We start from the raw sequence: 144,179 nt of genomic DNA, 5'->3' as shown, positions 1-144,179 counted from the left end.
ACCACTTTAACCATTATTTATACTGAATAATTTCACACAAATCTTCTCTTCTGGTGGTCCCTGGCACAAACTATTTTTTAGATGGCAGTCTATGGCCAAATACAGTTTGACATGAAAGGTTCGAGAGCCACTAGTGTAAGATTCCCACGATGATATGAATAGTAGTGCTGAGCAATCAGCCAAGATAAAGGTGTATTTTTGTTAAAAAAATACATATGCAGTTCATTCTATGGGATGTAGGTGGCAGCAATACACCTTGAAGTATCTAGCCTGCTGGAATGTAGAATAAGCCCAACTGCTTTGAAATCAATCAAAATTAAACCCAACTCCAAACAGTAACTGCTCAGCACTGAATCATGAATAAAGTGCATACATTAAATAATGTTTTGGTGCAGTGTTTACACTACCAGGAGACCAGCTGGAGACTGGATAGAAAACCCTCTCCATCTGTCACCAGTTATAAATAAAATTGGTCTATTGTAGAACACTGACTCAGGAGGTCGTCCAATGATCCATGGGTCGGCGGTTCGAATCCCGGCGTCTCCTGGCTGTCTACATGTTGAAGTGTCCTTGGGCAAGACACTGCACCCCACCTTGCTTCCAGTGGTTGCCACCATTGGTGTGAATGTGGAAGTGAGGACTCTGGCATTGACCTCCCAATGTATGAATGAACAGACCATTGTAAAGCACTTTGAGTAAGCACGTAGTGCATAGAAAAGCTATAAAAATGCAATCCATTATTATTCCTGTCACCAGTTAAAAAATAAAATCAATGTCTATGTAGAACACCGTTTCCCAAACAGACCAATTTTGAAGTAAAAATCTCATAATATATTGTATCAAGTTTTTAATAGTCTTTAGATCATCATAATAACAGAACAATAACATCCACGTGGGGGGGACGTCCATGTCTCCATTTCTGTCCATCTCCGGGCTATCTCCGGGCTATCTTCATTCTCCGAGTTCCGGCAAGAGCCCATGACCGTGCCTCTAAAGAAAACAAGCATATACCATCACCTTCTTAAAACAATTGTCCCAAGTCATTTTTTTAGATCTGCGATTTTTTTTTTAGGAAAGGCTTTCAGAAAAAAATAAAAACTGGTCCAAAACAGAAATATTAGTTAACATTGCTTGATGGTACGTTATCTTACCTAAATATAGTATTTTTCGCAGATCTTGATGATGTTGTTCAAAGGGGTTTGAATTGGGGGTCGCACTGCTCCAACATTATGCTGGTTCAGGACCCTCAGTGCTTTGGCCGAAGCACAAATATTGGCAAAAGTTTGTGCCGCTGTCAAAAATGGAGAGAAGTTTTGTTGAAATTATGTCCGGCAGCCACACTAATAATAAAGTGGGACAACACTAGTCTGGTTGCAACCACACTAATAACGCCCTCTCTGTCACTGACAGACATAGCATGAAAATCACTGTTAATCGAGTATCGAGTTATGTCCGGAGCTGAGTACAGTACATAAATAAGGGATAATGTATGGCTGAGTGGTCATTGTTTATAGATAAATAACCAACAGGCTGATTAACCACCGACGCGAAGCAGAGGTGGTGAATCAGGTAGTTAATCTATTTACAATTATTACTGACCTTCCGCAGAACCATTCGACTCAGTGGCCATTTGCGCCAAGCGTTGAATCATATTTGTCTTGTTGTTGTCATCCGGCAGAACGTCCACCCGATTCACCACCACAGACATAGCGGCCTTGATGGTCGCTAAGTCTTGCTGTTGTTGCATTCCTTGGGCAAGACACTGCACCCCACCTTGCTTCCAGTGGTTGCCACCATTGGTGTGAATGTGGAAGTGAGGACTCTGGCATTGACCTCCCAATGTATGAATGAACAGACCATTGTAAAGCACTTTGAGTAAGCACGTAGTGCATAGAAAAGATATAAAAATGCAATCCATTATTATTCCTGTCACCAGTTAAAAAATAAAATCAATGTCTATGTAGAACACCGTTTCCCAAACAGACCAATTTTGAAGTAAAAATCTCATAATATATTGTATCAAGTTTTTAATAGTCTTTAGATCATCATAATAACAGAACAATAACATCCACGTGGGGGGGACGTCCATGTCTCCATTTCTGTCCATCTCCGGGCTATCTCCGGGCTATCTTCATTCTCCGAGTTCCGGCAAGAGCCCATGACCGTGCCTCTAAAGAAAACAAGCATATACCATCACCTTCTTAAAACAATTGTCCCAAGTCATTTTTTTAGATCTGCGATTTTTTTTTAGGAAAGGCTTTCAGAAAAAAATAAAAACTGGTCCAAAACAGAAATATTAGTTAACATTGCTTGATGGTACGTTATCTTACCTAAATATAGTATTTTTCGCAGATCTTGATGATGTTGTTCAAAGGGGTTTGAATTGGGGGTCGCACTGCTCCAACATTATGCTGGTTCAGGACCCTCAGTGCTTTGGCCGAAGCACAAATATTGGCAAAAGTTTGTGCCGCTGTCAAAAATGGAGAGAAGTTTTGTTGAAATTATGTCCGGCAGCCACACTAATAATAAAGTGGGACAACACTAGTCTGGTTGCAACCACACTAATAACGCCCTCTCTGTCACTGACAGACATAGCATGAAAATCACTGTTAATCGAGTATCGAGTTATGTCCGGAGCTGAGTACAGTACATAAATAAGGGATAATGTATGGCTGAGTGGTCATTGTTTATAGATAAATAACCAACAGGCTGATTAACCACCGACGCGAAGCAGAGGTGGTGAATCAGGTAGTTAATCTATTTACAATTATTACTGACCTTCCGCAGAACCATTCGACTCAGTGGCCATTTGCGCCAAGCGTTGAATCATATTTGTCTTGTTGTTGTCATCCGGCAGAACGTCCACCCGATTCACCACCACAGACATAGCGGCCTTGATGGTCGCTAAATCTTGCTGTTGTTGCATTCCTTGGGCAAGACACTGCACCCCACCTTGCTTCCAGTGGTTGCCACCATTGGTGTGAATGTGGAAGTGAGGACTCTGGCATTGACCTCCCAATGTATGAATGAACAGACCATTGTAAAGCACTTTGAGTAAGCACGTAGTGCATAGAAAAGCTATAAAAATGCAATCCATTATTATTCCTGTCACCAGTTAAAAAATAAAATCAATGTCTATGTAGAACACCGTTTCCCAAACAGACCAATTTTGAAGTAAAAATCTCATAATATATTGTATCAAGTTTTTAATAGTCTTTAGATCATCATAATAACAGAACAATAACATCCACGTGGGGGGGACGTCCATGTCTCCATTTCTGTCCATCTCCGGGCTATCTCCGGGCTATCTTCATTCTCCGAGTTCCGGCAAGAGCCCATGACCGTGCCTCTAAAGAAAACAAGCATATACCATCACCTTCTTAAAACAATTGTCCCAAGTCATTTTTTTAGATCTGCGAATTTTTTTATAGGAAAGGCTTTCAGAAAAAAATAAAAACTGGTCCAAAACAGAAATATTAGTTAACATTGCTTGATGGTACGTTATCTTACCTAAATATAGTATTTTTCGCAGATCTTGATGATGTTGTTCAAAGGGGTTTGAATTGGGGGTCGCACTGCTCCAACATTATGCTGGTTCAGGACCCTCAGTGCTTTGGCCGAAGCACAAATATTGGCAAAAGTTTGTGCCGCTGTCAAAAATGGAGAGAAGTTTTGTTGAAATTATGTCCGGCAGCCACACTAATAATAAAGTGGGACAACACTAGTCTGGTTGCAACCACACTAATAACGCCCTCTCTGTCACTGACAGACATAGCATGAAAATCACTGTTAATCGAGTATCGAGTTATGTCCGGAGCTGAGTACAGTACATAAATAAGGGATAATGTATGGCTGAGTGGTCATTGTTTATAGATAAATAACCAACAGGCTGATTAACCACCGACGCGAAGCAGAGGTGGTGAATCAGGTAGTTAATCTATTTACAATTATTACTGACCTTCCGCAGAACCATTCGACTCAGTGGCCATTTGCGCCAAGCGTTGAATCATATTTGTCTTGTTGTTGTCATCCGGCAGAACGTCCACCCGATTCACCACCACAGACATAGCGGCCTTGATGGTCGCTAAGTCTTGCTGTTGTTGCATTCCTTGGGCAAGACACTGCACCCCACCTTGCTTCCAGTGGTTGCCACCATTGGTGTGAATGTGGAAGTGAGGACTCTGGCATTGACCTCCCAATGTATGAATGAACAGACCATTGTAAAGCACTTTGAGTAAGCACGTAGTGCATAGAAAAGCTATAAAAATGCAATCCATTATTATTCCTGTCACCAGTTAAAAAATAAAATCAATGTCTATGTAGAACACCGTTTCCCAAACAGACCAATTTTGAAGTAAAAATCTCATAATATATTGTATCAAGTTTTTAATAGTCTTTAGATCATCATAATAACAGAACAATAACATCCACGTGGGGGGGACGTCCATGTCTCCATTTCTGTCCATCTCCGGGCTATCTCCGGGCTATCTTCATTCTCCGAGTTCCGGCAAGAGCCCATGACCGTGCCTCTAAAGAAAACAAGCATATACCATCACCTTCTTAAAACAATTGTCCCAAGTCATTTTTTTAGATCTGCGAATTTTTCTTAGGAAAGGCTTTCAGAAAAAAATAAAAACTGGTCCAAAACAGAAATATTAGTTTACATTGCTTGATGGTACGTTATCTTACCTAAATATAGTATTTTTCGCAGATCTTGATGATGTTGTTCAAAGGGGTTTGAATTGGGGGTCGCACTGCTCCAACATTATGCTGGTTCAGGACCCTCAGTGCTTTGGCCGAAGCACAAATATTGGCAAAAGTTTGTGCCTCTGTCAAAAATGGAGAGAAGTTTTGTTGAAATTATGTCCGGCAGCCACACTAATAATAAAGTGGGACAACACTAGTCTGGTTGCAACCACACTAATAACGCCCTCTCTGTCACTGACAGACATAGCATGAAAATCACTGTTAATCGAGTATCGAGTTATGTCCGGAGCTGAGTACAGTACATAAATAAGGGATAATGTATGGCTGAGTGGTCATTGTTTATAGATAAATAACCAACAGGCTGATTAACCACCGACGCGAAGCAGAGGTGGTGAATCAGGTAGTTAATCTATTTACAATTATTACTGACCTTCCGCAGAACCATTCGACTCAGTGGCCATTTGCGCCAAGCGTTGAATCATATTTGTCTTGTTGTTGTCATCCGGCAGAACGTCCACCCGATTCACCACCACAGACATAGCGGCCTTGATGGTCGCTAAGTCTTGCTGTTGTTGCATTCCTTGGGCAAGACACTGCACCCCACCTTGCTTCCAGTGGTTGCCACCATTGGTGTGAATGTGGAAGTGAGGACTCTGGCATTGACCTCCCAATGTATGAATGAACAGACCATTGTAAAGCACTTTGAGTAAGCACGTAGTGCATAGAAAAGCTATAAAAATGCAATCCATTATTATTCCTGTCACCAGTTAAAAAATAAAATCAATGTCTATGTAGAACACCGTTTCCCAAACAGACCAATTTTGAAGTAAAAATCTCATAATATATTGTATCAAGTTTTTAATAGTCTTTAGATCATCATAATAACAGAACAATAACATCCACGTGGGGGGGACGTCCATGTCTCCATTTCTGTCCATCTCCGGGCTATCTCCGGGCTATCTTCATTCTCCGAGTTCCGGCAAGAGCCCATGACCGTGCCTCTAAAGAAAACAAGCATATACCATCACCTTCTTAAAACAATTGTCCCAAGTCATTTTTTTAGATCTGCGATTTTTTTTTTAGGAAAGGCTTTCAGAAAAAAATAAAAACTGGTCCAAAACAGAAATATTAGTTAACATTGCTTGATGGTACGTTATCTTACCTAAATATAGTATTTTTCGCAGATCTTGATGATGTTGTTCAAAGGGGTTTGAATTGGGGGTCGCACTGCTCCAACATTATGCTGGTTCAGGACCCTCAGTGCTTTGGCCGAAGCACAAATATTGGCAAAAGTTTGTGCCGCTGTCAAAAATGGAGAGAAGTTTTGTTGAAATTATGTCCGGCAGCCACACTAATAATAAAGTGGGACAACACTAGTCTGGTTGCAACCACACTAATAACGCCCTCTCTGTCACTGACAGACATAGCATGAAAATCACTGTTAATCGAGTATCGAGTTATGTCCGGAGCTGAGTACAGTACATAAATAAGGGATAATGTATGGCTGAGTGGTCATTGTTTATAGATAAATAACCAACAGGCTGATTAACCACCGACGCGAAGCAGAGGTGGTGAATCAGGTAGTTAATCTATTTACAATTATTACTGACCTTCCGCAGAACCATTCGACTCAGTGGCCATTTGCGCCAAGCGTTGAATCATATTTGTCTTGTTGTTGTCATCCGGCAGAACGTCCACCCAATTCACCACCACAGACATAGCGGCCTTGATGGTCGCTAAGTCTTGCTGTTGTTGCATTCCTTGGGCAAGACACTGCACCCCACCTTGCTTCCAGTGGTTGCCACCATTGGTGTGAATGTGGAAGTGAGGACTCTGGCATTGACCTCCCAATGTATGAATGAACAGACCATTGTAAAGCACTTTGAGTAAGCACGTAGTGCATAGAAAAGCTATAAAAATGCAATCCATTATTATTCCTGTCACCAGTTAAAAAATAAAATCAATGTCTATGTAGAACACCGTTTCCCAAACAGACCAATTTTGAAGTAAAAATCTCATAATATATTGTATCAAGTTTTTAATAGTCTTTAGATCATCATAATAACAGAACAATAACATCCACGTGGGGGGGACGTCCATGTCTCCATTTCTGTCCATCTCCGGGCTATCTCCGGGCTATCTTCATTCTCCGAGTTCCGGCAAGAGCCCATGACCGTGCCTCTAAAGAAAACAAGCATATACCATCACCTTCTTAAAACAATTGTCCCAAGTCATTTTTTTAGATCTGCGAATTTTTTTATAGGAAAGGCTTTCAGAAAAAAATAAAAACTGGTCCAAAACAGAAATATTAGTTAACATTGCTTGATGGTACGTTATCTTACCTAAATATAGTATTTTTCGCAGATCTTGATGATGTTGTTCAAAGGGGTTTGAATTGGGGGTCGCACTGCTCCAACATTATGCTGGTTCAGGACCCTCAGTGCTTTGGCCGAAGCACAAATATTGGCAAAAGTTTGTGCCGCTGTCAAAAATGGAGAGAAGTTTTGTTGAAATTATGTCCGGCAGCCACACTAATAATAAAGTGGGACAACACTAGTCTGGTTGCAACCACACTAATAACGCCCTCTCTGTCACTGACAGACATAGCATGAAAATCACTGTTAATCGAGTATCGAGTTATGTCCGGAGCTGAGTACAGTACATAAATAAGGGATAATGTATGGCTGAGTGGTCATTGTTTATAGATAAATAACCAACAGGCTGATTAACCACCGACGCGAAGCAGAGGTGGTGAATCAGGTAGTTAATCTATTTACAATTATTACTGACCTTCCGCAGAACCATTCGACTCAGTGGCCATTTGCGCCAAGCGTTGAATCATATTTGTCTTGTTGTTGTCATCCGGCAGAACGTCCACCCGATTCACCACCACAGACATAGCGGCCTTGATGGTCGCTAAGTCTTGCTGTTGTTGCATTCCTTGGGCAAGACACTGCACCCCACCTTGCTTCCAGTGGTTGCCACCATTGGTGTGAATGTGGAAGTGAGGACTCTGGCATTGACCTCCCAATGTATGAATGAACAGACCATTGTAAAGCACTTTGAGTAAGCACGTAGTGCATAGAAAAGCTATAAAAATGCAATCCATTATTATTCCTGTCACCAGTTAAAAAATAAAATCAATGTCTATGTAGAACACCGTTTCCCAAACAGACCAATTTTGAAGTAAAAATCTCATAATATATTGTATCAAGTTTTTAATAGTCTTTAGATCATCATAATAACAGAACAATAACATCCACGTGGGGGGGACGTCCATGTCTCCATTTCTGTCCATCTCCGGGCTATCTCCGGGCTATCTTCATTCTCCGAGTTCCGGCAAGAGCCCATGACCGTGCCTCTAAAGAAAACAAGCATATACCATCACCTTCTTAAAACAATTGTCCCAGGTCATTTTTTTAGATCTGCGAATTTTTTTATAGGAAAGGCTTTCAGAAAAAAATAAAAACTGGTCCAAAACAGAAATATTAGTTAACATTGCTTGATGGTACGTTATCTTACCTAAATATAGTATTTTTCGCAGATCTTGATGATGTTGTTCAAAGGGGTTTGAATTGGGGGTCGCACTGCTCCAACATTATGCTGGTTCAGGACCCTCAGTGCTTTGGCCGAAGCACAAATATTGGCAAAAGTTTGTGCCGCTGTCAAAAATGGAGAGAAGTTTTGTTGAAATTATGTCCGGCAGCCACACTAATAATAAAGTGGGACAACACTAGTCTGGTTGCAACCACACTAATAACGCCCTCTCTGTCACTGACAGACATAGCATGAAAATCACTGTTAATCGAGTATCGAGTTATGTCCGGAGCTGAGTACAGTACATAAATAAGGGATAATGTATGGCTGAGTGGTCATTGTTTATAGATAAATAACCAACAGGCTGATTAACCACCGACGCGAAGCAGAGGTGGTGAATCAGGTAGTTAATCTATTTACAATTATTACTGACCTTCCGCAGAACCATTCGACTCAGTGGCCATTTGCGCCAAGCGTTGAATCATATTTGTCTTGTTGTTGTCATCCGGCAGAACGTCCACCCGATTCACCACCACAGACATAGCGGCCTTGATGGTCGCTAAGTCTTGCTGTTGTTGCATTCCTTGGGCAAGACACTGCACCCCACCTTGCTTCCAGTGGTTGCCACCATTGGTGTGAATGTGGAAGTGAGGACTCTGGCATTGACCTCCCAATGTATGAATGAACAGACCATTGTAAAGCACTTTGAGTAAGCACGTAGTGCATAGAAAAGCTATAAAAATGCAATCCATTATTATTCCTGTCACCAGTTAAAAAATAAAATCAATGTCTATGTAGAACACCGTTTCCCAAACAGACCAATTTTGAAGTAAAAATCTCATAATATATTGTATCAAGTTTTTAATAGTCTTTAGATCATCATAATAACAGAACAATAACATCCACGTGGGGGGGACGTCCATGTCTCCATTTCTGTCCATCTCCGGGCTATCTCCGGGCTATCTTCATTCTCCGAGTTCCGGCAAGAGCCCATGACCGTGCCTCTAAAGAAAACAAGCATATACCATCACCTTCTTAAAACAATTGTCCCAAGTCATTTTTTTAGATCTGCGATTTTTTTTTTAGGAAAGGCTTTCAGAAAAAAATAAAAACTGGTCCAAAACAGAAATATTAGTTAACATTGCTTGATGGTACGTTATCTTACCTAAATATAGTATTTTTCGCAGATCTTGATGATGTTGTTCAAAGGGGTTTGAATTGGGGGTCGCACTGCTCCAACATTATGCTGGTTCAGGACCCTCAGTGCTTTGGCCGAAGCACAAATATTGGCAAAAGTTTGTGCCGCTGTCAAAAATGGAGAGAAGTTTTGTTGAAATTATGTCCGGCAGCCACACTAATAATAAAGTGGGACAACACTAGTCTGGTTGCAACCACACTAATAACGCCCTCTCTGTCACTGACAGACATAGCATGAAAATCACTGTTAATCGAGTATCGAGTTATGTCCGGAGCTGAGTACAGTACATAAATAAGGGATAATGTATGGCTGAGTGGTCATTGTTTATAGATAAATAACCAACAGGCTGATTAACCACCGACGCGAAGCAGAGGTGGTGAATCAGGTAGTTAATCTATTTACAATTATTACTGACCTTCCGCAGAACCATTCGACTCAGTGGCCATTTGCGCCAAGCGTTGAATCATATTTGTCTTGTTGTTGTCATCCGGCAGAACGTCCACCCGATTCACCACCACAGACATAGCGGCCTTGATGGTCGCTAAATCTTGCTGTTGTTGCATTCCTTGGGCAAGACACTGCACCCCACCTTGCTTCCAGTGGTTGCCACCATTGGTGTGAATGTGGAAGTGAGGACTCTGGCATTGACCTCCCAATGTATGAATGAACAGACCATTGTAAAGCACTTTGAGTAAGCACGTAGTGCATAGAAAAGCTATAAAAATGCAATCCATTATTATTCCTGTCACCAGTTAAAAAATAAAATCAATGTCTATGTAGAACACCGTTTCCCAAACAGACCAATTTTGAAGTAAAAATCTCATAATATATTGTATCAAGTTTTTAATAGTCTTTAGATCATCATAATAACAGAACAATAACATCCACGTGGGGGGGACGTCCATGTCTCCATTTCTGTCCATCTCCGGGCTATCTCCGGGCTATCTTCATTCTCCGAGTTCCGGCAAGAGCCCATGACCGTGCCTCTAAAGAAAACAAGCATATACCATCACCTTCTTAAAACAATTGTCCCAAGTCATTTTTTTAGATCTGCGAATTTTTTTATAGGAAAGGCTTTCAGAAAAAAATAAAAACTGGTCCAAAACAGAAATATTAGTTAACATTGCTTGATGGTACGTTATCTTACCTAAATATAGTATTTTTCGCAGATCTTGATGATGTTGTTCAAAGGGGTTTGAATTGGGGGTCGCACTGCTCCAACATTATGCTGGTTCAGGACCCTCAGTGCTTTGGCCGAAGCACAAATATTGGCAAAAGTTTGTGCCGCTGTCAAAAATGGAGAGAAGTTTTGTTGAAATTATGTCCGGCAGCCACACTAATAATAAAGTGGGACAACACTAGTCTGGTTGCAACCACACTAATAACGCCCTCTCTGTCACTGACAGACATAGCATGAAAATCACTGTTAATCGAGTATCGAGTTATGTCCGGAGCTGAGTACAGTACATAAATAAGGGATAATGTATGGCTGAGTGGTCATTGTTTATAGATAAATAACCAACAGGCTGATTAACCACCGACGCGAAGCAGAGGTGGTGAATCAGGTAGTTAATCTATTTACAATTATTACTGACCTTCCGCAGAACCATTCGACTCAGTGGCCATTTGCGCCAAGCGTTGAATCATATTTGTCTTGTTGTTGTCATCCGGCAGAACGTCCACCCGATTCACCACCACAGACATAGCGGCCTTGATGGTCGCTAAGTCTTGCTGTTGTTGCATTCCTTGGGCAAGACACTGCACCCCACCTTGCTTCCAGTGGTTGCCACCATTGGTGTGAATGTGGAAGTGAGGACTCTGGCATTGACCTCCCAATGTATGAATGAACAGACCATTGTAAAGCACTTTGAGTAAGCACGTAGTGCATAGAAAAGCTATAAAAATGCAATCCATTATTATTCCTGTCACCAGTTAAAAAATAAAATCAATGTCTATGTAGAACACCGTTTCCCAAACAGACCAATTTTGAAGTAAAAATCTCATAATATATTGTATCAAGTTTTTAATAGTCTTTAGATCATCATAATAACAGAACAATAACATCCACGTGGGGGGGACGTCCATGTCTCCATTTCTGTCCATCTCCGGGCTATCTCCGGGCTATCTTCATTCTCCGAGTTCCGGCAAGAGCCCATGACCGTGCCTCTAAAGAAAACAAGCATATACCATCACCTTCTTAAAACAATTGTCCCAAGTCATTTTTTTAGATCTGCGAATTTTTCTTAGGAAAGGCTTTCAGAAAAAAATAAAAACTGGTCCAAAACAGAAATATTAGTTTACATTGCTTGATGGTACGTTATCTTACCTAAATATAGTATTTTTCGCAGATCTTGATGATGTTGTTCAAAGGGGTTTGAATTGGGGGTCGCACTGCTCCAACATTATGCTGGTTCAGGACCCTCAGTGCTTTGGCCGAAGCACAAATATTGGCAAAAGTTTGTGCCTCTGTCAAAAATGGAGAGAAGTTTTGTTGAAATTATGTCCGGCAGCCACACTAATAATAAAGTGGGACAACACTAGTCTGGTTGCAACCACACTAATAACGCCCTCTCTGTCACTGACAGACATAGCATGAAAATCACTGTTAATCGAGTATCGAGTTATGTCCGGAGCTGAGTACAGTACATAAATAAGGGATAATGTATGGCTGAGTGGTCATTGTTTATAGATAAATAACCAACAGGCTGATTAACCACCGACGCGAAGCAGAGGTGGTGAATCAGGTAGTTAATCTATTTACAATTATTACTGACCTTCCGCAGAACCATTCGACTCAGTGGCCATTTGCGCCAAGCGTTGAATCATATTTGTCTTGTTGTTGTCATCCGGCAGAACGTCCACCCGATTCACCACCACAGACATAGCGGCCTTGATGGTCGCTAAGTCTTGCTGTTGTTGCATTCCTTGGGCAAGACACTGCACCCCACCTTGCTTCCAGTGGTTGCCACCATTGGTGTGAATGTGGAAGTGAGGACTCTGGCATTGACCTCCCAATGTATGAATGAACAGACCATTGTAAAGCACTTTGAGTAAGCACGTAGTGCATAGAAAAGCTATAAAAATGCAATCCATTATTATTCCTGTCACCAGTTAAAAAATAAAATCAATGTCTATGTAGAACACCGTTTCCCAAACAGACCAATTTTGAAGTAAAAATCTCATAATATATTGTATCAAGTTTTTAATAGTCTTTAGATCATCATAATAACAGAACAATAACATCCACGTGGGGGGGACGTCCATGTCTCCATTTCTGTCCATCTCCGGGCTATCTCCGGGCTATCTTCATTCTCCGAGTTCCGGCAAGAGCCCATGACCGTGCCTCTAAAGAAAACAAGCATATACCATCACCTTCTTAAAACAATTGTCCCAAGTCATTTTTTTAGATCTGCGATTTTTTTTTTAGGAAAGGCTTTCAGAAAAAAATAAAAACTGGTCCAAAACAGAAATATTAGTTAACATTGCTTGATGGTACGTTATCTTACCTAAATATAGTATTTTTCGCAGATCTTGATGATGTTGTTCAAAGGGGTTTGAATTGGGGGTCGCACTGCTCCAACATTATGCTGGTTCAGGACCCTCAGTGCTTTGGCCGAAGCACAAATATTGGCAAAAGTTTGTGCCGCTGTCAAAAATGGAGAGAAGTTTTGTTGAAATTATGTCCGGCAGCCACACTAATAATAAAGTGGGACAACACTAGTCTGGTTGCAACCACACTAATAACGCCCTCTCTGTCACTGACAGACATAGCATGAAAATCACTGTTAATCGAGTATCGAGTTATGTCCGGAGCTGAGTACAGTACATAAATAAGGGATAATGTATGGCTGAGTGGTCATTGTTTATAGATAAATAACCAACAGGCTGATTAACCACCGACGCGAAGCAGAGGTGGTGAATCAGGTAGTTAATCTATTTACAATTATTACTGACCTTCCGCAGAACCATTCGACTCAGTGGCCATTTGCGCCAAGCGTTGAATCATATTTGTCTTGTTGTTGTCATCCGGCAGAACGTCCACCCGATTCACCACCACAGACATAGCGGCCTTGATGGTCGCTAAGTCTTGCTGTTGTTGCATTCCTTGGGCAAGACACTGCACCCCACCTTGCTTCCAGTGGTTGCCACCATTGGTGTGAATGTGGAAGTGAGGACTCTGGCATTGACCTCCCAATGTATGAATGAACAGACCATTGTAAAGCACTTTGAGTAAGCACGTAGTGCATAGAAAAGCTATAAAAATGCAATCCATTATTATTCCTGTCACCAGTTAAAAAATAAAATCAATGTCTATGTAGAACACCGTTTCCCAAACAGACCAATTTTGAAGTAAAAATCTCATAATATATTGTATCAAGTTTTTAATAGTCTTTAGATCATCATAATAACAGAACAATAACATCCACGTGGGGGGGACGTCCATGTCTCCATTTCTGTCCATCTCCGGGCTATCTCCGGGCTATCTTCATTCTCCGAGTTCCGGCAAGAGCCCATGACCGTGCCTCTAAAGAAAACAAGCATATACCATCACCTTCTTAAAACAATTGTCCCAAGTCATTTTTTTAGATCTGCGAATTTTTTTATAGGAAAGGCTTTCAGAAAAAAATAAAAACTGGTCCAAAACAGAAATATTAGTTAACATTGCTTGATGGTACGTTATCTTACCTAAATATAGTATTTTTCGCAGATCTTGATGATGTTGTTCAAAGGGGTTTGAATTGGGGGTCGCACTGCTCCAACATTATGCTGGTTCAGGACCCTCAGTGCTTTGGCCGAAGCACAAATATTGGCAAAAGTTTGTGCCGCTGTCAAAAATGGAGAGAAGTTTTGTTGAAATTATGTCCGGCAGCCACACTAATAATAAAGTGGGACAACACTAGTCTGGTTGCAACCACACTAATAACGCCCTCTCTGTCACTGACAGACATAGCATGAAAATCACTGTTAATCGAGTATCGAGTTATGTCCGGAGCTGAGTACAGTACATAAATAAGGGATAATGTATGGCTGAGTGGTCATTGTTTATAGATAAATAACCAACAGGCTGATTAACCACCGACGCGAAGCAGAGGTGGTGAATCAGGTAGTTAATCTATTTACAATTATTACTGACCTTCCGCAGAACCATTCGACTCAGTGGCCATTTGCGCCAAGCGTTGAATCATATTTGTCTTGTTGTTGTCATCCGGCAGAACGTCCACCCGATTCACCACCACAGACATAGCGGCCTTGATGGTCGCTAAGTCTTGCTGTTGTTGCATTCCTTGGGCAAGACACTGCACCCCACCTTGCTTCCAGTGGTTGCCACCATTGGTGTGAATGTGGAAGTGAGGACTCTGGCATTGACCTCCCAATGTATGAATGAACAGACCATTGTAAAGCACTTTGAGTAAGCACGTAGTGCATAGAAAAGCTATAAAAATGCAATCCATTATTATTCCTGTCACCAGTTAAAAAATAAAATCAATGTCTATGTAGAACACCGTTTCCCAAACAGACCAATTTTGAAGTAAAAATCTCATAATATATTGTATCAAGTTTTTAATAGTCTTTAGATCATCATAATAACAGAACAATAACATCCACGTGGGGGGGACGTCCATGTCTCCATTTCTGTCCATCTCCGGGCTATCTCCGGGCTATCTTCATTCTCCGAGTTCCGGCAAGAGCCCATGACCGTGCCTCTAAAGAAAACAAGCATATACCATCACCTTCTTAAAACAATTGTCCCAAGTCATTTTTTTAGATCTGCGAATTTTTTTATAGGAAAGGCTTTCAGAAAAAAATAAAAACTGGTCCAAAACAGAAATATTAGTTAACATTGCTTGATGGTACGTTATCTTACCTAAATATAGTATTTTTCGCAGATCTTGATGATGTTGTTCAAAGGGGTTTGAATTGGGGGTCGCACTGCTCCAACATTATGCTGGTTCAGGACCCTCAGTGCTTTGGCCGAAGCACAAATATTGGCAAAAGTTTGTGCCGCTGTCAAAAATGGAGAGAAGTTTTGTTGAAATTATGTCCGGCAGCCACACTAATAATAAAGTGGGACAACACTAGTCTGGTTGCAACCACACTAATAACGCCCTCTCTGTCACTGACAGACATAGCATGAAAATCACTGTTAATCGAGTATCGAGTTATGTCCGGAGCTGAGTACAGTACATAAATAAGGGATAATGTATGGCTGAGTGGTCATTGTTTATAGATAAATAACCAACAGGCTGATTAACCACCGACGCGAAGCAGAGGTGGTGAATCAGGTAGTTAATCTATTTACAATTATTACTGACCTTCCGCAGAACCATTCGACTCAGTGGCCATTTGCGCCAAGCGTTGAATCATATTTGTCTTGTTGTTGTCATCCGGCAGAACGTCCACCCGATTCACCACCACAGACATAGCGGCCTTGATGGTCGCTAAGTCTTGCTGTTGTTGCATTCCTTGGGCAAGACACTGCACCCCACCTTGCTTCCAGTGGTTGCCACCATTGGTGTGAATGTGGAAGTGAGGACTCTGGCATTGACCTCCCAATGTATGAATGAACAGACCATTGTAAAGCACTTTGAGTAAGCACGTAGTGCATAGAAAAGCTATAAAAATGCAATCCATTATTATTCCTGTCACCAGTTAAAAAATAAAATCAATGTCTATGTAGAACACCGTTTCCCAAACAGACCAATTTTGAAGTAAAAATCTCATAATATATTGTATCAAGTTTTTAATAGTCTTCAGATCATCATAATAACAGAACAATAACATCCACGTGGGGGGGACGTCCATGTCTCCATTTCTGTCCATCTCCGGGCTATCTCCGGGCTATCTTCATTCTCCGAGTTCCGGCAAGAGCCCATGACCGTGCCTCTAAAGAAAACAAGCATATACCATCACCTTCTTAAAACAATTGTCCCAAGTCATTTTTTTAGATCTGCGAATTTTTCTTAGGAAAGGCTTTCAGAAAAAAATAAAAACTGGTCCAAAACAGAAATATTAGTTTACATTGCTTGATGGTACGTTATCTTACCTAAATATAGTATTTTTCGCAGATCTTGATGATGTTGTTCAAAGGGGTTTGAATTGGGGGTCGCACTGCTCCAACATTATGCTGGTTCAGGACCCTCAGTGCTTTGGCCGAAGCACAAATATTGGCAAAAGTTTGTGCCTCTGTCAAAAATGGAGAGAAGTTTTGTTGAAATTATGTCCGGCAGCCACACTAATAATAAAGTGGGACAACACTAGTCTGGTTGCAACCACACTAATAACGCCCTCTCTGTCACTGACAGACATAGCATGAAAATCACTGTTAATCGAGTATCGAGTTATGTCCGGAGCTGAGTACAGTACATAAATAAGGGATAATGTATGGCTGAGTGGTCATTGTTTATAGATAAATAACCAACAGGCTGATTAACCACCGACGCGAAGCAGAGGTGGTGAATCAGGTAGTTAATCTATTTACAATTATTACTGACCTTCCGCAGAACCATTCGACTCAGTGGCCATTTGCGCCAAGCGTTGAATCATATTTGTCTTGTTGTTGTCATCCGGCAGAACGTCCACCCGATTCACCACCACAGACATAGCGGCCTTGATGGTCGCTAAGTCTTGCTGTTGTTGCATTCCTTGGGCAAGACACTGCACCCCACCTTGCTTCCAGTGGTTGCCACCATTGGTGTGAATGTGGAAGTGAGGACTCTGGCATTGACCTCCCAATGTATGAATGAACAGACCATTGTAAAGCACTTTGAGTAAGCACGTAGTGCATAGAAAAGCTATAAAAATGCAATCCATTATTATTCCTGTCACCAGTTAAAAAATAAAATCAATGTCTATGTAGAACACCGTTTCCCAAACAGACCAATTTTGAAGTAAAAATCTCATAATATATTGTATCAAGTTTTTAATAGTCTTTAGATCATCATAATAACAGAACAATAACATCCACGTGGGGGGGACGTCCATGTCTCCATTTCTGTCCATCTCCGGGCTATCTCCGGGCTATCTTCATTCTCCGAGTTCCGGCAAGAGCCCATGACCGTGCCTCTAAAGAAAACAAGCATATACCATCACCTTCTTAAAACAATTGTCCCAAGTCATTTTTTTAGATCTGCGATTTTTTTTTTAGGAAAGGCTTTCAGAAAAAAATAAAAACTGGTCCAAAACAGAAATATTAGTTAACATTGCTTGATGGTACGTTATCTTACCTAAATATAGTATTTTTCGCAGATCTTGATGATGTTGTTCAAAGGGGTTTGAATTGGGGGTCGCACTGCTCCAACATTATGCTGGTTCAGGACCCTCAGTGCTTTGGCCGAAGCACAAATATTGGCAAAAGTTTGTGCCGCTGTCAAAAATGGAGAGAAGTTTTGTTGAAATTATGTCCGGCAGCCACACTAATAATAAAGTGGGACAACACTAGTCTGGTTGCAACCACACTAATAACGCCCTCTCTGTCACTGACAGACATAGCATGAAAATCACTGTTAATCGAGTATCGAGTTATGTCCGGAGCTGAGTACAGTACATAAATAAGGGATAATGTATGGCTGAGTGGTCATTGTTTATAGATAAATAACCAACAGGCTGATTAACCACCGACGCGAAGCAGAGGTGGTGAATCAGGTAGTTAATCTATTTACAATTATTACTGACCTTCCGCAGAACCATTCGACTCAGTGGCCATTTGCGCCAAGCGTTGAATCATATTTGTCTTGTTGTTGTCATCCGGCAGAACGTCCACCCGATTCACCACCACAGACATAGCGGCCTTGATGGTCGCTAAGTCTTGCTGTTGTTGCATTCCTTGGGCAAGACACTGCACCCCACCTTGCTTCCAGTGGTTGCCACCATTGGTGTGAATGTGGAAGTGAGGACTCTGGCATTGACCTCCCAATGTATGAATGAACAGACCATTGTAAAGCACTTTGAGTAAGCACGTAGTGCATAGAAAAGCTATAAAAATGCAATCCATTATTATTCCTGTCACCAGTTAAAAAATAAAATCAATGTCTATGTAGAACACCGTTTCCCAAACAGACCAATTTTGAAGTAAAAATCTCATAATATATTGTATCAAGTTTTTAATAGTCTTTAGATCATCATAATAACAGAACAATAACATCCACGTGGGGGGGACGTCCATGTCTCCATTTCTGTCCATCTCCGGGCTATCTCCGGGCTATCTTCATTCTCCGAGTTCCGGCAAGAGCCCATGACCGTGCCTCTAAAGAAAACAAGCATATACCATCACCTTCTTAAAACAATTGTCCCAAGTCATTTTTTTAGATCTGCGAATTTTTTTATAGGAAAGGCTTTCAGAAAAAAATAAAAACTGGTCCAAAACAGAAATATTAGTTAACATTGCTTGATGGTACGTTATCTTACCTAAATATAGTATTTTTCGCAGATCTTGATGATGTTGTTCAAAGGGGTTTGAATTGGGGGTCGCACTGCTCCAACATTATGCTGGTTCAGGACCCTCAGTGCTTTGGCCGAAGCACAAATATTGGCAAAAGTTTGTGCCGCTGTCAAAAATGGAGAAGTTTTGTTGAAATTATGTCCGGCAGCCACACTAATAATAAAGTGGGACAACACTAGTCTGGTTGCAACCACACTAATAACGCCCTCTCTGTCACTGACAGACATAGCATGAAAATCACTGTTAATCGAGTATCGAGTTATGTCCGGAGCTGAGTACAGTACATAAATAAGGGATAATGTATGGCTGAGTGGTCATTGTTTATAGATAAATAACCAACAGGCTGATTAACCACCGACGCGAAGCAGAGGTGGTGAATCAGGTAGTTAATCTATTTACAATTATTACTGACCTTCCGCAGAACCATTCGACTCAGTGGCCATTTGCGCCAAGCGTTGAATCATATTTGTCTTGTTGTTGTCATCCGGCAGAACGTCCACCCGATTCACCACCACAGACATAGCGGCCTTGATGGTCGCTAAGTCTTGCTGTTGTTGCATTCCTTGGGCAAGACACTGCACCCCACCTTGCTTCCAGTGGTTGCCACCATTGGTGTGAATGTGGAAGTGAGGACTCTGGCATTGACCTCCCAATGTATGAATGAACAGACCATTGTAAAGCACTTTGAGTAAGCACGTAGTGCATAGAAAAGCTATAAAAATGCAATCCATTATTATTCCTGTCACCAGTTAAAAAATAAAATCAATGTCTATGTAGAACACCGTTTCCCAAACAGACCAATTTTGAAGTAAAAATCTCATAATATATTGTATCAAGTTTTTAATAGTCTTTAGATCATCATAATAACAGAACAATAACATCCACGTGGGGGGGACGTCCATGTCTCCATTTCTGTCCATCTCCGGGCTATCTCCGGGCTATCTTCATTCTCCGAGTTCCGGCAAGAGCCCATGACCGTGCCTCTAAAGAAAACAAGCATATACCATCACCTTCTTAAAACAATTGTCCCAAGTCATTTTTTTAGATCTGCGAATTTTTTTTTAGGAAAGGCTTTCAGAAAAAAATAAAAACTGGTCCAAAACAGAAATATTAGTTAACATTGCTTGATGGTACGTTATCTTACCTAAATATAGTATTTTTCGCAGATCTTGATGATGTTGTTCAAAGGGGTTTGAATTGGGGGTCGCACTGCTCCAACATTATGCTGGTTCAGGACCCTCAGTGCTTTGGCCGAAGCACAAATATTGGCAAAAGTTTGTGCCTCTGTCAAAAATGGAGAGAAGTTTTGTTGAAATTATGTCCGGCAGCCACACTAATAATAAAGTGGGACAACACTAGTCTGGTTGCAACCACACTAATAACGCCCTCTCTGTCACTGACAGACATAGCATGAAAATCACTGTTAATAGAGTATCGAGTTATGTCCGGAGCTGAGTACAGTACATAAATAAGGGATAATGTATGGCTGAGTGGTCATTGTTTATAGATAAATAACCAACAGGCTGATTAACCACCGACGCGAAGCAGAGGTGGTGAATCAGGTAGTTAATCTATTTACAATTATTACTGACCTTCCGCAGAACCATTCGACTCAGTGGCCATTTGCGCCAAGCGTTGAATCATATTTGTCTTGTTGTTGTCATCCGGCAGAACGTCCACCCGATTCACCACCACAGACATAGCGGCCTTGATGGTCGCTAAGTCTTGCTGTTGTTGCATTCCTTGGGCAAGACACTGCACCCCACCTTGCTTCCAGTGGTTGCCACCATTGGTGTGAATGTGGAAGTGAGGACTCTGGCATTGACCTCCCAATGTATGAATGAACAGACCATTGTAAAGCACTTTGAGTAAGCACGTAGTGCATAGAAAAGCTATAAAAATGCAATCCATTATTATTCCTGTCACCAGTTAAAAAATAAAATCAATGTCTATGTAGAACACCGTTTCCCAAACAGACCAATTTTGAAGTAAAAATCTCATAATATATTGTATCAAGTTTTTAATAGTCTTTAGATCATCATAATAACAGAACAATAACATCCACGTGAGGGGGACGTCCATGTCTCCATTTCTGTCCATCTCCGGGCTATCTCCGGGCTATCTTCATTCTCCGAGTTCCGGCAAGAGCCCATGACCGTGCCTCTAAAGAAAACAAGCATATACCATCACCTTCTTAAAACAATTGTCCCAAGTCATTTTTTTAGATCTGCGATTTTTTTTTAGGAAAGGCTTTCAGAAAAAAATAAAAACTGGTCCAAAACAGAAATATTAGTTAACATTGCTTGATGGTACGTTATCTTACCTAAATATAGTATTTTTCGCAGATCTTGATGATGTTGTTCAAAGGGGTTTGAATTGGGGGTCGCACTGCTCCAACATTATGCTGGTTCAGGACCCTCAGTGCTTTGGCCGAAGCACAAATATTGGCAAAAGTTTGTGCCGCTGTCAAAAATGGAGAGAAGTTTTGTTGAAATTATGTCCGGCAGCCACACTAATAATAAAGTGGGACAACACTAGTCTGGTTGCAACCACACTAATAACGCCCTCTCTGTCACTGACAGACATAGCATGAAAATCACTGTTAATCGAGTATCGAGTTATGTCCGGAGCTGAGTACAGTACATAAATAAGGGATAATGTATGGCTGAGTGGTCATTGTTTATAGATAAATAACCAACAGGCTGATTAACCACCGACGCGAAGCAGAGGTGGTGAATCAGGTAGTTAATCTATTTACAATTATTACTGACCTTCCGCAGAACCATTCGACTCAGTGGCCATTTGCGCCAAGCGTTGAATCATATTTGTCTTGTTGTTGTCATCCGGCAGAACGTCCACCCGATTCACCACCACAGACATAGCGGCCTTGATGGTCGCTAAGTCTTGCTGTTGTTGCATTCCTTGGGCAAGACACTGCACCCCACCTTGCTTCCAGTGGTTGCCACCATTGGTGTGAATGTGGAAGTGAGGACTCTGGCATTGACCTCCCAATGTATGAATGAACAGACCATTGTAAAGCACTTTGAGTAAGCACGTAGTGCATAGAAAAGCTATAAAAATGCAATCCATTATTATTCCTGTCACCAGTTAAAAAATAAAATCAATGTCTATGTAGAACACCGTTTCCCAAACAGACCAATTTTGAAGTAAAAATCTCATAATATATTGTATCAAGTTTTTAATAGTCTTTAGATCATCATAATAACAGAACAATAACATCCACGTGGGGGGGACGTCCATGTCTCCATTTCTGTCCATCTCCGGGCTATCTCCGGGCTATCTTCATTCTCCGAGTTCCGGCAAGAGCCCATGACCGTGCCTCCAAAGAAAACAAGCATATACCATCACCTTCTTAAAACAATTGTCCCAAGTCATTTTTTTAGATCTGCGATTTTTTTTTAGGAAAGGCTTTCAGAAAAAAATAAAAACTGGTCCAAAACAGAAATATTAGTTAACATTGCTTGATGGTACGTTATCTTACCTAAATATAGTATTTTTCGCAGATCTTGATGATGTTGTTCAAAGGGGTTTGAATTGGGGGTCGCACTGCTCCAACATTATGCTGGTTCAGGACCCTCAGTGCTTTGGCCGAAGCACAAATATTGGCAAAAGTTTGTGCCGCTGTCAAAAATGGAGAGAAGTTTTGTTGAAATTATGTCCGGCAGCCACACTAATAATAAAGTGGGACAACACTAGTCTGGTTGCAACCACACTAATAACGCCCTCTCTGTCACTGACAGACATAGCATGAAAATCACTGTTAATAGAGTATCGAGTTATGTCCGGAGCTGAGTACAGTACATAAATAAGGGATAATGTATGGCTGAGTGGTCATTGTTTATAGATAAATAACCAACAGGCTGATTAACCACCGACGCGAAGCAGAGGTGGTGAATCAGGTAGTTAATCTATTTACAATTATTACTGACCTTCCGCAGAACCATTCGACTCAGTGGCCATTTGCGCCAAGCGTTGAATCATATTTGTCTTGTTGTTGTCATCCGGCAGAACGTCCACCCGATTCACCACCACAGACATAGCGGCCTTGATGGTCGCTAAGTCTTGCTGTTGTTGCATTCCTTGGGCAAGACACTGCACCCCACCTTGCTTCCAGTGGTTGCCACCATTGGTGTGAATGTGGAAGTGAGGACTCTGGCATTGACCTCCCAATGTATGAATGAACAGACCATTGTAAAGCACTTTGAGTAAGCACGTAGTGCATAGAAAAGCTATAAAAATGCAATCCATTATTATTCCTGTCACCAGTTAAAAAATAAAATCAATGTCTATGTAGAACACCGTTTCCCAAACAGACCAATTTTGAAGTAAAAATCTCATAATATATTGTATCAAGTTTTTAATAGTCTTTAGATCATCATAATAACAGAACAATAACATCCACGTGAGGGGGACGTCCATGTCTCCATTTCTGTCCATCTCCGGGCTATCTCCGGGCTATCTTCATTCTCCGAGTTCCGGCAAGAGCCCATGACCGTGCCTCTAAAGAAAACAAGCATATACCATCACCTTCTTAAAACAATTGTCCCAAGTCATTTTTTTAGATCTGCGATTTTTTTTTAGGAAAGGCTTTCAGAAAAAAATAAAAACTGGTCCAAAACAGAAATATTAGTTAACATTGCTTGATGGTACGTTATCTTACCTAAATATAGTATTTTTCGCAGATCTTGATGATGTTGTTCAAAGGGGTTTGAATTGGGGGTCGCACTGCTCCAACATTATGCTGGTTCAGGACCCTCAGTGCTTTGGCCGAAGCACAAATATTGGCAAAAGTTTGTGCCGCTGTCAAAAATGGAGAGAAGTTTTGTTGAAATTATGTCCGGCAGCCACACTAATAATAAAGTGGGACAACACTAGTCTGGTTGCAACCACACTAATAACGCCCTCTCTGTCACTGACAGACATAGCATGAAAATCACTGTTAATCGAGTATCGAGTTATGTCCGGAGCTGAGTACAGTACATAAATAAGGGATAATGTATGGCTGAGTGGTCATTGTTTATAGATAAATAACCAACAGGCTGATTAACCACCGACGCGAAGCAGAGGTGGTGAATCAGGTAGTTAATCTATTTACAATTATTACTGACCTTCCGCAGAACCATTCGACTCAGTGGCCATTTGCGCCAAGCGTTGAATCATATTTGTCTTGTTGTTGTCATCCGGCAGAACGTCCACCCGATTCACCACCACAGACATAGCGGCCTTGATGGTCGCTAAGTCTTGCTGTTGTTGCATTCCTTGGGCAAGACACTGCACCCCACCTTGCTTCCAGTGGTTGCCACCATTGGTGTGAATGTGGAAGTGAGGACTCTGGCATTGACCTCCCAATGTATGAATGAACAGACCATTGTAAAGCACTTTGAGTAAGCACGTAGTGCATAGAAAAGCTATAAAAATGCAATCCATTATTATTCCTGTCACCAGTTAAAAAATAAAATCAATGTCTATGTAGAACACCGTTTCCCAAACAGACCAATTTTTAAGTAAAAATCTCATAATATATTGTATCAAGTTTTTAATAGTCTTTAGATCATCATAATAACAGAACAATAACATCCACGTGGGGGGGACGTCCATGTCTCCATTTCTGTCCATCTCCGGGCTATCTCCGGGCTATCTTCATTCTCCGAGTTCCGGCAAGAGCCCATGACCGTGCCTCTAAAGAAAACAAGCATATACCATCACCTTCTTAAAACAATTGTCCCAAGTCATTTTTTTAGATCTGCAATTTTTTTTTTAGGAAAGGCTTTCAGAAAAAAATTAAAACTGGTCCAAAACAGAAATATTAGTTAACATTGCTTGATGGTACGTTATCTTACCTAAATATAGTATTTTTCGCAGATCTTGATGATGTTGTTCAAAGGGGTTTGAATTGGGGGTCGCACTGCTCCAACATTATGCTGGTTCAGGACCCTCAGTGCTTTGGCCGAAGCACAAATATTGGCAAAAGTTTGTGCCTCTGTCAAAAATGGAGAGAAGTTTTGTTGAAATTATGTCCGGCAGCCACACTAATAATAAAGTGGGACAACACTAGTCTGGTTGCAACCACACTAATAACGCCCTCTCTGTCACTGACAGACATAGCATGAAAATCACTGTTAATCGAGTATCGAGTTATGTCCGGAGCTGAGTACAGTACATAAATAAGGGATAATGTATGGCTGAGTGGTCATTGTTTATAGATAAATAACCAACAGGCTGATTAACCACCGACGCGAAGCAGAGGTGGTGAATCAGGTAGTTAATCTATTTACAATTATTACTGACCTTCCGCAGAACCATTCGACTCAGTGGCCATTTGCGCCAAGCGTTGAATCATATTTGTCTTGTTGTTGTCATCCGGCAGAACGTCCACCCGATTCACCACCACAGACATAGCGGCCTTGATGGTCGCTAAGTCTTGCTGTTGTTGCATTCTCGAATGGTGAAAATTTGTGGATTTTTTTTTTTTTAATGTACATGACTTCTTAACACCACTTTAATCATATAAGCCACTTTCAAGCCATTTTCACTCAAAATGTCTATCGGTCATCTGCAATTTACCCAATTCGGAGAAACCGATCTTTTAAACTAGCTGCTACAGACCGTTTTATTTTTGCTAATCTAATGTGCAAATTACACACACACACACACACACACACACACAAAATCTACAGAAAACACGAAAATATATCACAGATTAGGCTACTAGTTATTGACTTGCATTGTGTAATATATGTATGGTAGTCAGGAGTATACTACTAGTAAAATTATGTAATTAAATATATATAAATATAACCAATAGAATTAATGTAGCTCGAATTAATGGAAGGAGAAAAAGGTAGAGGAATGGAGTTAATCAATGTGGAATAGTTTATTGATGCTTATTTATTTAAATTGTGATAACCACTAGCTATTTTGGAGCCCTGGTGGTCTCGGACAGACAGGGAACGTAAAGATCCAAGTTATGCCGGGCAGAAGGGATCATGATAGCCCTGGTCCAGTGCTTACAGCGAGTCTCTCTCTGACGCCCTGTGGCAGTCCCTTCCGCAGCCCTCTGGTCATATTCTCACTCCCGTGCGCGGGTTTTCAAATACCAGCAAATAAACAAAACGACGTAAAAGTCTATTCTCGTAGCTGGGAAGCGTCTCAGGTCCCCAGCTTCTCTAAAATGCACTTTGTGCCATTTTAATAACGCAATGTACCCTGAATTTACCGGGCAGAGTCATTTCTTCTACTATGGCATTTCCGGGTTTTGCCTGCGCCGATCTGGTTGGATTTATTTTATTCAATGATTAAAATAGTGCATTTTAGAAAACGTCGTTTTGTTTATTTGCTGGTATTTGAAAACCCGCGCACGGGAGTGAGAATATGACCAGAGGGCTGCGGAAGGGACTGCCACAGGGCGTCAGAGAGAGACTCGCTCTACTCGCTGTAAGCACTGGACCAGGGCTAGGATCATGACTAATTCACACAGAGGAAGCTAAAAGCAAGAAGCTGCTTCTAGCTTCCATGTTATCTCTATGCATACTAGTTTTAATTTTGAAGCTTGGAATCAATAGCTTTTAGCATGCTTTTCCCCCTCAAAACGTATCTTTGACGCAGCTTCTTCTGGCTTTTAATAATAAAGTCAGCCAGCACAAGATTTAGACTCGTACGAGTCTAAATCTTGGGCTAAAAGTACGTGGAATTCCGTTTTATTATCCGCCTCCCGCCTGTGGAAGATCTGAAACATCGGTGTCTTTAATGTAATTTAATCCATTAAAACGAATATACGTTTTGCTGTTAGACAGCATCAACAGCAAACTACGATATTTGAGACCTTATCAAGGTCTAAACTTTGATAACGCTATAAGAAAGTAGCTTAGAATGAGAACGTGGCACACTTGCGGCCAGGGCGGACTCAAATGATCCGTATGGCGTCTCTAGCTAGCACCACGCGGTTTCTCCTCTCCCTCCCTCTCTCTCTCTCTCTCCCCCAGATGAACATAAACTGTGGATAGTGACTAATTGTTTGTGTGGACATGTTTACCGGTCGGGTCTTTTTTAACCAACGCACAACGACATTTAAGCGATTGAAGCGGCTTGAATCAGATATTTATCGTATCATTACCTGTCAGTGGAATGTCGTCTACGTCTATACTCCACTAACTCCAGCACGAAGAGGAAGTTCTGACTCTGAGCTAACGCTAGAGCGAGCTTCGCTACCGTCGCAGTCCCGCCCCTTTCATGACGGACGGCGTCCGCGTCCGTCATGAAAGGGGCGGAACTGTGATCAGTGTATCTCATCTGTAACCAAATGGCTGGTCAGGACTCAGTTTTTGGCGTTGGGTCCTACTACACAGGTAAATTAATAATTTGATTAACCACTAATAAAGAAACACAAATCCTCAGTGGATACTGCATAGCCTATAGATTGTTTATGTATAATTTTCCAACAATGTACTGAATCTTAATCTCTTGATTGATTGACAGGTGCTTGTCCCTGCAGCACTGCGAGCCAGCCTATCCATAGGACTTTGCATCAACTGTACAGGTCAGGTATATGAATGTAATCACCCACCTAATGTTGATTCATTGAATACTTGATTAACATTTTGCAAATAGTACAGCGATATCGTTATACATTGAAGCTTAAAAGAAAATGAACACAAAAAAGCCTGGAAGACTTGTTTCCATTGTAGTCCTATGTTTAAATTCACATTTAAACACAAAGCATGCAGGGAAAAAAAATTACATTATATAAGTGCATTTTTTGTTTAACTTTCTTGTTTACTTTAGTTGCCATTGTATCACTGGAACGATTGTTCGTTAAATCTTAATCTAAACCATTTCCATGTTGATCATTATTGTTGCTCTCTTCAGATCATGGAATTCTCCTCTGCCATCTGCCGCAAATGCGCTTTCATGATGTAGAGCGACTTGTTTCTGCATTCTCACACAACGGGAAAAAGGCTACAAGTTCTTTATTGAACAGTACCTGTTTGATTATGAAGGTAAAGTGCTTGTCTTTTCTTTTTATTATTATTTTTAGCTAAAATGTATGTATGTGTATATATATATATATATATATTGTGGCGACTGGTACACATAACCCAGGAGACAGAATTGAATGCAAAATTATAATGGTGCGATTTCTTCTGCTGGGCGTACACACCCATGCCATATCTAATTTTAAAGGGTGAGTTGTCTAGTTAAATTTAAAAAAAATAAAATGAAAAGGTTCTCACATACCACTGTAGATATTTTGCCATCTATAAATAGCATGGTCAGTCATGAACAATCTTACCAATTTTTGGATAAAATTAGACATTCTAACGCACATTTTGATATATACCATGTTTACATGGTACAGTCTTACCAGTACCTTGTCTATTCATGCATGTATGACTTGGTGCCCATGATATGTATCAAAATATAGACTTGAATGTATACTATATTATATTGGGTTCTTACCATCTACCGTTACAGAGTAAATCACAGTTGAAACTCGCTTAGTCAAACCATAAACCTCAGAATAGTGTAAAAATAGCCACTAATTATTTTTTATGACTACTAACATAATAAAAATTATAATAAATATTACAGAAAATAAATAGACCTACATACAAAACAGTTAGCCCAGTGTCCCCGGTGACGGTGTGTGTGTGTGTAGGCTAAATAAACACACACACACACACACACACACACACACACACACACACACACACACACACACACACACACACACACACACACACATACACACACAGAGGACACACTAAACTCAGAGCTACAGAACCTATAAGTAATTGTAATAATCAGGCAAATGTGACAGTAGGATATATCAAAGGGGATTCAGGAATTAGGCCTACATTTTGTTGCTGTCGGACAGAAACCTCATACAGTGTCCATATTTCAAAAGCTTTCTTTGTAAATTAATCGCCCTACTTTATCATAAGAATGTCACACAAAGTAGTGAACATAGCCGATCTGCAAGTTCACAATGCATTGCGACTCGCGATGCTAAGATGTAAGATTGTAGATCGGCTATAATTATATGTTCACAAATTAATTTTCGTTCTGATATTAAAGGTTTATAAACTGTATAGTTATTAAGTAGTCGTTGATTAAATTAACGGAATAATGACATTCCTGGAGGTGTAGGCAGAAATGCTGTTGTTTTTCCATAGATTTAAGCATCCAATGAACACTTATGTCTTACTAGATCACACTATAATGCATTATACACATGCCCTAAAATTATATTAATGTTATAATTTTAATGCATTATTTTGACTATGAGAATTACTGAATTTTGACTACTGTCCTGAAAACGTATTTTACAAATCATTCCGAGTCCGACTAGTATGTCTGAGTGCTGTACTTTAGTTATACATGCAGTGTAATGAGTTGATTATATAATGCATGCATTGTACTGTATGTTTATAATTCATTATAGACATCATGGACTTAGAGATAGAAATTGTTACCATAGGGTTAAATCAAAGTTCTGTAAAGGGCTGGGCTATTCAAGCAAAGTCAATGACAAAGTGATACACAAACGTGCATATTTTACTCATAATTCAGACAACTTTATTATTATTTTCCTGTGGGAAGCATCGTGTCATGAAAACATTCCACTACTGCCCCAGTCTTCTGTCCATAACCTGCTCCTTATATTAGGGATCACGCCGACACGGTCAGCTTGCATCAAGTGTATCAGGGGCATCGTTTGGAGTCTCAGGGGAGTGTTCATGTACATTTAACCTAACATTACATTATTTTAAGCATATTTTTCCTCAACTCTTAATTATTTCTTCCACAGATGAATCTGATCAATGCTGTGTGCATCGCAATCCATGCCCGTCCATTATCTATACATTTGACAGAGAACACGTACACGACAGACACATGTTTTCTTGTGTGCAACCATACATTCCGTAACTACTTTCAACCTGGCATCGCTATTTTGAGGCATGCCATTTATAGTCAGAACATTTTCAAAATGTTCTCTTTTCCCCTCCAAAATAGCAAAGATAGTGGAAGTACAAACCTCGCGTTGCAACGCTCTTGAGTTGTCAGCTTGTACATCCATCTTCGCTATTTTTTTAATTGTTTGAACTGTTTGACACCCCATATTTATTTATGAAATGACACTGAAGTCTATTATCGCCTGATTAATTAATCCAGGCTCCCCTCTGTTTGGTGGTTGTCCAGGCACTTTATTTTCACGGGTCGGTAGACGGCACATTTCAGAGGTTCGGTTTGAAGCCACATTTTTTCAGTGTGTTCAGTGTTTGAGTTAGTTATCCTAGGCGAGTGACAATGTTGTGAGAGGAACAATACATTACCGTAGGTTTAATTAAGACTGGTGCAAGGCCTAAATAGGTCCTCCTCTCCACAGGAAAGTCACCTAGCAGCAGATTTGAGCCACTAGAACAGATAGTGAGTGTGTGTGTGTGTGTGTGTGTATGTGTGTGTGCGCACGCGCGCGTGCACATGAGTGTACGTACGTACGTGCATGTGTGTTTGACAGAAGACTAGCCACAGCTTTAGACTCAAATCATTCCACTTGTGCCCATTAATATCTCATCTGCAGACAACATTTGAAAGCTACATAAATATACATAATCAACAAGTTACTTAGACATTCACAAATTGTACTCTGACCTCCCTGGACTATGAAATGCACACACACACACACACACACACACACACACACACACACACACACACACACACACACACACACACACACACACACACACACACACACACACACACACACACACACACACACCTCTTCCTGTTGCATGTACTGCATGTACAATTGTATCTAGCTGTTGATCCAACTCATACGTTCTGACACATCTGATGTCACCCCCTTCGGTTCACAGTAGCCACACACACACACACACACACACACACACACACACACACACACACACACACACACACACACACACACACACACACACACACACACACACACACACACACACACACACACACACACACACACACACACACACACACACACACACACACACACACACACACACACACACACATAAATGTCTTGTATGTGACGCAAGGATAACACCACAAAGTGGTTATGACAAGTGGATTACATGGGACTGTCTCTTCCAGCAGGCATCCCGGTCTGTTTTCCACTGTGCACATTGCAATACTCCATCAAAGCTACGCTTCCCAAAGCATTCACAGAATGACTACACCTACAGTGCTCTTTTTGGGGGAGAATGTACACAGCCCTCGGAATACAATAATTGAAATCACAACAGAAATAGAGGCAACAACATAGAGGCTATTCGTCCCAATGAATTCCAACCGGGAACTCTCGGAAATTTAGTTTACAAGCTATAAAACATCCTCAAGTATTGATTTAAACACAGGCCAAATCTTTCTGAATCATGCTTAAAGCAGTGTCTAGTCTACAGTGATCTATAAAATATTTACATTACAGGTCTTTTTTTTTTTTGGTCATGGACTGAAGGTAACGGCACAGAAGCATAGACACATATACAGTATATTCACCCATTTTGGATAATGCACATGAAATGTTCAGTACCACATTGTAGAAATTAAACAAACCTGTAAGTGCAAGGAAAAGCCTTGATATAAAATAAAATATCATATATTGATAACTCTGCTTAAATATCATACATACATTAAAATATTACTTTAGATCTTTCTTTTTTTTTCCTTTTTGTTTTTACATACTTATGCTGCCATATCATCTTCAGCATTGTTTCCCTCTATGTACAAAGGCAGATACAGACTTACATGGAACAATAAGTTGGTTACATATTTGGTTGGATCTCAAAAGTGAAACGGGGGGTGGGGAGAGTTTTTCCACGTCTTTCAGGGTTTTCAGGTCCAGAGCTTGTATCAGAAGTCGTTTTTTTTTAAGATTAAGAGTCTGTTCACTTCACTTTACAAATGAGTGAGTGAAAGTTTTCTGACGTAACGTAACCATACCACATTCTGAGTATGTAGAAGATCGTTAGGTCGATATTCAGCAAGATCACCTCCGGTGACATCTATAGTTTCACAGGTGACTTGACTCGTCTTCAGTTCCCAAAGGTGCCTATATTCATCTCCTCAGTCACGTAGAATCCCCTGCAAATGACAGAAACTAAAACCAACTTGGACCCCCTTTTACATTCACATCACATAACACATCATCTCCAGTGTCCATTATAAATGACGCAGCCCACATCACTGTGTTGCCGCATTCTGGCCAGGCGATGGTCCTTCTACTGGATCCAGATGGTATTGTTACGTTCCGGCCGACGGTTGTCAGTGGCCGCTCCGGTGCCAGACGTGGTGAGGCCACCGAACGTGGAGAAGAACTGCTCCATCTCCTTCTGCAGCGTCTGGTTGCGTCGCTCGGCATCGTCTTTGGCACGCTCTGCATTTCGTAGCTTGATCTCCACCATGGTGTACTTCTTCCTCTCCTGGTCGAGCTCCTCGTGGATGTTCACCATCTCTGTCTCCAGCTCCAGGTTACGCTGCTCCAGGCTGGAAAGGCAGTCAGTGGACATTTAGAAGAAGGAGTCAAGTGGAAAGGTGACAGATAGTTCATCGATCAATGTGTCTACTTTCTGTTCGACAAGCAAAAGCAAATGAGGCTCATTTTGTCCAAAATTGCTATTTCTGAAAACATTTCTGAAATTACGTGTTTGAGGGCTAGCCCCTCCTATGTCCAGCTTTGAGGGTGTGTGTAAACACAAACATTGTCTTAATACAAACATTAAATGCCATTGATAATGAATGACCAGTTTTGAGTGTTTGTGTAAACACAAACATTGTGCAAACATTGAAGACGAAGATGAGGACACAAATTCCCAAAACATCCCTCCAGTAAATGGTCCGTTAAGACCACATTCACACCTCGACAGAAGTCTTTTCACTGATTGTTTTTGTCTAGTTTTGTTTCATTTGTTGTCTTAATTGTTTGTATGATTATTTTATTTACATTCTCAGACATTCCTTTGTGCTTAAACTGAAAAAAGCAACAAAACTTTGAATCATAAAAAGAAAAGAAGTGCTTTCACTGGAATTAACCATCTCAATGTCCCTAGATCTATCTGTACGCCACAGATTATTTACCATACTGTCTATTATTAATATCACCAGCTCAGTGGCCTTGTGGTTAGAGTGTCCGCCATGAGACTGGGAGGTCAGGGTTCGATGCCTGGCCGGGTCATACCAAAGACTGTGAAAAAATGGGACCCAGTGCCTCCCTGCTTGACACTCACAAGTGTTGGATTGTGGGTGAGTCCCTGCGACATACTGTACTAGCGTCATGTCCAGGGGGTGTACTTGTACATCAAGCTGCCTCACGCTACAGAAACAGGAGATAGGCTCCTGCCCCTATGTGGCTCGGCAAGGCTTACTTACTTACTTATTATTATACCAGTGTGTTTCGGAAAGTCTTGCATTATCACATGATTTTTTCAGACTAAGTTTATAAAAGTAGCTCCTAAAGCAATTCACTTTACTTTATTAATTTTGTCCCGCACCCACCTACCCTGCACGTTTGGCTTTGTGTGCTTTGTTGTTCTATTCTATTCTTCGTATACATTTTTTACGATATTATTTTGCCTTTATTGATAGATGTGCAGTAGGTAGACAGGAAACGGGGAGAGAGATGGGGGGAAGACACACTCGTCGGGATCGGGAGTCGAACCCACGACACACTGTCATGCTGGATTCGCAGCCAAGGTGCCTGGACCGCTAAGCCGGCCCAGGCCGTTCTATTCTATACTATTCTATCCTTACCTCTTTATCCTGGCCTCGTACTCTGTCTTCTGTTTGTGCATCTCCTGTTTAAGGCTGGAGACTAAGCTGTGGAGAGCGCTGTGACCACTAGTCCCATTACTGACCGGGAAGCCATCACTGTTATCACTACTACTGGTTCCTCCACTGCTTCTCCCTCGTCCAACACCACCTCCGTCTCCACTGCCATTTCCTCCTCCTCCTCCTCCTCCTCCGGACTGACAGAGGTCACTCTCGTGGCCCGGTCCGTCCAGCTCTTCGTAGTGACTGCTGTAGAAGTCCTGCTCGGGGCAGGTGGTGGTGGAGGAGCGGCAGGACGTGGAGTTGTCCGGCAGGGAGATCTCGCAGGAGGAGGTGGACCAGGTGGCGCTGTCCACACTCTGCTTGTCCTCACAGCCGCTGTTCAGACAGTTGGCCGTCACGTGGTGGTTCTGCTGCTGGAGGTTGTGCTGGTTGAGGTGGACGTTGTCGTAGGTGGACAGGCGGTTCTGGTCCCCGTGGTGGTGGGGGCCGTCTCGCGCCTTGTTGTTGTCGCGCAGCGTCACGTAGCCGTTCGGCACCCAGAGCCCGCCGCGGCCGTTCAGAGTGCCGTGCATCACGTCCGTGCTGGAAACGCCCATGCGGACGCCGTTCCCTACCCCTCCCCCGCCGCCACCACCCCCCCCTCCAGTGGTCACCCCACCAGTTCCCATTTTCGTGCCCGAGCCTTTAAGGGTGCCGTTGCGGCGCGCCTGCAGGCTCGCCACGCCACCTCCGGGCAGAGTCTGGCTCCTCTCGTGGTTGGGGTCCGAGGAGGGGGGAGAGGAGGGGCTGAAGGAGCCATTCGTGACGATGCCACTGCCTTTACTGAAGGCGGGGTTCTTCTTCACAGTCGGAGGGGGGCTACGGGCGAGGTCGAACTGTCCCGCGAGGAGGCCGCCGCCGCCACGGGGGCTGGCGGAGCGCGGGGAGGAGCTGCTGTTGTCGCCGCCGCCGCCACCGCCGCCGCCGTGCTGCCGGTGAGGAGGGGACTCGGGCGCCTCCCAGACACACTGTCGGACTATCTGCGTGTTGTTGTTCTCGGCGTTCTGGTTTTGTCCCGCGGTGATCGTGGCGGCGGTGTCGCCGGCATGTCGCCGTGGCGACTCGACGTTGTTGTTGAGAAGCTCCTGCGCGGCGGGGCCGTTGTCCTCGTCTCTGGGGAACAGCACGTCATGGCGACCAATCAGAACGGCCATCAGCTGCTGGACCAGAACCGTACCTGTACAACACGAGCCCAACACAAACATCCGCTTACACAAAGAACTGTTCATCTGGTTCACATCTGTAGCGTTTAGAATCCAAGGGGATTTAGTTGTATTTATGGCTTTTGAGTTATTAAGTTGTTATATTTATGCAATAATGTACAACATCATCAAACATCAATAGTTTTATATTTGGTTGTATTTCAAGTTTTTTCTTATACTGTCTTATATTATGTAATGTATTTTATGTGTTTACCCCAGGAAAAGTAGCTGCTACTAAGGTAGTAGCTAATGGGGATAGAAATAAACAATAAATTAACCACTTAAGCCCTTCTATATACTTCTTTGTGTGCCAAAACAGTCAATCTACAATACATGCTCATAGTCATAACGCATGTGACACAGTGTGAGCTTACTGGCTAGTTTCTCTATTTGGAAAATGTTTATATTTCCTTGCAAAATGTTTGATGGTTTGATATAGGTATGCCACTTTGAAAGTGGTTAACCCATTTTGGGCGGGAACCCCTTTTGGTGTTTTCTTTTTTTTTTTTTTTGCTTTTTGCCTTTATTGATATAGTCATTAGTGAAGACAGACAGGAAAGTGGGAGGGAGAGAAGGGGAGTGACATGCAGCAAAGGTCGTCATGAACGGGACTCGAACACGCGACACGCTGTCAGGCTAGAGCCTATATGTGGCATGCGCCTGGACCACTTGGCCAGCGGGCACCCCCCCTTTTGGTGTTTTAACTAAGCATTATGTTATACTTTAGCTATTGAAAAATAGCAGACCTACAAGTTCATAGCGCGCCACTTGGTGGCGCGCTATGAACTTGTAGGTCTGCTATTTTTGAAAAATCATAAAAATGCGGCACAAATCTTTGAATATATATTCTTTCAGAGCGAACGTTTTTTTTTATTTCGATGTCAGGCCTAAATGGGTTAATGATAACATCATACAGTATGCCATGTCAAATATTAATCTCTATTTCACACACCAGACTACAAGGCATACATACTGACCTTCCATAATTGCTACTGGATCCTCAACCTTTGGCCTCAAGATATTTGGCCCAAATACGGTGGCCAGGTTTTGGACGCTCATTTTATTCACTCCGGAGCATGACTGGACTTCATCTAAAAATCTGTGAAACAGAAAAAGAAGATATTTAGATGCTTCGTTTTTGTAATGTTTATCCTCAAGTGGAACTTTAACGTAAACGTTATGTACCTGCAGATGTACTTCAGAAGATTGTAATTTACAGGAGGTAGACCGTCCACAAGTTGTTTCAGTTCCTTTATGCCCTGGTGAAAACAGAATGTCATTTTGATCAATTAGCATTGTGATTTACAGCTTAAAACACACATGACATCACAATTAATTCCGAATTCCTGGCTCCTCCGGGGTTAGAGTCAAACAATGTGTCCTTGAGAAAGAAAGACGGAACCTGGAACTAGTCCTGATGAACAGTTTGGAGATTCATCGTTGTTTGAATGTTTGTGAATGTAATGCACTTTGTAAAGCACTATAAAAAGGCCCCATTTACTACAGAACCAACATTTATCATAAAGTGTATTATCCCCATAAACAACTTTAATTAACAATGAATCCCTATATGATCATTTCACATTCATATCACACATGGCTGCTCCATAACCAATATGGACCTTTGGTTCAAGACAGGCTCTCATGTCTGTTGATATACTGATCAATAATCCTTGTCAAGCGCCAATTGATCATACCTCTGTAGGCGTGTTCATCTTGGACAACTGCCATATTCCTTCATAATACTAGCATCTATCTTTGCAACCTGACGGTTTTATGCAAAACATGATCCCAAAATAGGGAAAAAGTGACAAAAGAATCAAGCTTAGACACTTATTCAATCCGTATAGCTCACATGATTACTAGAAATTGATCTCATTCTGTGGCACCGTGAGGTTTTCAAACCTGTCGAGTCTGGCATTGCAGTTCATAGTGAAGCAAGAAGAAAAGTGATTTGAGTTTTGTTCGCTCCACATTCGACTCAATTCCCTCTCCGGTACAGCAGCTCTCAGAGTCCTGTGGACACACTGAGCCCCTGGAGATTTAACCCATTTACGTAGGCCTGATGTCGAAATAAAAACAAAAGTCTTCTGAAAGAATATATAATTCAAAATGTTGTGCCGCATTTTCACGATTTCTCAAAAATAGCAGACCTACAAGCTCTTAGCGCGCCACTCGGTGGCGCGCTATGAGCTTGTAGATCTGCTATTTTTCAATAGCTAAAGTATAGCATAATGCTTAGTTAAAACACCAAAAGGGGTTCCCGCCCAGAATGGGTTAAAAGGCAGGGCATCTCTGAGCTGAACTCAGCTGTCGAGGGGATATTTACAGATCCTCATGTGTGCAGCCACAGTGTTTCACCTCCATGAATCCATCATCAAGCACATGCCCATAAAAACCTTTTTACTACTGATGCCGGAATAATTCATGTAGAACTTAGTCTACAGATTCACAATGACAAGAGAAGCATTTAACACATGCTCGTATCCAGAGTGACTTACAAGGGTGAAATCTGGGTAAATGGTATGAAGCCTAGTCAACAAATGACTGATGGTAAACGGTCACATAAGTAGAGTGAAAATAATACAGTGTAGCGTCTCAACGCAACTAGGACATCAAGCACCTGTCTAAACAACATGCTTTGTAGTCCAGCAAAACAACTACAATGCATTGCAACAGTGGTTACAACAGTGGAATCTAGGCGCGCGCACGCACGCACGCACGCACGCACGCACGCACGCACGCACGCACGCACGCACGCACGCACGCACGCACGCACGCACGCACGCACGCACGCACGCACGCACGCACGCACGCACGCACGCACGCACGCACGCACGCACGCACACACACACACACACACACACACACACACACACACACACACACACACACACACACACACACACACACACACACACACACACACACACACACACACACACAGAACAGATGCCTTGACCCTATGAATAAATGAACACAGTTTCTGAGGGTAAGGTGAAAGTGAGCAGGTTTGAAGCAGAAACCTGGTCTCCTGTGAAGCATGTTTTATCGTGTGAGTCTGTGACAGAAATCCAATTACCATGCTACAAATACAGACAGGCATAACAAGGCCATTGTACTGGACAACTGGGCTCTGAGAGACCAGTTTTGGGACGTAGAAACGTAAGGGATTCTTTTCAGCATTGATATTCGTCTGTTGACATACTACAAAAGGTCCTTACAAACGGCAAGTGTTATTTTTGGGGCAAATTAAACGCCCCAAAAGTAGGCTATATTAAGTGTTGTTTGATTCATGAGTAAATCCAGACAGAATGCAAATATTACCCATCAACTATTATTACATTTGTTGATGTGAAATATTTCCTGGCGACTATTTCATATTGTTAGTAATATGATAATTTAAATTAAATTAATAATATTACATTTGTAGAATAGAATATACCTACTGTATGAACCAGATGGAGAACAATTTCAGAAAGTTAATGATCCTTAGGCGACACTTTCGTTTGTTAACACTGTAAATGAAGGTGAATTCTGCCGATAACTTGTATATGACTAGAAGCACAATGATCAATCTGGTCTATTGAATGCCTTACAGATGCATCGTCCTTGCTGAGGAGTTTGGTGCAGCTTAGGAACTCTTCATATTTGGAGAAGGGGATGACGGGCTCCGGCAGCTCTCTGAGATACAGCTTCAGTAAAGATGCTACAGTATGGACATCTGTGTTACTGAGAGAGAGAGAGAGAGAGGAGTGGATATTAGATTAAAGATGCTACAGTATGGACATCTGTGTTACTGAGAGAGAGAGAGAGAGAGAGAGAGAGAGAGGAGTGGATATTAGATTAAAGATGCTACAGTATGGACATCTGTGTTACTGAGAGAGAGAGAGAGAGAGAGAGAGAGAGAGAGGAGTGGATATTAGGATGAATGGCAGCAACACAGTATGGACATCTGTGTTACTGAGAGAGAGAGAGAGAGAGAGAGGAGTGGATATTAGGATGAATGGCAGCAACACAACATGGAGTCACTGGACACAACACGGAAGCTCAGGCAGTTTAAAACCCATTTTTTTGGTGTTTCAAACATTGTTATAATTTAGCTATTGAAAAATAGCAGATCTACAAGCTTGTAGGTCTGCTATTTTTGAAAAATCGTGAAAATGCGGCACAAATCTTTGAAATATATATTATTTTTTATTTCGACGTCAGGCCTAAATGGGTTAAAAAAAAAAGAGAGAAAATAGCCCAATGCCCAAAATGGGGACGCCAGGTTTGAAAGTGATTAAAGGGACAGAGGACGAGGCGAGCGTGAATTTAGTGCCCGTTATAAATGGCGGTGAATCCGTCCCGCTCATAAATCAGTGGGACAGGTGAGAGGTGGGATTGGTTTGGGGACATGTGGTGCAACTCATTATGGACGTGACACCTGCCGTCGTCACAGATCCTGTGATCCTGGGCTTTACTGGAAAGACCCGAGAGAATGATGCAACATGAGGCACGTCGGGACCACCCCAATACTCATTATGTTCCTAAACCTTTCCTTTTTTATTACTTTATTATTACTTTATTACTTTTTTATTAACTTTCCCCAGATGTCAGTTAAGTTACAATTTTAAGGACCTTCTTTTTTATGATCAACAACACGACCAATAACACAGCATCATCACAACCGTATCGTATGTACAGTATATATATATATATATATATATATACACTGTATATAAAATAACTTTATCCAAATGATTATTCATCTTTAAAAGATCATTTCTCCAAAGCAGCCACAATACCAAGCTGAGTGAACCATACGTACATGTGCTGGAGGCAAATCAATTTTAAGAACATTCTTAATATAAATCTGTGGAACAACAGTCAAACGAAATGTAATGCCTCAATTCCTACGATTTCAAGTGCTTGTCAGGGTGGGTGGTGGGTGGGTGGTGGTCAACTGTTCAACTATGATTACTTTTTTGGGGGGGTGGGGTTTGCTGCCTCAAACGGTTGAGAAAACCACTGAAAAACAACAAAAGAAAATGGAAATATGGAGATGCTAGGTTTCTGGCCGACAACATTGATTTATGGGTTGAGGGTGCAGGAGGCGGGGGAGGGGGGCTGGGTGGGTGGGGGGCCAGAAAGGAGGCGTAAAAGGGAGGAGGTTGGATGTGGCCGTTGGGGCTCCATCATTCATGATCCTACCTGTCACACTGACTTATGGGTGAAGGTGTGTCACGTCGCAAAACACAGCTCAGCTGTATATTAAGACAGACATCAACGCCCACTGCAAGCTACGTTAAGAGTGTACACAGAGAGGTCCTGTCAGGTCTTAAGCCTAGACAGTTTAGAGACCAAAGATTCACGGTGAGACAAAACCATTTTAGAACAATGCAGAGACAACATTGGAAGCAAGTCTGAACGATCCTGTTGCAGTGTGGACTGATGCCGGCCGATTGAGGCTCAGGAGATTGTACCATTCTGAAGATACAAAGCTTCAGAGCGTCTCACGTGATTTATCTGTTTATCTGTCGCTCTTGCCCCGTTAGGTTAGGTCCCAAATGACTTCACGACACATTTAATCTATGTAGTGTTTAGGAAAACAAGACAAAACAACATTGATATTTTATCGGGAAATAGATGTTTCACAGTTCACACACGCATTATCCTTTACATGTTTATGTTTAAACCATCTGTATTACTGGTATTTACACACACTGCAAGGCACGACCAATTTCTTCTTAGATAATAATAGACTACATGAAAACATCAATATATCAAACGTTATCAAACGTTATCATTTCTGGTGTATTCAAATTCGCCGGCAAAAAAACAGACGGTGGATTCTGTTGGTTCAACGATCTCGATCTGTGCGCCACACTCTTCCACCTCCACCTCCCCTCTCCGGTAGAACACAGCGGAGAGAACACTCACCAAATTTGGAGCGACAACCCTCTCTGCACTGTTATTGGTAGGCGAAATACAAGGTTCACTTCCACTTCTACAGTATGACACTTTTCCTGGCTTGGCTTGCTTTGTCCCCGAGGCAATGTCGAACAAGATCAGTGGAGCTCCGGAGACTCAGGGCACACTGTCGTGATCAGTGGAGCTCCGGAGACTCAGGGCACACTGTCGTGATCAGTGGAGCTCCGGAGACTCAGGGCACACTGTCGTGCATGGAGTGAATTGTTGCAGGCAGGATGAATCAGCCATCCACACAGTACTCACGATAAAAGCCTCTGTCTGGATTGCACGTTACATAAAAGAAGACTAATCGCCGGAAATAAAAGCCTGCAAATCTGGCCCAAATATTCTGCTGACGTCTGTCTCGTGCTACTGAGCCCTGTGGCACAATTAGTTTAATGCACAGTACAGACAGAAATAGATACGGTTACTGTTATGGTTACTGTTATTGTCTTCTGCTGTACTCAGCAGGATAATTGGCTTGGCCTATGTTCGAGTTTGACACACCAATTTGCATATCGTTGCTGTTGCGTAGAAACCTTGCATCTCAACCTTTTCCCCCCTAAATGAATACCCTACTTCATCATACAAGAGTGTCAAACTAAAATAGCAGATTGCAATGCATTGTGAGCTTGTAATCGGCTGTTTTTGGCTTTTATTGATACTAGTATAGAGAATGACAGGAAACCAAGAGAGAGAGACGGCTCGGGGAGTGACGCGCAGCAAGGATCGTCAATAGGATACTTGCCAAATGTGAAGAATAATGTTACAAACATGATATCTATTATAGCTACTGTAGATAAAACTTGATTGTAACAGAGGGATTTTGTATTCAGAGCCTGTATTGAATAAAAACACAGCTTTACTTTTGAAAAAAAGGAAGAAAAAAAAACATGGGAAGAAATCAAGAAATACATTCTCCCTATTTGTTCCACTGTTCAGAATAACTTCATGATTCACCAGATGGTGTCTGTAACCATGGAGATACTCCAGGTAGACTCTCCCCCCACATTGTATTCTTCGCCACGTGAACCCCAGCATCCCTATTGTGTGTGTGTGTGTGTGTGGGGGGGGGGGGTAAAAAATGCATTGTGAGCTTGTAGATCGGCTATTTTTGGTGAATATAGTTGATAGTTGAGTTTACCAAGTCGAGAGGGTTCAAGTGGTTAAATGTCATGTCCTCCTGTCCAGACACAGCGGACCAGTGCGGCGCGAATAACATATCTGAGCCCTGATAATGAACAGTATCTGTATGGAATTAGAGGCTTAACAGGTTAAAGCTGGGGGATATGGTTTGGTTTAGAGGTGGGGTTATATTACACTATGTAATGTAAACTCCTCTAGGGTCTCCTATCTTATGGGCTTCAGTACAATCAATTTTCCTTTTTTATTTTTTGCGTATTTGTCATCCACAGATATTTTCCACAAGATATGGCCTAGGATGATCGTCAACAATGATATCAATGTTGCTATGCAGCTAACCTAGAAATTGTGGCTGTGATACCTACAGTGACCTACAGTGTGATAGAAATATGTCCTCTTCTACCAGTGTAGTATTTATTATATTGTCACTGGCGAGCAGAAACCTTGTCTATCCATATTTCAACTTTTAATGTTTTTTCTTAAATCAATACCCTACATTGTCGTACAAGACTGTCACGCAAAAGTAGCTTAAACCGCCGATCTATAAGTTGACAACGCGAAGCAACGCGTTGTGACCTTGTACTTGAACATCTTCGATTTTTGCTATTTTTTACAATTACTTTGACATGTAAAAGTGAAATAATACATTTTCTGAAAAAGTCAGTTTGGATAAACTTTTTAGCCCGTGAACCAAAACAGAAATTCTCCCGGGACCCAAACTACAAATCTACAAACTCACAACGCGTTGCTTCGCGCCACCTTGTGAGCTTGCAGATTTCCGATCACCCGATCCGATCGGGACAACCCTAAAATCTAGGAAACAAAAACTAAGGGGACCCATAACCCAGTGTTTGGGAACCAGTGCTGTAGGTGTTTTCCACCCGACAGCGATGATATGGACATTGTTGTCTGACTTCCAGTATCTAGGCCTAAACGTGACAATAAATTAACAGACTGAACTAGGCCAAGCTTTCCAGTGTGTTTTCGTACCAGTCAAAGGAGGGTTTTTGTGTTTTCGTACCAGTCAAGGGAGGGTTTTTGTGTTTTCATGTCAGTCAAGGGAGGGTTTTTGTGTTTTCGTGCCAGTCAAGGGAGGGTTTTTGTGTTTTCGTGCCAGTCAAGGGAGGGTTTTTGTGTTTTCATGTCAGTCAAGGGAGGGTTTTTGTGTTTTCGTACCAGTCAAAGGAGCATTTTTGTGTTTTCGTGCCAGTGTTTTCGTACCAGTCAAAGGAGGGTTTCTCCCCGCAGTCGAAGGCGTCCTGCAGGTCTTTCACCAGGTTGGCCTGCCCCGGCAGCCTAAACAGACCCTCCTCCTGGAGCCCCCACTGGCGGATGAAGTCCACACACTGCTCTACCAGCATTGGAGCCAGCTTGTTCCCAAAGCGACGCTCATAGCGCACGGTTTCCTCCAGTTTCTGGCCAAAGATACCTGAGACACATAACACACACAAAGTTAATTCACTCATATCATCTCCAGTCTGGAGGTTATTATCTGGAGTCAGACTCCAGGTAATACCTGGTCAATTGCAATACATGTTTCCACTTTTACTCTAATACAGCGGTTCTCAAACTTTTTAATTTTTAGGACCCCATTTACTCTCAGGACATTACACCCATAAGGGTCCATTTGGTTACATTTGTACTCTCAGAATTACAGACCTGTATGGACACATTTTCTGATCAAAGCCTCAGAGCACCTGCTGCACTGCTTGATTTACTGCTGTATCCAACGTGACAGCCATGAAAAACACACATACAATGTAATTTACAGCTAAACATTGCTCTCAAAAATGTTTTTGAAAACATTTGAAGCGAGAAATAGACTATATGCAGTACCCGAAAATGGATTCTATTTTATCAACTCACTTCCTTGTTTTCTGACTGTGCTGCAGCTGGGCAGACGGCCAGTGCGACACTTTCATTACCGTAAACAAGGAAATAACAAATGTTGTTGTGTTGGGTCAATTTATTAATTTATGTATTAACATACACTCTTTAGTATCAACATCTTTTATTCACTAAAAAAGCTACTATTTTTTGTGACTGCGTCAACCAATCACAGAGGCCACATCAAGGGGAGCACAGCCCAGAACAATAATCTCTCATTTGGAAAAACACCAGGTTCAAGACCATTGAACCTCAATCCAATGTTTATCCCTAATTAATAATAATAAAAAATAAATCTGCATATTTCAAATAATTCAAAAGGCTTTAGTGTGCTTTGTGTACAGCTTTCAGTACATGAAAGGCTGGTTGGGAAATCTTTTAAAGTGATTGGCTTGATACTTAGTTGATACCAAGTTGGTCCAGGCAGAAATCTTGTATCTCCATATTTCAATCAACAATTTTATTTAAAATTGTATTTATTTTTTTGTAAATGAATGACCCTCCTTCGTCATACATGAGTAGTGAAAATAGCAGATCTACAAGCTCACAACATGTTGCAATGTGACGCGTTGTGAGCTTGCAGATTGGCTATTTTCACAGCAACTAAATGTAGGCTACAATCAGCAGGCTAGGCCAACACAGTAAAATCCTCAAGTGCTCAACTCCGGAGAGTGTACTACATGTAACCAAATGGACCCTTTAAGGGTGCATTTGGTCACATTTGTACACTCCGCAGAGTTCATGGAACGCCGGGGATTTGACTGTGAATGATTAAATCTGTAACTTCCCGCTGAGCTCCTCGTGAGTTTTGTCTGCGTCAGTCAGTCGTGGCAGAAACGGGCTAATTCCCGTCTGCAGGCCGGGCTCTCATGTGGATTTGCGGGGGTCTCAGGTGGGATGGTGTACCAGAAGGGGATTAAATCCAGCCTTCCTGACAGATTTGAAAGCACATTCTTTTCCGGACTCCAGATAAAGACAGGCTACTCACGTGCACGCACACACGTGCGCGCGTAACAGCCTCCATAGGCTGAACTGTTTGGGAAAGAAATTGCATACTTAAATAGAAAAGAAATAAAACAAGAAATGACCCAAGTCATTATATATCGGCTTGCATTCCATTCTCTTGCATATTGTACCTGGGGCTTTCTGTAGTCGCATTTGCACTGCAGTCTCTAGTCATGGTGTGATGGGGGAGAGGAGAGTGGGCTTAGTGTCCCATTGGCCGTGGGGCTAGTGTCCCATTGGCTCTGGGGCTAGTGTCCCATTGGCCGTATAGTCAAGTCAAGTCAAGTTTATTTATATAGCACATTTCATGCTTAATTAAAAATCCCACTTGTGTGAAGTGAGGGGCCCTCTTATCATCATACATCATCATACATCACATTCCGTGCTCAACCAATCAAATCATCACAAATATCATTCCGGCCAATCACAATTTGCGTCCTCACTTTTGTCTTCAATGTTTGTGTTCACACTAGGGGCTCCATCTTGCGCCACCCTTATCCCTTATCCCTATTTCCCTTATTCCCTACGTATTTGCCATTTTCTACTATTTTGATAAACATTTAAAAATAGTTCAACTAGCCGATCTACATCGAGACATTGTGAGCTTGTAGATCGGCTACTTGAACTATTTTAAAAGGTTTTTTAAAATAGTAAAAAATGGCAAAATTAGTTTAGGGATAATTAAGGGTTAAGGGGTGGCGCAAGATTTAGCCCAAACACTCAAAGCTGGACATAGCGCCCCTCAAAAAGGGGGAAATATACTGTACACAGTGGTATTTTGGTAGATACCGTACTGTATTGTGAAATGTCATTACAGTTGCGTCCCCCTTTGACTCTTGCATTTGTAGTCAACAGACAAAAAAGATTTTGAACACAATATGTTTTGTGCAAAACATACAGGTATACTCTAAGGTCCTCTTTGTTCAACACACCAAACAGACCAAGTAGTGCCACGCTCCAACAAACATCTACATTTTGATGCAGGTAGTTTATATATATAAATGATATGTATAAATTATAATCACACAGTAATGTGCTGCACTCACCCCTCTTAAAGATTACACAACTTTGAATTTTCCGGTAGAGGCGTCTATTAATAAAACTCTGATAAGACAGAATACTGGAGGCGCACATTTTGAAGTCTCTGTATTCCAACATTTTAAAATGTTTTAGTTTAAAGTTGTCTGACAGTTGTGGCATGCGTCAAAGAAACCGCAGATGCATCAGCCTAAAGGCATGTCGGATCATCTTCCGTTTCCACAAAAGGAAAAAAAAAAGCAGGGTCTTGAGGTGTTTACTTTCCTCTTGGTCCATCAAATACAACTATTTATTGGTCATGGTTTTAGGGTCTCTTCTTTTCTTCCACGGTGACTACATGTTCACAGATATATCCAAAAAGAACCCAAGGAGAACTGAACAATGAGAAAGAGACGTGTAACAAAAACCAAAAAGGTAAAAAAGAAAACAGGTCAACTCTCTAGACGTCCTAATCATGAGTCTAGGAATGTCTCCGGTCACATGTAGCATTGCATGTGTGCACTTGTGTGTGTGTGCGTGCGTGCGTGCGTGCGTGCGTGCGTGCATAAAAAGCCCATATGGTACTTGTAACCCAGTGTGAATGACCTAGTTCCATTGAGTTGTGACTTTGATATCTGATGTGAAAGTGACAGTTCTTCACCACCAGCAATTAACACAGTCCTTCAACACTCTCAAGTTCAGTCACACACACACACACACACACACCACACACACACACACACACACACACACACACACACACACACACACACACACACACACACACACACACACACACACACACACACACACACACACGCCATAATAAAAAAGACAAGACTATTTCACATCACAGCCAAAAGAATACAATTAATTATAAATGTAAATATACTGTAGGATACGCCCCTTACACAGAACTGTACATACAGCGCTGTATGAGGAGTTGCAGTGCAATCTGTCTACACGTCATTATTGCTGTCAGGCTTAACTATATATGCTATGTACCATTTTCAAGAACTAGAAAATAATGTTCATGTAAAACCTAGTATGAATATCTCCCAAAAAACAAACAAACCATTAAAGGACCACTTCACCACTTCTCAACCTACCTCCATATAATTGGTCCTCACTAATGTTCATGATAAAATGCCACCATTTTTTTCTACTCGGTCTGTGTCTCGGCTGTTCAGAAACCCGTCCACCAGTGACATCATCGATGGGGAATCCAAGCTAATAGAATCTGCAGACTTTCTCTTCCTGAGAAGTTGCAATGAGATAATGGAAGCCATCGTTCTCACGATAATACAAATTTTATATTATTATTTTAATCGCGTTTTAAAACGATGATGTCACTGGTGGGCGGGTTTCTGAACTGCCCACAGCCCTCCTATGAGACACAGAGTGAGTAGAAACAAAATGTGGTATTTTGTCATAAACATTAGTGAGGACCAATTGTATGAAGATACGTTGAAAAGTGGTGAAGTGGTCTTTTAATTAGGCTGGGGAGATGAACGACGAGCCACCACTCTATGCGCCGTCTTCCTCACTAAAGTACAATAAACATACTGTAAACATACTGTAAACATACTGTAATAAGTGATTGAGCAACTTGCCAATGAAATAAATGTTGTAATGTCGCCAAACCAAGTGAAAGTAAGTTTAGTATACGGCATCATTACTTAATTTAATGATCTATATACTGTGCCATTAATCACTAACCACTAAACCAAATATACGTCATTGACTGGGGCCCCCCAGGGGTCTATACTTGGTCCCCTCTACTTCTAATCTCTTTGCCAACATCAGCTGATCTAAAAGCTCACAGAGCTTGTAGATTTGGCTATTTTCGGTGAATGTTTGCCTATTTCGGCCAAATATTCACCTATTATGACATACCCAGAATAGGGACGCTAGGGTTAAAGTGGGATAATTAGTACACAATAACATAAAGCATAACACAAATGTTGTAGAATGCAACCATTTTGGAGGAAGAGACTTTCCCCACATTAGAGATTACCATCAGCAAGATCTCCAAGGATCCAAATGTCCAGACCACAGCTGCACATGTCTCTGGGGGCTCTTTTAGAATCTTCCCTTGTCCAAGTGTTGGTCCAAGCGGGTCAACGGCTAACTCAAAAACTATGGAGAGTATATCAGCAACCGATCATGGCAGCAAAATGACAGAGGCTTCCAGCTCTGATGCCGTTTAGCTTTTGGAGGTCTGTCGCCAACCAGGGATGGAGACACTGGAGATATAAATCTTACCTTTGGGGCTAGCCAATAGGCTCTTAGTTTGAATCTGCTGCTACTGCAGTATGTCAAAGGGAAGGGCCAGAATATGAGGCTCTCTGTGTGTGTGTGTGTGTGTGTGTGTGTGTGTGTGTGTGTGTGTGTGTGTGTGTGTGTGTGTGTGTGTGTGTGTGTGTGTGTGTGTGTGTGTGTGTGTTTGTGTGTTATGTGCTACATGGGGAGATCACCAAACCACTCCGGCATGGAGCCACATCTCTCCGGTGCTATCTTTGACAAATGACTCGTCCTTTTGAAGAGCAGTCAACTGCAATGGACATCAAGCTCCCTGCACTGCAAACAAAGAGGCCAACTCAGCGTCGTCTATTCACAGCGGCCCTGTCCTGGCTGCCCCGTCAGCTCACACAGACGGGGACATGTGCCCCGTTTCATGCACAACACATGCAGGCCAACGGACGTCAACCCACACACTGCACTGCAGTCAATAGCATGTCACGGGAGCCCGGCGACACCTACGTTAACCACAACATCATAGCCACATCATACGACATAAATCGAACCCCCGACCTCCCAGTTTCAGGGCAGACACTCTAAACCACAAGGCCACTGTCTGGTGCTAACGGTATAGTAAGTGATATTTTTTTGGTTTAAACAAAAGGTTTTTTGTTTAAAGGTTAAATCACTATATTCTAATAGCGATCGTTGCTATAGAGTGCTTGTTCCGTAACAGGGGGTTCCCTGCCTCTCCAGCTCTTTAATAATTAAACAGAAAGGTTAGGTGTAAAAATGTCAGCCAATCAGTAGAGAGTAGCTATTTATGAGCTTAATTTTTTATAGTGTTTCAGTTCCAATTTTGTCTGCTCATTTCTTTGTGTCATCACTTACAATTCCACTTGTTTAATCTGTATCTTGACTGCCTTCTCTATCCTGATTGGATTGAATTGGTATCCCAGTTTCAGTCTCAAGCTGGAGAGACATGGAGACTCCTGTTACTGAACAAACACTAACTAGCAATGAGTACTATCACAATATAGAGCTTTTTAACACTTTTAAATGTTTCTTTTTGTGGCTTTCGCCTTTATTTTTTTTATGGAGGGACAGACAGTAGGCTGACAGGAAATGGGGAGAGAGATGGGGGGGTGACAGTAGTAAAGGTAGCAGTAAAGGCCGTCGGGATCGGGAGTCGAACCCGTGCCACACTGCCAGACTGGATTACCAGCCAGCCAAGGTGCCTGGACCACTGAGCCACGGCCCAGGCCAACACTTATTTTAACCAAGGAAAATCACTTACACTACCGTTAAACCATGTAACTCTGAAAGTCCACAAAATGTAACCAAATGGACCCGACAGGGTCCACGTTTTGGGCACTCTCAAGAGTTAAAAGAACACTGAGAATTCTAAGGTGTACAGTATACTGACCTCCACCAAACGGTGCCCATATGACCCGGCGAATGGTTTTCACCCAATCCTCCATGTCATTCTGGGTGCTGGCCATGAGTAGGTAGGTCTCATGGTTGGCTGTCATTCGCTCTCTGTCGGCCCCTATTGAAACACAGAAAGATATACAGCAGTCAAATACACTGTATACTACTGTAGCATTTCAGTCTTTGTGGGGGAAAGTTGTTTGGAAAGATCAAAGAAGCGTTAGTAGAAGGGTATTATACGAATGATTCAATGAAATGGTATTGCTTAATTTAGGTGTGATATCCTCCGCTGGGTAATAAATGCTGTTATGACCAACACGCACGCACACACACACACACACACGCATGACCGCACACGCACACACACACACACACACACACACACACACACACACACACACACGTTAATGTGTTAAATGTGTTAAATTATTGTTAATGTGTTAAATTATAATATAGAAGCTGGCCAAAACTGTCTGTCTGTGTGTCTGTGTGTCTGTGTGTGTGTCACGCTGTAACACCACCCGCCCGCCACCAGAGGGCAACTGAAATTGGAACGATACAGAGGTCTCTGTGTGTGTGTGTGTGTGTGTGTGTGTGTGTGTGTGTGTGTGTGTGTGTGTGTGTGTGTGTGTGTGTGTGTGTGTGTGTCAGACTGCCACAACAGCTTCGTTCGCTTCCCACGTTTACGCGTCTTACTTGTATGTACAGAACATGTATATTGTTGTTGTTGTAATAATAGAAAACATAGAAATGGTATACCCAATGCCTGATGTGTTTATAAAATGAGCAATAAAAAGACAATGGGTGGTTGTTTTTTGTCACAATTATGCCTTACGTGGTTAATACAAAACAAGGTGACAATTCATTCTCTCAAATGATTCACCAACAAAACCGGCATCTAGTGTGGTTCAATTATTCATGTTTCTTGCTCTCCTCACTTCTGCATCCAACCCCCAGGGGTTTGGATCCATTGATTGTAGCCTAAGATGAGAAGCGCATGCTGCCCACCATGAATGTGCTGCACACTGACTGTATGTAAGGAATACAGCTCAAGATGATTACATCATTCCAGGCAAGGCCAGATCTCGGGTTCATTTTCACAGAACTAAACGACTGCTCTTGCAACATAGTATTCTCACTGAAAACAACATCTAATGGGCAAAGAAGGGGAAAAAAGTATTGTTGCAGAAGTGGGCGGACAGACAGACAGACAGACAGACAGACAGACAGACAGACAGACAGACAGACAGACAGACAGACAGACAGACAGACAGACAGACAGACAGACAGCACTGAAAACAAGGAAACGCGACCACTTGGTGTCAAACCACCGTGATGCAAACAGTAACAGCAGGTCAGAGCACAGAGTGATCCACATCTAAAAAGAATGTTCATTTACAAACAGATACAGGAACACTGGAGGATTGTACCGAGTATGCAGAGGTTGGGTGGGGTTGACAGGATCTTGAAATTTGTCCCGAATAACTTAAATTCTTTTTGTTTTTTGCATTGAATAATGGCAATGGGACATAATTACAAATACAAGTTCCGTTTGCCTTTTAGGCTTCATACTAAAATAAAAAATCAGGACAAACAACTATATTTGGATTGTAACTTCATTGACAGTATGATTGGCGTCCCTGACATTATGGACACTACAATAAACATATTACCCACATTAAAACCCCCAGGAAAGTGTTTCTTGTCTCCTAAACATAATTCAAATAAGATCTGGTTGCAAAGGGGTGAAGAAGTCCCTTTAACTTGAGTATCACCTAATTTAGTGACTGTAAAAGCAGTGATTATCAAACCTTTTCATTTCAAGGCCCCCATAATTATGAGAGTGTACAAATGGAACCAAACTGACCGCTGGGGGTCCCAGGGCCCCAATTTGAGAACCACTGCTGTAAAGGGTAGTGGCATCGCATCCATAAAGCAGCGTAACGGCCGGGCTCCACCGGGCGCGTCAGCGTCGCGTCTCCGTCACCGTCAGGGAATGTTCCCTTTTTAATCAATTAAGGGTGGCTCCACTGCCCGCGTTGACGGAGACGCGACGCGTGCATTAAAATTGAACCGGTGCGTTTTTTGACGCGACGCGACGGAGACGCAACGCGTCCGGTGGAGCCCTGGCGTTAGGTAACAAACAATGATACATTTAACAAGTACATCTGTAGTGGAGGCAGTGTTCATTTTGTTCACTAAGAGACTAAGATTTTGATATAAGTCAACTAGACTAAGGCCCAAACTGCACCAATGCAACTCCTTGAAACAAAACAGTTTTAAGGACATGTCACATACAGTAAATGCAACTCCTTGCAACAAAACAGTTTAAGGACATGTCACATAAATGCAACTCCTTGCAACCGCCATTGGGGACAAAGGTACATTGCATGCAACTACCCATGCAACTACCCATGCAACTACCCATGCAACTACCCATGCAACTACCCATGCAACTACTCGCAACCGTTTGTTTACAAGGAGTTGCATGGCGAATCATTAGTGTGGTTTTAGGCCTCAACACTGAGTGGAGGTGGTCTCCCTACTTAACGCTTCCATTTAGAAATGTAGAGTCAGTGTTCAGACAGCACCATTAGATGTAGAGTCAGTGTTCAGACAGCACCATTAATGTAGAGCCAGTGTTCAGACAGCACCATTAATGTAGAGCCAGTGTTCAGACAGCACCATTAATGTAGAGCCAGTGTTCAGACAGCACCATTAGATGTAGAGTCAGTGTTCAGACAGCACCATTAGATGTAGAGCCAGTGTTCAGACAGCACCATTAGATGTAGAGTCAGTGTTCAGACAGCACCATTAGATGTAGTCAGTGTTCAGACAGCACCATTAGATGTAGAGCCAGTGTTCAGACAGCACCATTAGATGTAGAGTCAGTGTTCAGACAGCACCATTAGATGTAGAGTCAGTGTTCAGACAGCACCATTAGATGTAGAGCCAGTGTTCAGACAGCACCATTAGATGTAGAGCCAGTGTTCAGACAGCACCATTAGATGTAGAGCCAGTGTTCAGACAGCACCATTAAATGTAGAGCCAGTGTTCAGACAGCACCATTAGCGACAGACGGGCTTGAGAGGCTATTCCATAATTCCACTAGTGGTTGACAAGTAATGCCAAAGCTCAAAGTGCAATAACTCCCCATGCCAGTGGCCAAGCAGCACTGTACAGTGAGAGAGAGAGAGAGAGAGAGAGAGAGAGAGAGAGAGAGAGAGAGAGAGAGAGAGAGAGAGAGAAAGAGAGAGAGAGAAAGAGAGAGAGAGAAAGAGAGAGAGAGAAAGAGAGAGAGAGAGAAAGAGAGAGAGAGAAAGAGAGACACAGACAGACAGACAGACAGACAGACAGACAGACAGACAGACAGACAGACAGACAGACAGACAGACAGACAGACAGACAGACAGACAGACAGTCTCTGCAACGCGACCTACTGTATGTTAAACACTTCCAATTCAGGAGATCAACAATGAGAGGTCTTCCGGTAACACCGCAGAGCACCCGGCTTTAGCACTGGGCTTAACACTGCAGGCAGCAACGTGTGTGTGTGTGTGTGTGTGTGTGTGTGTGTGTGTGTGAGAGAGAGAGGGGCAGAGAGAGATATGGAGAGAGAGAGAGAGAGAGAGAGAGAGAGAGAGAGATAGGGACAGGCAGACAGGAGGAGGGGAGACGTTTCTTTTCTGTTTAGCCGCAATTGCCGTAAATTAACTTCTCACTTTACCCATGGCAGGAGCAGACTATTTTTACGTTGATGATTTATTATGATTTACTGTGTTTTGGAAAACGCACCTTGTGAGACAGGCACTGGCTGTTTTATCACAGTTTATGGATTACCGCAATGTGCAGGCAAACTGAACCACCCAGATCACTCACGCACACACACACACACACACACACACACACACACACACACACACACACACACACACACACACACACACACACACACACACACACACACACACACACACACACTCCAAAATCCAGAGTTAAATGGACACTCAGGAGTTTTTTGGCGTGACACATTGCAGGGCGATCATGTAAACAGAGAGTGTGAGTGTAGCGCTGTACATTCCTGGCATGTCCTGTTGTCCACACATAGTTCCTGTGTACATGCTGTAGGATGTCCTGAATCACTGCGCCGGTGAAGGTTTCCTATTACTCAGCCATGAGACACTCCAGAAACAGAGATTCCCAACCTGTGGGGGGCTGGGAGGACATTGCAAGTGGGCCTCCAAATAATTGTTTAAAAAAAAAGATCCCATGTCGACGATCAATCGCAGTGTGAAAAGCCGATTTCAAGAAAAGGACTTGAGATCAGATTCTAAAAATGTCTTCTACATCCTGACAGTTTTCTGAAAAGGCTATGTTTCTATGTCAGTGGTTCTTCGATTTTTCAAAAATAGCAGACCTACAAGCTCGTAGCGCGCCACTCAGTGGCTTGTGGATCTGCTATTTTTCAATAGCTAAAGCATAACATAATGCTAACACCAAAAGGGGTTCCCGCCCAAAATGGGTTAACGATCTGATGACAAACATTGTAATATCCTCAAAGTCAATAGTCAATAGACTTGGCTGGCAAACGATTTACGTCATAAATGCTCTAGTCTAAACAAACATTGTAATATCCTCAAAGTCAATAGACTTGGCTGGCAAACGATTTACATCATATTCATAAGTGCATTAAAAATCCCACAGACTTGGCTGCCATATGAGTCATGACGTAATCTTCAAAAGCCATGCATCGGAGTGGCTAGTGCCCCTCAAAAAGGAGGGGGGCCCTGCAAATATACCCCTCTGGTCAACAAGGGTATACTTAAACAAGTACTTAAACAAGGGTTTACACGGTTTACAAGGGTACTGTAGTTAAGGTATGATAACTATAATTGTCTACAGCAGTGATGCTCAACCTTTTAAAATTCAAGGACCACCAGTTTATATGCATTAGGCCAAAGGTCTATCTCAGTGACCTACGCTGTAAAATCGTCAGTGTTTAAATTTAACTAATCAATCATTTAGCTGGGGAGCACCTGGAACCCCCTCAAGGACCCCTGGGGCTTCCTGGACCCCAGGGGACACTGTCACACTGTGAGTTACACACCGGTGAGGGTCCATTTGGTTCCCAACCTATCAATCATTTAGCTGGGGACCCCCTGGAACCCCCATAAGGACCCCTGGGGGTCCTCAGACCCCATATTGAGAACCAGTGTACTACAGCGGTGATTGAGCTATACCTTAGTTACAGAATTTGAGGCAAACGCTCACGCTGTCCGTAGTCATACAGTAGGCGCTCCAATAAATGGTATTATTTACACTGATTGTCAATAAAATATTTGATGTTATTCCTCGGTGCCGGTGTCGAGTGTTCTTCCTTCTCGAAACGGCAGTTGAGAAACTATTACACAAGCGTGCGATGAATTACACAGCATACCGCGGCTGTCACAACCAAACACAGAGCGCTTCTTCCAGCCGGTTCCTGTTGATGTTCCAGTTTGGTCCACGCTGGCTGTTGGGCAGATGGTTTATACTGCAGGGTCAGGGGTCAAACTCACTTAGCACATGGACAGCTTCCAGGATTAGACCTCAGAGTTGAGGTATACAATACAGTACAGTGACCAGGCATCCCTGTTCGTCTGGGACTGCACCAGCTTCAATACAGTACAGTGACCAGGCATCCCTGTTCGTCTGGGACTGCACCAGCTTCAAGCCGTTTACAGTACAGTGACCAGGCGTCCCTGTTCGTCTGGGACTGCACCAGCTTCAAGCAGTTTACAGTACAGTGACCAGGCATCCCTGTTCGTCTGGGACTGCACCAGCTTCAAGCAGTTTACAGTACAGTGACCAGGCATCCCTGTTCGTCTGGGACTGCACCAGCTTCAAGCAGTTTACACGCACACAGCCATTTACTGTATAATGGATGTTTATAACCTCGCCGGCGTTAAAGGAGAATTCCATACTAAAAGGCTTTCTTACCTTTCTTTGTAGTTGTTACGTCCCCACCAAAGAGGTCCAGGTGTTATTTTGTGCAAAAGCTCCTTATTGGCTATTTCCCCTACCATAAGCCCTACATGAATTGCATTGAATGGGGCTATGGGGCCTTATTTCCATCGCTCAAAATTATTATTTTTGAGTGGTGTAAACCACTCCTACAACTGGCTTTTGTGTGCATAAAAAAATGACCATGGTTGCTATGTTCAAAATAATTTCTGACGTAATTAAATCACACCCGGGTGAACTGGATGACCGTAGCAACCGTGGTCATTTTCTCTGCGCAAAAAAAGCCAGTTGTGAAATCACATCCAGGTGTGATTTCATTACGTCAGATCGGAGCTGATCAGGGTATATAATACCTTACCTTATATAATACCTCACATCGGACAAAAACTCCAGCTGAATCAACTTCATGGTCACAAATCATCACATCAGAAGACGAGTCTACCTAGCCAAAGATCTTTAACGTCAGACATTACGTCAGACCACAGCTGATCATGCTATATAAAACCTTACACCACTCAGTTCACACGGGTGTGTTTTTTTTGTATATATCCTCTCTTCATAATGTAAATAATATCCCAAAAGGCACACTTTACTACTTATTTCGATGGAAATAAGTGAATTAGCACAACACCCCATAGCCCCATTCAATTCAATGCAATTCATTGAGGGCTTATGGTAGGGGAAATAGCCAATAAGGAGTTTTTGCACAAAAAAACACCTGGACCTCTTTGGTGGGGACGACTACAAAGAAAGGTAAGAAAGGTAAGAAAGCCTTCTAGCATGGAATTCTCCTTTAAGAACCTCGTGCACAGCACCTTCAAGCACTAAGACAACGGTGAAGTTGTTCTCCTTCACCACAATTAAAATAAAGCTGATATTACACTTGTTTTCAGTACTTGCATTGCATACCATGCTGGGCAAAATCTAGGCGGCTGAGTGTCTAAACGGAAGTATTGGAATTTGGTAGAAGTACCGCCCAAGGAAATTACGTTTTACAGATCTGTTTACATTCCCCATGCATGAAAAAAAGTGTTGGTTGAAAAATACAATTTCCGGGGGAAGTACATATTGCGGAAGTCCCACCCAAATTCCCAATACACAGAAGTCCTCGTTCATCCCCTGGGTTGTGGAAGTCATTTCTCAATGGAGAATAACATTGGGTGATTTGGGTCATCTTAAAGCATTTGTGACGCAATTTGTGATTGGCCTGAATGAGATGATGATGATGTATGATGATAAGAGCGCCCCTCACTTCACACGGGTGATATTTTTTTAACCCCCAAACCGGTAACCCTAAGGGTTCCCCAATAGGCGGCCCGCGGAGCGCCCCCTTGTGGCCCCTGGAAGAATTTAAAAAAGGGAGTCCCAGATATAAATGGCATTAAATGGGGGGTCAGTAGCCTATGCATGTCAAACTGGGCATCCTTTACAAATGGGGTCTTGCCCTGAAAATGAATTTACAGGGCAAGACCTCGACCTCGTGCGTGCGGACTTGGCCCCCAGCCTGGTACCCTAGTCAAAATATGGCCCTTGAGGAAAATTAAGCTATATCTATTAAACAAAGACACCGCACGACCCTCTGAAAGAGTGGCAGTTGCAGCATCGCCAGGACACTTGTGAGATATTTCTGAAGCTTCACGTTTTTTCGTGAATCATCAAACCCGAAAGTCCATGCCCCTCCACAGTGACTTTAACTATCTCTATAACTGTGGCTGTATATAGTGTCCTGTTTCACTGGTGTCCTAGTATCAAGGACAGAGATATGGATATATATTTGTATGTTTCCTTGCTGGTGATGCCAGGAACATCAGCGTGACTCAGCGGAGGCAGGTCGTCGTTACATTCCCAGGCTGTTTGAAACGGGTTGAGTTGAATACCACGCGCAGCGCAAGACACTCACAGGCTTACAACTCCTCAAGGCTAACTGTAGAATACCAAGGGAGGGCTACGGCTGTATGTGTATGCAGTGTATACTCACATGCTTTACTTAAGTCAGTAAGTAGCAATACTGCAATGTAGATGTACTCTCTGTTACAAGTAGAAGTAACCACATTCAAAATGTACTTGAGTAAAAGTACCAAAAGTATCTGTATCAACATTTACTTAACCCATTCTGTCCGGGAACCCCTTTAGGTGTTCTAACCCTTCTGGACGGGAACCCCTCTTGGGGTTCTGTACAGTATGTACAGTATTCAGTATGTACAGTATTCAGAAAACTTAGGTCAGGATTTAGAAGGCTTTTTAGAATCGGCTTCAGTCCAAAATGGGTTAAGTACCAAAAGTAAAAGTACTCATTATTCAGAATGTCCTGTTTTATAAGTTTTCAAATGTGAAAAAATGTCAAAAGGCCTAGTAACTAAAGTAGTCAAATAATTGTAGTGGAGTAAAAGTACAATATTTGCCTGTAGTGGAGTAGAAGTAAAAGTACAGAAAATTTGACATACTCAAGGAAAGTACAAATACCTTAAAATTGTTACAGTATACTTAAGTAAATGTACTTAAGTTACTTTCCACCACGTAAGACATCCAAATAGTTGTTTGTTGATGTCTGGCAGACCTTGTCTGAAGAACAAGGACTACAGGTGTTTACAGTAAATATAACATTCAGCCCGTTGGCCCAGTGGTTTCCCATAATATCACAGCAATATTCAACTGCCTAAATTACACAGCAACAGCAACTGTGAAAACGTTGTTTAAAAGAACGAGTGGGAACGTTACTAATGTGGCAAAAAGGATACAATGCAGAATAGCAGCTATTCTTTAAAGGAACATTCAGTGATTTGGGTGATTTGGAAAACCACCCAGTCCGCCCGGTAACAAAATGTGCACATGCACACGCTCTACAGTGGGGGGAAGTGCAACAGGCCAACAGCATGTGCACCAAGGCCCGCCCCCACTCGATCATGATTGGAGGAAGGCCCCTCTCATCCTGATTGGATGAAGGCTTTGCCACCCGCCACCAAAACTGAAACTAGGGTTTTTTGACCCCAGGGGCTCACTGGGGACAGGGAGGAACTCCTTATATGGTCAGCACACTCTATAGTAGGGAGAATTATCCAGAAAAAAAGAAAAAATAAGTGATATTTGAATTAAGTCAAATCACTGAATATACCTTTAATAAGACCTTTGGTGTATTTGAACTTCCTGTTTAAATTCGTTTTCATATGGGCAAAATGCTGACCAAAATCCAGGCTGGATTCTGAGCCTATAGCCGTAGGACAAATCTCATCAGCACATGAATAGCACTTACAGAATACATTAAAAGCAACAAGCTTAGAGCCTGAACAACTCACTTTTTCATAGGAGGGATATTGCCAACAAGAAGAGGTTTTTCCTACAAAACTGCTATTCAGATGCTATGACTTTGTTTGTACCCATGTGGATTGTTTGAGGAACCTTATTTGTCACCATTGCGAACCTCAAACATTCCCAAATACCATTGCATTGTTTCCTAACCTCCCTAATCAAATAAATGTCAATCAATGGCCGAGAGTCTCGGGCTAAAAGCGCAACCTGAGCAAGGTTGGTAAACCAGTGAATGCAAACGTCCGTGTGAAAAACAAACATTTTCCTTCTGTCTCACATCTCCAGCTTTCATTTCAAGTCAAATGTGATTTACAAGGTCTGGTCCCCTGTATAGTTGACCACTTGAAGCATCACACCTGGGGGAACATTAGCCAAAAAATAGCCGATCTACACGCTCATGCAATGGGATGCGTTATGAGCTTGAAAAACCGGCTGTTTTGGTCGAAGAGATTTGGTGAAGACTGAAAAAAAAACCCATCCAATTACAGAGCCAACTTTGGTGCAATTTACTACGTCTAGAGTGCTTACTGAAGCGTCAGCTTCGAAAGACCAGAGCCAGTTCCTCCCTCTCACCTAGCCAGCCCCCGGACATCACATGCCCTCACTGCAATAGGACATTCCGTGCACGGACCGGCCTCATCAGCCATCTTCGCACCCACAAGACGACGTTAAGTCAATTGGTCATCTTCGCTTGCAAAGGACGAACATGACAGGTAATTTAATTCTCCAGTAGCAACTAGGAGTTGACAGAAGGCTCAATTTGATCAGATTCCTAACTGACCTTGGCTTGGATGAAGTGAAGATGCCTCCACATTACAAACAATATTATGTTGTGCATCACACACATCACCATCTGTTCATGTAGAGGCTGATGCTGTGTTACCATGGAAACCATCAATGCACCTTGGTGGGCACTGCCTCTTACATGAAAGCCATGCTGGCAGGAGTTTGCTGCCAGTGACTGTGGGGGTTCTCCACCACAGCATCACTGTACCTGAACAGACCAACCATGCTGCAACTCCCTCCCCTGATTTATCATCACTGTACCTGAACAGACCAACCATGCTGCAACTCCCTCCCCTGATTTATCATCACTGTACCTGAACAGACCAACCATGCTGCAACTCCCTCCCCTGATTTATCATCACTGTACCTGAACAGACCAACCATGCTGCAACTCCCTCCCCTGATTTATCATCACTGTACCTGAACAGACCAACCATGCTGCAACTCCCTCCCCTGATTTATCATTCATCACTGTACCTGAACAGACGAACCATGCTGCAACTCCCTCCCCTGATTTATCATCACTGTACCTGAACAGACCAACCATGCTGCAACTCCCTCCCCTGATTTATCATCACTGTACCTGAACAGACGAACCATGCTGCAACTCCCTCCCCTGATTTATCATCACTGTACCTGAACAGACCAACCATGCTGCAACTCCCTCCCCTGATTTATCATCACTGTACCTGAACAGACGAACCATGCTGCAACTCCCTCTCCTGATTTATCATCACTGTACCTGAACAGACCAACCATGCTGCAACTCCCTCCCCTGATTTATCATCACTGTACCTGAACAGACGAACCATGCTGCAACTCCCTCCCCTGATTTATCATCACTGTACCTGAACAGACCAACCATGCTGCAACTCCCTCCCCTGATTTATCATCACTGTACCTGAACAGACGAACCATGCTGCAACTCCCTCCCCTGATGTATCATCACTGTACCTGAACAGACGAACCATGCTGCAACTCCCTCCCCTGATTTATCATCACTGTACCTGAACAGACGAACCATGCTGCAACTCCCTCCCCTGATTTATCATCACTGTACCTGAACAGACGAACCATGCTGCAACTCCCTCCCCTGATTTATCATCACTGTACCTGAACAGACGAACCATGCTGCAACTCCCTCCCCTGATTTATCATCACTGTACCTGAACAGACGAACCATGCTGCAACTCCCTCCCCTGATTTATCATCACTGTACCTGAACAGACGAACCATGCTGCAACTCCCTCTCCTGATTTATCATCACTGTACCTGAACAGACGAACCATGCTGCAACTCCCTCCCCCGATTTATCATCACTGTACCTGAACAGACGAACCATGCTGCAACTCCCTCCCCTGATTTATCATCACTGTACCTGAACAGACCAACCATGCTGCAACTCCCTCCCCTGATTTATCATCACTGTACCTGAACAGACGAACCATGCTGCAACTCCCTCCCCTGATTTATCATCACTGTACCTGAACAGACCAACCATGCTGCAACTCCCTCCCCTGATTTATCATCACTGTACCTGAACAGACGAACCATGCTGCAACTCCCTCTCCTGATTTATCATCACTGTACCTGAACAGACGAACCATGCTGCAACTCCCTCCCCTGATTTATCATCACTGTACCTGAACAGACCAACCATGCTGCAACTCCCTCCCCTGATTTATCATCACTGTACCTGAACAGACCAACCATGCTGCAACTCCCTCCCCTCATTTATCATGCCTTGACATACAGTGATACTATTAACCCATTTAGACCTGAGTTAAAAACATTCACTTTGAAAGAATATATATTCAAAGATTTGCGCCACATTTTTACGATTTTTCAAAAATAGCAGACCTACAAGCTCGTAGCGCGCCACTCGGTGGCGCGCTATGAGCTTGTAGATCTGCTATTTTTCAATAGCTAAATTATAACATAATGTTTAAAACACCAAAAGGGGTTCTCGCCCAAAATGGGTTAAAGTCAGAGCTGAAGTTTTAGTGTCCTTGCGGAGGCATGCCAGTGTCTTACTTATGCTGAGACGAAAATTGGCAAGGAAGTTGATCAACAGGTCCTATCTATTGGCACAAACCCTTTCATTACAAAGATTGCACATCGTATTCACTCGAGACAATTTGAGTGCACACTTTACATGTAGGCGGCGGTGGCTCAGGGGTAGAGTGCCTGGATGGGAACCACAAGGTTGCCATTTCGAACCCGGGCTCCCCCAGAGTTACTGTCGAAGTGTCCTTGAGCAAGACACTGAACCCCTAATTGCTCCCGATGTGCTAGTTGGTGCCTTGCATGGTTTCCGCTGCCATCGGTGTATGAATGGGTGAATGTAATGCACAATCTATGTAAAGTGCCTTGGATAAAGGCGCTATATAAATGCACCATTTACCATTTTACCATTTACAACACTTGCGTCATACATACCACAACATCTTGAAACCACAGCAATGGTCTGGAAGTCTAGATGTGTAGTTTTGGTTACATAGTTAGTTAGTTACTTAGAAGTAAGTAAGTTAGTACTTACATAGTTAGTTAGTTGGATACATGATCATCAACATTCAGTTGATATGAGCTACAGAAAATCTGAAGCTTATTATTAAGATTACGAAGTATATGCCAATAAGTTACTCCTGAGGTTCATCTTTGTAATTAATAGTGAATTACTGTATGGTGCATGTACATTTTCTGTTGCCCTCTGTAACCCACTGTGTAGAATTTGGAGTCAGGGGACCCCCAGGGGTCCTTGAGGGGGTTCCAGGGGGTCCCCAGCCAAATAGACCCTTGCCGATATGCAACTCTAAGGGTGTACAAATAGAACCAAATGGACTCTTTGGTTCCATTGAACACTTGCAGAGTAAAATGAACACAGAAGTGTACGGTGTAGATTGGGGTCCCAGCGATAGAAATCATATCAAATGGGGGGGCACTAATGCATATCAAAGTGGTGGTTCTGTGAAGTCAAAATCAGTGTAATGAGAGGCCAGACATGGTGTCAGACTGGACTTACAGACCAAAATAGGTACGTTAGGAGACAACAAGGGCTGGCACTGTGCTGGAATTAGTCACAAACACTGGCACTCCTACAGTGTCCACTTTGATCATATTATCGTGCACAACAGAAGATCTGTTCCACAACTGTTCCACGGATTGTTGGCACTTCAGATTACTGTATACTGCAGCATACTCATTGTTCATGTAGTGTCAAGTGTCAAATGTGTCAAATTTGTTTAAATGTTTGATTTGCAAAATAATAACGCAACAACTTGTTGCTGGGAGCATGGGTTGCGTGCGTGCGTGCGTGCGTGCGTGCGTGCGTGCGTGCGTGCGTGCGTGCGTGCGTGCGTGCGTAAAAGTGAAGAAAAGAAAAAAAGCATTATGGAAAGCCAAAGCTACTGAATTATATTTACAGTATATGGCAGCTCTAAGCGGGCGGTTGTGGCAACTGCTTTGTGAAAATCTGAAACTCTCACAGACTTTGATTGTGCTTCTTAGCCAAGAATGGAGGAAACAGACGCCGCTAGAACGGAAAACACACGTTTCAGATCCTGGCTCAGCATTGTTTAGCTTTGAATGACTAAAACATATGTCATGTTTCCCCAGGTGCAGTGTGTGACTGTGTGACCGTGTGTGTGTGTGTGTGTGTGTGTGTGTGTGTGTGTGTGTGTGTGTGTGTGTGTGTGTCTCACTCTTTATGCGTGCATGCTTGAATGCATGTGTGTGTATGTGTTGTTGCCGTTGTGTGTGTGTGTGTGTGTGTGTGTGTGTGTGTCTCACTCTTTATGCGTGCATGCTTGAATGCATGTGTGTATGTGTTGTTGCCGTTGTGTGTGTGTGTGTGTGTGTGTGTGTGTGTGTGTGTGTGTGTGTGTGTGTGTGTGTGTGTGTCTGTGAGTGAATGAATGCATCACTTTATGTGTGTAACAGTGCACTCCTCTCCCCTATCCTGGCTGCAGGAGCGCTCTTGTTTGCATGCAAGCAGAGGCAAGTTGAGATTCAATATTGTGTCTAATGATAGTCTGGGAACTTCTCAGAAGCCCACGCGTCATAAATACCTCCGACAAGCGCAGGAAATCACTCTATGCATGTCGTTTACATACAGTTTATCACTTTGCAAAGCAACAAGCTTGCTGCACGGTGAGGGCACACACACACACACGCGCGCGCTCACGTGTGCAAAATGCACACAGGGTTTCAATTCTATTTCATCATCTTGAAAGAGTTTAAGTGGTTTAAAGTTTAAATACTGTAAAGATCCAGATGCTGTTGAGACTCTCGGTCCGTAATTATCATTGCACGGACCTGATCTCGTCTTGCTGCAAAAGAAACCTGTTATCCTTTAATGCTGTGTCAACTGATTGTCCAGTAACAAAAGAAACTGTGGAAGTCCAGGAAATAGGTTATAGAATGAAACCGTAGGGTATACACACAGTAAAATGGTCATTTGACTCTGTAGTATACCGAGTCATATGCCGAGCGTTAAGTTATCTCACGTGTAACTCTGGTTACAACTTGTACACACACACACACACACACACACACACTCACAGAATAGTTCATGTAAATGTTGAGCCCAGCAGGAATTCCAGCCCCAAAACAATGACAACCGTGCCATAATAATAACAAGTTACCTGAGCTTGAAGATGGTACGTCTGATAATCCATACTTTGGCAAAGGATGAACCAGCTGATGATGATGGACCACTACTTCCATGCTCCCCTCCAATCTCCTATATGGCTTGAGGAAACCCCCCTCCTTCCCTCCCTCCCCCCCAAGAAGGGTTCCTGAACGGGACTGCAGTGTCCCGGATGCGTGTGTGTTACGGTGGCCGGAGGTCGGAGCAGCAGCGTGCTGTACTGTACTGTACTGTATGTATGTAAGTGACTCTGTCTGGAGAGAGAGAGAGAGAGAAGAGGTTCTCTTCTTGGCCCCGGCTCAGGATGAGTGAGTGAGCACAGCTGACAGGGTGTGAGACGGAAAGACAAGACGGGGGAGTTGAGCATTGAAAGGGGGAGGGGGGGGGGGGGGGAGGGGAGTGGGGGGCAGTGGGTTGGGGTTGGGGTGGAGGGGACCGTGAAGTCAATGGGTCGGCCACATACACACACAGGCTAGACAGACGAAACCGCACGCACGCACGCACGCACAGCCTAACTATTTTCTAACCAAGTTTTTCTTACGAGGAGCAGGGGAATTATCCTACTGTCCATTTCTAAAATTCTAGTATACTAGTAGCATTTAGCCCTCACAAGTACACACACACCCCCACACCCCCCCACACACACACACACACACACCCCCCCCCCTACTCCTATTTCCAACTATAATGAGAAGAACAACAGGCAGATCTGTCATTGGGCTCGCCGTGACTCTGAAAGGGGCTGTGGGTTTCTTTCCCCCGACAAGCAAACATAGAATCTCCAACTCGGGTTACAGTACAGTGCTACTGTATGTTAATGTTGCTGCCATCTTTCATGGCCTACCCAGGATTCAAACTCCCGGGCCTCACCCACACTCGATACCGCCAGCATCCCTGCTCCTCTCACTCCCAAACAAAACACTATGTTAAACTACTGCACCTATACTATAGTATAAATCAGGGGTTCTCAACGTTTTTGGCCGGGGACCCCCGGAAATGCTTTGGCAATGTCTCGGGACCCCCGCCCCGCCCCCTCCCGACCCCCAATATAAATTGACTGCTACAATAACCTTAACCCATTTTGGGCGGGAACCCCTTTTGGTGTTTTAAGCATTATGTTATAATTTAGCTATTTAAAAATAGCAGATCTACAAGCTCGTAGCGCGCCACCGAGTGGCGCGCTACGAGCTTGTAGGTCTGCTATTTTTGAAAAATCGTGATTTTATTTTTATTTTTTTAATCTTTTTATTTTTATTTTTTTAAATAATTTGGGGACCCCCTAAAATAATTTGGCGACCCCCCCGAGGGGTCGCGACCCACGGGTTGAGAACCCATGGTATAAATGACATAGTATTCACCATATTCATTGTGCAGTTGTGGTTTCTTAAAGGCAGACCTATTAATATATATTGCAGATTCACCAGCGTCAGCTGCGCTGCCCCACACCAAGAAAGGCAGCAGCCATGCCCTCAAGGAGAGGGGTCTGACAGCCAGCCTCAGGAGGAGAAACACAGACAAGTCGACGTTGGCCTGACGGCGTGTCTACAACAAAATCACTACATTAATAGTTGCTTCATTAATTTACGCCTATAGGTAAAGCGTTGTTGTCAATATTGTGCACTTTCCACATGGCTATATCGAAGTTTTCTGTTTATTATGTCGATCGCATGGCGCCCCTGTCCCTTCTTCTGTTTTTCTTTCTTTTTTTTCCCATCAGAGAAAAGATGCTGTAGGCATCTGCGCTTTCCTTCATAAAAGGCACATAGAATGAGGAATATGCCCTTAATGTTCCATTTGTACACTCTCAGAGTTAATTAACTTAATGTAATCTTTAAATGTAGCCTACATTTGTTTAAATTAACTTAATTCAAACGTAAAACTTAAAATGGGTAAAATGGAACCAAATGGACCGTATCATTTGGTGCCATTTGTACACATTCTGAGATTTACAAGTAAAATTTAGCAATTTAGGCTTTTAGCAGACGCTCTTATTCAGAGCGACATACAACAAGCTTAAGAAATGGTAATCGCATTGTGGCAGTCAATTCAATTCAATTCAAAGTACCTTTATTGGCATCGTGTACATGGCCAAAGCGGCAACGTGGCAGTCACATACATAGAACCTAGCATCAGTTTAAACAATATACTATTGAAATAACACTCAGGGTTTTACTGTGCAGTCGTAGGCCACAGGCTATATGGTGGATATGTGTCTAACCTTGTCCCAGGTGTGTTTCTGAGCCTATATCTTCCCATGTATCTACACTAGGTGTCCTGTTACACTTACCTCCCACCCATAGGCTGCCTATTGGGGGGGGGGGGGTCTACCAACCATCACGGTGGTCCCTGCTCCTCAATAGATAAAGTCAGAATGGAGACACCTAAATGCAAACCTCAAATTAAGCCCCTAAAGCCATTGTCTGATAAGAGAGCATAGGCTACATAGTATGGAGGCCCTTTGGCTATCCATTACCATCTGGTGCATAATGAGCCACCAACAGCATCACAAAGGTTAGGTCAAGGAGAACCAAGACTGTCCCTCCTCTCACGCCCCCACAGGGCCATGGAAATCATGACATCAGATAAGAAGAGGAACAATGGCCAGGTCCGCCTCACATTCTTTGTCGCCGACGGGCAAACATGACACCACTCCTCCTCCTAGCTGGATATCGGTGTCCCGGAGAGCCGGAGGAGGACGTGCCACAAAATGCAAGGAATTGGAACGATTACGTGTGTGGAAGTTGCAAAACATTGACGCGAAAACTCTTTAAATCCATGTGCTAAATTGACCCACTACGACTGAGATGAGGTAAGTCTATACGGTATGACATCATCGTTCAGTCTATGTACTGTGTACAGCACAATGCATTCTGGTGTCCGGGACTTATTCGAACGAATAAAACATTACTTGAAAAAAAAACTCTTTGGGCGTTTTTGGCTGCCCTGCAGGGCTCCCATACCCCACCCTGATACCGCCATAACGCTGCTCAGTTTCCAGTTGATCGTGTGTGTGTGTGCATGGGTGAATGTAATGTATGTAAAGCGCTTTGGATAAAAGCGCCACATGAATGCACCCTTGACCATTTACCATCCCTGTTGATGTGAATGGGGCCTGTGCTCTCTGTAGCTTCCTGTAGATGGCGCATACCACATACACGCAGTTGGGCAGCCGCCCTAGTGGCCATAGTCTGGGTCGAAAATATTATATTTATGCAAATTCAACAAAATTGTATGCAAATTGAAAGGGGCAAAATTTGCCGACCCATTCGCCAGACAAATGAGCGATGTTTGTGCAGTTAGTTTTTCAGTTGGACTAACTTGTCTGATGGAAGACCCCCGCCGACCTAACTAGTCTGCCCCCCCCCCGCCGACCTAACTAGTCTGCTGGAAGACCCCCGCCGACCTAACTAGTCTGCTGGAAGACCCCCGCCGACCTAACTAGTCTGCTGGAAGACCCCCGCCGACCTAACTAGTCTGCTGGAAGACCCCCGCCGACCTAACTAGTCTGCACTCTCCAGTGCCACTGCCCGTGGTGTCAGGTAACTACATTTACTCGACTACTATACTTAAGTACAATTTTGAGGTAGAGGTATTTTATTTTACTGTATTTCCAGTATTTTTCAGTAGGCCTACCGGTACTTCTACTCTATACTCTTACTCCACTACAATTATTTGAAAACTTTAGTTATACTTACTAGTTACTTTGAAGATTTTGATTATTATTGTAATGAGCCTGTCACAGACATGCGCAAAGCAAGTTCAGTCAGGAAACTTCGTTCATTGGGCCTCAGCATCACGTTCTCATTCACATGATTCACTTCATCCAATCACACACTCATTCCATCTTCATTCCGGCTATTTAAACTGGAAGTTTGCACTGCTCATCCTGCTTGCATGCTTGCTGCTGCACACACTGATTCTGCTGCGCTGCTGTCTGCTTAAACCTTTGCTGCTCACCCTCCTCCAGCCCAGCTACCACCTGTGATTTTGGATCTGCGTGCAAACTTCCCTGGAAGTTGTCTTTATTCCGCTTCTGCCAAATTCCAGAACTTCTGTTTAGACAATCAACAGCGTACAGTAGGTCTTTCCCAGCGTGTACCTGCCTTGGTCAAATATTAGCATCGTGATGCGTTTTGAGCTTGTAGATCTGCTATTTTGAAGAAGACAAAAAAAAGAAGAAGAAGAAATATCTTGAATCATAAGCGAATCGAACACTACGGTATCTTCTGGAGGTCCCTCCCTGGCAGGCTGGCACACAATGTTTTCAGATAGGGGTCCGCGGCCAAATACAATACCATGTGGGGGTCCTTCACATGAAAAGGTTTGAGATCTACAAGTTCGCTTGTAGATCTGCTACTTTAGGTACTTTTGTTTGATGCTGTAGTATGATCAAGTAGGGCGTTCATTTACGGAAAACCACAAAATGTTTGAAAAAGAGATCTCTGACCGACAGAAGCAAAATGCCTTCTAAGCCTACTGTATCAGTTTTCTGGAAAACCTATGTTGCTACAGGAGGCTATATATATATATATATATTTAAAGGAGCATTCAGTGATTTGGGTGATTTGGAAAACCACCCAGTCCGCCCCGGTAACAAAATGTGCACATGCACGCTCTACAGTGGGGGGAAGTGCAACAGGCCAACAGCATGTGCACCAAGGCCCGCCCCCAGTCGATCATGATTGGAGGAAGGCCCCTCTCATCCTGATTGGATGAAGGCTTTGCCACCCGCCACCAAAACTGAAACTAGGGTTTTTTGACCCCAGGGGCTCACTGGGGACAGGGAGGAACTCCTTATATGGTCAACACACTCTATAGTAGGGAGGATTATCCAGAAAAAAAGAAAAAATAAGTGATATTTGAATTAAGTAAAATCACTGAATATACCTTTAACCCATTTAGGCGTCGACATTTTTAAAATGTCTTTTTAAAATGTCTTTTTTTCTGAAAAAAAAGTTTCTATATCAGTGGTTCTCAATATTTCATGTCAAGGACCCCAAAAATGATGTATGTATGTATTATGTAATGTACGTATGTAAGACTAGCAGCATGCCAAAGTTTGTGCTATTGCCATTGAGAATGCATTGGGCGTTTAAGTTAAATAACTAAATATCTTTAATTCCTTATCAACGATAGTCGGGCAAAGAGTGGAGCCCACACCTTTGGGGGCTCTGTTTGGTGTTTTCCCCTCAGTACCGTCACTCTCTAAACCAGAGAGGGATGTTTTGGCTTTTGTCACTCTGTTAGCTAGGAGACTAATCTTGATCAACTGGAAATCGCCCACTTCCCCTTCTCACACTCACTGGATTAGGGACACCTTGTACTGTGTAAAACTGGAGAAGATTAGACACTCCTTAAATGGTTCTTCCGATAAGTTTGGGAGGATATGGGGTCCATTCTTTCAATTCATTCAGATTTGAATCCGTCTCTGCTTGAGGATGTGTGAGGTCTGCTGGACTTGATTTAAAAGTAGCCTACCGGTATACTGTGATTGGATTGCTGTGATGTAATGCGGATTATGGATGTCGTGTACTTATGATTGTTTATAGGATGTTGTGTACTGTTTTGTCTGTTTTTGTCTGCCTTTTATTTTTCAACTTTTATTGATCATGTATTTAAGGTTTGTTTGTCTTGTTTTCTGTTGTCCTTTTTCTTTGGGGTGAAAATTCAATGTATTTATTCTTGTATGTTATACTTGTGGGGTTTATGAAGAGAAGCTGTTAATGCCACCATTTATTTTTCAACTCCAGTATTTCCATAATGCTTCTGTGAAAAAAACCAATAAACAAAGTTATAAAAAAATAAAAAAAAACTGAAACTCTGAAAGAATATATATTCAAAGATTTGAGGCACATTTTCACGATTTTTCAAAAATAGCAGACCTACAAGTTCATAGCGCGGAACTCGGTGCCGCGCTATGAGCTTGTAGATCTGCTATTTTTCAATAGCTAAAGTGTAACATACACCAAAGGGGGTTTCCCGCCCAAAATGGGTTAAAGTCTAAAATGACACATCTATGCTTTCCAGATCTAAATGGGTTTAATGTACTATACAGTGCTTAAAGGCACCTGTTGGACGGTATGACTGAGTATGGTTGACAGACATCAAGACCTACAGCATGTAAAGCAATGGGTCACTCTGTCCACTTGTCCAGCGATAACTCTGCTGACAATGAGCCAAGCATCTGATTCCATGCCAACTAAATAAAGAGTTGTGTCTGTGTGTTCTGCCAGGGCTGCTGTAAATATACCATTATGCAACGGGAATCAATTTCAACTTCAAGAAAAAGGAAACGTGGCTCAGCCTTTCACTTATGTTAGAAAACCTTTATTGGAATAGAAGTTAGAAGTGATAATTGGGTATGGCAGGACACTTAATGTTACCGTGCCCACGTTTGTTATAACGTCGTTCTCGCAGCTAATGACATCAAAATATATGTCATGAAAGACCCATCTATCGTGGGTGTAAAGTGAGAAGGGACCACAAAGACCCATCTATCGTGAGTGTAAAGTGAGAAGGGACCACAAAGACCCATCTATCGTGGGTGTAAAGTGAGAAGGGACCACAAAGACCCATCTATCGTGGGTGTAAAGTGAGAAGGGACCACAAAGACCCATCTATCGTGGGTGTAAAGTGAGAAGGGACCACAAAGACCCATCTATCGTGGGTGTAAAGTGAGAAGGGACCACAAAGACCCATCTATCGTGGGTGTAAAGTGAGAAGGGACCACAAAGACCCATCTATCGTGGGTGTAAAGTGAGAAGGGACCACAAACATTCTGTTCAATCCAAGATCATGTGTGGCAACGTGCCGCACGACTGCCTGAATGCCAGAATCCTTGGGAGTGCACTGTTAACCCATTTTGGGCGGGAACCCCTTCTGGTGTTTAAAGCATTATGTTATACTTTTAACTATTGAAAAATAGCAGATCTACAAGCTCATGAACTTGTAGGTCTGCTATTTTTTGAAGAATCGTGAAAATGTGCCTCAAATCTTTGAATATACGTTCTTTCAGAGTTTCAGTTTTTAACTAAAATCTTTGCTTCTGGGGGAGGGTCCTCCTGGAACAACATATTTTCAGATGGGGGGTCGGAGGCCAATTACATATAATTTTTGGGGTCCTTGACATGAAATATTGAGAACCACTGATATAGAAACATGAGGTTTTTCAGGAAAAACCTCAAAAAAATAAAAAAAAAATTATTTCGATGTCAGGCCAAAATGGGTTAAGACCAGTGACAGCTTCACCAGCTACTGACAGGGGATTAAAAGCTCATTAAAACCTTTAGGACTGTTGAGTTTTTTCTGAGTACTGGCAGCTGCTGTCACCTGAAGACTCGCACGCAACGTCAGTCACACTACACTGTGTGTACTGTATAACCAAGTGGAGCCTGGTGACCGATGGCAGATTATTTACTCAATCCCGCTTTTGGAGAGTCTTTAGACCACCGATTACCAATGTTTTGAACAATATTTTGTTTAAGAAAAATAATTGATTCTATAAATACATTTGAAAAACCGCTGGTCAAAAACAGCATCACATCGCAATGTGACACATTGTGAGCTTGTAGGTCATCAGCTATTTAAAAATAGTTTGTTGGATGTTTTCACCTTTAATGACATGCCCTAAATAAAGTTGAAAGTTGTTAAAAATCGTGATACATCAGATGTATAAATCAGATACCAAAAGTCAAATAATGGATGAAATATTATCAGCAAGACCGATACATTGGTTTGACGACTATAAGCAAGTCTTTTGGTCTGGGTGAATGACTAGAGTGGCTCCACAGAAGGTCTCTCTAGTGTCAAGTAATAGTACTGAAGTTCTTTAAATGCTGTAATGGCAGCCTATATTTACTCAATGGAATAATCTGTACGGTGCCAATTAATTCCTGTTTTGCCCGCGTCACATAAGAGTTCCAGAGTGTGTTCCAGAAATAATCAAATCAGCCAGGCTATTTTATTCATATTCATATATGGATATATTTCTTTAAATATATAAATCAATATCATAAACGACACAGTCACTGACAGAGTCACTGACAAAATCGACCGGGTGGTTTGTTTATTTTTGGAACAGTTCTTATATGACGCAACCTAAGATTTCTCTACAGGATTTGCAAGAGAAGAAATAATGGCGTGACTCAGGGGTAGTAGGGTAGTTTCTCTGTCTAGGCAATCTTACGTGTTGAAAATGGTGTTATTTTCTAACAGAAAATAAGTAACAGTGTGCTAGACACTGGAGTTTTGCATGGCTCAGCGATTTCAAGTTGATGAGACATCTCAGATGTATGGAGCACAGTGACAGCTCATCCTTTACAATCTCATCCTGGTAGCTGTGCCAAGTGGACCTTTGGCTTCCCCACAGGCCAAATGGACCTTTGGCTTCCCCACAGGCCAAATGGACCTTTGGCTTCCCCACAGGCCAAGTGGACCTTTGGCTTCCCCACAGGCCAAATGGACCTTTGGCTTCCCCACATGCCAAGTGGACCTTTGGCTTCCCCACAGGCCAAATGGACCTTTGGCTTCCCCACAGGCCAAATGGACCTTTGGCTTCCCCACAGGCCAAGTGGACCTTTGGCTTCCCCACAGGCCAAGTGGACCTTTGGCTTCCCCACAGGCCAAATGGACCTTTGGCTTCCCCACATGCCAAGTGGACCTTTGGCTTCCCCACAGGCCAAATGGACCTTTGGCTTCCCCACAGGCCAAATGGACCTTTGGCTTCCCCACAGGCCAAATGGACCTTTGGCTTCCCCACAGGCCAAATGGACCTTTGGCTTCCCCACAGGCCAAATGGACCTTTGGCTTCCCCACAGGCCAAATTGACCTTTGGCTTCCCCACAGGCCAAATTGACCTTTGGCTTCCCCACAGGCCAAATGGACCTTTGGCTTCCCCACAGGCCAAATGGACCTTTGGGTTCCCCACAGGCCAAGTGGACCTTTGGCTTCCCCACAGGCCAAATGGACCTTTGGCTTCCCCACAGGCCAAATGGACCTTTGGCTTCCCCACAGGCCAAATGGACCTTTGGCTTCCCCACAGGCCAAGTGGACCTTTGGCTTCCCCACAGGCCAAGTGGACCTTTGGCTTCCCCACAGGCCAAATGGACCTTTGGCTTCCCCACAGGCCAAATGGACCTTTGGCTTCCCCACAGGCCAAATGGACCTTTGGCTTCCCCACAGGCCAAATGGACCTTTGGCTTCCCCACAGGCCAAGTGGACCTTTGGCTTCCCCACAGGCCAAATGGACCTTTGGCTTCCCCACAGGCCAAATGGACCTTTGGCTTCCCCACAGGCCAAGTGGACCTTTGGCTTCCCCACAGGCCAAATGGACCTTTGGCTTCCCCACAGGCCAAATGGACCTTTGGCTTCCCCACAGGCCAAATGGACCTTTGGCTTCCCCACAGGCCAAATGGACCTTTGGCTTCCCCACAGGCCAAATGGACCTTTGGCTTCCCCACAGGCCAAATGGACCTTTGGCTTCCCCACAGGCCAAATGGACCTTTGGCTTCCCCACAGGCCAAATGGACCTTTGGCTTCCCCACAGGCCAAATGTGCTGAGTCCGTCTGTCTGTACCATGCAGAGGTGATTTAACCCATTTAGACCCGAGTTAAAAACATTCACTTTGAATTGAAAGAATATATATTCAAAGATTTGCGCCACATTTTTACGATTTTTCACAAATAGCAGACCTACAAGCTCGTAGCGCGCCACTCGGTGGCGCGCTATGAGCTTGTAGATCTGCTATTTTTCAATAGCTAAAGCATAACATAATGCTAACACCAAAAGGGGTTCCCGCCCAAAATGGGTTAAGCTACTATTCGATATATTGCGATATTGCAATATACAATAGGCCTATATCACAAGAGACTTCATCAACAATATATCACGATATCAGTAACTGAAAATGAAAAAATAACCATAAAAGGTAAGAATCTTGAATAGAATTATGTATATATTCCAAAATCTTACAATATTTCATAAACTGGTCAAATGAGTACATGAACCTTGTCTCCTCCAAACAGTAAAACACTGACTGCAACTTTGCAACTTGTCCACAACTTGTCTGTCCACAACAATGGGTAGCCTAGTACTACTAGTCATACTACTACTACTACTACTACTACTACTACTACTACTACTACTACTACTACTACTACTACTACTACTATCATCAATATCACGATATTGGGAGGACAATATGTTTATCGCGGCGATATATATCGCGAAATATCGCAATATCGATATGTCGCACCCCTATATTGTCTATGTAGGGGTCCTTGTAGGGGCATGGAAATGTTTGGGAACCGCTGGTTTAACTCACAAAAAACTGTGAAACTGTGAAATTGTGGGTGTAACCCTAACCCTAACAGAGAGTAATGTTGGTCCCATATGGGTGCGTCAGTATGCTCAGGATCTTTAGAGTAATGTTGGTCCCATATGGGTGCGTCAGTATGCTCAGGATCTTTAGAGTAATGTTGGTCCCATATGGGTGCGTCAGTATGCTCAGGATATTTAGAGTAATGTTGGTCCCATATGGGTGCGTCAGTATGCTCAGGATCTTTCTTTGAATTAGACTTTACTACTAGACACCTGTTGCTCCTCGTGAATGAATGCCATCTTTCAGTAGAGATGAGGAGCTCCAGACAGACACACACCTGCACTCATCACAGCCACAAGTGACAGATGGAGACACACTGACCTCCGAAAGCCAGGTGTTTGTCTTGTCTGCGGGTATCAGAACGTTACATTGAAGACTTTTAAAGACATTTATAATGCCACCCAGAATGACATTTAAGACCAAACTTGCAACGACAATAGACATGAAAAGTTAAAGATATACACTCTTTTGAAGTGTATATGCACTTATTCCACCAATTCTGAAATAAAATCCACAGATCTGATTCTGAACGGGTCCATTTTCTACACCAGTTTTAACACTCGGGATGTGAGTTTGAGCACGTACTGTATCGCACACGTAACGGAGGCATCGCGGACTGTACTGTTGACTTGTCATTGGACAACGTCCATCACATTGGGTTAAATAAGGATCACAACGTTCCTGTCTGCCTCGCCACTTCACATCCATGTTGTTGACTCTAACAAAGCTGACCAATCCACTGCCCGTCGGAAAGAGCAGTCAGGCTAGAGCAGAGAGAGAGAGAGAGAGAGAGAGTGAGACACTGGGGGGGGAGGACCGAGAAATGCTGACAATGAGGTTAGGTTTTATGTGCGTACATGCATTTTGTGTGTGCGCGCGTGCGTGCGTGCGAACTCTGGATGATGGTTCTGGTTAGTCTCCTGAGGCTTATTGTCATATTAAATCAGAATCAATAAGGCTTTCGTGAAAAGTGAATGCTGCCAGGTAATGCCAGTGTACTGTCGTTATAGGTGGACATTCAGGTAATCCTCTCCTCAAGTTAATTCAGATGGCGTTGACGTCAGTCCACGGTGCATTAACCGGATAGCATTTACAGATTGAAGTGGTCTTTAGTATTGCCCTCCCCGACCCTTGGACCCTCCATCATCACACAAACTCGTTTGCTTGTTACGTCAGTCGCTCGCTCACTCTCACTCACTCGCTCGCTCGCTCGCTCGCTTACTCACGCAAACTATGGGGAATGGTGTACTGTAAACTATGAGGTTGGCACTGGCTCAGCAGGTAGAGCGAACTTAACTCATTTCAGTTTCAACATAGTGTTCCTTTGTCATGATGAGATCATTGAAAAGTAGCAGCAGATCTATAAGATCACAACGTATTGCATTGCATCGCGTGACATCGTCATACAACTAATGTATGAAATAGGGCTTTCATTAAAAAAAAATAATAATAATGAAATATGGAGATACAAGGTTTCTTCCCCACAGCGACGATATAGTGCCCCCCCCCCCCCCCCCCCCCCCCCCTTCTCTCCTCTCTGTTATTTTACATTCGGGCTTCAGAGCATCTTTAGCATGCTAGATTTATAGGTAGATGTTCCACGGTAGATTTATAGGTAGGCTGGGAGCTGTGAATTCAGTAGCCCTGAAGGACCACAGCTAAGTGAAATCTGATCCAGTCGTAAAAATGTTTTCTTACAAAGCTGCGTGTTTTCTCTTCCTTTGATGGTGGTTATTCAAAGGTAGAAGTTTATAGCGCCGTGTATTGCAGGCAGGGCACACATCACGTTGACCCTGCTAAAAATGCTTCAGAATGTGGTAAGCCAATACTTTTTGGCTTCGGCAGGAGGACTTTACATACAGTTTAGTTCCACTTATATTTCTTAAAATGCGTGCCATTCCAGGATAATATGTTATGTGCTATTTACCTTTTTGTTTTGTTTTGAACGTAGATATAGTTATGAATGTTCATGAATTACTTACATCGTGATACAAATCGTGATACAAATATTGCAAATGTTTCATATCATATATTCCAGTGACTTAATTTAATTTGTATTATTTTGGGAGTAATACAAATTAGGTACATGTATGAATGTTTAAATATTACAGAATTAAAATAGACAGACCTTTATTGATCGCAGGGGGGGAACTACAGTTATTATAATAAACTAGATTTGTATCTAGTTCAATGTGGTCTCCATATATGGGCATGCTACGTTTAATATAAGTTAATTCATTTATAGAAAAGAGGTATAGAAAATAACCTGTAAACTCATTCCATTTACCATTTAACAGAATCAGCATTGTTTGGTCAGATTATGGGCATACTGTAGTGAGTGAAAGAAGTGTATGGCTTCCCTCCAACTACTGATCAATTTTAATTACTTGATAGCCTTATCAGTTTCATTTAATCAATCCCATCACTCTGTATCACCAAATAGCAAATACTGCTCATTTAAAACAGTATTTCTGAAGTAAAATGTGTGACATCACAGTAAAATGATTCCATTATTGGCATCTTTTCAATTATTAACAAATGAACAGTAGTAAAATCTCAAGGCACTTAAACTGCATTAAAATCTCGACAATATAGGGAAAGCAGAACACAAGCGGTATACTCCATGTTCCTCATCACAGTCACTCACAATAATTATCTATGAGACAGAACTTTTTAAGCAGCCATTAACTAATATGATAACACTTTCCCTTTCATCATAGATCCGACCAATCAAGACAAGAGGAGCTTGAGAAAACGTTCTGGAACATTGTTGGAATCAACAGGTATGGTTTAACAACTAAAAGCCTACTTTAGCCAGTTAAAAAATGAAAAAAATAATAATAATGATAACAATAAAATCTATCAGCACAATGCCATTTAGTCAAACGCAAACGCGGCAACATTCAAAACCCTCCAGAGTATGGGTATGTAAAACACAGACCTGGGTTGGAGTTCAGATCCATGGGTAACAGAATAAGTCTCTCCCCTTTTCTGGGAGGAAACAGAAGCTGTTGATGGTACGGTACGCTCCAGAGTGTTCCTCATCTGGTCCCGTCCTCTGCCGCTCACAGATCAGCCAGGTCTCCCTCTGCTACCCACAGCACCGCTGCTGCTGCTGCTGCAACTGGTACTATGCTCCCCTCCCCCCCCCCCCCCCCCCCCCCCCTCCTCGCCTCTACTCCCTCCTCCTCTCCTCTCCCATCTCTTATATCTCCACCTCCGCCACCACCCTCTACTGGTGAGTATAGCCTCCATCCTTTTCAATCAGAAACAGTTAAGAAAATCCAAATCAGTAGAATTTATAGTATACAAGTTCATGGAAAGGCTCATAGTACTGCACTGACTGTCCATCACAGTCTGTCTGTCTGTCTGTCTGTCTGTCTGTCTGTCTGTCTGTCTGTCTGTCTGTCTGTCTGTCTGTCTGTCTGTCTGTCTGTCTGTCTGTCTGTCTGTCTGTCTGTCTGTCTGTCTGTCTGTCTGTCTGTCTGTCTGTCTGTCTGTCTGTCTGTCTGTCTGTCTGTCTGTCTGTCTGTCTGTCTGTCTGTCTGTCTGTCTGTCTGTCTGTCTGTCTTTCCTGCAGACAGACAAGCACGCAGAGCTGTTCGAGGGACCCGGGTGGGACAGCTCGAGATTCTCTCCGTTCTTCTCTGTAGGAGAAAATGCATTGTAAATCAGCCAGCCTATACCCCAAAGTCAGGGGAGGTTCTCCACCCTCCTGGGACCAGTAAATCTGGCAAACGAAGAGTGGGCACTTGGCCAAATGACTCACCCACACAGAGCTCTATAAATACGGCTGTGTAGGTCTGGTATAAGGCGGCTACTGGTGGCCTACAAGTCTTAAGAGACACCGGTGATTCTTCCCCTTGATTGGCCTTTCTATCTATCTGAGAAGAGTCTGCAACATGCAACAATCTCCCCCTAAAAAATACATTCAATCCCACTGGATCTTACAAGCCGTCATTTAGCTTTCATGTTCTGAAATAGAGAACACGCCTCTGATTCCAGGCTTGCAGTAAATGCTGCACTATCTGTTCCATTCAGCTTGGAGGGGGGAAAAAAGAACGCTTGAGAGAGAGCTAGACATCCAAATATTTACTCAAGGTGAAATTAGTTTACATACCATAGGTCTGAACATTCAAGTCAAGGATCCATGTTTCACAAACAGTTATGTCCCATAGCCTAGCAGCGGCCTCAATGAAACACAGACTCGATATTCCCCTGCAAAGACATGGCTAACCTGATACATGCCGGTGGGGCGGGCCAGGGTTCGGGGGTGGGGGGGGCGGCACAGGGTTGACATGTCAAATACCAATCCCCTCCATCCGGCTGTTATGGAAGTGTCTGAACTTCCAAACTTCTTCCATCGCTCTCTCTGGCTTGAGACCAGGTTCATGGCAGTGCTCAGCTCTCACACGCCAGTTCATCCAGAGCAGTGGTTCTCAAAGTGCAGTCCGGGGACCTCCAGGGGTCCTTGAGGGGTTTCCAGGGGGTCCCCAGAAAAATGTGTTTAATAGTTAACCCACTTTAAACATATATACACCAGATATTGGAAAATAGCTGAGTCACAAGCTTGCAATGTGATGCTTGGTGAGTGCGTGGATCGGCTATTTTCAAAAATATCGTGGGGGAAAAAAAACATCAGATGGGGTCTGCGGCCAAACTTTGGAAGGTTTGATCAGCACTGATCAGCACTGCTCGAGAGGAACTCACTACTAGTGCTGCTAGCTCTCATCGGTCACTCCTCCAGACATACTGTTCCAATAAGCACACCGTACTGCAACCAACAGACGAGATGGACACATGCTGTACTGTAGAATATGGTTCAGTGATGTGGACAAAGTCAAATATCATGTTATCTTTGACCAAATATCTCGATATTATATTGTAACGATAATATCCTTTTCTCCACCCCCCCAAAGGTTTAGAAAATAGCAGATCTACAAGCTATTTTCGCTGTTTTGGATTATTCTGGAACATTTTTGAAAGTATAAAAATAGGGCTAAAGTGTTTGCGGGCATGCCATATGACAATATTACGTTACCATCCCACACGATATCTAGTCTGTCGCTATTGGGCAGAAACCTTGTATCTCCATGTTTCAAATTGGTAAGTTTCTTTTCATAAATCAATGCCCTACTACTGCTTACTTAATCATACAAGAGTGTCACACAAAAGAAAATAGCAGATCTACAAGCTCACAACGCATCGCATCGACTATTTTCACAATTGCTTATTAACCCATTTTCGGCGGGAACCCCTTTTGGTGTTAGCATTATGTTATGCTTTAGCTATTGAAAAATAGCAGATCTACAAGCTCATAGCGCGCCACCGAGTGGCGCGCTACGAGCTTGTAGGTCTGCTATTTTTGAAAAATCGAAGAACGACTGACATAGAAACAGCTTTTTCAGGATGTCAGGATGTAGAAGGCATTTTTTAGAATCTGATCTCAGGTCAAAATGGGTTAATAACAATTAAGAAAATAACCGTTTTGGACACATGAGGTTTCTGCCCGGCTGCAAGGATGTATTGCCCAGTCCTACTGTAATCAAGAGAGGAAGAAGAGGAGAATGGATAGGATGTATTGCCCAGTCCTACTGTAATAAAGAGAGGAAGAAGAGGAGAATGGATAGGATGTATTGCCCAGTCCTACTGTAATAAAGAGAGGAAGAAGAGGAGAATGGATAGGATGTATTGCCCAGTCCTACTGTAATAAAGAGAGGAAGACGAGGAGAATGGATATTAATAAAAGCCATCACAAACAGATGGTATAGGCTATAGTGTTCAGGTCGGCTTTTATTTCAGAAGACATTTTAATGTTCCACGAGAGCAACTTTCATGAAAGGGCATCTCTTCAGTACTACCACTTTCCACATGAACTCTATTTAATTTAAACACCAAAATGGTATCATACGCAGTTGCAAACGCCAAGTGCCCATTATTTACCGTGGTATTTCCTTGGTCTTTTGTACATAACAATGGGAACATTGTAAAGAAGGCACCAAGGCAGAGTTGCAAACCATCTGCATAATAATGTATCCCTAATGCACTTATTTCAATAACATTACTCATGCAATGTCTGGGGTACAAAGGAATCTATCATTTTATACAACATGACCGGAGGTACCAAAGGCACATTTTCTTCCCTACAGCAAGGAGAATTAAATTAACTATGAAATCAATGAAAAATAAAACACCATGGTGTACTGTTAAGATGCCTTGTATTGATCGTTTTATTCACACGTCCATGTCAGAGAAGCCAATTAACCTAATCAATTTGAATAGAAATTGACAACGACTGTCTCTCTCTCCCTTGATAATAAATCAAGGCATGAAGGTTTATAAATGCATGCATGGGACATGGGGCTCCATTTTCGTCACCGCTAAACCCCTTATCCCTAAACTTCGTTGCCTTTTTTTTTACTATTTTGCAAAACATTTTTGAATAGTTAAAATGGCCAGTCTACAAGTCAATGTAGATTGACTAGTTGAACTATTCAAAAATGTTTTTCAAAATAGTAAAAAAAGGAAGAAGTTTAGGGATAAGGGGTTTAGCGGTGACGAAAATGGAGCCCATAGTGTCTGTGCATGCACACATTGTGCATACCCCATGAGTTAGTGTCTATGTCTATAGTGTCCTTGAGCAAGACACTCTACCCTAAACTGCTCCATATCATCAGATTGGTGCCTTGCATGGTTTAACGGCTATTCATACTCCAGTTTTAGGTGGTGACCGAAACGGTGGTTAGTAAAAACAGAGAGATGTGTTTGGGTGAAGCGATAATACCACCGCGGCGTGACGTGGAATATGAATAGGCCTTTACTCCACCGTGGGTGTGTGAATGGGCGACTCTACTCTAAAGCGATTTCTATAGAGCACTGAAGTCTGACGTCAATATCGGTAGAGGGCGCCGCAAGTCCACAGGTTCATGTACTTTTTATTTGCATTATAATCGCCATAGGGGGATTTTAGATCGCCTCATATAGGAACTGTGTTTGAAAGATTAACATGTCATCCCGGCCGTTTCACTCATATGGATATGAAGAATCAACTGACTGAGAGAAAACGCTAATGTTACTGCTGCTGAATTAGTTACATTTTCCCTAGAAACAGACTGTATCAAATATGAGTGACTGATACAGAGGCACCTCCCCGACAATATCGCCGAGACGGTTTGTTTATTTTTGGACCACAAATGCACAATGCTTATATATGAGACGATTTTAAGATGACCCAACGTTATTCTCCATAGAGAAATTACTTCCGTGAACCAGGGGATGAGCGAGTGACGTCAAGGACTATAATATGAATGTACCATTTACCATTTTAAGAGGCTTCATGTTCTGGGTTACAACACCTTAACAACGAGCACCATAAGCTGCTATACTTACTTATCCTGTCATTATCCCGTCAGCTTTGTTAACTTGTAACATGGAATATAACACCATTTGAAACATGAAACCAATAAGAGGCAGGCTATATCCCATGTCCAGTCCACGCGCCCACACATTATTCTCCTGCGTCGTGTTATTGTAGCTGTCTTCCCTCGTTTCATAGGAGATCAATCATGTTTTTTTTTTATGACAAATGGGTCTCAACAACTGGTGTGCTGCATGAGCCATTAAGCAGATTCCCCTGAGCTTTGGTCCTGCTATTGACGACAGAAAAGAAACATAGAGGGACCATGGCCACAGAGTGTTGCTGTAGGACACCGACAGCATATACAGTTGGATGCCACCGATATTGTCCCTTATCATTTGACCCATTTAGGCCTGACCTCAATTTTAAAAAATCCTTCTAAATCCTCCAGTTTTCTGAAATAAATATTTTCACGATTTTTCAAAAATAGCAGACCTACAAGCTCGTAGCGCGCCACTCGGTGGCGCGCTATGAGCTTGTAGATCTGCTATTTTTCAATAGCTAAATTATAACATAATGTTTAAAACACCAAAAGGGGTCCCCGCCCAAAATGGGTTAACTGTCCTTTTGCGCAGATCACGCAAACCTCAGCAAAAAGAAAAGGACAATATCGATGGCCTCCAACTGCACTGAAAACCAATAGCTGTGGTATCCTATGTTCTTATTTGTCAATCCTCGTTTGACGTGCTCGTTTTTACGGCAAGGGGCCAAGCCACCTAGAAGAGGTTGGTGGTGTCAGACAGCTAATCCACACACTGCATCATATTGCATGTCCCAACCATATTCAATCTATACACGATTATTTGTAATATAGATGGTAACTAAGAAATACATGACTACAGTGCATGTAATATAGATATCTTTTGTGTATCTTGAAAGGTCCCTGAGGTGCATGTCCTTGTATGTCAGGACTGCTTTGGTCAATCAAAAGACTGGCAAAGACAAAAACACATACACTGCAAAATAGCTGAAAGTGGTGGTTTTTGCAAAACATGTTTTTCACAGGACTCACAGGACTACAGATTTTGTCCAAACTCCAAACATCACACAAATCAGTACACAGTACAGTACAGTACAGTACAGTACAGTACAGTACAGTACAGTACAGTACAGTACAGTACAGTACAGTACAGTACACATGTATAGTCAATAGTCATTCAACAAAATGGGTCTAGATTTGTCATATTCCATCCTGATTGGCTAAGATTGGCTTCCAACGTTTGCAGGAGTGCTCCGTTTTGAACAATATACCTCAAATCATGAACACAGCGTGCAATTTAGGTGAAATTTTGCATGCACATTCCCACTAGGCTGAGGAATAAATGCCACTTGAACATTTTCAAATCAGCCTCATGGTGGTGCTATAACAGACAGATTCTTGTCTTTACCTATAACTGCACCAATCTGTATGTACGCTCCCTAGAAGAGGCGCGGAGGAAAAATCTTTGCCCTGCATTTTTCACATCTGCCGTTTATAGTGCTTTTATAGACCCCCTAGAAGCAAATTATGGACCCCCTAGAAGCAAAGATTTGACTTAAAAACGTCCGCTCTGAAAGAATATATATTCAAAGATTTGCGCCACATTTTCACAATTAGATCTCGGCATAGCGTGGCACAGAGTGCACACGCTATGAGCTTGTAGATCTGCAATTTTTCAATAGCTAAAGTATAACATAATGCTTAAAACACCAAAAGGGGTTTCCGTCCAGAATGGGTTAAACAAACAGTAAGTCATTATTATCACCAGTTCGGTGGCCTTGAGGTTACTGGTTAGGGTGTCCGCCCTGAGATGGGGAGGTCGGGGTTTAATCCCCGGTCAGGTCATACTGAAGACTATAAAAGTGGGACCCGTCCTATATGCCTCCCTGCATGGCACTCAGCATCAAGGGTTAGATTGAGGGTCCCTGCGACATACTAGCGTCATGTCCAGGGGGTGTGCTTGTACATCAAGCTGTCTCACCATATAGAAACAGGAGATAGGCTCCTGCCCTATATGGGCCACAAGGCTTGCTTACTTACTTACAGTAGCCTACTTCAACAGTGAATGTTGTGACTTGTGACATACGTTGTGTGCTTTCTGAATGATCAGTCATTCTTTCTTTTTGAGTGGTGCTAACCACTCCTATAGACAGCAATGTGTGTCCCTTTGTCCCTATGTGTACGTGTCCAAGCATGGAAATAGCGTTTGCTCACCACCAAGTGTCACTGTTGCGCAGCCTCGCACGCACGCACACACACACACACACACACACACACACACACACACACACAGGCCGGGGAGGAGAGCTGTACAGTACAGTACAGTACAGTACAGTACAGTACAGTACAGTACAGTACAGTACAGTACAGTACGCCTCAGTTCAGACTGGTCTGATTTTTGACAGTATATAGGCTATACATACTTTTTACATAGTATACTTCTACATAGGCATGTGTAATGTCTGACATGCATTACCTAGCCAACTGTATTTGAATTTTGATGCTTAATGCACATGCCTGTATGGGTATTAAAGCAGTAAATGAGTTTATAAAAATGGCACGGTAGCCTACTGTATATGCCACAGAGATCTCCATTAAACAGTCAGTAATTGGACAAGATGCGTGTACCTAAAAGCACTGCATATATTTAAATCGCAATCTGTTCCGTCAATGTGGGCGAGTGCAGAATTCGGCACCTAGTCAATTTATTATAGCTGTGGTAGGTGGGGGTGGGGGTGGAGTGCTATGATAGAAGTAGAAATGCAGATCAAGCAGCTATTCGTTTTCAGTGGGATATGTTATGAGACCGGCTGTGGGACCCAAACAGCCTCGATGACCCATAAACACCATTACGCTATTTGCAGTGTTGGGGAGTAGCTTAGCTTCATTTCACAGTAGACTACTGGGAAATGTACTGCAGTAGATTGTGGTATAGCCTCATCACTTTCAGAATGATGTAGCTTTCAAGAAGTTGCTACTATGTAGCTGGGTAGCTTGACATTTTCAGTTGCACGTCAGCAAAAAATAGCAGATGAGTTTTGAGCCATGACACTTTGTCTATCATGTCATGTACGTTTTATTCAATCGCTCAATGTTATAACATGTATCTTAATTCTTCAACTAGCTATTTATTTTACTAGGATATGTATAATGTATCTAGCTTCTTATTTTGAAAGAGAGCTTGCTGCAGTTACTATTTATGAAAGTAAGAAACTAGTAGCTTAGCCATGCTACATTTAAAACGACACAAACCCTAATAACATGCCTATTGTGGGGGAGAACATTATGGGGAAATATTTTTCACCGAAGATATTTGGTGTAGAGGGCAAAAAGGAGGGGGCCTAGTACAAACCCCTGTGGATCTCCAGTCAATGAAGTAATGGGTTTAAGTGATTTAAGCAGCTTGCCCAACACTGGCAATTTGTGAGATGAAATAAAAAGGGAATGCAAAGGTCTAACAATGTGGGCTATGTCCTCTGCTGGCGCACTTGAACCTTAATTATGAATGTGCGCTGCACCTGCACTCCATGCATCATGGTTCTATGCATCAACCTTGTGTAGGAGGTTATTATTAATATTTGATGATATGAACAGAGTGTTATGTCCGGCCCTAGTTGTGACAGTGAGCCTAGTTGTGTGCTTTGTGACTGATTTGTCATTCTTTCTTCTTTTACAGTATACTCATACAATACTTTAGTATATAATTAGTTTTACATGTAACATTACTTTTACATGTAATTTGTGACACAGATGTTTTTTGAAGGGGCGCTAGGCCCTCCTATGTCCAGCTTTTAGTGTGTGTGTAACTGTGTAAACACAAACTTTGTCCTAACACAAACATTAAATGCCATTGATAATGAATGGCCAGTTTTGAGTGTTTGTGTAAACACAAACATTGTCTAAACAGTAAACACAAACATTGAAGACGAGGGTGAGGCCGCAAATTCTAATTGGCCGTAATGAGATGATGTATGCTGATGTATGATAAGAGCGCCCCTCACTTCACACGGGTGTGATTTTATTTATTGTCTAACTCCAACATCCAAACCTCTCAACCATATTGTAATGGTTGTGCAAAAGATATATATTAATAATGATAAAATGCTCCTGGCTAACAGGCTGTTTATTAGGCTATTTAAGCAGCATTAGTCATGACTTCACTGTAGCAGCAACAACCACAGAGATTGCCTTTAAACAAACAGTAGCCATACCTAAAGCACGGCATATGATTGAAATCTCAATCTGTTTCGTCAGTGTGTGTGAGTGCAGAATTCAGCTCAATTTAATATAGCTGTAGCGGGTGTGGGTGGGACGGAGTGCTATGATGATGTCACTGGAAATGCAGATCAAGCAGCTATTCATTTTCAGTGGAATGTTATGAGACCAGCTGTGGTACCCAAACAGCCTAGATGACCCATAAACACTGTTACGCTATTTGCAGTGTTGGGCAGTAGGCTAGCTGAGATATATAATAAGTATGCTAAGCTACTAGCTTAGAAACATGTCCCAGTAGCATGTGTTGTGGGCAGCTTTTTGAGCGGTGCTAACCGCTCCAACATGTGACTTTGCCAAGTCTATGGGTTTTGTTTTGAGAGCACTTATGACGTAAATCATTTGCCAGCCAAGTCTATGGACTTTAATGTTTGACATCATGACATCATGTGGCGGATATAAATACAGTGGGCGTCCCCTCACTTCACACAAGTGTGATATTTTTGAGGGACTCTAGCCGCTCCTATATTCAGCTATTAGTGTGTAGATGTCTGTCCTACACAAATTGTCCCATTGACATTGAATGGACAATTTTACGTCATATTGTCTGAGCAAATAGGTATAGTGTCTATTCTACGTCATGATGATGTACGATGATAAGAGCGCCCCTCCCCTTCCCACCATTTAGCTGGTAACTTAACCCATTTTGGGCGGGAACCCCTTTTGGTGTTTTAAACATTGTTATAATTTAGCTATTGAAAAATAGCAGATCTACAAGCTCATAGCGCGCCACCGAGTGGCGTGCTACGAGCTTGTAGGTCTGCTATTTTTGAAAAATCGTGAAAATATTTATTTCAGAAAACTGGAGGATTTAGAAGATTTTTTTTTAAATTTCGAGGTCAGGCCTAAATGGGTTAATTGACAAAGGCTACATCACTTTTTGTCTTCCTTTTCTTTATGGCACATCAACATAAAATAGGAGATGAGTATCGAGTCAATGTTATCCAACTGTAGCTTTCACACAGTTGCAATCAGTATTTCTCTAAATCACTGTAATTATTAAAAGAAAACACATGAGGGCACTGTTGCCTTTATTTCAAACAGAGGTCTAGCTTTCACCGCACACACAATGGATAGCCAAATCACTGGTGAAGCTATTTCCTTCAAGTTATTCTCAACACCCCTCTGCGGACAGACTCACAAAATAACAACATTCCCAGAAAGCCTCAATATGAGTTGCTGGAGGAAAACATAATTCAAACACGTCGACAGAAGGGAACGTAACCACATATTGTGCATTTGTTGGTTTTGCCTTGTAAACAGTCTTTATGCCTGGGGCCACAGCCACCTGCTCAGTGCAACATGATCCCAAGGTCCTCTATGAATTATGGGATGTATGCCTCCAGGGGTGACCATGGAAACATTCCTATAACTCAGCAGCGGTGGTATGACCAGTAAATAGCTGCGCTAGCTACCTACGCCCCAAAGCCCCTATATCGTGTAGAAGTGGGAATGATGATGATGATGTGTAATATCAATAGTATATTAGTGGTAGAGAGAATGAGAGAGGGGGGGGGGATTGGTAGAGTTAGTTTGTTTGAAATGCATTAAAATGACACCGTGGACACAACAAGGTCCAGAGCTTAATATAGGGAGAGAAGAGGCAGAGAGGAGAGAGAGAGGGGGGGGGGGGGGGGGGCAGAGAGAGAGAGAGAGAGAGAGAGAGAGAGAGAGAGAGAGAGAGATTGTAAAACCCCAGCCCGAGGCATGGAGTAAAAAGCACGGTGAGTCCTACAGTCTGTGTTCATGAGACCTTGGGGACACATTGTGGACAGGGAGGCATATGGTTTCTCCGTCTCCAGCACAGCATGGGGACTTCTCTCTTATTTGCCTCTCCATACTGTAGCAGTTTTACAGGAATCAGATGATTATTCTCAGATGGAGCAGGAGGGTCAGTGCTCTGATCTCTGGCTACTGGAGTTTATGCGACCATTACTGTATATTTGTACAGCAGTCCTGAAGGCCTCTGGGAGAGGCAATGCTCAGTATTAAAGTGATAAAAAAAACCTAACATTGCGTGCGTGCAGCAATACATACATATAGGGCCATTTCTTTAGTCATACTATATTATTGATCTCCTCTCATACACCATCCATTCCAATATTACAGAAGCTTATACAATCACAGTGTCCTTTTTTTTGCCCAATGAACATAATTTATAATTTGGCAAAGGCAGGCAGCCTTTGCAACCGATGTACAGTAATCAACTTAACCCCTCGGGCCTCCGCCCATCTACCTGTCATGACAGGTAACTACCATACCCGGCATACCTGAGGTGGTTCAACGTCGCTACATGGGGGGGAAACCAAAACCAAAACAAAAATCACAGCCGTGTGAACTGAGTGGTGTAAGGTCTTATATAGACTGATCAACTGTGGTCTGACGTAATGTCTGACGTAATGAAATCACACCCGTGTGAACTGGGTGACCATAGCAACCATGCTCATTTTTTGGTACGAACAGACACGTAAACTAACAAAGCTGAAATCACACCCGGGTGAACTGGGTGACCATAGCAACCATGCTCATTTTTTGGTACGAACAGACACGTAAACTAACAAAGCCAGTTGTAGGAGTGGTTTACACCACTCAAAAACTCCACTGTAATCCTGAAAGATGTCCACAAATGGATTCTACGTACTGTACGTACATGAGAAGTGAGATGCAACGTACAAATCTAGACCTCTCTCACGTACAGCAGCAATTTAGAGTTGTGCCAATCCTAGTAGGTCCTACTTAACACATTTTGGGGCGGGAACCCTTTTTGGTGTTTTAAACATTGTTATAATTTAGCTGTTGAAAAATAGCAGATCTACAAGCTCTTAGCGCGCCACGAGTGGCGCGCTACGAGCTTGTAGGTCTGCTATTTTTGAAAAATCGTGAAAATGTGCCTCAAATCTTTAAATATATATTATTTCAGAGTGAACATTTTAACTAAATTTTTTGCTTTTGGGGGGGTCCCTGGAACAACATATCAAGATGGGGGGGCGGAGGCATATTATATAATATTTGGAGACCTTGACATGACTAGCCTGAGGAAGGTCGCAAGACCGAAACGTTGCTTCAATAAATGCTCTGAACCCAGCAAGTGGCGGTGTGCGGGTGTCCCTCCTTTCCACATTGTATATGCCTCGTCATCATCGCACCTGCTCCAAATTACCTACCGGGTGTGCGGAAGTCATCTCTCTATGGGGTCCTTGACATGAAATATTGAGAACCACTGATACAGAAACATAAGGTTTTTCAGAAAACTGTCAGGATTTTGAAGACCTTTTTAAAATTTCGACGTCAGGCCTAAATGGGTTAAGGCTGTGTTCCATTTGGGTCAAACAGAGATGTGGTCAGTGGCGTAAATATCGACGGTGCAACCAGAGCAGCGCACCGGGGCCCAGGACGCCATGGGGGCCCATGAAGGAAGAAGAAAGAGAGAAGAAAAGCCAAGGCAATCCAATTTTCTCTGCCAAAAACCTGTGTGCGTCCTAGAGTTGCATGCGTGCCCCATGTGGATCTGCTCAGAGCTGAAGCGGCCCCTCATCCCCACAGTGAGTTTAAGTGTTATTTAAGCACCAATATTAGGACAAATCAAACGCCGAAAGTAGACAATTTACATGCCGACACGCGATCCTCCATCCCACGATACATGTAGGCTATTTGTGTCTCTGTGTGCGTTGGGGGGCCTAAACTAAATATTAGCACCGGCCGGGGGCCCGTCATCATGATGGTACAGTATGCCTGTGGACACAGGGTGCTGCTATGGTACATTGGTTGGTTCACTGGATGGTATGGGTTAACTTAAGTGTCTTGCTCAGTGTCTTGCTCAGGGACACTTAAGACACGTACGCGTAGATGTGAGAGCTGAAGGTCAAACGTTAGACCTTCAGCTCTGTTCTGATTGCGAGACAGCCTCTCCACCCACTCAGCTGCGGCTAATTTCCGTGGGATACACAGAAGATAGCCACTCTAGTCTAAACAGCCCTTGAAGCATCGGCTTCTGTGTACGAAAAGAAAGATGAGAAAAAGAAAACACACACACGGTACACGCGGTACAACGGGAGAGTAATAGTGAGGCTGTTCCTAAGACAACACTGGCAGTTCTAGATGTACTTGACAGGTGTGCCAACTAACAGATGCAGATCATTGTCTCACACAATCCCTGACAGTCAAACTTCAGTTTCACACGCTGATGAATAGAGCTCGTGATCTGTAAGACGATGTAATAGCTGTCTGCTAAACCACTTATACTCTCAGTGTGGTCTGGGGACCCCTGGGGTCCTTGAGGGGGTCCCCAGCTAAATGATTGATAGTTCAGAACCAGAACAACCCTTATAGGACTGCAACACAGAGAGTGTACAAATGCAACCAAATGGACCCGGCCTTACAGGCCTCAGAGTTAAATAAGCAGATGATTTTACAGTGTAAGATTGGGGTCAGAGAGATAAATAATCACCTTAACCCATTTTGACCTGAGATCAGATTCTAAAAATGTCTGTTTGAAAATGACAGTTTTCTGAAAAAGCTATGTTTCTACGTCAGTCGTTCTTTGATTTTTCAAAAATAGCAGACCTACAAGCTTGTAGATCTGCTATTTTTCAATAGCTAAAGCATAACATAATGCTAACACCAAAAGGGGTTCCCGCCCAAAATGCATTTTGCCTAATGCATATCAAATTGGGGTTCCTTGAAATGAAAAAGGTGGAGAATCACTGAGCTGAACTGTGAGATAGAATAATTGTCTTGTTGCTAAACAGCAGAAAGTCTCCCATCCCACTGCAGCGGTCGGTCGTCTTGGTGTTCCTATCCAGTTCCCCTGGCAGTCAACAGACACCTGGCGCCTGTCCAGCCCCCCATCATCACCCTTCACAAGACAATGGACAACTCTGTACTGATCAGATCTAACACCGTGTCTCTCTCTCTCTCTGCCCAAGCGGGCCCAGATGGCCCTGTCCCTGGTTCTAACCAGTATCTGTTTTGTTCTGACTGTGCTGCAGGGCCACATTTAGAGACGAGTGGAATTTATTTGTGGAGTTTTTTCCCTTTTCATTCACTCCCTACGTCTCTTAGACTTCTTTATTAGCCGCCACATAAGTTGTCCCCTTGTTTTCCCTCGACACAGAGGGGACAAGGAGGACACAGAATGTAGGAGCCGGTTTTTCGTTTTTTGGCAGGCAAAAAATACTTGAGAATGCTAAAAACTTTCCGTCTACAGTATATAGTCCCTTGTACCCTGAGATGTTTTAGTGATGCACAAGGGCCCCCTTGTTGTGAACATGCTTGGTGATCCCGTTTTCAAACACATTTTGGTCTGCATGAGTTCATTTATGGCATCTGCTCTGGTTTTGAGACACAGCCAGAACATGCCCACAGTCTTTTATAGGTTGGAAAGAAACACCCTCCCTGCTCTTTTATGTGTTTGTCACCAGACTTAAACAGACTAAACGTTTTGTGACTTCGGAAACATGTGCCTTTGTTGTATTATGCTTTTGTACATATCATACTGTCCGAGTCCAATTCCGTACAAGTCCAAGTATGTGTTTGTCTTACTGAACACTACACTGTCCGCAGAAGTGACGGCTGCTTTTTATTCCATTGTGTGTTTGCAGTCAGGCACACCACAGTCACACCTGACTGCCTCGCAGCCTAAAACAAAGCACCTACAAAAATGCTGAGAAGTTCCACATGAACTAATTATGTGTAATAAAGACACACACGCAAGCATGCACATAATGTGCGCGTGAGCGTGCGCACAGTGTGCAGCGCACACGCACACGCACACGCACACACACACACACACACACACACACACACACACACACACACACAGTCACACACACACACACACACACAGAGGTTGGCCTTCCCCAGCTCCTGTGGGCTTTCCTTTCTCCATTCCCAGCCAGAATGCCAGTGAGCATTTTTTTTTACGTGTTGTTGGAATTACTCATTGATTTAACAGCTGAGTTTGGTAGGAGTGGGTGGGGTTAGTGAGGTTAGTGTTGGTCTTTTGTTCATTTCATTTTGCTTAATGCTTAGGTCAAGTTAGGTGGTAAATGTTTAGTTCAGTCAGGACGACTCATGAATGGGTTGGAATATTGAATAAAGAAATGAGCAATATATATATTATGGTTTGGCGATGAATTGGATCTGCTTTTTAGGTACTCTGATCAAGCGCATCAGTCCCAACCATAGGGACTCTGAATCACCCGTACCTAAACAGCAGATTCAAAACGACAGGTGGTAGTTGGGGTGGAGGAGGGTGAGCAGCAGCAGTTTAAGCAGACAGCAGTGCAGCAGTATCACTGTGCAGCAGCAAGCAACTTAACCCATTTTGAGATCTGAGATCAGATTCTAAAAATGTCTTCTACATCCTGACAGTTTTCTGAAAAAGCTATGTTTCTATGTCAGTCGTTCTTCGATTTTTCAAAAATAGCAGACCTACAAGCTCGTAGAGTGGCGCGCTATGAGCTTGTAGATCTGCTATTTTTCAACAGCTAAAGCATAACATAATGCTAAAACCAAAAGGGGTTCCCGCCCTTAAGCAAGCAGGATGAGCAGTGCAAACTGCCAGTTTAAATAGCCGGTTTGAAGATGGAGTGTGAGTGTGTGATTGGATGAGTCAGTCATGTGAGTGAGAACGTGATGCTGAGGCGGCCCAATGAACGGCCGCCGGCAACTGCACTGAGTTTCCTGACTGAACTTGCGCCTTTGCGCATGTCTGTGTCTCTGTGACAGGCATTTTATTTTGTTTATTATTTTGCAGCCCACCCTGGGCTCATATAGATTAAATAAAACACTTCTTACGGGGTGAGCACAGCAGGACACAACACTACAGGCACCGATTATTCAAAAACACCTTGGCTAAAAAACGTGGCGTGCCTGTGGGTCAGGCCTATGTACGTGCATGACCAGGTAATTAAACGAATCACAGGGAAAACGTTTATTCAAGCAGATGCTGAGTCTTGACTCTTGAGTCTAATATTAAACTCTGCATTTGCCATTGTCCTATACTGTTCTTACCACATTCACAAGCGTCAAAACAGGAAGCAGCAGTACAACTCTGAAAGGTTGCGAATATGAGATGCACAAGAGAGCAGCGCGCACCATAGGAAAACAATGGTTTTGCTTTGTATGTATTTTTAACAACTCTTGGTGTAATTATCCACTTAGCGCTGGTCTTGGTTATCTTGGTTGTTGGTGGTTTTGGGAGCTGGGAAGAGGGAAGAACCATTCCCTCGTTGTGCCTCGCTTTCCCCTAGGCTGAGGCCATAACAAGCCCATTGTCTATGACTCACTGTATACCTGAAATTACTGCCAACCATTTTCCAAGTCATACTGTGGTTTGTTTGGCTTTCGAGGAAGCCATTTGATTCCATTCATTTCAGTATGATGTGAAAGGGACTTGCAGGGACTTGAAACGCGCTTGAGATAGGTAATCCAACACACTCAGTATCATTGTGTGGTTATTTTACATCAAAGTTACACTACTGTTGCATTTGAAGTCTTGAAAAGTCAAAAGAAGCCTGGTGACTAATGAAAATATCCCATAACATTGACTCTATTATTCTGGTATGTTCATTGTTTTAATCAAAATGTAAAGACATTTAACTTTTAAACCGTACTTCGTTGACTGGGGTACGCCTCCTTTTTTAACTTTTCTTCAGCGAAAATCAACATGTCGATCTACGTGTCACAATGACATATCTTTACTGAATGTTCGTTGCTAGGGTTCACGTGGTTTGTCAGCTGCTAAATATTTTGTAGAATATATGGCAGAAGCTGTGAATAGACAATGGCCCAGTTTCCCAAAGGACACATGGTGTAAGAGGTATGGTGTTGCACATGCTCAGATGTCCTCTAGGCCGCACACAGACGCCTGTGAACATAGACATTTCATGCATAGACGTGCCACGCAATGGTAGGCCTCAGGCCTCTGTCAGCTGTCCAGCAGTCCAAATATTATTAAATTAAATTTCAGAGTGGTAGACCTGAGGCCTACCATTGCGTGGCACATCTATGCACGAAATGTCTATGTTCACAGGCTTCTGTGTGCGGCCTAGAGGGCATCTGAGCATGTGCAACACCATACCTCTTACACCATGTGTCCTTTGGGAAACCGGGACAATGTATTGATGCCGGTATGGTGTTTTCACAACATTGTAATTTCTTGTCCATGAGAATGAACATGAAGTCGGTCCTTGTATGTGAAAATGATATGGTTATTAAAAAGTGATTGTGATTCCGATAATGGCTAGAATGAAATTAAACCAAATAAATCAAGACAGCAGTCATGGGTACAATGCGTTGGGAGAGTTTGATTTGGCACAAGCTGGACTGTTGGGAACACCCACAGAAAAGAGGAAATTTGTAGTGGAACAGATACTCTGCCAGGAAGAAGCTAGAGGTTTGGGCCAAAGCAGTCTTTCACACATTGAATGAACTGGAAAAGTGAAGAAAACTTTGGGACACAGATGAGTGTATATGCTTATGAACGAGCAACTCACGATATGCTGCCTCGCCCCACGCTGCAGCCAGTGGCTGGGTTAACTACGCTGCAGCCAGTGGCTGGGTTAACTGCTTACAACCTCAAATGTTCCGAAAATGTATGCTTCAAAACATCCGTCGAACACAAATGTTGTGTTACAACTAAATAGCGGATCTGCAAGCTCATAATATGTTGTGCTGCGACACATTGTGAGCGTGTAGATCGGCTATGTGATATAAAAGCAATCGTATAGTAGTCATGTGACTACTATTTAGTTAGTGGACTACAAATGTATGGGAAGAGTATCCATGGGAAGTGTAGTCTGTGAGAAGAGGAGTCATAAAGTGTAGTCAAAATTGGAGAAACTGTGCCTGAAGTTGCTTAAGCCCCAAATCCCCCAAAACACACAGAAGACATGACCTCAGTCTTGTCAGTGGTAGCTACATGCATGCCAGGAATGAGTCATGAACCACATACTGTAGCGTTTTACACTGTCAAACATATAGACTGCTACAGGCCATCGATATTGTCCTTTTCTTTTTGCTGAGGTTTGCGTGATCTGCGCAAAAGGACAGTTAACCCATTTTGGGGCGGGAACCCCTTTTGGTGTTTTAAACATTATGTTATCATTTAGCTATTGAAAAATAGCAGATCTACAAGCTCATATCGCGCCACCGAGTGGCGCGCTACGAGCTTGTAGGTCTGCTATTTTTAAAAAATCGTGAAAATATTTATTTCAGAAAACTGGAGGATTTAGAAGGATTTTTTTAAATTTTGAGGTCAGGCCTAAATGGGTCAAATGATAAGGGACAATATCGGTGGCACCCAACTGTATAATGTGGTTAATAAACAGCTGAGCCAGAAGCTTCTTGCCAGTTGCCACTAGGATGATCTGTCCCCTTAAGCCTGGTTGCTTGTATGATTTGATTCCTGACCTGGTGAACAGGCCGTTTAGGATCAGCCACACCCTTACCTTCACTACATGTGTCAGCTGTCCTCACATCCTTTGCTTTGGTAAAGTACTGTTTTGCCTGATGGAAATTGAAGTGTTATCTGGATGCAGGCAGGCTCCCACCACTGAAACTCATAAAGGTCTTTGGTTCCAGTGAGTGAAGTAATGGTTTAGTCATTAACAATGTTAGGCAACCAGTTGGCTAACATACTTGTATTATAGCAAAAACAATAAAAGGCGAAGCACTCTATCTACTGGTCAATCTTCATTCCTACTCAAATGGGTTTTCACAGGAGGGTGGCATCTCCCTTAGGAATAAAGTGAGAAGCTCAGTCATCCATGAGAGACTCGGAGTAGAGCCGTGGCTCCTTTATGTAGAAAGGAGTAGTTGAGGTCCTTGGGGCATGCCCAGCTCGGTGGGGAGAGGCCACGGGGCAGACCAAGGACCAGGTGCAGCGATTATATCTGCGCTGGCCTGGGAACACCTAGGGACCCTCAAGGCTGCTGTGGCCATATTGTGTCCCATGAAGGTTAGAGTCAGGGTGCTGCTATTGTGCACTTTGGCTCATGGAAAGACTCTGCTACACTAAATGGAACAGAGCCTTAGGTGTATTGGTAAAACCTGTGTGCATGGTAGTATTTCATGTCAATATCGGTCGCTGCCATGACATTTGCAGGGTTTTACTGTGGGGCAAATGATGGACATCCCCCATCTGTGGGTCTGCAATGCAGTACGAGGAAGGTGTCCCATGGATATTTGGGGTACTGGTTCAGTAGTTGTGATATGATAGTTCATGATATTTATGAGCTCATCCAATGCTTCCCTCTGTGACTATGCTTTGTTTACCACTAATTAGACCTGAATATGAACTGCACCTCCTTGTCTAATGAGCACAGAGGCTCCTTTCACAGTACAGAATAACACGGGCGACAATGACAGATGGTGCTGCGGCACTATTTTTTTGTTTGTTTTGTTATTGTACCCAGCAGGGAACAAGTGGAATTCAAAGTTAACTGCAAGCTACCTGTTCTGCATACAACACATAGAAGCATACATGGGATGACAAAGGGGTAATTTATCCAGGGTTATTACAGATCATTATTTAATTAGAAGGGGTTTCCAAATCCATCAAAATATATTTGAGAATTTGACAGACATTTGTTATTGACTTTGGTAAGGTAAGGAGTCTGGGGGTGAAGTCAACAACCAAATGATAATTTAATGTGGGTGTTGTCAGCAGCTCTCGTAGGCACTCATGTCCAATAAAATTACTCAAACAGAACTAGTTCTTCATTCTCAAGCGTTATTACATGGGAGAAGACCTCAAGAGGCGGCTGTTTGTAGCTCCTGTGGAGTCAGTAATGCTGTATGGAGTTGAGACACAGACCCTCAAAGCACAACAAGGAAAGGGCCTTGGATGGAGTCTACACAAGAATGCTCCGAATGGCACTAGGCGGTGTCACATGGACAGACCACATTCAGAAACGTGGTCCTCAATGGGGATATACCACGGGTCACAGACAAAGTCAGAGAGAGAAGGATGAGGCTGGCAGGGCACTGCGTTAGGCACCCGGAACTAGAGGCAAGCAAACTGACACTATGGGAGCCAACCCAGGGCACAGCCAGGAAAGGCAACATTATGGTAAAACATAATGGTGAAAAATGCATCCCATTGCAATGCATTGTGAACTTGTAGATCTGTTACTTTGACTACGTTTCAAATCGGGCTTAAGTGGTTAATTCATAATGTACATTTTCCCTTCCTAGAAAGGTAGTCTCACTTTGTTATTGTCCACCATTGTGAAAAACAAAACTGCAATGGGTCAATACTTTCTAAACACGTGTTAGAAAGAGGAACCTAAAAATGTTCAGTTGGCAGCAACTGAAGCTATTTTAGGTGTGAGTATTTGCAAGTCAAGAGACTTTCACTTCACCTTTACAGGGAGGTCTTAGTTTATAGCCTTAGACCGAGACAATGAACTTTTTGAAAATACTGTAGATGAGTATTCCTAAAAGAGTTCCTAAAACAAATCCCAAAATGCTACCTGGTCAATTTCCAGTTAGCAGCGTGCTTGCGGGGTGACTCTCGATGTTTTAAAAACACATTGTCCAAAAAAAGAAGGGTTTAAATAATTGTGTAGCCTCAATTTAATTGAAGAAGCCTCTCATGATGCCTGATGATTTACACTGAAATACCACATTTTGCCAGTACATCAAAGTGTGGCATTTTGAGGAACAATGGGACAAATGTCTGCATGTACTGCATCTGAACAAAGTTCACAGCAGAATACTGACCATGTCCTACTTGCTAGTACTACAGATGCAGTAGTGTAGCTGCCCTTACAAAATGTAGAAATGGCACGCGCACGTGCACACGCACACGCACACACGCACACACACACACGTTGACAATGATGAACTACGTATTGTTGATAGATTTAATTATTTCATAATTATTGACTAACGTGATTCCACAGAATCCAGACAACAACTGTGAGAGTGTAACGTTACCATAACAACAAGGAACACTCAAACACTGAGCGGTGCATCACTGTTTGTCGTGGGTCGGGACCCATTTGTGGGTCGCGGACACATTTTTATGGGTCCCTTAATTTTTTTGTTTCCTACAGTTTATTTTTAATTATTATAATTTCAAACATTAAAAAATAACATTTCTTAAATAAATAAAAGAACAATCTAAGAAATTCCATAAATTAGAAAACAAATGTTTAAGAAGAAGTGAAAATAGCCAATCTACAAGCTCACAACGCGGCGGCACATTCTGAGCTTGTAGATCTGTTACTTTCACTAACTTGGGTGCCGGGGGAATGTATCATTTCTCTTTTGGATCACCGGCTTAAAAAGTTTGGGAACCACTGGTGTAAATGATTAGATAACCACCAAAGGTATGGGAACCAGAAAGGAAACATTCCTGTAACCGAGCGAGCAGCAAAGCCCTGATGACTCTAGCCAAACATCACAAGGTCTTGCAGAACTTTGGGCTGCACTGGGCAGTCATGTGGATATGTTTTATTGATAAATACTGACAAAAACCTAAATCGGGCAGTATCACAGGCAGTATCACAGGCAGTATCACAAAGAGAGATGATATCTTGAGGCAACATTTTACCACTTGAACCTTAGCATCCCTATTCTGGGAGCAGCATTCGTTGAAAATAGCCAATTGATTGATTGATTGAAGAATTTATTAACAGTTTGCAGAATTACAGTACATTTCAAGCACAAACTCAATACAAAGGCTGTTAACTGTGAGTGGACGACCCAATTAAGCATTACACTTGTTTCCAATAGGGTCCACCATGTTCAAATCATCAAAACATTTAGAGACGTACAAATAGACACTTCTATAGACAGAACAGGAATTCATCATAAAGGAGGTAAAAAGGGTAAAAAGGGAAAAGAAACATATACAGTGAGGGGAAATCAGGCCAATCTACTCTCAATGAGCTTGTAGAATTGGCTTTTTTTCCCCACAAAGAGATACTGTGTAGAGGGAAACAAGAGCCAAAACAAGTACCGAGCCAACTCAGGTTGCGTTTAATATAAGTATAGATGGTCTAAGTGGTTCAGTTTCTCTTGAGAGGAACTGCTGGGTTTAACACAGCAGATAAAAGGAAGAGGGATAAAATGCGAGGGTTTAGGGGTCATCGCTCACATCCGCTGCCTCTCTCTAAGGTTTCACGTGGATCGATTGGTCCTTGGCCCAACTCATGTACAGCTGTGTGTTCATTCCAAACACTCACATTCTCTGAATTGCTCTGCTTGGGAAAAGCCGCCCACACTCCCCCACCCCACCCTTTCCGGACAGCCTATATCTGTACATACATGAGGGGGTTGTGTACTCTAGGTTTTAGTGTTGTGTGTTTGTGGGGGAGTGGTGGGACGTGTGTGTAAGTGTGTGTGTGCGTGCGTGTTAATTTTTCTTACCTGGAATGACCTCAAAGAGAAATTTTCCACCTTCATCCCCAGTGGTCGGATGTTCTGTGACTTTGTTTCCAGGTAAGAGAATAGCTCCCTGGAGAAAACAAAACAACAAAAACGATTAAGCAAACAGAAATCACCAGAGGCCTCCCAGACACCTATTTAAAACAAAACACGCAGCAGGAAGAACATATTCAACACTTCTTTGAGGTTTACATGAACTATTTTCATATGATAAATGCATAAAAATAATTTATGATAAAAAAAAAAGAGTTGAAGCCCATTTGGACAACTATTACGGTATTACCTAATTATTCATTATTAGACTAGCATCGCTTTGAAGTTTGAACTGAAATACACATTCCTATCACGTACAGTAGCCCACCTTTGATGATTTTGATTTCACCACCACACATAAAGGTAGCCAACACCAAGTTTTAAAGGGACTTTTCAACCATACATTATACCATGTGCGGCATATCTGAATGGGTAGACAGAAGGACACTTACTGGTCGACAATATCAATAAAAATCGTCTTTTATTGCAGTTGGGACATTGTTGCAATTACCTTTCACCATTGGGAGAGAGACATAAAACACACAAACTGTAGCTTTAACCCATTGAGACCTGGAACACATCCATGTCACGTTAGCGTTTAACCACATTAACCATTAACCCATTTTGGGGCGGGAACCCGTTTTGGTGTTTTAAACATTATGTTATAATTTAGCTATTGAAAAATAGCAGATCTACAAGCTCATAGCGCGCCACCGAGTGGCGCGCTATGAACTTGTAGGTCTGCTATTTTTGAAAAATCGTTAAAATGTGCCTTTTTCTTTCCGAAAATTGTCATGATTTAGAAAACTTGTTTTTTTTTTAAATTTCGACGTCAGGCCTGAATGGGTTAAAGCAGATCTGTAAAGCATGGATGCAGCTGCCAAAACATGTTAACCCATTCAGGCCTGACGTCAACATTTAAAAAAAAAAAAAAACGTTTTCTAAATCATGACAATTTTCTGAAAGATTTGAGGCACATTTTAACGATTTTTCAAAAATAGCAGACCCACAAGTTCATAGCGCGCCACTCGGTGGCGCGCTATGAGCTTGTAGATCTGCTATTTTTCAATAGCTAAATTATAACATAATGTATGTAACCACCAAAAGGGGTTCCCGCTCAAAACATGTTAAAAGAAGCTTCCAATTATGCCCACTTCAAAGCAAACTTCAAAGTCCCAGTAATAATCTTTCAATTCAGGTGACTGCTAACGCTGGGATATTTCAAGTAGTGCTTTTGGTGGCTTTGAATAAACTTTTGAAGGGTATTCCAAAATAGCAATTCAAATTTACTGGGCTCTCAAGCGAGTTGATTTATTTGATTTATTTTCACAGATGATTCTTTGCATCATCAATCTGGCCAATCGAGGTTATGTTTCTTGGGAAGCAATAATTTATATCATTGTGCTAAATTGCATGTTTCCGACATATATCACAGAAATGTGCAACATGGCAGAAGGATAATTCTGCCATAATAATACCGGTACACACACGTATTTATGGCCTTGAAATGGTGCATTTATATTGCGCCATTATCCAAAGCGCTTAACATTCGCCCATTCGCATACACTCACACAACCATGGCAAGCATGGCAAGGCATCAACCTGCTCATCAGGAGCAGTCAGAGGTTCAGTGTCTTACTCAAGGACACTTCGATACTAACTGGGAGGAACCTGGGAACCTTCTATTTCCCAACCTGAACATTGATGGCTCACAATAACCTACTACCTGACCTGGCAGAGGTAGCGCTCCGAGGAGCACCTTTTATAGTTTCTCATTGACCAGTGCAAGTAAATGCACGCATTTAGCATTCAGCATGTGACGTACGACACAGGCTGCCAGCCAGTCTCATCGTCGTGTCCACATCCCTTGGGGCAGTGGTTCTCAAAGTGGGGTCCAGGGGACCCCCACAGGTCCTTGAGGGGGTTCCAGGGGGTCCCCAGCAAAACGAGGAACAGTTTAACCCATTTAGGACTGACGTCGAAATAAAAAAAAAGTCCTCTGAAAGAATATATATTCAAAGATTTGTGCCGCATTTTCACGATTTAAAAAAAATAGCAGACCTACAAGCTCGTAGCGCGCCACTCGGTGGCGCGCTACGAGCTTGTAGATCTGCTATTTTTCAATAGCTAAAGTATAACATAATGCTTAGTAAAAACACCAAAAGGGGTTCCCGTCTAGAATGGATTAAGCATTCGATATTGAATTGTTCCGCTATATTCAAAACATTTTGAAAATCTGAAAACAAATCCTCTCAAACCCACTGTATTTGGGTGTTTGTGAATGACAGAGCTGAGTGGTCACGTGGCAAAGAGGCAGTGCTACGGCGGGGGTAGACACATCTCCGCCTGGGCAGAGGCAATAGATCAGCGACGTGACACTAAAGGCCAGCAGCTCCCTCCTGCTTTAAATAGTATCAGCATCAGCATGCTCCCCTATCACCACGACAACCTTGCTGCCTATTAATAGTTTCCACAGGATAGATGTCTGCTGCAGTCTAGCCGTCCCTTTGGAGCGTCCGTCTGCTATGGTGGGCTGTCACAAGTTGACGTGGCATGCATTTGACTGTGCATGGATTGTGTGTGCGTGCGCGTGTGTGTGTGTGTGTGTGTGTGTGTGTGTGTGTGTGTGTGTGTGTGTGTGTGTGTGTGTGTACTGTATGTGGCCATGAAAGATTGTGCATTGACTAACTCTTCCGTTTACATTCCCTATTGTAAGCATTTTCTCTATTTCATAATGAGGCAAGAGTTTGCATAATCTATTGTCTTGAATCACATACGTTAAAATTGGTTCAGCATTCATTCACTTGAATCACCGATTCTCAATGTGGAGTACTCTGTGGACCCCCAGGTGTTCGCGAGGTGGTTCCAGGGGGTCCCCAGCTAAACGATTGATAGTTTGGAATGAAATGGATTGTTATTTGTGTTACAATTTTAACCCATTTTGGACTGAGGCCGATTCTAAAAACGCTTCTAAATCCTGACCCAAGTTTTCTGAAAAACTTCAATTATTTCAGCAGCATCAAAATGTTTACATTTTTTAATACTGTACATACTGTACAGAACCCCAAGAGGGGTGTTCCCGTCCAGAAGGGTTAGAACACCAAAATAGGTTCCCGCCCAGGTTAAGTGCACAAATGGAACCAAATGGACCCGGCGCCAACTGAGCGTCCATGAAATTGACTAAGGTTCAGAGTCACCGACAACAGAAGCACACAAAAAAGCCCAACCTCATATCGTCCAAGCTGCTGCAACAGGGTTTTATTTTTAGAGACCCTCTTTGGAGACGTTTTGTGTTACAGGTGGCGACAGGCTGCCTCGTTACCTGAACAGATCTATAACCACTGACCCCACTGGGCGAGCAGCATCACCACACACACACGTACACACACACACACACACACACACACACACACACACACACACACACACACACACACACACACACACACACACACACACACACACACACACACACACACACACACACACACACACACACACACACACACACACACACACACACACACACACACACACACACACACACACACACACACACACACACACACACACACACACACACACACTCCATTAAAATACTGACTTGAGATTATATTATATTACCAGAGATTGTGTTACCAGTTATAATGTGAAATTCCCCACTCCTACAGCTAAGTCCCATATATGGGACATTATCTCTGTGAACATGTGAAAGTGTGAGTGTGTGTGTGTGTGTGTGTGTGTGCGTGCGTGTGTGTACGTACGCGCGTGCGTGTGTGTGTGTGTGTCTGCGTGTGCAACACACTCAATTAGCAATTCTATCCGGATGCATAAACCCACGCCCTCACGTCTTCTTTCCCAAGTGCAAACGTGTGCCAAAATTAAGCACATCTTTGTTTCATTATAAGCCAATCACCAAAGACGGTCCTTTTGTTTAGAGATTCATCAGCCTGGCTGAAATAATATGTGTGGTGCTACCATAGAGTATATATATAATAGAGACTGAACTGGCGCGAAGCTCCGCCCCCCAGCTATTCATGTCAGTGGAAGTTGCTCAGTGGCGTTTTGAAGCACCCGGAAGACTGCCGGAAGTCCCTCCCAGGACCTCAACTTTGAGGTCCTGAGTGACGTAGGGCAACTGAGCGCTCAACGTTAAAGCCCAGCTGCACGGGGTTTCCCGGTCATGAATCCACGGGTCCGCCTGTAGTCCCTCCTCCTACCACTAGGACCCAGAGCTTCAACGTTGGAAAGTCTGCCTGCCCCCTTGGGTGCTACTCACTTGTATGTGTTTTTCTTTTTTACAGTACCTAAATAAAAGGTACTCTAAGTGATATTATTTGGTTAAATATGTCTATATTGATAGTATTCATTGCTATGGAGTGTTCTTTTCAGTAACGATCTCTCCGGCTCTACAATAAACAGAAAGTAATCTATTTTCAGTTCAGGGTACCAATTTAATCCAATCAGGAGGGATAACTCATGCAGGATGCAGGATAAACAAGTGGAAGTGGAAGTGATGACACAAAGAAAGTAACAGAATTGGAACCAGCCAGAGCCCTATAAAATGACTGAAGCTGATGAATGGGTTATCTCTCCTGATTGGATGAAATTCCCTTGGTGACCCACCTGAAAAATGAATTTCTGTTTACTAAAGCGCTGGAGTTACCGAACAAACTCTATACTCTAGCAATGATTACTCTCACATTTAATAATAATAACAATACATAAAATAAGAATAACCAAAAATACAGCACCCATAATGCTACTGTGCAGTGTGCACCCACCACCACCATCTGTTCTGTATTAAAAAATGACCCGTATCTGCAGGTTAGTTCAAATGTATACAATATGTGACATATATCTCTGCATAAAGGACCCATAAACGTTACCAGGATGTAAGCTTTCCTTCCTGCTGAGAGAGGCTTCTTTAATGAGCCATGACTGTGACAACCAGGAAGTGGAAACCCTACCTGAGGCCCCAGCAGATGAAGTGCATTAAAAAAAGACCCATAAAGATGCTTCAGACTGACCCCAACACGCACAAGTGTGGAAATAAGAGCCCGGGCCGATGCCAGATTTTGGGACCTGATGCCGATGTTGGAGAGTCCTGGGCTACCGATTGCTGACGTTTTTTGAACTATATTTTGTCGAAACATAGAAGATCGAGCCCAAAAAACATTGATTTGATTTAAGTTTTTTTGAAAATAGCAAAAATAGCTAAATCATTTAGAGTTGATTAAACTTTCCTCGAAAATATGTGATCAGATCATCTGAAAGTGGTTAAAAAAAAATCAAGACACATCAGCTGCATAATTGCCAATAGGCCTACCGATGTCATCAAAAAAGGCAAATAATGGCCGATATATTGGCCAAACCCATACATGGGTCGGCCCCTACTAAGGCCCCCAGGTGAAGTGCATTAACATGACTCATAAAGAGGGTCCAGACTGACCCCAGCGTGGATGAGTGTTGGAAGGGAAAGAGCTTGTTTGATGTGGCCCCTCAGCAACACGGTCTGCTTTGCATCAAGGTCTCCAGACAAACAGAAACAACATTAACAAGTATTTTCCCAATGATAAAAGGTCTAGTGTGTGTATACACGCCCCCCCCCCCCCCCCCTATCGCCTCTGGGTACAGAGTGGGACATGGACCAAAAAGATATAAGGCGAGTAATTCTTATACTCTCTGTTTACTTCCTGTGTATACACTGTAAACTATATGCTGTATGTATACAATATCGTGTGTCTGGGTGCAGCGTGCATATAATGAGTTTGCCATGCGGTTACACTGCAAGATACTTATTCTGCCCAGCAGCTGCAAGCCCAGTCACTCACTAGATTGCCATGATGACATCACCCTATAAAACATATAAAATGTTGTGTTGTTCGTTAACACCCCTGGCAACTGCGGAGCCAAGATGTATGCACATGCATATACCATTATGTAATTGTGTGTGTGTGTGTGTGTGTGCGTGTGTGTGTGTGCGCGTGCGTGCGACCCGTGCGTGCGTGTGTGCTTTGTGTGCGCACGTGCTGGATAGGGTGTGTTTATGTTTCACTGCATGTATGTAATTGAGTGCAAGGTGGACCTTTTCTCAAAGTCAGTGTAGCCACAGCAGTTGTAAAACCACAACGCCACTGTAGCTCCATGTCTTTGCCTCATAGCTACAGCCACTGCATAATGTCATCTTAACCCTGGCTGCCTGTTGTTTTCTCCAGACAAACCCAACCTCAAGCAGAGCAAAATGTACTTTAAATTAGTGTGGCCTGACTCAACACAGGGGAAGAAAAATAATTGTTACAATTTGACAGTGGTGGAAGAAGTACTAAGAAAAAAAAGGCATGTATTGTAAAGTATCTGCATTAACATATACTTAAAAGTACCAAAGTAAAAGTACTAAGATTTGTCCAAACAATGTGACAGATCTACAAGCTCACAAGCTTGATTATCAGCTATTTGCGAATAGTTGTTAACGTTAATTAACAAATAGCCATGAAATGGTTAATGTTTGTTTTGACTAAAAATCTAAATCTGCTAAAGTAACTAAAGCTGTCAAGAATGCCAAAATGGAAATACTTAAGTAAAGTACTAAAAACAAATACCATGTACTTAAGTTACTTTCCACCTCTGTAATTTGATGATTTCCGTATTTCTGTTGTTGTTAAATCTGGCAATAACATTTTCGCTGTATAATTACACTGTGCCATGTTTCTAAAGAAAGACATACGGAAGATCGAAAAACACACGAGTTAAAAAGCTTGGCCACAGAAGAAGGCAAAGTCACATCTATGCCCGCATTGCCCGGTAGCCTCGTCGTCAAGGAGACGCTCCTGGGGACGTTGCTCAGGGCTGTCAGGAGGGTCAGACATAGGGACACCCCCCACTGCTTTGGATGGTTTACTACTGGGCTCATTAGCACAGACAGAAAGCTACTGTAGCATCCCAGTCACCAGTTATTTAAGGCCTGTAAGGGTCAGTTCTGGGAAGTCTCTCTCCAGGCAAGATAGTGATGGGAAAACTCTCAGAGAATTGCTTGCGGTTGTGATCAGTGGTTTTGTAACTAATTTGCAATTTGATGGTGCTTTGACTTATTTCCATGTCTTGATAGTTTATACTTCTATTCCACTACATCTCAGAGGCATATGTACTTTTTACTACACTACATTTTTGGTTACGGCTTTAGTTACTTTGCTGATACAAATTATTAATTGAAAATATTCCCAATTTGTCAAAAATGTACAGCTCACAATACGGCGTGAAGTATAGAAAGTGGATCATAGTCCAATTGCATGAATATGATTCTGAAATAGACATTCTACATAATGAATACTGTTACTTGCTAATGTGGTTGGGTCATACAGAAACAGTGCGGGTGGGGGGGGCTAGCAACCGTGCATAGCAACCGGTGCGGTTCCAAAAATGAAACACAGCGAGGCAATCTTATAGTGATATCAAACGCCTCAAGACGAGCCTACTCGTACATGCGTGCTCTGCGTAATTAATTTATATGACGAGTATACCCGTCGCTGTCGTTAGGATCCAATGTGTTTATTTATATGCTAAGACTAAGCTTTTATTTTGAACAAGTAACTTGTATAAGAATCAGAAGACCACTTTCCCCCAGTGGCTGTGATACATGACATCACATACCTGGTTCCAAGGTTGCTACAGTATCGTATGTATGTTCCTGCATGCTGTAGTGTCCTAGTGGCTGAGGTTAGTGCTGTGTTATGGCGTGGGTGTCTGGCCCACATGAAAGATAGATGGGTTTTACCTTTAAGAATAGAAAGGCGTCATTACGTCACTGGCTTCTGAGAGCTTTTTCTCTCCCAAACATTTTCAGCTCGAGGCCCAAAATAGACATTTGGTGTCTCTTTCTGGAACCCAAAATGAATTAACCCATTTTTTTGAAACAAATTTTTAAAAAAAAGTTTTCTAAATCATGAAAATTTTCTGAAAGATTTGAGGCACATTTGAACGATTTTTCAAAAATAGCAGACCTACAAGTTCATAGCGCGCCACTCGGTGGCGCGCTATGAGCTTGTAGATCTGCTATTTTTCAATAGCTAAATTATAACATTATGTTTAAAACACCAAAATGGGTTAAACACTTAAGCTCTCTATTTCAAAAATATCTAAAATAACCGTTGTAAATAGCGACGCATTGGTGAACTTGTAGATCAGCTATTTTTGCAAATGTTTAAAATATATATTTTTTAATTTACTGTATGTATCTAACCTGTATCTTATATAAGCTCTGTACCTCGCTGCCTTTTTGTTACAGGGCCCAGGCACAGGACATCATTGCTACCTGCATTATTATCATGTCCAAGACTCTGTGTATGACTGTATGTGCGTGTGTGCGTGTACACAGTACAACCAGTGTATGGTAGTTGTAAGACTATATCCTACTTTATCCTGGCCAAACTTACTCTGCATACTTTTTTAAGAAATAGAAAGGCACCATGGCAAGCTGCGTATGATTCCGTAACGCATAAAATGGAAAAACAAGTGCTTGTTAATCCAAGAATCCTGCTGTCATCTGTCCTACCATGGAGCCTGTTAGTCATTAAAACAAGTGCAATAGTTTATGACCTGTATGAAGTGCAGTGGTTCAGGAATGTCGTTAATCTATAGGTTCCATTATCTATCTACTATATATCTGACCAAGTTAAATAGATTTTCTCCACAACTCCTTCACTTCTAGGCGTGGTCACCCTTTGAGATACATCAAAAAATAAATTATTTATATATTATATATTTTTTTGAATGGATATTATTCATGGATTTGCACTGTTCATTAAAGGACCACTTCGCCACTTTTCAACCTATCTTCATATACTAGTCCTCACTAATAATCATGATAAAATGGCTACCATTTTTTTCTACTCAGTCTGTGTCTCATAGGAGGACTGTGGGCAGTTCAGAAACCCGTCCACCAGTGACATCATCAATGGGAAATCCAAGCTATTAGAAACTGCAGGCTTTCTAGTCCTGAAAAGTTGCAATGCGAAAATGGAAGCCATCGTTCTCACGATAATACAAATCTAAACATTTTTGTAAAAAAAATTGTTTAAAAAAAATCTGCCTAACGATGATATAGTGACATCATTGTTAGGCAGATTTTTTTTAAACAATATTTTTGGACGGGTTTCTGAACTGCCCACCGTCCTTCTATGAGAAGCAGACTGAGTAGAAAAAAATTGTGCCATTGTATCATGATTATTAGTGAGGACCAATTAAGATGGGTTGAAAAGTGGTGAAGTGGTCCTTTAAGGTCAAAGTACTGCAGTTTGTTTAATTCATGCTCGTCCGTCACGAGCATCATGAAATGAAATGAAATTATTACTATATTTACCCAGGGTATCTGGGCTAAGCTCAAGAACTTGTTTCCAGCCAGGCCCTGCTCATAGAACATTTCATCGTAGTGGTTCAATGCCTTGTTCAAGGGCACTTCAGCGGTGGTAATTTGAACGTGTCGGACCGCTGATTCGAACTGGCGACCTTCCGGTATCCGCAATCCGTTCGGCCACCGCTGCCACAAATGGTGGAACTTCAACCTGTTTTTTGCAACCTAACCCACGCATCTACATAAACGTTCAGATTTCAGATCCCATGGCCACGGATGTTACAATTCTCCTCGGGCGGTTATAAGTACCCGTATCTTCCGTATTGTTCAATAAAACCCGAACTCGTGTACCCACCCGAATTGTAACATCCTTGGCCAGGGGGGGGAAGCACTTTATATTTGAAATCTGAACGCTTATGTAGATGTGGAGGAAGTGCAAAAAACAGGTTGAAGTTCCGCCACGACTGTCATGATATGACAGTCATGTTTCAGGGCTAGAAACAAATGAGCTCCCTGTATTCATTTAGTAATAATACTCTCCCAGTATATTATTCACCCTATTACCATGAGCATAAAATGGAAAGTGGTCTGAATTACAATAATCAGATCACATCCACCACTGGATAAGTGTAGCCTTTGTTTTATGACTACAGTTGACGCTGAGAGCGTGTGTGTGTGTGGGTGTGTGTGTGTGTGTGTGTGTGTGTGTGTGTGTGTGTGTGTGTGTGTGTGTGTGTGTAAGCGTGTTGGGGCATGCAGACAGCATGTTCATGCCAAACCCACACGTGCGGCGCTCTACGCACGCTTCAGTGACCCTTCACCTCCCCTACCGCTCCCATTCCTGACATTCCAGCCGTGACTCTGAGGGTCCTGGTGGCTCTGAGGGGCTGGGTATAGCTCTGAGGGTCCCAAAACTGCCTGTCAATCCAATATACTGAAAGTAAAACATCTCTCGACATCTTTACACAATAGAGCACCGTCAATATCGCTAGAGGGCGCTAAGTCTAAGGTTTGTGTACTTTTTTATTTGTATTATAATCCCCATAGGATCGCCTTTGTTTGAAAAAGAAAGAAATCATCCCGCCGGTTTCACTCATATGGATATGAAGAATGAATTGACTGCGAGAAAACGCTAATGTTACTGTTGCCGTATTAGTAAAATGTCCGCCTAGAGACAAACTATATGAGAAATATGAGTCTGACGATACAGACACTTCCCGACAATATCGCAGAGACAGTTTGTTTATGACCGCAATTCTTATATGAGATGATTTTAAGATGACCCAATGTTATTCTCCATAGAGAAAAACTTCTGCGAACCCCTTGGAACCAGGGGATGAGCGAGTGACATCAGGACTTTGGCGCTCTATACAGCATGGCTCTGTTAAGGGCTGTCTATTTCAAAGTAGCTACTGTACAGAGCTACTGTACTATAGAACTACACACGCGTGTGTGTGTGTGTGTGTGCGTGCGTGCGTGCGTGCGTGCGTGCGTGCGTGCGTGCGTGCGTGCGTGCGTGTGTGCGTGGCTGCGTGCGTGCGTGCGTGCGTGCGTGCGTGCGTGCGCGTGCGTGCGTGCGTGCGTGCGTGCGTGCGTGCGTGCGTGCGTGCGTGCGTGCGTGCGTGCGTGCGTGCGTGCGTGCGTGCGTGCGTGCGTGCGTATATTTCCTTGTCGTTTGAGTTCAGTCTCTGGGATTAGTTTATTTGTGACTGTCCATTTCTGAGCTGCCAGTGCCATGGCTTATGTGTGATATTCTTATTGGCAAAATAGAAGGGCAGATGTCCCTGCTCCCGTGGCAGTCAGCAATTAGGCTAATGAGGTACATAACGAATGGAGACATCACATCATATGAGAGCAGTAATTAATTGCAAGTCTAAAAATAGTTCTCCGTCAAGCATCAACACCTTTTGCTGATCTTGTAGTCTGTCTGTCTGTCTGTCTGTCTGTCTGTCTGTCTGTCTGTCTGGTCTGTCTGGTCTGTCTGATAGTGTGCTGATATCACAACTCTATAGAAACTATAGAAAGTTCATCCATATTGACTCAGATATCCTGAGCTTAGGTATCAGTGTTTTACCGTACAGGCTGAGATCTCTCTCTCTCTCTGATAGACTAGTTAGCGTGTATTCTGTCTGGTTAGCTTGTTCTCGTTGGTCTTTTGTGTGTTCCACAATGCTCTACTTTGCAGGTTACAGAGATTTAAGAACTTTGAACAAACTGTTCTGTGCCTGACCTAGTTTCATTACAGTTTTCCATTGCAGGCAAAAAGTTATAGTTTTACTGAAAAGCATGGGGAATTTATGTTGGCATCCTTTCAGAACTAGGCCAAAGGATGGAAAACGTCAACGCATAATGGAGTGGACTGCTCCTCAGGTAGTTGAAGGCGTACGGGCCTAATGATAATGAATACCTTTTCATAGAGAATAAACAGAACAAAGTGCCATGAGAAAGGCTAACAAATTTGGTTACCTTCACGTTCAGTAAATTATAGCAAAGAACTAGAACTCGAAGTTCCATTATTTGTTTCCTACTGTATGTTGACACTATAGAGACTTGGACCAAAATACAAGTTATTGCATTCAGACTTCAGAGCAGAAGCAAACACTGCACATTTCAGAGAGCATGCAACAGGAAAAATAATACTGTACTGGACTAGTGACCGTGGCTACATCTGTGTGGGGGGTATACAGACAATAATAAGACACGCTGCCTGGCCAACCTTCCCGCCACTGTTCTATTTCCAGGCGCCACCGCCACTGAAATAGATTTTAATAAAATGTTTTAATGCATCCGGGTACCTGAGCAGTGGTAGAGAAGAGACTGATTGTTGAAATAGAGAAATATATCTATTTGTACGGCACAGAATCCTGTCATTATAAAAACAATCTTTTTCGAAATAGTAAAAAAAGACAAAGAAGCTTAGGGATAAAGGGTAAGGCTGCACTCACACTGTCGAAACAGGTGTTTTGTCGCTGTTCTGTGGGGAGCCAGTCAGCTTGCAATTCATTTTCAATGGGAGTCACGTGGTTTTGACGAAACAGCCTTGCTTGATGGCTCCGTTCTGATCCCCTCCCCCCATCGAGAAAGACCGTCATGTCAAATCCACGTGAATCCCATTGAAAATGAATTGCGAGCTGTTCTGCCCCCCTCTCCCCCCAGAACAGAGACAAAACATTGTGTTTCGAATGTGTGAGCCGAGCCTAAAAGTGCATTCAGACTTGAATGGTTAGAGCGGCGCGATTACATACAATCAATTACATACAAGTCAATGCAAAGACGAGAATTGTGCGAACGGGCGCGACGCGACCTGAAACGGGACGAACCGAGGCGAATATATACAGTATATATTCAGGTCTTAACGCAGCTTTAGGCACCGGTGAAAATAGGTGTGTTCAGTTCTCAATGGTGTTCTCCCCGCAGTGTTGTATCATTCCGTATGCTGTACCGTTGTATGATATGCAGTTACTACATTAACACACTCCCTTTTGAAGTTGATACTCTTTTGATGATGTCTTAACACACACGTCATTGGACAAAGATCAAAGCTCAGACTGAGGTGAGGTCCCTGTCAGATAGAAGCCAAACAAAAGTTGTTAAATAAATGCATTGCCTTAATCACTACACGGCCGCATACATTACGTCTAATCATTTTTACCTCGCCTTCACATGATTATAACTTTTAACGGCTAGTTTATTCCAGATGAAGTACCTCTCTAAAGACCTCTGCTCAGATATAAGCTTACTGAAATAGCCCGAAGTCAGTCGACCGTGTAATGTTGAAATAAGTCCATCACCCTCAGTGGAGTAAATTGAGCTGCACTGAGTTTGTACAGGGATTGTGTTGTGTTTTTAACCCATTCTGGACGGGAACATTATGTTATAGTTTAGCTATTGAAAAATAGCAGATCTACAAGCTCATAGCGCGCCACCGAGTGGCGCGCTACGAGCTTGTAGGTCTGCTATTTTTGAAAAATCGTGAAAATATTGATTTAAAAAAACTGGAGGATTTAGAACGACTGACATAGAAACATATCTTTTTCAAAAAACTGTCAGGATGTAGAAGACATTTTTAGAATCTGATCTCAGGTCAACTGATCTCAGGTCAAGGGTTAACTGTATATGCCCGCTAAACTTGAGGTTTATGGGCAAATCTAGTGCCCATAATTGCCCGTTAACTCCTCTTTTCACGCAGTCTAGGGGATAACGCACGCACGCACGCACGCACGCACGCACGCACGCACAGAGAGAGAGAGCTTATGAATATCTGGGATACTTCTCCCTAATGTGCAGTGCTGGAAGAAGTGCTCACATTATTATTGTTTACTTAAAAGTAGCAATAATACCACAACGTAGAGATATATACTCTGAAAGTAAAAGTCCAGTATTCAACATTTAATTTCGAGGTCAGGCCAAAATGGATTAATAGATGAATACAGTGTTTGCCAAACAGTGGGTTGGGACCCATGTTAAAGGGTCGCAAGTATTTGTTTTCATCCTTACCTTACCTTCACTACAGCCGTCAGTAAGTCACTTAAGCCTTGCTGAATTAAACCATTCCCTCACTTTAAAAGGAAGTATAAGGATGTATGTTTAGGGTACCAACAGCACCACTCACTTTAGACTGGTCTGATTTTTTGTTTGTTTTCTGAGCTCAATTGCACCCAAAAAAAAAAAAAGATCTTTTAACATTCAGTAGATTTTCTGTGGTCTGGGGTTTTCTTGCTCTGATTTGCCTGTGGACTGTGAGGTAAGAGTCCACAAATCCCATATATGACATAAGAATTTGCCAGCAGATGTCACTGTTGAGGGATTTTGCCTGTTTTCATTGCAACGCAAAAAGCTTCAGAACACACAGAGAAAACCCTAGAACACAGAATATCAAGTTCAGGTTGTGTGGGTGTAATTGAGGTCATGAAACCTAAAAAAAAAGAGATAAAGAGATAAAAACACATGAAAATGAATGTCATGAAACGTATAATGAACTGGTGGGTGTGGCCACATAAAAACCTAATTTTGACACTGACATCTTCCTCCTAGTATAATCATAGTACCCGATGTCATGTTTTAGGGGGGGGGGGGAATCACAGCACTCCATCTTTAATTTTAGCATTCATGTACTGTGCAAATCTACTTGCAAATTGACCCAGAATAGGTCCTTCTGCTGCTCTCCTCTCTGTTGTTTGGCAGTGAGGATCCAGGGTGGTCGATCAGAGTCTACACATGCCGAGCGAGACGGCAACTTGAGACAAACGCTACCTGCGTGTCCTTCATTAAAAGGTGCAGTGTAAACAAGTTCACGGCAGTCAAAACAAGCCAACTAATCTCAATCTGTCTGGGTCTTGCTTATCTCCTCAAGTTCGCCAGATGCATCTGTTTTGTAATATCCCAGCATGTTATATATTTATTATTTACATGAGGTTAGTCTACCGGTAGACTAAGCACATGCAAATATCCATGTTATGCATAACATATACAGTTTTTTGTAATATGTATTGTTTTATTTTAAGGATATTGAGTGAACAGATTTAAGTAAAGATACTTTCTATATTGTTTCTATAATTCTACACTGTATTGTTTCTTTTCTGAGGTTTCCATGTTTTAAAAGTCATACAACACCCATCTTAGTATAAAGCCTCAATTATTGTGATCATGTTGCTCATTGTGTGCAATGCTCACAGATGTGTGATGAAGTATAGATTAGGCTTTAGATCAGTTTTTTACAACCATTACTGGATCAGGGCCCACTTTATATATATATTAATGTTAGATTATCATTACAATCTTAGTGGTTTGCCAATTATTTGGCCACCAGTGGTGGTTTAAACAAAACGTATACCAGGCTCTACATTGTAGGACTAGTAGCATGCCAAAGTTTGTGCTATTGCCATTGAGAATGCATTGGGCGTTTAAGTTAAATAACTCAGAAACTACAAATCATTTCAAAGTAAAAAGTTCCAGCATTTGTCTTCACAGTAAGCTGAATTATAAAATGTGTGAATGGAGTTTCTAGGTGAAAGTGCTTTTTTGACGTGCCAATATCTGCCATTGAGCCCCATTGTGAATTTCTCAAATTTGAAAGCACTATATTTCTAAAACTATGAAACATTTCAAAGATTTCTTTTCAGGCAAACATGTCCACCGTAAGATGAACCTAAATAGGTTTGAATGGGGTTTCTAGGTGTAAGTATGTAGGACTAGTAGCATGCCAAAGTTTGTGCTATTGCCATTGAGAATGCATTGGGCGTTTAAGTTAAATAAATCAGAAACTACAAATCATTTCAAAGTAAAAAGTTCCAGCATGTGTCTTCACAGTAAGCTGAATTATAAAATGTGTGAATAGAGTTTCTAGGTGAAAGTAATTTTTTGACGTGCCAATATCTGCCATTGAGCCCCATTGTGAATTTCTCAAATTTGAAAACACTATATTTCTAAAACTATGAAACATTTCAAAGATGTCCACCGTAAGATTAACCTAAATAGGTTTGAATGGGGTTTCTAGGTGTAATATGTAGTAGCATGCCAAAGTTTGTGCTATTGCCATTGAGAATGCATTGGGCGTTTAAGTTAAATACGGGGGGGACATATTTTGACAGCAGAAACTGCCTGTCATAATTTCTCCCCCCTCCCTATTCCAAAGCCCCCCCAGGTACATTATATATTTAAACTATTTTCAGCAATGGTACACTTATTTTTTCAGTGGGTAGATCTTGTTGAGCTGGTCATTTTGAAAGTAGATCTCACGTCATAAATGTGTGGGCACCCCTGTTCTACAGCTATGTGCCTTTGTGCTTTGACTGCATGCTATGGAGTTATGTGTTCAACAACGGCCTTGAGTGTTTGTGTTGTAGTAGTCTTGCGTAGCTAGACAACTATTCCACAATCTCCAAATGCTATATAGATTCTGGAACTACACAAAATATATTTTAACATATTTTTAGAGCTTTTTTTTAAATTTCCATTTCTGCAAAACAGCAAACAATATATGCATAGATGATTTCTAATTTATATTAGGATAAATTTGCAGGGGGCCCCACTGGCCTAGTGGTCCAGGCGCATGCCACATATAGGCTCCGGCCTGACAGCGCGCTGTGTGTTCGAGTCCCGTTCATGACAACCTTTGCTGCATGTCACTCCCCCTCTCTCACTCACGCCTTCCAGTCTGTCTTCACTGTAACTATCAATAAAAGGCACAAAAGCCAAGGAAAAAAGGATAAATTGGCACGACTGTAAAGAGCGAAACGGAAGTGGGGAGGAGGCTCCACTTCCGCTTTATATTTTACTCATGATAGAGCTTCCGTTGCTCCAGACTGTATGACGGAAGCATTTGGAAAATGCGAGAGGCAACAGTCTGGCAACGTGAGACTAGTGTTGTAAGTGTAACATCTTACCAGAGCTTTGGTCTCCTCTTCATCTTTGTAATAGACGAGCTGGTCTCCACGCAGGACAAACCAGCGTGTGTGCCAGCTCTTCACAAAGCCTCCTTGCTTCTTCAGCCACCCACATTTGATGACACTGGACTTTCCCGGGCCCTGCGTGTGGGTTTGGGTGACCACGGCCTGGCCTCCGCTGCTGCTGCTGTGCTGCTGGGGACTGCTGGGCGACACCACGGACCGCTCTTCCATTGTCAGGGCGGTTTAGGAGCTCCGTAACCTGCAAGGCCAGATTTTTGTATTATTATTTATTTATTATTCAAGTCTTCCGTTTTACATGTGCGTCACGTTTGCAAAAATGCACGAGAAACCATGAATCAGATAAAGTCTGCAGATATAGTGGGGATGAATAGAGCACTGTTCCCCTTGGGGGGGGGGGGGGGGGGGGTTGAAATGGTAGCTGTGCCATAGAACATCAGAACATCAGATAAAATGTTCAGAAAAAACACAAAGCTTATCTATCGGGTCAGATCTAACACGGCCACATTTACCCATACTGTGCATATTTCTGTTCTCTGACTCTGGTTGATTCTCCGTTATTATTTTTGTAATCTTCTTGGAAAGCAAATGTCTCATACAGTGTGAGGAGGTGCTATATGAGAAGAGTGCAGGAACGGAGATGCGGGAGGAGGCATTTCTAGCCTACCGTAGGTCAGATAACAACAAACTCTTAATCCTTTATCTCAGTGGTTTTCAACCAGTGGTCCGGGGACCACCAGTGGTCCTTGAGGGGGGTTCCAGGTGGTCCCCAGCTAAATGATGGAGAGTTGGTAACCAAATGGACTTTTATATATCTTTATGGTTCCATTTGGTTTCATTTTATGCTCTTGAGAGTTAAATGATATTGTTAAATATCTGCATTACTTAATTTACAAGAAGTCTACACATTTAGAGAGTATGTAGAAGAATTGTTATTTTGATCAACGTTTGCCTGTTATCTCTCCTAATGGTACTACCAACATCAATACAGCATGGAATTGCACAGAATCTTATCCAATGACAGCAAAATATTCGTACGTTTTGGGTCTGAGAGGCTAAATGTCATCAAATGGTGGTCCGTGGCTCAAATGCTGAATAAATAATGGGCCTTGATATGAAAATGGTTGAAAACCACTACTTTATCTGTTTCCCACTATTCTCTCTCTTTCTCCTCTTCTACTCCTGTCTTTCCATCGTCTACTCTCTCCACCCTCCTGCTTTTGTCTCAAGTCTGCCTAGTTCAGCATATTTTCTCGAATAACTCACAAAAGTCATATCAGTTATATTAGTGGCGGCGGTGGCTCAGGGGTAGTGGCTGGATGGTAACCGCAAGGTTGCCAGTTCAAACCCGGGCTCCCCCAGAGTTAGTGTCGAAGTGTCCTTGAGCAAGACACTGAACCCCTAATTGCTCCTGATGTGGTGGTTGGTGCCTTGCATGGTTTCCACCGCCATCGGTGTATGAATGTGTGTGTGAATGGGTGAATGTAATGCACAATCTATGTAAAGTGCCTTGGATAAAGGCGCTATACAAATGCACCATTTACCATATGAGTGTTTATGATCTCAACATGAGGAAGACATAATTTGGTAGAGGTGTTGCATTGGCACAGCCCTCACAATTCAATTCGATAACGACTCGATTCTACGATGCATTGCAATGCATCACACTTTTCTAGATTACTGCACAACATGGCAGATTTTCAGCTATACTGAAAAACATATTTTATTTAGAATTATATTAATATTCATACAGTATTATAAGAAAAGGAGTGCAGGAAGAAAACAACGGTAATGACAGTTAGCCCTGAGTGTCAGTGAGCACATTCACACTGTTAAACCTGACAGTGGGCGTGACAGGCATATTATTTTTTGCTAGAGTCAGCGTTAAATGTTCCCAATGTTTGTTTTAAGCTTGGCCTGGTGGTGGTGGTGGTGATGATGGGGGGGAGGGGGCTGTCCAGATGACCCAGAGAACCAGATGAGGACCAGATGTTGTGGCACAACAAGGTTTTTCATCCAGTCAGCACTGGAGCAAGTGCAGCAGGTCTGCTGAGGTGGCCTTTGTTCTGGTCCTGACCCACACACAGTCACACCAGAGCCATAGAGTAAGACAGAGTTACGCAAACTCCGTTCACTTCATGGGGCCAGTCCAATGGCGGCTCTTCTACATAGACTTCTATTGAATGGGGACAACCGGAAGTATTGCATGGGGACAACCGGAAGTTTACGGAATGCATTGGAGTCTATGGGCTCGCGCGAGTACATGAACCACGTGTCCGTGCTGTTTTCTGCTGCCCCCGCAACTCTTCTATTAGATGGCTCTGAGTCACACTACGGTCACATTCACACCTAATACTTCTATTAGATGGCTCTGAGTCACACTAAGGTCACATTCACACCTAATACTTCTATTAGATGGCTCTGAGTCACACTAAGGTCACATTCACACCTAATACTTCTATTAGATGGCTCTGAGTCACACTAAGGTCACATTCACACCTAATACTTCTATTAGATGGCTCTGAGTCACACTAAGGTCACATTCACACCTAATACTTCTATTAGATGGCTCTGAGTCACACTAAGGTCACATTCACACCTAATACTTCTATTAGATGGCTCTGAGTCACACTAAGGTCACATTCACACCTAATACTTCTATTAGATGGCTCTGAGTCACACTAAGGTCACATTCACACCTAATACTTCTATTAGATGGCTCTGAGTCACACTAAGGTCACATTCACACCTAATACTTCTATTAGATGGCTCTGAGTCACACTAAGGTCACATTCACACCTAATACTTTGGTAGACTCAATGCGAATGGGCGGAGAAGTTGAGCTGCGTTTGCCTTCATACTGCGCTGTCATCTGCAGCAAGTGGAAACGCAGCAGGGACCTTTATCAATGTGTTCAATTCATAAACTACACGGTGAAATATATATGTGTTAAAAGAATATATACTTTGAGTAATAGTTAGGACTTTAGGATGTAAAGTGATGGTAACGTGGTTGCAGTGTGATCGTCGGGGACTGGACGTGCGTGCGTTGCCATTACGTGCGTGCGTAATAACGGATGTCTACAACTTTACCAACTTGTTTTATAAAGTAGCGGCTAGCCTACTAAAGCCTACATACATTAAATAAACCTGGTAAGTTAATAGTAGTAGCCTACTACTGTCTACACACATACCACTTCTATCTGACTCCAGATCAGCGGAGCCGCCCGTCAGGATTCCCGGTCCAGGTCTGTACTACGAGCGCAAACACTTTATGCAACCTGCAACATTGTGCAAATGTGCGATGGAACCTAATCGCCTCCATTCTCTTGCTATATATCCTGTACACTGCATTGTTCATGTGTGTAACCTTCAGCATAAGCCTATGATGCTCTGGCCATATTGCAATAAGGGCTTCTATCTCTTCAATAGACCACGTGTGTCCCTGGGACATCTTAATGCCTTCGCTTTCCTTCTCGTGTGCCAAATACCAACTTCTTCATCCCACTCCCTATGTTTAATGCGATTGCATTCACACCTACGGTGATCCGCACTCTGCTGCGTTTTGAAGCTAAGTGAAACCCCCGTTTTTTTGGCAGAGTAGAATGCGGTTCTTTGGTGCGCATTAGGATTCGATTGAGCCCTCACACCTGCCAAACGAAGTGCACTGTCCGACAATGTGCAGCAGGATTCGTTTTATGAGTTTACTTTGATTTTATTCCTTTTGCAAGTTAGTTCAGAAAAGCAGTTCAGTCAAAACAATTCCATTTTTATACCCCGCCCCCCTCCCCGCCGTCCAGATACAGCAAACATAAAAACCAAATACCAAATGGGTACAAAAAATAAGATGACACAAAAATACACAAAAAACACAAAAACAGACATATCTGATATGGCAAATAATGTTAGCCAATAGTACCGCCACCAGCAATCGTGGCTTCGGAAGGGAGCCGGATTCGTTTTAATCGCAGTAAAGCTTTCTGCTGTGAATATGACCTAAGACATGTTTATTATGACCTGGGAGTATAGGAACCTTGCACATAGCACTTAGTTTCAAGCACCTCAAGAGATAGAACCAATGAACTGCTTTTGATGCTGCTGATACTATTAGATTCTTGGTTATTACTCCACCTCACCCCCCTAGCACTTCACTCTCCCTACATACCTTCTTTCCACCTTCTCTTTCGATTGATGCTATAGCGATTGGCCAGGATATGGCTACTACTGTGCAGACATATCTTGGTCACTTGTTCTTATGTCTTTTCTTTTCTCTACCGGGATTTTGCATGTTCTCCATTTGACTCTGTTTACCTTGTATCTTATTGTTTCAATGTACAAAATGATATTTAGATGTTATTTATTATTTAGATGATGGGTTTTACCTGGTGTGCTAGTTTCTTGAGGCACTACTGTACTAAAATACTACTGTATTTCTGCCAAGGATTTTTACATATTTTATTTTGTGTCTTTATGAGTTTTGTTAGTCGCTCTGGATTAGAACATCTGCTAAATGCATCACGTGTAATAGTATTTGTGAGTGGTGCAACCACTCCAAGGAACAGCAATGTCCGTGTTAACCTATGTGACTTTAACCTATGTGACTATGTGACTATGAGTACCAGTAGGGGCGAAAGTGGTGCTGTTGTGCCAGAAACAGAGAGAGAGAGATAGTGCTGCACTGTTGCCTGCTAATGAGAGATAGAGAGAGAGAGAGAGAGAGAGGAGGGGGGGGAGAGGGGAGTTGCACCACTCAGTTCACACCGGTGTGATTTTTTTTTTCAGACTGTTGAGGGCTTAATTGGTTAAACATGTATGAAAAACATAAGTCAGCGTGCGTGTGTGTGTGTGTGTGTGTGCGCGTGCGTGTGTGTGTGCGTGCGTGCGTGTGTGCGTGTCTGTGTGTGTGTGTGTGTGTGTGTGTGTGTGCGCGTGCGTGCGTGCGTGGGTGCGTGCGTGCGTGCGTGCGTGCGTGCGTGCGTGCGTGCGTGCGTGCGTGCGTGCGTGCGTGCGTGCGTGTGTGTGTCTGTGTGTGTGTGTGTGTGTGTGTGTGTGCATCTCAAGACGTGCATCTGTAAGACGTGAGGGGGGGTTTGGCAACCCCTGATTTACAGCATTACTTATACATTTGTGGTTAATAAGATAAAGGCTTTCCAAAATAAGTTATTTTGGACTGATTGGAAATTCCAAACAAATTCCGCCGTCTCGGACCGGGCTCAACATCCCAGGAAGAGGATTATGAAATCAGAAATGTATCAGACTCCACAAGAAAATAGGCTTTTGCAAGTACATTTTGTACTGAGAATATTAATGTGGTGAGAGATTCTAAACCTTATGTCACCGCCACCGGATGAAAGTCATTCACTTCTAAAACTTTATAGCTTTGGTGGAATAACAAACAAACCCCATCATCTCACATGGAACACAGCTGTGTATCCTTTGTCTCTGAAGGACAGAATGTAGTGAACATAATAACTCTGTGTGTGTGTGTGTGTGTGTGTGTGTGTGTGTGTGTGTGTGTGTGTGTGTGTGTGTGTGTGTGTGTGTGTGTGTGTGTGTGTGTGTGTGTGTGTGTGTGTGTGTGTGTAATCTACATATAGGCATGTGCGTACGACGTGGTTGTTTTATGGTTAATTCAAACTTACAATTAAGAAAATATGTTGGCATTAGGGTTAGGAAGAAGCATTTAAAGGTTATGTTTTTTCAAATGCCTTTAAAAAAATCACTGTTCTAAAATTCTGATGAAGTATAGTAATACTTCACACACACGTGCGCGTGTGTGTGTGTGTGTGTGTTTCCGTGTATGTGCGGGTGTGGGGTGTGTGGGTGTATGGGTGTGTGTGTACGTAATCTACATATAGGCATGTGCGTACGACGTGCGTGCGTGCCTATACGCAGGCCCATGTGCATGGGTTTCTGTTTTGTGTATAATCCTTTGTTGCGCTAACATTCCGTCTCATGTGCCTCATGCCCTGCCGAGTATAAAAGGGCCCCATTGATGAAGCCTGATGAATACAATATTTACTATAGTCTAGCGAATAGGCATGGGCCAGGCTATGTGTCAGTAATAACCCAAAGGATAGAAAAGAATATCGGTAGTTAAAAACAGAAATATGAATATAGCCAGTGGTGCACTTACTGGTAGAGTTACTAAATATACCGGTAGGTGATTTTATATTACACATCCTACCTGGGTCGCGTTCTTTCCCCATTGAGAATTCCCACTGTTCTTATATTGCGTCAAATAAGAACTGTGTTCCAAAAAGAAATATATATATATATCCCGGCAGTTTGACTCATATGGATATGATGAATCAACGGTGATACTAATGTTACCGCCGCCGCATTAATTTCACCAGAAATAGACTGTATCAAGTATGTGTGACTGACTCTCATAAGCGATACAGAACCACTTCCCCAACAATATAGAGGGTATGCGCATGCATAAAGTGAATGGCAAATAGAGTGGCAAATCGAGTGGCAAAGTGAGTGGCAAAGTGAGTTTAATGTCGTTTAACATCGTTTAATGCAATCATATTGGACTTTTCTGTTTGGATGTATGAGCTGTCAAGGCCAGAACGTAATTTTTTGGCACTCAGTAGGCGTTCCCGCATAACTTCCTGGTTTGATGATGATGTCACACGCATACCCTCTATTGCAGAGACAAACGGTTACATACAGTTTGTTTATTTTTGGACCACAATGCTGCTTATGAGATGATTTTAAGATGACCCCATTTTATTCTTCATGGAGAAAAACTTTCCCGACCCAGGAGACGAACGAGTGACGTCAGGACTTCGGTAATCTATTCACATGCCAACTATTTTGTGCTTACTTAATACATCCCTATGGGGTAATAGTTCAACACACACACACACACACACACACACACACACACACACACACACACACACACACACACACACACACACACACACACACACACACACACACACACACACACACACACACACACACACACACACACACACACACACACACACACACACACACACACACACACACACACACACACACAAAAGTCTTCCCAGAATAGTGTACAGTTTTTGTAAACAGGATGTGACAGTAAAAAACTATACGACAGTCAAATAAGATAATTTTAGTGCACCAACTGTATAGTCGTAACATTATCATACTCTTGTTTGAGTGGTGCAACCACTCCAAGGAACAGCATGGTCTGTGACCTGTGACTATGTTTGTGTGTTTGTGTGTGGCATGTGACTCATGAGTACCAGTAGGGGCGCTGTTGTGCCAGAAACAGAGACAGAGAGATAGTATTGCACTGTTGCCTGCTAATGAGAGAGAGAGAGGGGGGGGGGGGGGCATTTGCACCACTCAGTTCACACAGGTGTGATTTTTTAAGTAATTCTTTGGGGGCATCTTAACCAAATAAGCAGTATATACTTAGTTGACTGGATACTAGAACCCTCCTATTTTTCCGATCTACAAGTTCACAATGTGACCCGTTGTGAGCTCGCAGATCTGCTATGTTTTGCTAAATGTTCGTTAAGGAACAGAGAGCAATATACAATCTTTGTAATTCACTCTATGAATACGATATTGACCCATCTTTGCATTAGGAGGTTCACTGCTTACACAGGATATTTGTTCCCCATATGGGAATGTGAGGGAGCTCCTCCAGCACACAGAAAGCCTAGAAGACCAATGTTTAACATCTCTTTGTTAGAAACCTGCACCCAAGCTTGGACGAAATGAGAGAGTAGCCACACACCACAGATGTAACTAAAAGGGGCAATTCACAGAGCTCCGAGCTCCAAGCGAGCTCCGAGCTCCATTTTGGTCAGTCATGTATGACATATCTATGATGTATGATATGACACTATTTGGGCCAGGTCAGTCCGAATCGACCGCCACTGGCTACATTGATCCCCCCAAAGTAAAGTTTCTTTCACATTTGTGTCAAATGCAAAGTGGGCTGTTACAGAGCCACCATGAGGCCAATTAGAAAAGATGCAGGAAGTGACTTGGTTGTCCTGGCACTGGCACCAGAAATCTGGTCCTGATCCAAATGTATTTTGCAAGATTAACTCTGGACACTGAGACAGACTGACAGGTGCGAAACCATAATCTTAAGGCCCGGCCTTCGGCTTTGGTGGAGATAAAGAGTTGAAGATAATAATGAATATCTATTAGCAGATAGTGAAATGTATAATTCACGGGAACTCGGGAAGCTACTTTTTGATCCCAAATAATCATCTGGGCCCAACAGTTGAAAAGTGGCTTAGACTTTGCATTTTGGTTTAAAACAACACCAAACAGCATTGGGATCACATCACTTCGATATCCGATCTGTAATGATAGAAATATTTCAACAAACATATTTTATCTTAAGTTTGATTAATCATATAATATCTTAAACACCCAAAATCCAAATCTGATCCACTCAGCCAGGGATTAAAACGTTTCGAACTCTGGGCCCTGGTTATCAATAGAGGGTATATGCACGTGACATCATCATCATACCCGCAAGTTATGCAGGGAACGCCTACAGAGTGGCAAAAAACTACTTTCTGGCCTTGACAGCCCATACATCCAAACAGAAAAGTCCTATCTGATTGCATTAAACTACGTTAAACTTACTTTGCAACTCACTTTGCCACACGATTTGCCACTCACTTTATGCATGCGCATTACCCTCTATAAACCCACGATACAGGGGTGGGGGGCACATTTTGGAGGGTCGTACTGTATATGTGGTCAGTGGTCACACAACAAACTGTTCTCTCATCTAAAATCTGAAGCGTTACTTAAGATCCATAATGGCTCCCAGATGAACAGCACACATAAATTCTTAATTTATTTCCTTTAGCGGGTGACAGACAGTGCCATTACCGCAGCCAGACCATCTGTCTTGCTGTCTACAGTCTTTGGCACGGCCGTCTCACAGCTGCTCTGCTCCATATAGGCCACACAGTGCATGGCGGTTAATGCTCCTACCAGGTCTCTGTGGGCACTAATGTGCCCATGCTGGGGAAACCTCAACAAAAAAAAGAATCACCATCCTAGCTGGTTGAGACAGCAACACTTTAGTCCTGTGACTCTCAACCTTTTTTGTCCCCGTTTCAAGGACCCGCAGTGTGATATGCAGCAGGCCACAGAACAGACCTTCATTTGATATAGCCTGGCTAATAAGCCAGACCGAATCAGCCGTTGGCAAAAAAAAATGCCTGCCGGCGGATTGCGGTCTGAAGAGGCTCAATTGTACGCCCATTTCCTACACCAGAGAAATGGTGTGGCCAATCGGGACACGGAATGCAATATGGGCGGGCTTTGGTACAGTGACGTTCAATGCTTGAGACCTTTGACTGACAGTAGCTCTGACCAATTGCGTCAAAGAGAAAATGTTTGAACCCGCCCCCCGGGAAACAAGATCCATACACAGCATCTCCAGACTCAAATACCACACGACAGTGTGATTTGAGTCTGGCTTATTAGCCAGGCTACATTTGATACACTTTTCTAAATCTCTGGAACCCTCAGTATACTTCTAGACCCATGAGGGTCCATTTGGACGCCTGGTGGTCCCCGGACCTGAGTTGCGAAGAACCAGTGAGTTAGTCTTTGCGGATATCTCCTTTGGCAGCTACTGTAGCATGCCTTAATATGCTAACACGCCCAAAGATGTTTGTGTCTAAAAAAACAAAACAAAACAGTGATTTTCATTAGGGTTAGGACCCCCATTTGATACGCTTCATATCTCTGGGGGACCCCATTCTAGACTGTAAATCTATTTAACTCTTGTCCAATGTCCAGGGAGTGCCCAGTTAATCCATTGAGACCTGGAACGCATCCATGTCACGTTAGCGTTTAACCACATTAACCATTAACCCATTTTGGGGCGGGAACCCCTTTTGGTGTTTTAAACATTGTTATAATTTAGCTATTGAAAAATAGCAGATCTACAAGCTCATAGCGCGCCACCGAGTGGCACGCTATGAACTTGTAGGTCTGCTATTTTTGAAAAATCGTTAAAATGTGCCTCAAATCTTTCCGAAAATTGTCATGATTTAGAAAACTTTTTTTTTTAAATTTCGACGTCAGGCCTGAATGGGTTAAATGATTGCTAGTTAGGAACCAATGGACTATAACTCTGAGAGCTGATTGCTATTTAGAAACCAAATGGACCCGTAATCAATCAGCTCTCAGAGTTACAGTTCCATTTGCACACGGCACGCTCAGAGTTAAATTAACACGGTAAGGACTGTACGGTGTAAATACAAAAATCAATTCAAATAGGGCTCTGTGGTCTAGTTTCCCAAACAGTGGGTCGGGACCCATTTGTGGGTCACGGATACATGTTTATGGGTCCCTTTATTTTTTGTTTCCTACATTTTGTTTTTAATTATTATTATTTAACGTTTTCATGAATTAAAAGCAAAATGCAATGATGTTTTCAGTAATTTCATGAAGAATTCAAAGAAAATCACAGAAATTCCATAAATTAGAAAACAAATGTAGTGAAAATAGCTGATCTCACGATGCGTTGTGAACTTGTAGATCTGCTATTTTCACTAGTTTGGGTACCGGGCAAACATCTAATTTCTCTTTTGGGTCATGAGCTAAAAGGTTTGGGAACCAACTGGTCTAATCTAATCTGCATATAAAATTGGGGGAACTCTGAAATTAAAAGATTTGAGAATCACTACTGTAGACCTTGCCAGTACCTGCTGTCTGTGAAAATAAGCAGTCATATAGACAAACTTCTCCAACCATCCAGCAATGATGTAAAGGTTTTAAATAGAAGCACACTCCCTTCCTTTGTCCCATGTGGGGAATGGGGATGCCCCCTACTTGTAGCATGTGTGCTGTCTGCATGCATGTGCTTAAGACAAATATAACCCTCTGTTACCAAAGCTATGAGCTGGAGCAGCGGTTACCAACCTTTTCTGAATCAGGGTCCACTTGAAAACCTTGACAGCGTTCGTTGCCCACCCGTCTCTGCCACGTTAAGTGGTCCGACGGGTTGGCCGCATGCCTTCATTGCATTTTCAGAGCATGTTCATTTGAATGATCAATCGATCGATTGGATCAATGGAACTAACGTAGTATACTTTAGGTCAGGGTCTTCAACATCAGGGGGACCCTAGGGGGTCCTCACAGTTACTACAGGCAGGGGGTCCGCCACATCTTTGTGTTTCAGGGGAAAACTTTAGCTGAAAATGTAAGATTTACCAGCACACTCGCACAGCGAGGCGCTGTGACTGTGAGCTTGTAGATCTTCTATTTTTGGCTTGGTGACTGGAGGTCACTAGACTCGAGGGAAAAAGGAGAAGACCAAGTACAGAGTGAAAGGTCAAGTTGACTAAGTATTGAAGGTTTAAGTGATTAAATGTCTGAAAAATACACTAACATGAATAAGAAAAACACACAAGAAACCTGATAATTTACACAACACAGATTATAGTGCTGTCAACACAATTTTATACACAGTCACATACTGTAGTGCGGGTTCCTGCGTCAACTTTCTCTCAGTCCTGGAGACTGGAGTCCTCGGTCTGAAACATTTTGAAGACCCCTGCTTTAGGTTTCTGTTCATCTGTCACAATGAAATCTATGGTTTTAAATAATACGTGAAAAGTTTTAACCTTACATTTTTGTATTAACCCATTTTGGTGTTAGCATTATGTTATGCTTTAGCTATTGAAAAATAGCAGATCTACAAGCTCATAGCGCGCCACCGAGTGGCGCGCTACGAGCTTGTAGGTCTGCTATTTTTGAAAAATCGTGAAAATGAGGCACAAATCTTTGAATATATATTCTTTCAGAGTGAACGTTTTTCTTATTTCGACGTCAGGCCTAAATGGCTTAAAATCGTAATGTGTTGTCAATTATTTGGGGGCCCACTTACAATGTCCTCACAGCCCACCCGTGGTCCACAGCCCACAGGTTGGGAATCACTGAGCTGGAGACTTTCTGTTGAAACAGTTCACAGAGGTGTGAGGCTGTGAGCAGGGTGAGTTTACGGCTTTGATGTTTAATGTTTGCTTATGTTTACTGCTGTGTGATGTTTGCCAGTCAGGGGTCTCAGAAAGGACAGCTAGCATTAAGGTTTCACGCCAGTCAGGTTCATTATGTGTAAATAATGTGTGTTATGGACACTGACACAAGCATATGCAATAAAGAATATGTACGCATGCGCGCATGCACACACAGTATGCATGCACGCAAACAAACATGCATCCGCCATGCGCACGCACACACACACACACACACCAGATGACAGTGTCATTGGGTCATTATGAGGACACTATTGGACAAGTTCACCAAAAGGGGATGTTTTTGTTTACCTTCTTTTCAACTGACTGCCAGACACACACACACACACACACACACACACACACACACACACACACACACACACACACACACACACACACACACACACACACACACACACGCACACACACACACACACACGCACACACTTTCATGCCTGTACGAATGTGATGACTCAATGTCTATTTGTCTTCATACAGTCACAGACAGCTATGTGGCCTCTTTATAGCCTAGAATGTGTCCATTTGGCCGGGCACACATACTGTACACCCTCCCTCTGTCTCTCTCCAGGCCATGTGTCACACTGTGTCTCACAACTGAACTGGCTCCACCATGACCCTGGGCCCTGACTCATACCAAATCTGTTCCACAGACATAAAAGTCATGAGAGAAGCTTTATTTAGCCATCATTTATAAGATGGGGATTTGATCTGGAAGGTCTTGGTCATCGATGATGACGCATTGGATATCGAGTGAAAGAGCAGACTGACTTTCCCCAGGAACGTACAGTACGTGATTCCTTGTCAGGGGCAAGAGGATGGATATCTGACATTTGAAGCTGTCTCCAACAGATTCTCAACCTTTTTTGAGTGGTGTAAACCACTCCTACGACTGGCTTTGTTAGTTTACGTGTCTGTCTGTCTGTCTGTCTGTCTGTTCGTACCAAAAAATGAGCATGGTTGCTATGGTCACCCAGTTCACCCGCGTGTGATTTCATTACGTCAGACATTACGTCAGGCCACAGCTGATCAGGCTATATAAGACCTTACACCACTCAGTTCACACGGGTGTGATTTTTATTTATTTGAAGGATTACCAAATTTGACTATGCATTAGGCCACAGACCCCCATTTGATATGATTTTAATCTGTAAAATCTGTGTTAATTTCACACTGAGCGTGTACAAATGGACCAAATGAACCCGCTCCATTCGTACACTCTCAGATATACAGGCGGTACATTTAGACCCCTGGTGGTCCCCAGACCCCACGTTGAGAACCAGTGTGCTTGCTACTTGACAATCCTTGAATGAAAGAGCAAATCCATGACCTGAACCGGTTAAACAAAGGTCACCTAAAAGATACCAGTGGTGTGACCTGAGGCGGATCACTATGCCATGCGACTGCAATACAAACGTTTTGGACAGCCAAAATACAATCACATTAATCTTCAAGTAGACCGGTCTTTTCTCCCGTTTGAATTCCATGTCAGATTAGAAAACGAGGAGTGTGCCCCATCATGTCCCAAGATGTTCCTGTACTTGATAAGCTGATCTCACAACACACAGCCAGACAGACAGACCTGGGAACAGCAGAGAGCAGCAGCTGACACGGGCAACCTGATCCCTGCGGCTTTACAGCAGCACAGCTTGTGTGCAGCAGACATTCCTGGTAAGGGGGGAGTGGTCGTTACATTCAGTGTCTATTATCTTCTAGCTCCATCCACTGTGACACACACCGGAGAGCCGCTCCTCTCCCTGTCCACTTCCACTTTCCACTTTGTGTTTTTGAGTGGTGCTAGCCACTCCTATAGACAGCTATGTGTGTCCCTGTGTCTTGTCTGTCTGTCTGTCCGTCCGAGTACGGAAATAGCGTTTGTTGACCACCAAGTGTCACTGTTGCGCAGGCTAACACACACACACACACACACACACACACACACGTAGGGTTTGTACAGTACAGTACAGTACAGTACAGTACAGTACAGTACAGTACAGTACAGTACAGTACAGTACAACAGCACGAGTAAAAATGTAGTATTAATTTCTTTCTTTCTATTTATTTTTTCCCTTCGTGCCTGCCTGTCTGGGTGTGTGCTGGGTGAATTAAGCACATGAACCCTACAGTCCCTAATCTGGGGGCGAACATTCGACGAAGACATTTGGTGTAGTGAGGGGAGGGGGGGAAAAAACAAGTATGGAGTCCTGGGGGACCCCGTGGTTAAAGTCATACCTGCATGCAGTCACACATCACAATAGAATCCTGAGGGAGTCATTTAACTCAGAGAGTGCAAAATACGGGTACAGCATACTCTCTGGGTTTAATTCACAGCCGGGACCTTGCTATGTAGAGACATATGAGCAGATCAGCAAATGAATCCACTGATGATAGTGTTAGGACGTATTTGGACAGCATGTGCCAACTGCCTGTCCACTTGTCCAGTGTCCATCTGTCTGTCCTGCACCATGTACCACAAATCATCACGATGAGTCATTCTAAATTAATAGCCTACCCCGCTGTTGCTCACTGAAGACAGCAGATCTAAAAGTTAATCATCACGTTGTCATCTTGTAGGTCATTACAGATCTAGATCTACTCTACTAGATATTTTGAAGTATGATGCCAAATTTATGTTCCATCGATTCGTGTATAGGCGTGCACAGAAAATAATCTCCATCCACAATACATTGAGGGCCTGTAGATAGGCTATCGCTCGCTTATAGTTCCAGTGCCGAAATGTTTTAAACTTTTAATCCCAAAGTCCTAAATGACTATCGGCCAGTTGCCTTGACATCTTTGATAATCAAAAGCTTGGAGCGCATTATTTTAAAATATCTCCTTAGTAATGTGCACCATGAAATGGACCTGTTTGTGTATAGAAAGAGGGGGGGGCACTGATGACGTTCTTTTTATGCTTAACCCATTTTGTGCGGGAACCCCTTTTTGTGTTATAATTTAGCTATTAAAAAATAGCAGATCTACAAGCTCATAGGTCTTGTAGGTCTGCTATTTTTGAAAAATCGTGAAAATATTTATTTCAGAAAACTGGAGGATTTAGAAGATATTTTTTTTAATTTTGAGGTCAGGCCTAAATGGGTTAATAAGATCTATTATCATCTAGATCAGTGGTTTCCTAACAGTGGGTCTGGAGTCTCGGCACCCATTTGTGGGGGTTTTATCTGTGTTAACACCAATATCATCAGATGGGTGGAGTCCTTCCTGTCTGATCGGGTACAACCATAGAGTATATAAAAGGATAGAGACTGAACTGGCGCGAAGCTCCGCCCCCCCCAGCTATTCATGTCAGTGGAAGTTGCTCAGTGGCGTTTTGAAGCACCCGGAAGACTGCCGGAAGTACCGTCTCAGAACGTCTACTTCCGCATTTGACCACCAAACTTTGGTGGTCAAATGCGGAAGTGCAACCGAGCGCTCAATGTTAAAGCCCAGCTGCACGGGGTTTCCCGGTCATGAATCCACGGGTCCGCCTGTAGTCCCTCCTCCTACCACTAGGGAGGAGAGCTTCAACGTTGAATAGCCTCACTGGCCCCTTGGGTACAACATGTCAGGGTGAATAAAGCAAGATCTCTCCCTATTACGACCAATCTGGGGGCTCCGCATGGGAAATCTGTTTCTATTATTTTCAGGGCGCAACACTGTACTTCTGAATTTTAATCATTTCATTTTTTGTTTCCATCTGCTGACAAACTGCATGAATGCTGCCTAATCCCGTAGAATACATTACTCAGGGAAATAAGGAACCTTATTCCAGAGGTGTGGCATAATAAGGACGTATAATGTTGTCAAACTTTTTTGACCCAGGTACCCCTTTGGGGGGAGAATTTTTTCCAGTTACCCCCTCATCCTCGCAACACCGATGAGCATTGCATGTGCCAATGCAATAGTCATTTTATTCATATTGCTTTTGTGCTAAACCCGACAGCACACTCTAATAGAAACTGATCTTAATGATTTTCAAAAGAATAAACAGCAGCAAGACTTCATAAAATGAACACTCCTGATATAATAGTCCTACTAATTTTAAAACAGATACAATAATAAACATATTGGTCCTCAAGCTCTCAACAAATCAGAAGTTATCACACCTTATACAGAACAAAGTTTTCTGAAAAGTGTCAGTCAAACACCATTCCATTACTGCCTAGCAACACAGTGTAACAGAATTGAATATTCAATTTATATTCAATTGATGTAAATTTAACCCGACAGCACACTTCTCAGGTAACTGATGGTTTTCATAAAATGAACAGCAGCAAGACTTCATAAAATTAACACCTAATACAAAACACATGTACAATGAGCAGTAGGCCTATAAAAGGTGATGTTAGTACAGTATGTGCTTCAATTTTAAAATAAACGTATTTGTCCTTAAATCCTTGGCACAAAGCTCTCAACAAATCTGAACAAAATGAAATCAGAAGTTATAACACTGCTGCAAAACAAAGTAATACGCCTAAATGAATGGGATGGGAAAGCTTGTTTCTGAGCACACAGTTTGTCTATTCTTGGACTGATGGATGACAGGCAGGCTCTTGTCTTCCACATGCAAACGAGCCCTGTACTTTGTCTTCATCGCAGCCATGAATGAAGAATGATGACTCACAGAGGTACGTGGTGGGAAAGGGTAGCAATATTCGCATAATACTGCCATGGAGTATCCTGGCAGTGAGTTCAGGATACTGACGTGAGAGGGGGGCCAAAAGTCTGCATGAGGCACATGCTTGAATCGAGCCTTCAGTGTCCTATCACAGGATTACTCCAACAGCTCCTCTTCTGCCTTTGCAGTGAGGCCACTTGTTGCTGCTGGAGCAAACGGATCTCGCACCCAGTCCCAGGCAGCGGTGTCTACATCACTGAAGTATGAGCTCAACCGCTCACTCAGTGCAACTGTGGAAATGTTCTCCATTCGTGTTTTCTGGCGTGTGTATTTCTCACTCTCTCGAAGGAAGAATCTTTTTGTTTTCCCGACATGTTCTTTGTGCATGGTTTGCAGATGTCTCTTCAGGTTGCCTGGCTTGTTAGCCTCCTTTGCTAGGCACCGAAGACACAGCACACACTTTGGTCTCCCGTCACTGTTCTCAATAAAACCAAAGTCGATATAACTAGCATTATATTTTATCTTTTTAGCGTGTTTGTCATTGGGCATATCATCACTTGCCGATGTGGACGGACACAGATCTATCCATGCTCGTAGATTGTTAGTTGGCAGAAAATTGCCCAACTAAAGCAGCAGCAGAAACCTTTCAGGTGTTCTGAGTCTTTTTGTTGTTATTTTCTGCAGTTTTTTTCCACCAAGACGAGATTTGGTGTACAGGTGGAAAAGAGCACACCAAGTACAGAGACAACTTGGATTTAAGTGCAAGTGTCCTTAGTGGTTCTCAAAGTGGAGTCCAGGGACCCTCTGGCCAGGGTTCATTGAGAGGGTTCCAAAAGGACATTTACAGGTCTGTAAGGGACAAGGGTCTATTTGGTTCCATTTGTACACTCTCAGAGTTATGGAGGTTCTTGAATTTAACAGGCTTTTTTTTAAATATATTTTTTATCCCACGATTTTGTAACCCATTTTTCAGCCCTGTGTCAATAATCTAATGTGATCCTGGGCTCTACACACCCTCCGCCAACCTAGTCCCCATATATGGGGGACATGGGGAGAGCAACAGACTTGAACTCATGCTTCCTTCATGCCTGAGTGTCCAAGTTGCTCCTTTTCACCTGACAGGGGGGAGTTTCCCTGGTTGGACGTAGCGCGTGGAAGGAACACGTTATTCCAACCAGTTCCTTTCCCCTCCATCAGGCGCCCCGGCTGGCCAGGGGGAGGCAGTTTAGAGACCAGGATTACTGCATGTTTTTTGTGAGGGTACCTACCCTAGGGGACACGGGGAGAACATGCAAACTCCACACAGAAAGGCCCTTTCGCCAACCCCACCTAGAACCACTGTTTTAAAGTGAATTTTGACCACATTGGGAGAGGGCCAGAGGGGGGTTGCTCAACCTGCCCTGTAAAGCCCAAACCACACCAAAGGGTCGGGTCGGGACAAAACGGATTTTAAGGTACACCACACCAATGCAACTCAGAGTTTTAAATGTGGGGCCGATGTTTTGAAGTTTACAGTTTTCATCAACCTTCACCTGTAATCATAAAGTCTACTCTGTCCCACTGGACACTGGACCCATCAGGACTGTCCAGGTAGTAGATAGATATTAGATTCACATTGTTGTGCATTTGAATCCTCCTCTGGTTATGATAATTCCTCATCTTGAGTATTATTGTTAGTGACCAATGAGTCATGACAGTGGCCAAAATTCAACATTCATCACGTTCAAATCTCGACTGAACATAATGATGATGAAATCTTTGGTTGCGACCATATGGTCGCAGATTACTATGAAAACCAGACAAATCTGTCAGTCCGGATCAGTGACTTAGTCACGCCACCATATATGGCTGTCAGTCCATCACGCCTCGTGACACGTCACACCACCACATATGGTCGTCAGTCCGTCACGCCTCGTGACACGAGCCGTCTCCATATATGAAGATAACGACACTGACCTCATCAAACCCTGGATAGCCATACATGGAGAAGACTGGATCATCACCTAGATTTGCATATATGGAGCCGGCCAGCAACTCTACATCTGACCTCAAACCTCAAACTCTTAGATCTCCGTATATGGACTATGGAGCTGACCTGTTCTGTCATTCCATATGTTAATTAATCCCTCCCCACCCGTCCTTCCTCTTCGATGTCTCCCTTTTGACTGATACCTGTCCATTCAAACTCTAGACGGGCCCGCCCCAAAGTTATTACTGCAGTAGCGCCCAGCAGCCAGTGAAAACTAGAGCTCTCAACAGGCCCGGCCCTACCTGGGCCCTCATCAAACCCTGTACACTCAAGACACTGCCCCCACTGCCACCCTTAGACCTCCATATATGGAGCTGACCTGTTCTGACATTCCATATGTTGATCTGACCTCATCAAACCCTGTACACTCAAGACATGCTCCATATATGGCCAGACCTCATCAAACCCTAGTGTACACTCAAGACACTTCCCCTGCTGCCACCCTTAGATCTCCATATATGGAGCTGACCTGTTCTGACATTCCATATGTTGATCTGACCTCATCAAACCCTGTACACTCAAGAAATGCTCCATATATGGCCAGACCTCATCAAACCCTAGTGTACACTCAAGACACTGCCCCCGCTGCCACCCTTAGACCTCCATATATGGAGCTGACCTGTTCTGACATTCCATATGTTGATCTGATCTCACCAAACCATGTACACACTAAGACACGCTCCATATATGGCCAGTACAGAATTCATTCCACATGTTGATCTGACCCCCCCATGCCAAAGCGCCAGCGCTTGCCCAGCAGTCTGCCGTCACCCAGGCCGATGCGTGCACGCAACCTCGCCCTTTAGGCCGAGGTCGCTTCTCGCCCTCAGGGGGTCTTACTGGTAAACTACAGTAATCTAAAGAGTAGTATGGAATCTTAGCTTGATTTTGTTTTATTCAGAATCCCATGCCTCCGTCATCAGAGGCATGTGTAAGTACCATGATCTCTCTCCACTTGTCTTGGAAAGAGGAAAAGCACCTCTGCATGGGGTCTGGCTGAGCTTTAAATACATACTGTGTAAGGAAGTGAAACACTGACTTAAATATGAAGAAGCCAGCAGTGACATAATACTGTACATTTTATATAATGTTAGGTGGTATATTGTATGTAGATTATTATGACCAATTTGTTTTATGTAAGCGAGCATATTATCCTTTGCATATGCATAAATTGTAAAATGCCTCAGATAAGTAACAAAACAGTAAGTTTTTTTTCTCTTGGTGAGAGAAGCTTGCAAAATAAATACATTGATTGGGCACAGATCTGAGTGTGCAGAGCTTCCCTTTCTCTTTTTCATTATCCCTTTGTGACTCCAGCACCTTAATTACTTTTTACATTTCTCTTGGTGAGAGAAAATAACTTCAGCCATCAGCCCCCTTTCATTGACACCGTGTGTGTGTGTGTGTGTGTGTGTGTGTGTGTGTGTGTGTGTGTGTGTGTGTGTGTGTGTGTGTGTGTGTGTGTGTGTGTGTGGTGGATGAGGACGTCACGACCTCTAAAACACTTGACAAAACACTATATACAGTATCAACTTCTGTAACAAATACCTCAGCACACAGATAGCAGATTGCAACAACAGCATCAAGAAAATACACTTTGGAATCCTCCTGAGTATTGCACTCCCTCAGTTAAATTCATACTCAAATTACAAGTAACACTATCGTGACGTGGATAAATTGACTCAGTATTTTTGCAGTGATGAATTTATGAATTGAATACACAGGATCACAATGGAAAGTTTGGAAACAAGCCCTATATGGGTTTTTGTGTTATCCTTTTAAATCATTGTGTAAACCGTACCTATACAATCTGCAAAGTGCAAACTGTTAATTAAGTATTCAATCAATCAAAAAAGGTGTGCAGTGTAAAACAGTTCCATTTGTACAGCACCAAAAAACAACAGCAACCAGACCCAGTAAACAGTAAACACACTCACCCTTTATAAAAAAAAAACTGTCCTGTGGGATCGATGCGTGCGTGGAAGATATCCAACTCACTGGACGCAGACAAATTCAACAACAAAATCCCCGGTTGGAAGCAACAGAAGCCGCTCTTCCTTCAGCTGTGGAGTGTTTCTTTTCCTCCTGGGCTGCTGCTGTTGACTCCTCCATAAGCTTTGGCCACAGCTGACACCAGAGGAGTTGTTTGAGGCTCGCTGTCTGAGCTGGAAGAAGGAAGAAGGAAAGAAAGTTTCCCCTCTGAGTCCTCCTGAGCTGACTGCTGCTCAGACCATCTGCGCGCTGACAAAACGCTCTCTCCACTCTCCACCGGGACTTCTTCTTCTTCTTCCAGGCAGCCCACGACGCGCGCGCGCACGCACGACGACGAGAGATGGCTGGCTGGCAAGCCCGCGACGACAGTCACTGACACCACCGACACATGTCATGGGGCACTGACGGCGGGGACGGGAGTCAAACACACGCTCACCCACTCTCTCTCTCACACACACAACACGGAACACGCACACACTCATTCACTCACTTTCAGTGCGCCGTCCGTCCTCCGAGGTGGAAAGCCTGGTGAGTCCTCACAGTCTCACACTCGCAGGTCGCACGCGGTAGCTCGCTCGCTCACTCGACAACACACACACCGTGTTGGTGCGGAACAGAGAGGGAGGCTCGGAGGGGGTGCTGTTTGGGTGAGATAGAATGTTTGAGGAAGCTCATCGTCTCCCAAATGTGCAGCGCAAAAGAGAGTAGAGTAGTACACAGATATTCACACTCACACAAAGCCCTAAACAACTTTCACTCACTCACCATTCACATAATCCGCCCACCTGACCTAATGCACGCGTACGCACGCGCGCGCACGCACACACACACATACACACACACACACACACACACACACACACACACACACAGTACTACACACACACACGCATGATATAATGATACTTATATATCCGAATCCGTTATATTGTCACATCACAAGTTTACAGAAGTGAAGAAGTGGGTGAAATTTGTTTTTGTGCATCGTTCACTACTTTGTACTTAGTAGGCTAACCATGAAGTAGCCTATCAGCCAGGTAAATAAATAGGCTACACACAGGCCTTCTAGACCCTTGCCTCCCAGGAGTCACTCACGAGTCACGCCATTGACCATATGCAGACCTTGTCCATCTTGCCAGCAAGGTGGTAACTATAGGTGCAATTTCCCATTGACAGCCCATTCATCCAAACACAAAAGTCCTATCTGATTGTATTAAACAACGTTAAACTCAGTCACCAACATTGCAGCTGTATGAAAAGCTTGAATTATCCTCTTTTAATCTGCAAAGTGTTTGTTTCATAACTTTGTGTCAGAGTTTGGAAGCGCTCGTTATCAGTAAAGAAACGCTGCCTGCATTTAGTGCAAATTCGAAACAGGTGTCTACGGTGGATTTTTTTGAAACACACTTTGCAGATAGAAAGAGGATAATTCAAGCTTTTCGTACAGCCATCTACAAGTTGGATACCACCACAAAGGTCTGGTTTTCTTTAGGCTAGTGAACGCCACTGGCACTCCGCCAACTGCTGTGAATGTTAGCACTGCCAGCCTGCCATATTGTGACAAATTTGGCAATGAGGAGTCAGGACATCATCTAATACAACAACAACATTGGAGTGTTTGACACAGAGACCAACTGCAGTGCTGACTAACTGAACACGCCTTCGGCACAGTTTCCAAAAGGACACTAGGGTCAGTCATACTTTGCCTACAGTGGCGAGCTGTAGCCTACATGTTTTGGTGGCTGCAAATTCAACCAGATCTTCAATTTTCTGTGAATGTATTGGACGACATCAGCCGACAGCAACGATATGAGATGTAACAAATTGAATTAATAGCACACAAATATGCCCTAGTTTGAAGGTGTGTTCCAGATGACAGAGACTAATGACTGTACACACAGTCACTGGGACAAACATCTTTTATACTTTCTTCACTCTGGTGTGAGACCAGCTGTTTACACACCGCTGGAGAGAGTGCATCATATTTGCTTGGGGAGTGGTCTGTGCGATTCTTTTGTTATGGTGGTCCACTATTGACTGCATGCCTCGTTGAATGAGAGAGGTCATTTGTCATAGGCAGCCATAGAATAAAAACATAAACAAAAAAACAACAAGCCTACAGTCAAGATTCTTCATGATAACTACACAGTCAAGTCCAGAGTGTCATTAACTCTTGAGATTGTACAAATGTAACCAGATGGATTTAATGTTTTATGGGTCGAAACATTTTAATTTGTTACATTTGTAAAGTTACAAATGTAATCAGTTACAAAGCGTTACAAATGGATAAATTAACGGGATTTGGCCAACGTAATCATTGTAGTTATACTCACAGATTTACTGTTTGTACATTTTCGTGATAATGACTGTGATTTGAGTTTCCTCAACAAGTTGAGGAATGCTAATATTTGCTGTATTTGGTATTTCCTGAGGTGCGTCATTAAGCAATCATTGTAAGCTCCTACAACATGACTATTTGTCTATTTCTCATTTCTCAAGTAGTACTACAGTATATATTCATGGTGAGAAAGAATAAACAGTAGAGATTAAACAATAGCAATTGCATTAAAATGTTAAAGTTGTGTGTAGTCAAGTCTATTCTACTGTTTGAAGCTGGAGTCTGCTGGACTGCAGTGGCATAATACGGTATATGTTTTGGTCCACTAGAGCCCTGAGCTGAATTAAAACAGTTGCACTGTGTTTAGAAATGCCCATTTGCTCGTCCACATATGACATAAATTCTCCATTCATTGTCAATAGAATTTAATGTTTGTGTTAGGACACAAAAGCGATTTGCTCGTCCACATACAGTATGACGTAAATTCTCCTTTCATTGTCAATGGCATTTCATGTTTGTGTTGCCACAAAAAGCTGTTTTGTTTAGACACATATCATGACATGTGACACGAGTTAAGGACAAAAAGCTGTATAGGGGGGCATAAAAGTCCATAGACTTGGAAAAAGACCATTAAGGTCCCCACACACTGAGCGCGTTTTTCAGATTTTTAACGGCGATTCTCCATTGTCAATGGCATTTAATGTTTGTGTTGGGACAAAAATTGGGTTACATACACTGGAGCTGGACATAGGAGGGGCTATCACCCCTCAAAAACTGGTCAAACATTGGCCAAATTGTCAAATAATATAAGAGGCAAAAACTTTGAAAATACATGATCTACATTACAAGCTTGCGTTGCGAGGGGTTGTGAGCTTATAGATCAGCTATTTTCACAATATTTATCTGTGGAACCAAGTCAAACTAAATGTATGCATCAACTATTTGATCCCAAGTGCTTGTCAGGGTGTGGGGTCCTCAGTTCAAATATGATTATTCCGAGGGGTCGCAACCTCAAAAGGTTGAGAACCACTGCTCTAGAGCCACCTGGTGTTTTAGACAGAATACTTTGTAGTTCAGTTAGCCAGCTATTCAATAGATATCCATGTAATTGGTCTCACATATTGAATGAACCTTGTGTGGAAACAAGGTCATTTGGATTCTGATATTATCATAATCTTAAAAGATCATGGCCTGATTCTGCACCGAACTGACAACTAGCCTAAATGAACATAGAATAGAATCTAAAAAAAATAAGAAAACAAGCCAACTTCCATAATTTTAACTCAGAATTAGGCCTATACATTTCCTCCAATTTGGTAGAACATCATTGTCATGATGTTACTATTAAATCTAATAATTTATAAAGGTTTGGTTGTGCATATAGGTTGTGCAAGGTATAGCCCACCCCTATACTGTAGATATTTTTCTATATAAATGAATGAACTACAATACTTCATCCACATCAAACCTATAGGGACCCTTTTCTGGGCATGTCATAAGATAACAGGCAATCATTTGACAAAATGTTTTCAAAAATAGCAGATCTGCAAACTCACCACATGTCACATTTCAGCTGCATGTTGTGATCTTTTTGTAGGGAAAGGGGAGGGGGAAATTACAGACCTCCGGTGAACCCCGGCCAATAGGGTTTAAGAAATTAGAGAACACTGTAACCAAAAGCACGGTAAAGTGGTAAAAACTCATGGGAAACCTGCATATCTCCCCATGTTACAGTGTTATAAGACAGCAGTGGAATCAAGTGTTAATTTAAGCTAGTAATGGAGCACATTAATGTTTAATGGTTATGGGCAGAAATGAACACAGAAGATATAAAACTGTTGAGATGACAAATGACCTGCTGTCACCAACATAGCCATAAAACATCATTATTAAATTTAATGTGTTGTGAATGAGTTTGAAAGATGCATTGACAAAAAAGAAAAATTGGTCTATAGAGCAGTAACCTTTATTACTTTGACATTAATAAAATCCCCATTGCGCATGAATCTTTATGGCCATATTCATTCCCTACTTCCTCTGCATACTTAATTGAAGCCAGCAAAGAATAACCACAGTGAATTGTTAGGAATATTTTACGTAAGTGAAGTAGGCTATAATCGTTGTTTTGAAGGGGATTAGATTAACTAAGCTGTTTCTATGATCCTTCATCATTCTTTGCTATACTTGTGGGGCATAAAAAGAACATGGAACAGTGTGACCTTGAGATGTATGAAGTAAACAAATTCCAGCCTAGTGACTTCCATTGGTAACTCTGGGGGACTGGAGCAGATAAGATGGTTCTCAAACATTTTCATGTCAAGGACCCCCAATTTAAGTAAAATATTTGGCCGCAGACCCTTAGCTATTTTTGAATAGAATAGCCAATGTGTGGTTAAACTGATTTTGATGCCATATTAACACATTTACCTCCTCAAGGACCACTGGCCACTGGCGGTCCCCAGACCCCACTTTGAAAATCACTGAGAGGAGATCCAGTAAGTCATCATGAGAGTGGGAAGGCTCAATCTTCATGCAGAAGGCCTCAGGGAGTTGAGATATGCTCTGTGATGCTACAGTTCTCATGGCCTTGAAGCCAGAGGTTTTGGGTGAGTATGTGACTGCCAGACAGATGGTGAAGCTCTGCGGACAAGCCGGACACCCAGAGAGACAGGAAATAATTCCCTCGTCCCCGAGGGATGCAGAGGGTTGTGCGGACAGCACATCAGTGGATGTGAACTTCCACCCATCCGATGGTCAGCAAAGCTCGCAGAATCATTGAAGATCGTATAGCCATCCCTGCCACCACAGACTGCTGCCACATATGGAAAGCAGGCTCTGCAGCCGCAAGGCCACTGGCAGCAGGCTGCAAAATAGCTACATCCCCAGACAATCTTGTAAATGATCTGACCAGGGAAAACCTAAACCAGAAATGTTCGAACACCATACTGTTTATATTTACTATTATTGAGGGTATGCGCATGCATAAAGTGAGTGGCTAATCAAGTGGGAAAGTGAGTGGCAAAGTGAGTTTAACATTGTTTAACGTCATTACAATCAGATAGGACTTTTCTGTTTGGATGTATGGGCCATAGACATACAATATAAAGGTAGCGGACTCCCTGAATGGGGCGCTTATATAACTCTATGGGCTAGACTGTGACGGAGGCCCGCCATCTCAAGCGAACTTGAGCCACGTGAGACACCACCGAGCGAGCTAAACCGAGCGAGTTGCCGTGTCGAAGTTGCGAAGTTCGCTTAGCCGACTCAGGGCCGTTCGAGTTGTGACCCGATAGGCAGAGAATAGTAAATAATGTTCTGGTGAGAGCGTTTTCCCCATAACCCCGCCTTATGCCGCGCGCTGTAAAATAAGCATACCATCAGCGCCCATCGACTCCCAAGCTCCGCGGAGTCCTATAAAGGTAGACGCCTCTTCCGGCTCTGGGGCGTGTGTTCTCGAGAGGGGGCAAAGCTTTGCCAAGATTCCTTAATTTCCTTGCGAAGCATGAGCAGGAGATTTCTAATTGCGACGCAAATCTTGGGCAAATGCCCAAGATTTGCAAATCTTGGGCAAATCTTGGGCTATTGGCCAGTAGTCACTTGAGTGGCAGCGTGGCGTAGCGTAGCATGCCTTACACACTTCCGCCGCACTTCCGCCCCAGAGTCAAGAACTATTAAATGAGGACAGGAAGCGAAGACCGTATTGTGGGCTCCATGTTGCTCCCTGGAAGGAAAGAAACATGCGCAATTGAGACCAAGGAAGCTGAACGCGGAAGTGTTGGCTGCATATAGTCCATTGCACATGTTTCTTTCCTTCCAGGGAGCAACATGGAATCCACCATACGGTCTTCGCTTCCTAACCTCTTTTAATTAACCTTGCCCAGAGTGTAAATTGTTCCGCCCTCCTGTTGACACACATGGCTCCAACGAACTGCATCGGCCAATGAGGCATTTTATTTTTATATTTATGATGGGCTGTCAAGGCCAGAAAGTAGTTTCTTGCCACTCAGTGGGCGTTCCTGCATAACTTCCGGGAATGATGATGATGTCACGCACATACCCGTTGCTACAATGTTTAAGGAATCACAACAAAATAATATGGCAAGATGAAAGCCGCTAGAAACAAATCAACAAAATTATTATAATTTTATTTTTGTTTTTGTTTTTAGATTTGTCTGGTTTGTGAAGACAGACACATTTGTTAGATGCATATTCGTGGCCGCGGTGGCAGCGGTGGCCGGACGGATTGCGGAGCGGTCTTGATACCGGAAGGTCGCCAGTTCGAATCAGCGGTCCGACACGTTAAAATTACCACCGCTGAAGTGCCCTTGAACAAGGCATTGAACCACTACGATGAAATGTTCTATGAGCAGGGCCTGGCTGGAAACAAGTTCTTGAGCTTAGCCCAGATACCCTGGGTAAATATAGTAATCATTTCATTTCATTTCGTCTTTTGACCCCCAGGTTACGCAAGCACACACGCACGCACACACACACACACACACACACACACACACACACACACACACACACACACACACACACACACACACACACGCAGTGGCAA

The 144,179-nt window shown here is 42.8% G+C and overlaps 1 protein-coding gene across 4 annotated transcripts; it reads right to left on the bottom strand.

Annotated features, from left to right (window-relative positions):
* Window positions 1-31,825: 31,825 nt before the first annotated feature.
* arhgap24 (Rho GTPase activating protein 24) lies at window positions 31,826-137,519 on the bottom strand. Of its 4 annotated transcripts, XM_079525076.1 has the most exons (10): window positions 137,223-137,519; window positions 116,587-116,848; window positions 99,802-99,889; window positions 49,626-49,748; window positions 43,271-43,478; window positions 38,551-38,683; window positions 36,137-36,210; window positions 35,929-36,050; window positions 33,690-34,926; window positions 31,826-32,426 (listed from the first exon to the last, which is right to left on the bottom strand). In XM_079525076.1, exons 2-10 carry the CDS (start codon window positions 116,818-116,820, stop codon window positions 32,162-32,164), a joined length of 2,484 nt encoding a protein of 827 aa, XP_079381202.1. In that variant the 5' UTR covers window positions 116,821-116,848; window positions 137,223-137,519; the 3' UTR covers window positions 31,826-32,161. The 4 variants fall into 4 exon arrangements, with proteins under 4 accessions (XP_079381202.1, XP_079381205.1, XP_079381204.1 ...); XM_079525079.1 differs by lacking the exons at window positions 99,802-99,889; window positions 116,587-116,848; window positions 137,223-137,519 and adding an exon at window positions 78,873-78,931; XM_079525078.1 differs by lacking the exons at window positions 99,802-99,889; window positions 116,587-116,848; window positions 137,223-137,519 and adding an exon at window positions 77,694-77,803.
* Between the last annotated feature and the right edge of the window lie 6,660 nt (window positions 137,520-144,179).

This window comes from Electrona antarctica (genome assembly GCF_951216825.1).
Source record: "Electrona antarctica genome assembly, chromosome: 16".
Taxonomy (NCBI): Eukaryota; Metazoa; Chordata; class Actinopteri; order Myctophiformes; family Myctophidae; genus Electrona; species Electrona antarctica.
This window is presented reverse-complemented; position numbering and strand designations above follow the sequence as displayed.

Excerpts from the sequence above, each read along its gene's own strand:
- arhgap24 (XM_079525076.1), bottom strand. The coding sequence starts at position 116,820 with ATGGAAGAGCGGTCCGTGGTGTCGCCCAGCAGTCCCCAGCAGCACAGC. Across the intron at positions 99,890-116,586 it reads AAGAGGAGACCAAAGCTCTG|GGAGCTATTCTCTTACCTGG; the intron begins GTAAGATGTTAC and ends TGTTTTCTCCAG. Across the intron at positions 38,684-43,270 it reads GAGAAACCCTCCTTTGACTG|TAACACAGATGTCCATACTG; the intron begins GTACGAAAACAC and ends TCTCTCTCTCAG.